The sequence below is a fragment of the Carcharodon carcharias genome, chromosome 15, assembly GCF_017639515.1.
Source record: "Carcharodon carcharias isolate sCarCar2 chromosome 15, sCarCar2.pri, whole genome shotgun sequence".
Lineage (NCBI taxonomy): Eukaryota > Metazoa > Chordata > Chondrichthyes > Lamniformes > Lamnidae > Carcharodon > Carcharodon carcharias.
The window spans coordinates 56,688,430-56,820,279 of NC_054481.1; the positions used below are offsets into that span (position 1 = coordinate 56,688,430).

General features: G+C 43.7%; 3 protein-coding genes across 4 annotated transcripts in view; 2 read left to right on the top strand and 1 right to left on the bottom strand.

The window, feature by feature from the left end:
- Positions 1-1,511, top strand: part of iqce (IQ motif containing E) — a 105,804-nt gene extending 104,293 nt beyond the window's left edge. For both annotated transcript variants that reach the window (XM_041207173.1, XM_041207174.1), the window contains one exon: positions 1-1,511. This exon is cut by the window's left edge and continues 2,318 nt beyond it. The gene's annotated coding sequence lies outside the window, so the exon portion shown is untranslated.
- A 35,081-nt stretch (positions 1,512-36,592) lies between these two features.
- LOC121288379 (retinoic acid-induced protein 1) lies at positions 36,593-70,900 on the top strand. Its single transcript, XM_041206932.1, has 5 exons — positions 36,593-36,652; positions 58,904-64,446; positions 67,053-67,146; positions 68,237-68,286; positions 69,886-70,900. Exons 2-5 carry the CDS (start codon positions 58,930-58,932, stop codon positions 69,907-69,909), a joined length of 5,685 nt encoding a protein of 1,894 aa, XP_041062866.1. The 5' UTR covers positions 36,593-36,652; positions 58,904-58,929; the 3' UTR covers positions 69,910-70,900.
- Positions 70,901-72,899: 1,999 nt separating this feature from the next.
- srebf1 (sterol regulatory element binding transcription factor 1) lies at positions 72,900-121,367 on the bottom strand. Its single transcript, XM_041206560.1, has 19 exons — positions 121,065-121,367; positions 118,333-118,728; positions 111,522-111,688; positions 110,093-110,248; positions 108,406-108,624; positions 107,402-107,516; positions 105,083-105,267; positions 102,672-102,873; positions 98,970-99,151; positions 96,757-97,018; positions 87,977-88,143; positions 83,758-83,926; positions 83,133-83,241; positions 82,133-82,242; positions 81,488-81,620; positions 80,133-80,295; positions 77,344-77,529; positions 74,177-74,291; positions 72,900-73,464 (listed from the first exon to the last, which is right to left on the bottom strand). Exons 1-19 carry the CDS (start codon positions 121,195-121,197, stop codon positions 73,244-73,246), a joined length of 3,390 nt encoding a protein of 1,129 aa, XP_041062494.1. The 5' UTR covers positions 121,198-121,367; the 3' UTR covers positions 72,900-73,243.
- Positions 121,368-131,850: the final 10,483 nt, after the last annotated feature.

Sequence of the window (131,850 nt, forward strand, 5' to 3'; positions counted from 1 at the left end):
TGGTGTGCGGGCTCGCGACTGACATGCACAAGCATAATATGTAATAGTCAGCTGCGCGCCCAATAATTGAAAGGCCTATTAAGGCCATTAACGAGCTAATTAACTTGAAATTTACGCTACCCATCGAACCTAATGGTTGGCGAGCAAGCGAAAAGGCCAAGCGGCCTTTACATTTTTTACCAGGCCCACTCTCCCTCCTCCCCCCACCCACACAGGCAGCGCTCAGCACTGCTGCTTGCGATCCATGCAGGGCAGGCTTTAATTGGCCCACCCACGTGAAATAGCGGTGCGGAGCCGATCGCAGGTAGCAGTTGGCTTCCCGACCACCCCAGCCCGGTCCCACCGAGCCTGCCCGACTAGGGAAAAATTCTGGTTTAGGAATATTATTTGGAAAAGTAGCATCAGATTTGGAACTTCATGCATTTGATTTGAATACTTGTCACCAGGAAATGTCATGCAAAGTAACATGCAGTGTTACAGTGCAGCAGGACATATACCTGTTCCCACGTGAGCCACACAGAGCGTGGACACCAGATAGCTCCCTGCATGGGGACTGTAAAATATTAAATTGTGATGCCATACTAGATGGGTATTTAACACCTCACAGTGGTAACCAAAATGGACATGTGCAAGATTTAGAAATGTGCTGGAGAGAAAATAGATTATGTGCTTATCATTCAAGGGTAAATAGTTTGATATAAAGTACTTGCTACCTTTCTCATTTCTGTGCTTGGTGACATTCTTTTCTATGTTTTGGAAGTGGTGTGCATAGTGTTTCTTTGAATCATTCTTGGGATACATGCATCACTGGCAGGACCAGAAGTTATTGCTCATCCCTAATTTCCCTTGAGATGGTGGTGTGTTGCCTTCTTCCGCTGCACGATGTTACTAACTGTGGTGAATGTGCTGTTTCAATGCTGTTAGGCAGGAAATTCTAAGATTTTGATCTAGTGGCAGTGAAGAAACCATACCTGTCCCAAAGTATTAGACTTGAAGGAGAACATGGAGGTGGTGGTGTATCCATGCTGTCCTTGCCCTGCTTGTTAGTGGAGGTCATGGGTTTGGGATGTGCTGCAAAGAAGCCTGGGTGAATTTCTGCAGTGCATCTTGTAGACAGCACATACTCAAGCCACAATGTGCTGGCTATGGAGGAATGTATAAGGTGGTGGATAGGATACTGATCGAGCCAACTGCTACGTCTCACTATTAAACTTCTTGAGTGCTGTTGGAGCTGCATCCAGTCAAATGGAGAGTATCCCTTCACATTCCTTGTTATGCCTTGTAGGTGGTAAAGAGACTTTGGTAGTGTGGAAGACTGTGTATTGGTATTTTGGGAGATTTGCAATGAGAAAATTGGGTTAAGAAGTTAAGTTGCATCTTTTGAACAACATTTCCTAAATGTTTTATAATGTTTTATAATCAACTGTGCCTTGTGATTTATAGTGAGAGGGTGATATTTATGGAATTTTCAGACTCTTCTCAATTGTTATATTTATGATGCATAATTTGTGCTGTATTTTTGTAACATATGATTTATTTTTAATTTTTATTATAGATAGAAACTTGAAATAAACTTCCTTTTCATATTTTAACAATATTTATGTACTATTTAAGGAGTTTCATTGTATATATTTAGTATATGCATTCAAATGAAATCTAACCTAATTGACCTTTAAACATGGTGGAGTGGCGAAATTGTCTAGTCCCCAAAAACGGGCACAGATAATACGATGCACGATTAACCCCCATCCATTGATTGCAATGCAGGCAGCACATCAACTTTATGAATGATCTCTGAGTCCAGCCAGCATTAACTGTGCTGTTCATATTATCAGGGGACCAGCATCATGAATGTGCAGTGTTTCTTAAAGCTAGCCTGCACCTTTTAAAGGGGAGGTGCACTTCACAGGTAGCATTAAGAACCACAAAACAATTTAAGACTGCAGTGAGAATTGTATATAGGTTCCCTGGTAGTAGCTCTGAAATGGTAGCTGGAATTAATGCTGAGATTAGACATGCACGTAGCAATGGTTTTAATAGGGGATTTTTAACATTCATATAGATTGAGTTAAACACAGGAGAACAGTGGGAGGTGTTCAAAAAATACAGAATGTGATATGAAGCCAATTTATACCTCTAAAGGGCAAGAATTCTACTTGTCAACAAAAGACAATCAGGGACATCTAAAGCGGTATGAGACAAAGAAAACTAAAAGATAAATATTATGGACAAAAGGGGCATCAGTTCAAACAGCACTGATTTTTCCTCTCAACACCCATTGTTATGACCACAGCAGATGTTAACTGCTGCACAACCAAATCCAAGAGGGAAGCTTGATTTACAAGCCATATCCTTTTTTTGTATTCTGAAAATGAGAAGAAAACATACTAATCTTAGCAGCAAGAAGTCCAGTAAAACCTTTGGGATTCTAAAAATGAAAAGTAAAAGTTTTATGAACAAGAATAAAAGAAAACTTAAGCACACAAGATTACAGTTACGCAGTTAAAATTAGTCTTACAAAACATTTCCCCAAAAAGACACTCAACTTGATCAGACCCTCAAGTAAACACCTTCCAGGCAACACTCCCTGATAGATATTTAACTATAAAATCTAGTAATATTATCCAAGGAAAACTGCTGTAGCTTTAATACAGGTATACCACATAACCTCTTAAACTCCCTCCCATTCTACTGTGCAAATCCAAAACTTCAGAACAAGACTGCTTTTTTCAGCCCAAGACTTTACTGGCTTGACTGGATGGCTGATTCAAATTACAACTTATCCTCAGCCTAGAGCTGTTTCCAGGAGACCTTCCTCACATAACCAATGGCCCACAGCTACAGCTAACAACCAACAGCTACCTTAAGCTTTCCACAGTAATTCTAAAATACTCTTTTCCTCCTTTCATCTCAGGTTCCATTGTTCTCACACCTCTTTGATACTCAATCCCTTCCAAATATAAAATCTTACATGTTTCTATTTTGTCTCTGCTTTTGGGTCAATAAAATATAATATACCCTCTTCTATTTACCTATGGAACTCCTGCAAGATGCAAACATGTTTCTTGGCATCCCTGACTTCCCTTTCAAATGAACTCTCAACTTATCTAAAAATGCAAATGTTAGATCCAAACTATTCACTTGTACCTCAATCCCACATAGTATCTTATTACAAATGCGCAAACCTAATGCCTCTATCCTTCCATGTTTTAAACATTCCCCCAGACAATCTGTCTTCCAGTAACCTTTCCCCAGCTTAATGAAATCATTTACATACAAACACGACCTTCTTCACAGGATAACACAACATTCCCAAAAATATTTTTTTAAAAATCCATTTTCCCACCATCCATAAACAGAAGGTGTTTTGAATTGTTTTTTTCCTTCTTAATAAGTGGTGGCATATTTCCCAACCCCTCAGTTTTTCTGCGATCCAATTTCTACTAATAACCCCACAGCAAACTTGCAGTAGGATTAACTTAGAAGCTTAGTTTATTGCACACATTCAAAAATCACAAAAAGACTCCACAACTTCCCCCTCCGCACACAGAGTAAAGAGGAGGAGAAAAAAAAGGCTTTACAGTACAGAGATCACAGAGAAAATCAATATTGGTTTACATGAGGTCCAGAGTCCAGAACCAAAGTCCCATGAGGAATTCCTTCATGGAGGTCGGCAGGCTGAAAACCGGTGTTGTAAAACTCTTTTTTCCGGTGGTGTTGATGTCACAAAATGAAATATGCACACAAAGATGAATCATTTTTTGTAGACAATGGTGCAGAACTTACAGCAGAGTCAGGGTAGATGGGGCCTGGTGTCCAACCTGACCAGAGCTGATTCTATACTTCTGTATGGCCTACTAGTCAGATGTTAAAGCAGCAGAAACAAAAACAGAAAATGCTGGAAAAACTCGGCAGGTCTAGCAGCACCTGTGGAGAGAGAAACAGAGTTAATATTTCAGGTCTGTATGACTCTTCTTCAGAAGGGTCCTCGGACCCTTCTCAGGTCATATGGACTCGAAACGTTAACTCTGTTTCTCTCTCCACAGGTGCTGCTAGACCTGCCAAGTTTTTCCAGCATTTTATGTTTTTGTTTCAGATTTCCAGCATCCGCAGTATTTTGCTCTTATCATTTATATTAAAGCAGCAGACTGCGCTTGCAGCCTAGGAAGGCAATATTAACCTGTTCAACAAGCCAGAGTCTTAGGTCATGTGAGCTTACTTCGCCACAATATCTTCAACAAAGAATATCCAATGTCTGGAAATTGGCTGTGTTTCAGGCTGATAACGTCTCAGCCATTATGGGTTGAAAGAGGTGCTATTTGTTGAGGGTCTGGTTTTTGGGAATTCATTGTCTCCCTGGACACACTGACTCCACTGCCAAGCCTGGGTTATCCAATACAAATGGCTTTGTGTAGCTTCCTTTGAAGTTGGGCTGTGCAGTCCCCAGGTGATCTGTTAATAGCTCCTCAGAAATAACAAGGTGTGACATTTCTAAAACTACAAAGTGGCTTCTTTTATTCTGGGGTCTTTTAAACAATAACTCTCAGACAGAGGGTCAGCCATCATAGTGGTCTTTGTTCAGCCGAAAGGTCCTATTTAAAATTAAGAAATAGCCATGAGGATATATTTTTATAAAAACATAGTGTTAGGTTCTGTTCCATCACAGTCTTTCTGCCCTCTGAGAAAAAAAATGGATTCTATTTCATTTTTTAAAATGATATGGTCTTGTGAAAGAAAAGCAAGAAGGAAAGAGGTGGCATTCATTCTCTCATTCACACTGGAAAGTCACAATCACAACTTGCAGGGCCAATGGCAGTTCTCTGCTGCATTTTTGAAGTTTAAACCTGGGATAGGGCGTCAGAAAGGACATTGTCTTTTCTTGGGATGTGGAATGTTTAGATGACCTGGGAAGATTCAAAATCTATCTTCATTGGGGCACCTATTCGGCGGTTAGAGCTCTGAATTATTCACTGTTGGGAATCAGGCATAAGCAAAGTCATTATTTTCAGAACTCAGTGCCTATCTAAATCCTGATTAGATAACTTCTAAAAGGTCTGGAGCTTTACAAAATGGTTAGCTTTCAGGGGTTTAATAATGGTCAAGCTGTTCTGGGCTATCTGCAGGGGAATGCTAGATATCTCACTCGGTGAGTGCAAGGTCTTTTGATCGTATGGCTGAGCTGCTTTTATCCAGTTTAACTCCTCCCTGTGCACCTTGGTAACTTGTAGGTTCAATTGTTCAAACCCAGGCACTGTGGTCAAGCTGAGTGTCAAAAGATTGGGTTTTTTTTTAATGGGTTTTTGGCCTCTCTCAGGGCTTCCGATTCAGTGTCCAACTCAGGCACGAGCACAATTGAGGTGTTCCAGTTGCTGTTGCTAGGTGCTATGGATTGACACTACAACAGGTGGGTAATCTTCTCCTGAACTTGAGCCAAACTTTCTGGGTCTGGATGATAGGAAGACTGTCTTCTGAAAGAGATCTCTCCCACATCTATACCAGGTAGGGCTACAGTGATGCAGCCAAGTGGGTTGTCACAGGTCACTTTAAATGCTGCAGAAAGCTCTGTCAGTTGCCTTACAATTTTGCATTAAGGTGAGTGAGTATGGGGTCCAATCTTGTTGGAATCCCTCTGCTGGTCAGTTGGATAGTCAGAGTTTCAAAGTGGGCTTCACCTGGGTCTCCCAGCAATCCATTGTTACTGTTCCATGTTTTCTCTTTTGCCTTGGGAATGAGTCTTGCTCTGAGCTGTTCCGTGTCTTTTGGAACACCACTGCCCTCTGGTCAGCTCTCGCTGTACCTCCCTGTGGATTTTCAACTAAGTGAGGCATCACCCTCATGCTTTCCAGGTTGATTTGGAAACTTTCCTGATCCCCATTTAAATTTACCATAAAGCTGTCAGTTAAACCAATCATTGACTCATTGGGTGGGCCCTTTGGCTTGGGAGTGGGTGCTCTCCTAACTTGTTCCATGTCCCCTGGAACACTTCTGCCCTCAAGTGGAGTAAGGCATCTCACTCTCAATCTGCTCATCTGTTTGGTGACTCTCTGTGTCCCTATTTAAATTTGGAAAGAAAGTTTCTACCAGGCATACTTCAGGCGATTCCTTAGCTCTTTTCTTTCTGATTTTAATAATTTGCCTTTCCTCAGGTTCTTCAACTATGTAGAGCATTTCCCTCACTATATCTTTCCCTGCTCTGGGACTTCTCTGGTCCCTGAGTAATCTGTTTTAAATTCTATTGGCCTTCCCTGGACCTCTTATAACTCCACTGGCTTGGCTTTGGCATTATTAAATTCAGGCAGCTCTTGCTCAGAGCTTAGGGATTCTATTTCACCCTTTTGAGCCTCAGAACATTCCCTAGCCCTTTGCACTCCTGCAGATTTTTGCTGGCTGATATTGGCTTCTTCTCCTTCACTAGCTCACACTTTGCTGCCAGTCAAATCATTTCCAAGGAGGAAATGATTCCTGCTACTGGTAGTTTGGGGACAATTCCTACCGTGTCAGGGCCTGAAATGAGGCCACACCCTTGGTAGACCCTATGGAGGGCCGCAAACACAGATCCTCCTCCCACTCGACTGATCAGTGCTTTGGCCTTCAGGGAGGACTCACGAGACAGGGGGTGGGGGGGTGGGAGTTTATGCTTCCCTCCAACATTAAGAACTGAGTAGCCTCTGTGTCCTGGAGTAGTATAACGGACTTGCTCACATCTTGAGATGGGTACACTGTTCCTGAAAGGACAAAACTCTGGAAGTTCTCTGGGAGTTTGTCCATCTCAGACACAAATAGTGCCATATATTCCAAGGGGCAAGTTTCTGCAGCAAGGATCTCTGCCACGCTTCTCATTGCGGCCTCCTTGGGAGGACTATTCCTGTGGAGACCTCTTGAACCCATGGGCTTTCCTCGCAACTCCCAACACTCAAGTCTAGAGTGGCCTATTTTATTACAATGGAAACACACTGGTCTCCGGCTCTTCTCCTTTCGGGCTGCTGGAGGGCTTCTTGCACCTTCTCTTGTGTTTTCTTTTCTGGATAAGGGGCCTATCCTATCTAGGTCGCCCTGCTTATCTTTGCAATGGATATGGGAATGTTTTGGAATGGGTCTGTCTGAGTTTCAGGCCTATGGGTGAGGTCGTAGCTGTCTGCTGTTATGGCTGCATCCGTGGCTGTGAGGAGTCTCTGCTCCTCTAAGTGCATCCGCAGGTTGGAAGGTAAGCGATTTTTAAATTCCTCTAACAATATCAACTCGCGCAATTCCTTGGTTTACTGTGGTGATTCAAATGCAAATGGTACATTGGACAGCCACAGAACGTACGAGATTTTTGAAGACTGTACCCATCGGTCAATAGCAATTTGCTTCTGTCTTTTGAACTCAATGTATGTTTGTATGGGTTTCTTATGAGCGTTCTGGAATTACTGGCAATATGCCTGCGGGACTAACTTGAAGGCACTTAGGATAACAGCCTTGGTCTGTTCATAATTCATAGACACACAGGGCTTTCCCTGACAGCTGCCCTTGAATTAAAAATGTCCAGATATCTGATGGCCATTTTAGTTGTCCTGCTACATTCTCAAAAGTGGCAAAAATGACTCGATGTCACTCTCAAAATGACTCGATGTCACTCTCAATCAAATTTGGGAATGAATCATACATATTTGAGGGCCTCAGAGAATAGTTCTGAGGTAGGGAGATAGGGAGTGCTACTGGGTAGAGAGAGATTTTCCCTCGCAGCATCCAGCTGTTTGGTCTCTCACTCCCTTTGAGCTGCTAACTCCATTTCTAATTTTCAGAGCTGGAATTGTCTCCGCCTTTCCTGAGCATGAAACAGGCAACTGAATTTCCCTGATTCCATAGAAGCATGGCACATTTATGTGCATGATAAGTCTGGTTGATCACCAAAGTCATCAGTCATGTCATCAAATGATAGTCCTTGTTACCCAGTAAACTTTTTGGTTTACTGTGGTGATTCAAATGCAGATGGTATAGTGAACAGCCACAGAATGAAGACTGCTACCAGGATACTGAACATTGGCCTGCATGATTCAGTATCTGTGGTCACATACCAAATGGCTGTTGATGGAGCAGAATCCTCTTCAGTTATGGTATAGGGCAGAGTTGGTATCCCAGAGCGCTGTGCATGCAGCCTGTATCATGGGGAAGACTGCAATTCTAGCAAAGCCACATGCTCATTGCTGTTTGTCCCTGGCAAGAGAGAATAAAATGGAGTTTGCTTTTTGAATAGAGATCCTTACTGACCTCCCTTAAATAACTGCAACATGTTGCAACTGTCTCCAGTTTCAATCTCGAAGGAGCCAAACGCCTAAAGGTTCATTGGCACAGTCACCTTCACAGCCACTGGCAATACAATCTTGGTCTTGCTCTGAGGTTGAAGTTGTGGTTGCAGCAGGTGGCATATTTCAGTGAACATGTCCTTACTAAAGCACAGGCATTTCACACATTGCTGTTTGCTAATGATCCCTTTAAATAGTGTTGGTGCAGGGGTCTTCCTGCTGCTGAACTGTGATATTAAGAGAGGGCACTGACTGAAGTGTTGAGTTTCAAAATGGCACAGCTGGCATCAAATTAGCATTGCACATTGTTTGATATCATAATTTGCCTGTCCTGTGTATTTCCAGTGGATGTTCACTATACACATGCTTTTGCCTAAATCATATGGTGTCCACTGTCTGGCACAATTCCCCCACAAGTGTTCGTCACTTTGGATGCCATTTTGGAAGTTTAAGTGCACTCATAGTACTAAATAAAAAAGATACCAATAAGCCCAATTTCTCTCTTGGGGATTCTTAACTCATGGCATCAGATCCTGGCTGGATTGGCAGGTCACAGGAATTTCATTAAAAGGAAAGAATATGCACTTATATAGTATCTTTCACACCTCAGGATATCTTACAGTGCTTGACAGCCAACAAAGTATTTTTAAAATGTAGTCACAGACTCGTTACAGCATAAAAGGAGGCCATTTGGCCCAATGTATCTGCGCCAGCTGTCCATAGGAGCAATTTACCAAGTAGGATTTTTGTGACAAGGTGGGAAGACGGGGCCTGGCAACCTGCCTGATTCTAAGCAACGACCAATTAAACCTGCTAACAAGCTTGTTAATTTGTTAAGAGCCAGCAGCATTTTTTTGGAAGGGACAGAATCCACATTGGATCCGGAACAGGCCAAGTAGAAGGAGGTAGCAATGTATTGGGGTGCCAGTCATTTCTGTGCCATTCTATGAAATGAATTCATAAAATGGTGCACAGCTGAGGGAGCACAAGTTGCCATCAGGCGAGCTGAGTTAGTGGAACAAGTGGTCTGTGTGTCTGCTTGGTCAGCTGAGGGGGTTGTGACCCTCCAGGGATCATGGGGCCGTAAGAGGGGTTCAAGTATACATTGTAAGTGCAGCTGACCAGAAGCAAGGCAACAGTTTGACATGGGACTAAGATACTCTGAGATAGGGATGAGTAGTGATGAGGATCAACATCCAGAGAAGCAGATGCAGAGCTCTGCGCATGAGGAAGGCAGGGGAGAGGAACAAAGGGCAGGAAGGCAACAAAGGCCATACCCTTAGCATCGAGCTTACTGCCAAAGAAGAAACTACCTGGACATGTCAGAGAATCAGTGCTGCAGGAGACTGCACCTATCTAAGCAGATGGTAACTGAAATTTATGCCCTTGTTGAGGAAGACCTCAGACCCCACAAGACTGGTCACCATGCCGTACCAGTAGCTGTTAAAGTCACTGTGGTCTTGAACATCTCTGGCTCGTTCCAAGGACCTTGGTGGCATCTCTCAGGCAGTAGGACATTGGATCTCTTAGGCCACTGATGCCCCATTTGCAAAAGCTAGGCAACATGTATGATTTCAAACAGGTGGTGCCTTACAGGCATGTTGTGATGGTCTACTGCACTCTTCACAACATGGCTCTCCAGAGAGGTGTGGACTTGAAAAGAATGATGCACTAGATTGACAGTTCATCAGAGGTGGAAGAGGAAGATGTAAAGCATGGAGATGGCGGGGACGATCCCAGCACTCAAAGCTCTCATCAGGAAGGTGCGAATGTCAGGGTATATCAGATCCAGGCACGTGTTCACCTAAGCACTACTCATCCAGCTGGACTGCGTGCTCTGGTGGTCACTTTGCTCTGACAGCAAGAAAACATCTATTGAACACACAACTTTAAATAGATTCATTCTAACCGTCAATGCCTGATACACATCTGTCCAATGGTCTTCATGTTCCCATTCAAAAACCATTGCTTCCCTTTATAACTTCTTCCCTTCCGTTTTTGCCGTTAAATAATGGAAGCTCACAAAGTCTACATCTCAATGTAATTTTAAAAAATGACAATTTATACCAGTACAAATGAAAGTCACCCAAGTGAACCACTCAGTGCAGTGAAAAACGCAGTGAACTTTGCTCTCAGCCACTTCTGTGCAGTTGTCCCCTTGTGGCCTTAGATGAGATGGAGGCAGACTGCTCGTGTGGATCTGCTTGCAGCCCAGTTGCCCATGAACAGTCAATCTCGTCATGGAGGTGCTGATGGGGGCATCTCCAAAGACTGCTGCACCGGCGTCATTGCAGGGGCTGCGCTGGCCTCAATGCAGGGGCTGCGCTGGCCTCAATGCAGGGGCTGCGCTGGCCTCAATGCAGGGGCTGCGCTGGCCTCAATGCAGGGGCTGCGCTGGCATCATTGCAGGGCCTGCGCTGGCGTCATTGCAGGGGCTGCGCCGGCGTCATTGCAGGGGCTGTGCCGGCGTCAATGCAGGGGCTGCGCCGGCATCATTGCAGGGGCTGCGCTGGTGTCAATGCAGGGTCTGTGCAGGCATCATTGCAGGGGCTGCGCCGGTCTCAATGCAGGGGCTGTGCCGGTGTCTTTGCAGGGGCTGTGCTGGTGTCAATGCAGGGTCTGTGCAGGCGTCATTGCAGGGGCTGTGCTGGTGTCAATGCAGGGTCTGTGCAGGCGTCATTGCAGGGGCTGCGCCGGCCTCAATGCAGGGGCTGTGCCGGTGTCTTTGCAGGGGCTGCGCTGGTGTCTTTGCAGGGGCTGCGCTGGTGTCTTTGCAGGGGCTGCGCTGGTGTCTTTGCAGGGGCTGCACCGGTGTCTTTGCAGGGGCTGCGCCGGCCTCAATGCAGGGGATGCGCCGGCATCATTGCAGGGGCTGTGCCGGCCTCAATGCAGGGGCTGCGCTGGCCTCAATGCAGGGGCTGCGCTGGCGTCATTGCAGGGCCTGCGCTGGCGTCATTGCAGGGGCTGCGCCGGCGTCATTGCAGGGGCTGTGCCGGCGTCAATGCAGGGGCTGCGCCGGCATCATTGCAGGGGCTGCGCTGGTGTCAATGCAGGGTCTGTGCAGGCGTCATTGCAGGGGCTGCGCCGGCCTCAATGCAGGGGCTGTGCCGGTGTCTTTGCAGGGGCTGCGCTGGTGTCAATGCAGGGTCTGTGCAGGCGTCATTGCAGGGGCTGCGCCAGCCTCAATGCAGGGGCTGTGCCGGTGTCTTTGCAGGGGCTGCGCTGGTGTCTTTGCAGGGGCTGCGCTGGTGTCTTTGCAGGGGCTGCACCGGTGTCTTTGCAGGGGCTGCGCCGGCCTCAATGCAGGGGATGCGCCGGCATCATTGCAGGGGCTGTGCCGGCCTCAGTGCAGGGGCTGCACCGGCCTCAATGCAGGGGCTGCACCGGCGTCAATGCAGGGGCTGCACCGGCGTCAATGCAGGGGATGCACCGGCGTCAATGCAGGGGATGCGCCGGCCTCAATGCAGGGGATGCGCCGGCCTCAATGCAGGGGATGCGCCGGCCTCAATGCAGGGGATGCGCCGGCCTCAATGCAGGGGATGCGCCGGCCTCAATGCAGGGGCTGCGCCGGCCTCAATGCAGGGGCTGCGCCGGCCTCAATGCAGGGGCTGCGCCGGCCTCAATGCAGGGGCTGTGCCAGCCTCAATGCAGGGGCTGCGTCGGCGTCAAAGCCGGGGCCGGTCCTTCACAGGGCCCTGTTGAATAGATGGCCCCTCATTTATAGGACCAAGACAGCCAATGATTAATATGGTGCCCCATGAGGGGTGGCACCCTTCTTCTCAGTGAGTGCCTCAACACTTTAATGGCATTCCAGATCATGAGAGGGAACCACCAGCTGGGCCACAACTGCCAAGATAAAGAATATTTGCAATAATCTTCAGCCAGAAGTGCCGATGGATGATCCATCTCAGCCTCCTTCAGAGGTTCCCCAGCATCACAGGTGCCAATCTTCAGCCAATTTGATTCACTCCACGTGATATCAAGAAATGGCTGAAGGCACTGGATACATCAAAGGCTATGGGCCCTGACAATATTCCAGCAATAGTACTGAAGACTTGTGCTCCAAGTGGTTATGGTACTGGGTTTGTAACCCCAAGATCAAGAGTTCATCTTCTTAACGATCTCGTGGAGGCAATTGTGGATTCAGTTTGTTTCCTGATACTGAGGAGAGAAGGTGTGTGGTGTTGGTGTTGCTGCTCCTCAGTGTTTCAACTGTTTCTGCTGCTGCTTTTGGGGTTGCTTCTGCTGTGTGCTGCTGCTGCTGCTGCCCCTGCCCCTGTGGAGCAAAAGGAGAGAGAGGGAGAGAAGAAGAACAGCTCCTGTTGCTACAGGACAGGAAGGCCAGGAGGCCAGGACTGTGTCTAAAAACAACATCCTAGTTGGGTGTCCAACATTATTGTTTGTGTAAGGTGGGGGCAATAAAGGACTGTGTTTTGTAGGGGGAGGAAAGAAGACTGCAGGAAGGTTTGGGGAAGGAAGAGAGGGGGGTGTGTGTGTGTGTGTGTGGTTAAAACCACCATTCTGCTACCCCCCCCCTCGGCACCACCCAGCCCTTTCCCAGTAAGGCCAGCGGTGGCTGGTGAAGACATCGCCTTCCCCTGCAAGAAGATCATCAGGCCCCCACCCAACTTTCCACCTTTCACTGGAGACACCCACCTGGACTTTTCTCTTTTCCCTCCTGTGCCTCCCTGTCCTTCACTCCTCTCCCTCCTCTCCTCTCCTGTGTAAAAGAGGGGAGGTTATTTCAACCTTTCTCCCCAACCTCCCCTCCCTGGGGAGGAAATATATAATTTAAAAAAAACAAACAATATATATAATATATATATATTAAAAAAAACATTTAAAAAATGGCCAATCCTTCCCAGAGTGGGCGTGGCTCTGGCCCTAAGGCCAGTTCAACATCTCCTGTGGCCGGGCCCTCGAGGGCTAATGTGGAGGCGGCTTTGTCACCGGTGGCAGGGCCTACAAAAAAGACCTATGCGGGGGTGGCTGCTTCTGCAGCTCCTGCTGCTCCCGCTGCCCTGTCGCCATTCCGTCTCCTCACCAGGGCCCTCGGGGTAAAATGCTACGCTCACCCTGAGATGACTATTGAGGCCTGCGTAAAGGCTATGGCTGGGGTCGTCGGCCCCTCAGCCATTGTCGCGGCCTCAAAGATGTATGGGAAGGCCATCTTTTTCTTGAGGTCCGAGCGGGCGGTGCAACTCGCCCTGCAGAAGGGGCTCACTGTGGGCGGGACTTTTCTGGCGGTGGATCCCCTTGAGGCCACCGCCCAGAGAATTGTTATTTCAAATGTCCTGCCCTTTATACCATGTGAGCTCCTCCTCCCCCACCTTAATAAGCTGGGGGAGGTCAGGTCAGGGGTTGCGCCAGTCCCGCTCGGCCTCAAAGACTCAGCCCTCCGCCACGTGTACTCCTTCCAGCGCCAAGTTTTCATCTGCTTGGCCCGGGAGGAGTGCCTGGAGGGGGCCTTCTCGGTTAATTTTGAGGGGACCGCCTATCGGGTCTTCTGGACCGCAGAGGGCGTGCAGTGCCATGCCTGTAAGAAGGTGGGGCACGTAAGAAAGAACTGCCCCGCCTCCAAGGCCACGAGCCCCACCCAAGTGGCCGCGGCTGGCACCGCCCCTCCTCCCCCCGCCACCACTCCATCTCCCTCCCCGCAAGGGGAAGCGACCCCAGCAGTGGCTGCCGGTGAGGCGGGGGGAGAGCCCCCGCGCCGTAAGAAGGCGCGGAGGAAGACCCGAAATTTGGAGGCAGCCCGTGAAACGCCCCAAACCCCCCAAACACCTGGAAAAACCGGCTCGGGGGAAAAAACATCATCCGGCCCCGGCGTCATGTCCACGTGTGCTCCCGGGTCCGTGGGCGCCCTAAGGCGCCGAGTGCTGGGCCTGGCGTCGTCCCTGCGCGTGCTCCCGGGGCCGGCGGGGAAAAGACGCGGGACCCCAAGCCGGGGAAACAAGCATCGAAAACCCAGAGGGTGGAGTGTCCGGGAGGGCTGGACAAGGAGGAGGGGGCCTCGGAAATGGAGGTCGCCCTAGCCCCCAGCCTGACCCGGAAGAGACGTCACGCTTCGGAGGAGGAAGTGGGCGACGCCCAAACTGAAGAAGTCGGGCGTGTCCCTTCCCCTGATGAAGAGGTGGTGGCGTCTCCACCCAGTAAAACCTCGCCCTGCCCTCTGGGGGAACCCAAAACCCCTACCCCTACCACTGTTCCCCCTACCAGTCTGCTGCAGTCCCCTGAACAGGGCCCCTCGGGGGTCACTGAGGGCACCTCCCTTGAGGTGGTGTCCGACTCCAGGGCACTTAATACTCCCGAGGTACCTTCTGGCTCGTTGGGGGACTGCAGATTTGAAATTTTTAAAAATGTTAATGGGTCATTGGGTGGCGGCGAAAAGGAGGGCCTTCCCACTCCCTCCCAAACCTTGACACCGGGCGTCCTATGTTTAGGTCAGGAGCTTGTCCTGAGCTCCCTGGACGACCCGGTGCCGGGAGGAGAGCGGGCATCAGAACTGCCGCTGCCATCTGGCCCAAAAAGTTTAGAGGAGACCAGAGAGAACTCCTCTGGCCTTGATCCTGGGGGTGGGATCGAGGCACAGATAGAGCCAGCTGGCAGCTCCGAATCAGCCCCCGTACTCAATGCGGGGGAGGGGTCGGAAGCTGGAGGCGACGACCCGGAGGAGGATGGGGTGTCGGTGGTGAGCGTTGGGGATTACGCGGAGTCGCTCTCAAGCGAGGCGGTGGATCCCCTGGTGCCCTCCACTGACTCCCCCCTCATCCCCCCAAGGGAACTCCGGGACTTTTTGTCGGGGCACCGCGGTCGCCGAGACAGGGTTCAGTTGGCCTTGGACTGGTGGCATTCGTTTCCGCTGGTGTTTTGGTCCACTCGCGAGGCTCTCAAGGCTCCCGAGTTGGATAGGAACGCGCGGCGGAGGGTCCAAACGTTTCTCGCTGGGCTCCTGAAGGAGAGGAAGGACTAAAAAATCCTCTTCTTTTTTATTTAAGGTGAAAGTTTGATGTACCTTTGACAATGAAGACGACTATAGCCAGCCTCAACATCAACGGCAGCAGGGACGCACAGCGCAGGTTCCAGAACTTCTCGGTCCTCAGGGACGGGAAGTATGCGTTGTGCTTCCTGCAAGAAACCCATACCATTCCGGGAGACGAAGCCACGTGGCTCCTGGAGTGGCGAGGGGGGGTCGACATGAGTCACCTAGCCTCCAATTCAGGCAGGGTGGCTATCTTGGCCCCGCATTTTCAGCCGGAGATCTTGGGGGTCAAGGAGCTGGTGCCAGGCCGGTTGCTGCACCTGACTGTGCGTCTGAGGGGGGCGGTGCTTCACTTTGTGAATGTGTACGCTCCCCTGGGCACGCAGCAGCAAGCGAGCTTCTTTGAAGAAGTGTCCACTCATCTCGGCTCCACTGACGCTGGCGAGTGCATCGTCCTCGGGGGGGATTTTAACTGCACCCTCGAGGACCGGGACCGTCACGGTACCCAGCAACGCACGCTAGGTGTGAGAAAGTTCTGGGACCTGGTCAGGTCCTTCGACTTGGTGGACGTCTGGCGAAATCTCCATCCTGACTCCAGCGTGTTCACCTTTGTGTCACCTGGAGTTGGAGCGTCCAGAAACGACCGTCTTTACGTTTCGAAGGCGTATGTGTCCTGCGTTCCGGCGGCTTCTATACAACAGGTTCCGTGCACGGACCACCGTCTGGTGTGGGCGGAGCTTACTTCGTTCTGCGCTCGGACGGGGTCCGCGTACTGGCATTTTAATAACCTGTTGTTGGAGGACGAGCGGTTCTTGGACTCGTTCCGTCGCTTCTGGGCCGGCTGGAGAAGGAAGCGGGGAGGCTTCCCTTCCTTGAGGCTATGGTGGGAAGTGGGCAAGACTCACGTCCGAGTTTTCTGTCAAGAGTACGCGAAGGGGTCGACAAAGAGACGCAAATCCAGGGTCGAGGAGTTGGAGAAGGAGGTGCTCGACCTGGAGGCAAGTCTCCGTCAGCCCGACGCGGACCCAGCCCTGCGGTCTGTGTACAATGAGAAGAAGGGCGCGCTGCGGGACCTGCAACTGGTCGGGTCTCGGGGCGCGTTCGTGAGGTCGCGGATCCGGTTCCTTAAGGAGATGGACCGTGGCTCCCCCTTCTTCTACTCGCTGGAAAAAAGGCACGGGGTCCGTCAGCAGCTCTTTACACTGCTGGCCGACGACGGATCCCTTGTCTCGGACCCGGAGGGCATCAGGGCCATCGCCCGAGATTACTACACTGCCCTGTTCTCTCCGGATCCGTCCAGCGAGGATGCTTGCAGAGATTTGTGGGAGGACCTGCCGCAGGTCGGCCCGGAGTGCGCTGGAAAGCTTGACTCCCCTATAAGTCTGGGGGAGCTGACCGGCGCACTCGACGGTCTCTCCAGGGGCAAATCCCTGGGACTAGACAGGCTGACCGTGGAGTTCTTCAGGGCGTTCTGGGACGTCTTGGGGAGCGACTTCGCGGGGGTCCTGGGGGAGAGTATCGCTACCGGGGAGATGCCCCTTTCGTGGCGCAGAGCCGTGATTGCTCTGCTGCCGAAGAGGGGGGATCTCCGCCTTCTTAAAAACTGGCGCCCGGTCTCCCTCCTCAGCACGGACTACAAAATCTTTGCCTGAGCCATGTCTTCTCGGCTCGGCACCGTGCTGGACCACATGATCCACCCTGACCAGTCCTACATCGTCCTGGACCGTACAATTTATGACAACATCCATCTGGTCCGGGACATCATCCACCATTCCCAGAGGGCTGGTATGTCGAGCGCCTTCCTGTCTCTTGATCAGGAGAAGGCGCTCGACAGGGTGGATCACGAATACTTACTCGGAACTCTGCGAGCTTTCGGGTTCAGGACGCATTTTGTCGCCCAGATCCGACTTCTGTACACCGCCGCGGAGTGTCTAGTGAAGGTTAACGGGTCCCTGACGGCGCCCCTTCGCTTTGGGAGAGGGGTACGTCAGGGCTGCCCCCTGTCTGGCCAGTTGTATTCTATTTGCGTGGAGCCTTTCCTGCGCCTCTTGCGGAGGAGGTTGTCGGGTTTGGTTCTGCGCGGGCCTGGCATCGGGGTGGTCCTTTCGGCTTACACCGATGATGTGCTCCTTATGTTTAGTGACCCGGCTGACCTGCGGAGGATGCGCGAGTGCCAGGAGGTCTACTCTGCCGCTTCTTCTGCCAGGATCAACTGGGATAAATGTTCTGGACACCTGGTCGGCCCGTGGCAAATGGATCCCCTACCCGAGGAGCTCAGGCCTTTCACCTGGAGCAAGACAAGCCTCCTCTACCTGGGGGTCCATCTCTGCCCTGCTGAGGAATCCTGGCCAGCGAACTGGCAGGAACTGGAGACGAAAGTCACCGCTCGCCTGCGGCGCTGGACAGGACTGCTCCGAGTGCTGTCTTACCGAGGTCGAGTTCTGGTCATAAACCAGCTGATCGCCGCCATGTTGTGGTATCGGCTGGTCACTTTGACCCCTCCCCCGGGCTTTGTCACAAAAATCCAGAAATTGTTAGTTGACTTCTTCTGGGACAAAAGATTGCACTGGGTCGCTGCTGAGGTTCTGAGTCTCCCGCTTAGGGAGGGTGGTCAGGCGCTAGTGTGCCTACGCACACAGGTGGCGACTTTCCGCCTTCAGACCCTGCAGCGATATCTTTACGTCGAGCCTCCTCCTAGATGGTGTGCCCTGATGATGTATTTCTTCCATCAGGTGCACGGCCTGAATTATGACGTGCAGCTCCTGTTTATAGAACAGATGGGCCTCGGTGGCTCCTTGCAGGCATTGCCCGTCTTTTATCAGGACCTGATCAAAGTCTGGAATGTGGTCGCCTCGCGACGCAGCTCTCCCCCGTCAGGAGTAGCAGCTATCGTCAGAGAGCCGCTGCTCAGGAATTCGCCCCTCCGACCTTTTCAGTGGTTGGCGGAGAGGAGGGCTGTGGCCGCAGGGGTGACCAGGATCGGGGACGTGCTGGGAGGTGGAGGACTGGGCTGGATGCTCCCACAGGAGTTGGCGCGTCGCGCGTCTGTGAGTGTCCAGGTCGCAGCCGATGCCATCCAAGACCTGAGAATGGTCGTGTTCGGACCCGACGTTATTTTGGGTCTTGAGGTGGCCCAGGTGCGCGGTGGTCTTCCGTCTGAGCGTTCCCCTGTTCGGACAGAATTCCACATTGGCCCCAAGCCCCGAACCCTCCCTCGGGTGCTGGTGCCCCGCAATATGAGCCGCCTCAGGGACATGCCCTCTGTGCCATTTGGCACGGCAAAGAGGAGCTTTTTGTTCGGACTGCTGCTGCACACCTTCCATTTTCTCGCCCTTGTCCACCGCCCGGACAAGCCCTGGCGTGCCTTGTTGCCGTCCGGCGGCGGAGGCCCCCGATGGGATGCCCTCTACGGAGGTGTCCTCCCCCTTTCTATCGGGGACCTGGGTTGGAGGGTGTTGCATGCAGCAGTCCCTTATAATCACAGAATGCATAGGTTCACGGACTCTCAGGACACCTGCCCTTTTTGCGGTCTTGTGGAGTCCGTGGACCATGTATATATAGGGTGTTGTAGGCTGCACTCCCTTTTTAAGTTATTTGAAAAACCTTTTATTGATGTTTTGCTTGCACTTCAGCCCCACGCTCCTGATCTATGGGCACCCGGTGCGGAAGGGGGTCGGGAAGGAGGAGGACCTCCTCGTGAACCTGCTCCTGGGCCTGGCCAAGTTGGCCATTAACAGGTCCAGGCAGCGGGCGATCGACGGGGGAGTCCCGCCCGATTGTTTGTCCCTCTTCCGCGGCTACGTTCGCTGCCGGATGTCCCTGGAGAGGGAGCACGCGGTGTCTGCTGACACGCTCGAGGCCTTTCGTGCTCCGTGGGCACCGCGGGGACTGGGGTGTTTTGTTGACCCCTTTAATCACAGTTTGATTTAAAGTTTGTAAGGTTCCTTTAAATTTTTGTCCTTGGTTTTACAGCTGACCTGAATTAGGGGCTGTGCCTGATTTATCCCAATTTTGTTGATTTGGTTTAATTGTTTTCATTTAAAAGATTATCAAGAGTTCAAATCTCACAATGGTAAACTATGAAACAATGTAACTTCATCTGAAACAGGTGGAAACGTGTTTGTACTCTAAAGAGTTACAACACTGGCATCTACCTGGCAATGTGGAAAATTACTCAGGTATGTCCTGTCCACAAAAAGCAGGACAGGTCCAGTCTGGCCAATTACTGCCCCTTCAGTCTACTCTCAATCATCAGTAAAGTGTTGGAAGAGTTTTCAGTGGTGCTATCAAGCGGCATTTGCTTAGCAATAATCTGCTAACTGACGCTTAGGGTTCTGCCAGGATCACTCAGCCCCTGACCTCAATACCTCCTTGTTTCAAACATGGACATAAAAGCTGAACTCCAGAGATGAGTGGAGAGTGAGATGAGGCAGCATTTGACCCAGTGTGGCATCAAGAAGTCCTAGCAAAACAGGAGACAATGGGAATCAGGGGAGAAAACTCTCCGCTGGTTGGAATCATACCTGGCACAAAGGAAGATGGTTGAGGTTGTTGAAGGTCAATCATCTCAGTTCCAGGACATCACTGCAGAAGTTCCTCAGGGTAGTGTCTTAGGCCCAACCATGTTCCGTTGCTTCATCACTGGCCTTCCTTCTATCCATAAGGCTAGAAGTGGCAATGTTCACTAATGATTGCATTATGTTCAGCACCATTTGCGACTCCTCAGATACTGAAGCAGTCCATGTCAAAATGCAGTAAGACCTGGACAATATCCAGGCTTGGGCTGACAAGTGGCAAGTAACATTCACGCCACACAAGTGCCAGGAAATGACCATCTCCAAAAAGAGAGAATCTAACCATCACCCCTCGACATTCAATGGAATTACCATTGCTGAATCCAAAACTGTCAACAGCCTGGGGGTTACCATTGACCAGAACTGGACTAGCCATATAAATACTGTGGCTACAAGAGCAGGTCAGAGGCTTGGAATCCTGTGGCCAGTAACTCATCTCCTGATTCCCCAAAGTCTGTCCACTACCTACAAGGCACAAGTCAGGAGTGTGATGGAATACTCTCAACTTGCCTGGATGAGTGCAGCTCCAACAACATTCAAGAAATTTGACACCATCCAGGACAAAGCAGCCCATTTGATTCATACCCCATCCACAAACATTCACTCCTTCCGCATTGTGTACCATCTACAAGATGCACTGCAGGTATTCACCAAGGCTCCTTCAACAGCACCTTTCAAACCCACAACTGCTACCATCTGGAAGGACAAGGGAAGCAGACACGAGTGGCTTGGAGGGGAACTCAGCTGGTGGTGTTCCCATGCAGTAAGACCTGGACAATATCCAGGCTTGTTCCCATGTGCCAACACCACCACCTGAAAGTTCCCCTCCAAGCCACTCATCATCCTGACTTGAAAATATATCGCTGTTCCTTCACTGTCGCTGGGTCAAAATCTTGGAACTCCCTAGCAGCACTGTGGGTGTACCTACACTACATGGACTGCCAAGAAGGCAGCTCACCACCCCATTCTCAAGGGCAATTAGAGATGGGCAATAAATGCTGGCCTAGCCAGTAACGCATACATTCATGAATGACTAAAAAACTCCATTCCATGTATCTATGCGCCACCAACAACATTCTCTTATCTAGTCAATGCTACTGAACGTTGCATACATTTGGTGCTTGTCAGTGCATTGTTCCTACATCCACTCCGTGTGTTGCCACACATGGGCCACCTTGAGGTTAGCCACTTTCTCAATGGAGTAGCTTGTGCATTCAAAACACTCAGCCACGGTGGTGCATATGAACTGAATGGACTCCTCCATTCTCAGCCCATGACTCCACACTGCCTCAGGGAGCTTCAACATGCGGGCTCACATCTCGCACTGATAGTCAAAATAGAGCCACTTTACTTATGACTCCCAAGGCCCTGTATCTGCATCCAGCTGAACATTGCTGTGTCTGTCCTCAATCCTCTTAGGGGTCTGCCAACAGCTGCCTCTATCTCTTTCACTGCCTCCTGCTCACTCTTCATCCAGTGCCACCTTTTCTAATCACATACAAGGAACCACCGATGTATGTATCTGTACTGGCAGAGAGTGCACTTGAATTATGTGACTTGCTGGCTCTATGGCTTCAGTCTCATCTGAGTACCCCAGTGATGTTGCTACGGTACTGGCGTGCTCCCACTCCACAATTGGCCCTGTGGGAGACATAAGATGATCATGAGAATTTGCTCTGACAGCAGGTGCCCCTTCAGAGCTAAAGCTTATGCAGCTGATGTTTTGGCAGACTGTACACAGGGAGGACTGTACTTCATCCCTATCATCTACAGAATTCAATATTTTTTAACCCTCTCCTACAGCTATTCCCATCTCTCCATCACACACTTCCTCATGAGGAGCAACCCTTGCAATGTCAAATGCTGCCTCATCTATTGCAGTCAGGATGATGAGCAGGGGCTACATCCCCTCTCCCTGGGTTTGTGCATCCTTTTCTCCTGCAAGGACAAAAGAGAGAGAGAGAGAAGGCAATGCTGGCCTCTTTCACCAATTCCAATAGCTCATTTAAATGAGGTGCTGCATTTATCTGTGCTGCCTACTCCTCAGTAGCTTTAGGGATTTGAGCCTTCCTGACATAAGAACATAAGAATTAGGAGCAGGAGTAGGCCATTCGGCTCCTCAAGCCTGTCCCGCCATTCAATAAGATCATGGTTGATCTGCCTCAGGCCTCAACTCCTATTTCGTGCCAGCTCCTCATGGCCCTCAACTCCCTGATATTTCAAAAATCTATCTACCTCCTCTTTAAATACTCTCAGTGATCTAGCCTCCACAACTCTCTGGGGTAGAGAATTCCAGACATTCACTCCCCTCTGAGAGAAGAAATTCCTTCACATCTCAGTTTTAAATGAGTGTCCCCTTAATCTGTAGCTATCTCCCCTAGTTTGGGATTCCTCCACTAGTGGAAACATCTTCTCAACGTCTACCCTGTCAAGCTCCCTCAGAATCTTGTACATTTCAACAAGATCACCCCTCATTCTTCTAAACTCTAATGAATAAAGACCTAACCTGTTTAGCCGTTTTTGGTAAGTCAACCCCTCCATCCCAGGAATCAGCCTAGTGAATCTCTTTTGAATTGCCTCCAATGCCAGTGTACCCTTTCTTAAATACGGGGACCAAAACTTTACACAATACTCCAGGTATGGCCTCACCAACACCCTGTACAGTTGTAACATGACTTCCTTTTTTTTAAATTCCAACCCCCTAGCAATACAGGCCAAAATTCTATTTGCTTTCTTAATTACTTGCTGCACCTGAATGCTAACATTTTGTGTTTCATGCACAAGGACACCCAGATCCCTCTGTGCTGCACATTTTTAGAGTCTCTCTCCATTTAAATAATAGTCTGCCTTTTGATTCTTCCTACCAAAGCGCATGACCTCACACTTTCCTACATTAATTCCATCTGTCAAGTTTTTGCCCATTCACTCAACCTATCTATATTCCCTTGCAGATCCCTTATGCCCCCATCACAACATGCTCTCCCACCTATATTTATATTGTCAGTAAATTTGGATACATTACACTCTGCCTCCTCTTCCAAGTCATTAATATAAATAGTAAATAATTGAGGCCCTAGGATTGATCCTTGTGGCACTCCACTAGTTACATCTTTCCAACCTGAAAAAGACCCATTAATCCCGACTCTCTGTCTTCTGTGCATGACAGGCAGTAATTATCCAGGGAAAATATTTCCACATGTTCAGGACCACCACATGCCTACAAGCTACTCAGCTGGTGTGTCTGCTGGTGGCTGTCAACCAGGAGACCTGTCATTTGGATGTGGCATTGCACTCACTTTGCCAGAACAAAGGTCATTGAACCGTTTATAGCACTGCATCCAGGTCCTTCTCACGATACTGCAGCTGCCTTTGTGCTCTGCCACCGCCTGGCCTGCTTGGTTTGGCTGGGTGGCCTTCTCCCACCACTCTCCAGGAACAATACATCTCGCCTTTCTTGCACCACCTCCAGCATCACTTCAAAGACAGTATCACTAAACCTTGAGGCTGCACTTCCATGGATTCCTGGCCTCTGCCTTTCCTGTTCCTCATTTTTCCCTAGCATTGCATTGCAAGACGGCTGCCATAATATTAGCTGCTATTATTCCTTTAAATCAGAACCACACTTTCAGCCTCCCACTTCCTTGCTGCGCCTGCCACCTCTAATTGGCCATCAAACCCACTCCCCAGCCAATTAGGCCGACCCCTGGGAAAATTACAACCTGTGACTGCTTCCCCCTCAGAGTGGGATCGAGACCTAGGAACTATAGAAATATTGGCGGGGTCTCAATCCCAAATGGAAAATCCTAACCATGATGTGCTCTCTGATTCTACAAATTGTAGCCATTTTGTGGCAGTTATTGCATTGGCAGGAAAGGTAACTCTGAGGTTAAAATAGAGACCTTGCATTTCTTTGCAACATTTATAATGTGAGCACATTCCAAAGTGCTTTACAACCAATTAGATACAATTAGGGCAGATGAAGTCTAGGATTAGCATTTCATCCAAAGGGCAGAAACTTCAACAGTCCAGCACTCCTTCAATACTGGTACTGAAGAGTCAATGTCACATTATTAGTCTGTCGATTGCATGACTGGAGAAACACATTTGATGACATGTGAGAGATGATAGTGTCCAGTTTATTTAACACAAGGTTTTTTTGTTGCAGCCCCCAGGACATGCTATTGTATGACTGAATCTTGGACAATAAAAGTGAACTCCTGATTGTAAGGAATGTTGGGTCCACTTATGGAGAAACGCTGAAGCCAAACAGATTTCTAGGCCATGCTTGAAATTTGTAGCAATAATATATACGTGGAAGTTATTTTTAAGATCAGGCTTGACACACTAGCCTTCTGCATTAAATATTATGTGAACTAAAGGCTCTTATAGCATAATGGATATATTACTGGACTAGTAATCCTGATGTCTGGACTAATGATCTAGAGATATGAGTTCAAATCCTGCTGTGGTAGCTGAAGAATTTAAATTTTACCAGCATAGACTGGTTGGACCATATGGCCTGTTTTTGTGCCATATATCCTATGTAATTATTTACTTCACACAAAGGGTAGTTGGAATTTGGAATTCTCTACCTTAAAAAGCTGTTGAGGTTGGAGGTCAATTGGAAATTTCAAAACTAGGCTATGAAGGGTTATGGGTAAATGGAGTTAAAATATAAATCAACCATGGTTTAACTGAATGGTAGAATAGGTTGAGGGACTGAATGGCCTGCTATAGGTCCAAAGTTCCTATCATGCCTCATGTGGAGAATGGCTGTATGGGATTAGGTACTGACGGGATGGAGGGAGACTCTGATTTCAATAAAACCATACACCTGAACAGGAGTTCCACAGCCTCTTGGTGGTCCACAAAAAGGTTTCAAGGATCCATCAAAACATGGTTTACACAAACTAAAGCTTACACTGCTTAATATCAGTACAGCAACCCGGGGAATTGCAGCTGTAAGGTCCTTACTGTCAGCACAATTTTAGACTCTGGTTTATCCATTTTAACAGGTTCCTCGACTTTTCCATGATCTGAACTACACAGGGGTAGAAAACCACAATTTTCCTTAAGTTGGGGCCTATATGATTGGATCTGGTGAACGAGGGGAAGCAGATAAACAATAGCTCAGGTTCATCTATTTGTATTGTGTTTCTGGATGTCACACTTGATTGTTTCTGCCTCTACTGTAAAATGTCCACAACAGACCACCAGGATTTACAGTCATGGAGTTCTGAAAATCTTTCTGCTACCGTTAAATCTCTACATCATGAATGCTACTTTCCATGGCCAACAGGTCCTGGAGTGCGACTTGAACCCAGAGTTACCTGTGCCATGTCAAATATCCTCACTGTAGGATTTATTCTCCTGCCTGATTACTTGATTACAGTTTGCTTTTATCTAGTCTTTTTTTTTGCCTGAACTCTATCTCATAGCTTGGTTGTAGATCTGGCAGGTGGAGGAGAAGAAGTCCTTCTGCTGCATTTTTAAGTGTTCAGATCTTCACAATGTTGTTCTGCATCAGCAACAAATTTCACATTAAGTAAGGAAAATGAGAATGATAAATATATGTTTAATTATATAACTGATGTTTTATGCAGAAAACGTAATTGTCTTGCGTTTCAGGGGGCCTGTGGAATTTTTAAAACACACAAGCGAATTTGAAAAGCAGAAAGATTGCGAATCACTGCCATAGAATAAATAAACTTGTTTAGAAAAGATAAAATGAAGTAGAGGGAGGCAAGGCTTGTGCAGAGCATAAACACCAGCACAGACAAGTTGGGCTGAATGACTTGTTTTAGTACTGTAAATTTCTTTGTAAATTTTGACGGGAGAAAAAAACTAAAATGGAAATATAGCTCTACTGGATGGCATATTTCTCTTTCACCAGTGTCATGTCTGCAGGCAGCAGTGGCTTGGCTTTTAATCAGAAATCTCTGATGTATTGTTAGCAGCGTGTGATCTGCCTGCCGTTGCCTAGTTCCAACCGGAAGTTTCTATGGTAATGCGTAACCTCAGTGAAATGAGAATTGTGGAACACACATGTAAACATCAGGGAAATGTGGTTCCTGTGTCAATGCCACATTAGGGGTTATTCTGTTTAAGATTGTTCATGGATGTTTCTTAAATCTTGTCAATTGGACATTTGCATTATAAGCATTCAGTGAGGCTTAAATGTTACTTTGAAAGAACCACACAGCTGGAAATTATAATATTACTGTAAGGCAGCTAGCTCATCCATTAAAATAGTAAACTGCCACCCAGAAAGTGATGAGACCTGTTCTTCATTTTTGAAGGTATCAGCCATGGCATAGTCAGTAGTTCTGTTTCATCTAAGTCAAAAGGTCATGGATTCAAGCCCCATTTCAGAGACTTGATCACTATTTGCAATCTGATATTTCCAATGTAGCACTGAGGGAGAGTTGCTGCTCTTTGGATGAGATGTTAAAACAAAGCTCTAGTTACCCTCTCAGGTAGATGTAAAAGATCCTGTGGCACTATTCAGAAAAGAGCAGGTGAGTTCTCCCCAGGATCCTGGCCAATATTTATTCCTCAGCCAACATCACTAAAACAGGTAATCAACATTATCACATTGCTATCTGAGGGAGCTTGTTGCATGCAAATTGGCTGCTGTGTTTCCTGCATTACAACAACGGCTACACTTCAAAAGTACTTAATTGCCTGCAAAGTACTTTGGGAATCCTGAAGTGGTGACAGGCACTATTTTTTCTATATTTCTCTTGTGAGGGCACTGTCTTTTGTTTGGGACTGTGGGCACTGGCAGTTCTCATGTACCTCGCCCAAGAGGCCCATTAGTCATGTATCAACACAGGCAGGGCTAGTTGGCTGTGTAGACAACAGTCCAGATCCAACATTATATCCAGCACCCCCATCTGCCCCTCTCCGCCACAGGAGAATACTATTGAATGGAGAGGTTTGTCAAAAATGATTTCCCTTTCATAAGTCCATGTTGACTCTACCCAATCCTACCATTATTTGCTAATGTCCAGTTATCACATCCTTTATTATAGATTCTAACATTTTCCCTACTACTGATGTCAGGCTAACAGGTCTGTAATTCCCCGTTTTCTCTCTCCCTCCTTTCTTAAATAGTGTGGTGACCTTTGCCACCTTCCAATCTGCAGAAATCATTCCAGAATCTATAGAATTTTGAAAGATGACTATCAATGCACCCACTATCTCTACAACCACCTCTTTTAACACTCTGGGATGTAAATCATCAGGTCCAGGGGATTTATGAACTTTCAGTCCCATTTTTCTCGTACAACTTTTTTTTACTAATAGTGATTTCTTTCAGTTCCTCGTTCTCACTTGTCCCTTGGTTCTCTAGTATTCTTGGGAGGCTTTTTGTATCTTCCTTCGTGAAAACAGACACAATGCATTTGTTTTGTTTCTCTACCATTTTATTCCCCATTATAAATTTTCATGCCTCTGCCTGTAGTCTTTGCTAATATTTTCCTTTTTACATGCTGAGAGAAGCATTTACAGTCCATTTTTATGTTTCTCACTGGTATATTTTTATATTCTATTTCTCTTTTTTTATCAGTTTCTTGGTCCTCCTTTGCTGAATTCTAAAATGCTGCCAATCCTCAGGTTTATTACTATTTTTTTGGCAACTTTATAAGTCTCTTTCTTTGATCGAATACACAATGGGCACAATTTTACGCCTTGCGCGTGGGCATGCGCCCGACTCAATAGCATGAGAAGATGTTGGGCAAGCGTCCTGACGTCATCCCGCACAATCTTCAGGTCAGCAGAAGCATACGGGTGTCAGAGCCGCATCCGTCATCAATTAAGAGGCCACTTAAGGCCATTAAAAAGGCAATTGATCTTGATTTTACATTGCCCATGCAATTTCGTGCTCATCGCACAGGCATAACGGGCAGCCCACAATTTGCAAAACCTCATCCAAGAGGGGGATGAAAAGGGCCAGCTGTATTGCCAGTGTGAGTAGTGAGGAGGTTACGAGATAGTTTGTTGCTGGTTGCTTATTTGAACTTGACAGCTTCACCTCTGTTCTGAGCTTCATTCTTAGCATTTCTAGGCTTCATTTCAGGACTCATTGGTGTCGCCAAGGCCCCCGGAGGATTTTGACCCTGTGGACCCTTCCAGACAGCCTTCTGTTTCCCTTGTAATGGGGATTGTGGCCATCAACTTCTATGCCTCCGGCTCTTTCCAGGGGTCAGTGGGATCTGTGTGGAGTCTCCCAATCAGCTGTCCACAGTTGCGTCAAGCTGGTGACAGAAGCTCTGTTCAGGTGGGTAGTGACATATATTCATTTCTGTACGGATGATGCCAGCCAGGCTGAGCGAGCCAGAGGGTTTTCAGTGATTGTTAGGTTCCCCGCATCCAGAGTACAATCGACTGCACACATATGGCCATCAAGGCGGCAGCGGGTCAGCCGGGTGCCTTTGCCAACAGGAAGGGATTCCACTCATTGGATGTCCAGATAGTTTGTGACCACAGGAAGCAGATTCTGCAAGTCTGTGCAAGGCATCCTGGCAGCTCCCATGATGCTTATATCCTGAGAAACTCCCAGGTGCTGAGGCTATTCAGTGCTCCAGCCCGACTGGATGGATGGCTGCGGGGTGACAAGGGCTATCTGTTGAAAAGGTGGCTTATGACGCTTCTCCGCCAACCAAGAACAGAGGCAGAGCAGCGTTATAACAGGAGTCATGCCTCCGCAAGGGCGGTGATAGAAAAGACCATAGCTCTTCTGAAGATGTGCTTCTGATGCCTGGACCATTCAGAGGGAGCATTACAATACCCCCCAGAGCGGGTGTCACTAATAGTGGTTGCATGTTGCACTCTCCACAATCTGACACTGGCAAGAGGTGCTACAGCTGGCATCTCCCCAATCATCGCAGCCTCATCAGGTGCCATGGTCACTGACAGAGGGGCGGAGGAGATGCTGCCATCATCCAGAGTGCCCTGAAAGGAGCCCACAGAGACAAGTAGCTCATGTGCCAACATGAGGTCACTCTGTAACTCCCTGCTCTCCATTGATGGACGGGCACCTAGCTGGGATACAGGGTGCCTCATCCATCTCCCACAGTGACACTGCCCGCCTGAGATCATTGCCTGTGTGAGGGCTTGCAGGTCCGAGTGCAACCCCAGGAACCCCTGATCCTGTCCCTGGAGCTGCCTCTCTGTGAGAGTCACCACTCTCTCAATGGAGGTGGCAGTGCACTTGACCATGAGGGTCAACACAGTGCATGGACTCCTCCATACTCTCTGCCTCCGCCTGCTCCTCAAGCGAGTGTGAAGTGCCCTCACCACAGTAGCTCTGTCATTCTAGCTGAAGATCTAATGCCCACTGAGGTGCTGGTATCTGTGCTGGTGCCTGGTTCAGAGAGCGGGTGTGACACAGGTGCAGCTGAAGCCCGGCAGTCCTCTGGTGTCAGGAGTGGCTCTTTAGGGTTGTGCGATTGGGTGCATGCTGACAAATCTAAGGGAGAACAAGGACATGTCATTACTTAAAGTCATCATACTGTCACTGTGTATACCAGGCACCCTGGTGAGACAATGGAGATCTGCATCATGGTGCCATCGTCTTTCAATGATCAATGGGGACTCCAGTTTTGAGGCTCTGATCAATGAAGAGACTACACAAGAATGTTTGCACCATCTGAAACTCTCACCTCTATGCACTGCGCTCTTACCTTCTTCTGACACAGCAGCATCTCCGTGACCAGCTCAAATCTTGTAAGGATGAGGAGGCACGGGGGGGGCCTCCGCCTGTCCGTTACCTCTCAATGTTGTTGTGGCTCATCTTCACCTGAAAAGACAGAGGAGCATTGATTAGTCCACTCTCTACCTGCAGCGCCATTGCAGCCCAGCCAACCCCACCTTGCAGGGCACATCCAAGTCGTGGCTCTTGAGGCGCAAGGCACTCAGTCCAAGCAGCCAGGGCTCACCCCCTTGGCCATCTCTGGTGTCATTGACAGTTGGCACTCAGACTCTAACACCCCTGAGCTCCACGAGGGGATGACCAGACCTTAGCACAGCACCACATTGTTACATGCCAACACAGTACTCACTTTTCCCGAGCACAGCAGGCCTCCTCCCAAGCTTTCTTTGTCAGGTGCGGTGGCCTCCTCTTTCCATCTCTGGAGACGAGGGTGGCCCTCCTAGCAGCCATCTGCTCCAGGAGGACTGCAAGGCACTCGTCCGAAAACCAGGGGGCCTGCTCTCCTGCCTGGTGTCTCCAGCCGCTGTAGAGGCCATAGCTTCAGTCTTAGCACACAGATGATATGTTCTTCCCTGGCAGCCTTCAAAGAGCTGTCTGTGCAGTTTTTAAACTGCCTGGACCTGGCACATGACAGGCCCTGCCCCTGCCCAGCCCTTCCCGACCATTGGGAAGATATGATTCACGCAGGGTGGGCCTAATTTGGCCAGCATGAAATTGTGGTCGGAGGCCAATCGCGGGCAACGCCTGTTTCCCTTCTGGTCCCGGGCCTGCCGATCGTACACACCCACCAAGTATAAAATTCAGGCCAATCTTTAACTTCTCTTGTTAACCATGATTGGATCACCTTTCCTGCTGAGATATTGTGCCTCAAAGGAATATAAATTTGTTGTACACCATATATTAATTCTTTAAATGCTGGCCATTGCCTGTCTTCCGTCATACCTTTTAATATAGTTTCTCAATCTACCACAGTCAATATGCTCCTCATAGCTTTGTAGTTTCCTTTGTTTAGATTTAAGACCCTTGTTTCAGATTGAACTACATCACTTTCAAACTTAGAGTAAAATTCTATCATATTATGGTCTCTTGTCCCTAGAGGCTACTTTACAGCAAGATTATTAGTTAGCCCTTTCTCATTGCACAATACTAGATCTAAAATAGCCCGTTCTTTGTTTGGTTGCTCAACATACTATTCTAGAAAAATCATCTCATATACATTCCAGGAATTTGTCCTCCACAGCATTAGTGCTAATTAGATTTACCCAGTCTACATGTAGTCTATATGTCTATCCATGATTACTGTATTACCCTTATTATATGCACCTCTAATTTATTGATTTATACCATGCCCTACATTACCACTACTGTTCAGTGGCCTATAAACAACATCTACCAATGTTTGCTGCACTTTGCTGTTTCTTAGCTCCACCCAAACTGTTTCCGCATCTTGATCTTCTGATCAAAGATACTATCTCATTAATGTACTGATCTCATCCTTTATTAACAGCGCCACACTACCTCCTTTTCCTTTCTGCCTATCCTTCCTAAATGTCAAATACTCATGAACATTCAGTTCCCAGTCCTGGTCACCCTGCAGCCACATCTCCAGAATGGCAATTTGATCATACCTGTTTACTTCCATTTGTGCCATCAATACCTTGTTGCAAATGCAGCGTGCATTCAGATAGAGTGCCTCTAATTCTGTCTTTTTATTATTTTCACAACCTCCAGCCTTATCTGATGGTGCACTGTTAAGTTTGTACACTCTGTCCCTTCCTGTCATACTCAAGTTATCAATTCCTTTGCTCTCTTGCCTTGTCCTCTCTCTTTAATTTATCACGTCTTCCTTCACCTGATCCCTCGCCCCCACTTTTTAATTTAAAATCCTCTCTACCGCCCTAGTTATATGACTTGCCAGAACATTGGTCCCAGCATGGTTCAGGTGAAGACCATCCCAGTGGTGCAGTTCCCACTTTCCCCAGTACTGGTGCCAGTGCCCATGAATTGAAACCCATTTCCCCCACATCAGTCTTTGAGCCACGCGTTTAACTCTGTAATCTTATTTATCCTACTCCAATTTGCTCATGGCTCAGGTAATAATCTAGAGGTTATTACCTTTGAGGTTCTGCTTTTTAATTTAGCTCCTAGCTGCTCATACTCTCTAAGCAGAACCTCTTTCCTGGTCCAACCTGTGTCATTGGTACCTACCTGGACCATGACAAGTGGATCCTCCCCCTCCTACTACAAGTTCCTCTTAGATGTCCTGAACCCTGGCACCAGGCAGGCAACACAGCCTCTGGACTCACGCTCTCGACTGCAGAGAACTATGTCTATTCCCCTGACTATACCAACCCCCGCTACCACTAGATCCCTGTTAACTCCCCATGATTGAATGGTTTCCTGTACCACTGCCATGGTCAGTTCACTCATCCACCCTGCAGCCCCCACTTTTGTTCACACAGGCTGCAAGAACCTCGAACCCATTGGACAATTGCAAGCCTGAGTCTCCTCCATTTCTACCTTCTCGATCCCCATACCTGCCTCACTTGCAGTCACACCCTCCTGTCCCTAAGGGGTGTGACCACCTCCTAGAACAGTGTTCTTCATTGTACGGCCTGCGAGCCAGTGGCAGCTCCCATCAACGTGAAGTGCAGCTCCCTGTCCAGTGATGCTCCCGCACCTCCTACCAGGGCCCGGAGAGCAGAGTGCGGTAGAGCAGAATGCTGGGATCCTGGGGAGGAGAGGCTGGCTGTGAGGTCTGGGGTCCTGGGGAGGAGAGGCTGGCTGTGAGGTCTGGGGTCCTGGGGAGGAGAGGCTGGCTACAAGGTCCAGGAGTGAGCTGCTGTGGATTGGAGCCCCAGGTCATATGGTGGGCAGGTTGGGGGTGGTAGCAGGAAGAGGCTGAGTGTGTGTGTGGGAGTGAGAGAGTGAGTATGTGTGTAAGTGGGAGATCCATTTGTATCCAGAAAACGAACCCACTCCTTCAGCTGTGAGCCAATCCAGACAACGGCCACCACCCGGGGAGGCGCTGCCTGGCATTGCGATGCAGTTGGCTACTGGAAGTGTTCAAGGGGCAGCTGCCATTGCAGTAGGATGTGGCGTACAGGAGTGCGCCACCACCTCTCCGGGGAGAGAAGCACATTCTGCAGATAAATCCCTCACTCTAGCACTGAGGCACACCAAATCAGTCCATTTCAAGTCTGCATTCCCCCTGAAAGAACAATGTATTATGCTAAACAAAAACAGAATTACCTGGAAAAACTCAGCAGGTCTGGCAGCATCGGCGGAGAAGAAGAGTTGACGTTTCGAGTCCTCATGACCCTTCAACAGTTCTGTTCTGTTTAAGGGTCATGAGGACTCGAAACATCAACTCTTTTCTTCTCCGCCGATGCTGCCAGACCTGCTGAGTTTTTCCAAGTAATTCTGTTTTTGTTTTGGATTTCCAGCATCTGCAGTTTTTTGTTTTTATCAATGTATTGTGCTTTTTGATTAATATCCTTTCTTCCTTTGCATTGTTGCAAGCAGGAGCAAATCAAGAAATGGCCTCTATTATAGTAGTCGATGTGGCTCTCACATAGCAGGTTTTTTGCTAAAGTGGCCCTTGCTTGAAAAATAGTGTAGATCACTGTCCTAGAGCAAAGTTTCCCCCTTCCTGATGTGTCACAGTTCAGCCTCCAGCTCAATTATTCTGAGCTGAGGTTCCTCCAGTCACAGACATTGTAGATGTGTTTGCATTGGATCACACAAGTGTCCATAAGCTCCCACATTCTGCAACTGCCACACATCACCTGTCCTGCCATCTTTATAGCGCTTAATGAATTATTTTACTGATATAATTTTAATTAATGCCTCTAATCTAACCTGTGCTTATATTCTTTACTATTTCAGTACATTTTCTACTTCCTTCAATTGAAACTCCCTAGTGATGATAAATAGGAAATACTCACTACTATTAGTAAACCTTACAACTACTAATAAAACATTATAATTTCTAAAATTACTCAAGTTTGAAAAGAAAAATGAGAAGAATACTCACTAACCAATCAACTAGCTGTTTTCCTGTGACATCACAGTTTGATTTTTTTTTCTCTCTCAAATGTCCACTCTGGAACCATGGATTGGATAGCTTTTTTAGGTGCTGCTGTCCGTCTCCAGGTCCTTCTCTCTTCTGCACTTTTAGGGACCGCTACCTGTCTCTGAATCCTCTCTCCCACTCTTTTAGATGCTGCTGTCGTCTCCAGGTCCTCCTCTCTCCTGCAGATGTGAAGGAGTTTTGTTTATTGCAATTCTATGTAATGAGACTGAATGCCACTAGAATTCTTTATCATGGGAGTGAACAGGAAAGGGGATTTATCCATCTGAATGTTGTCCAGTCTTGCTACCTGTGGAGAAGTTGTGCATGAAACTGAACAGTCTGCAATCATTTGTGATCATCTCCACTTCTGACCTTGTGATGGAGGGAAGGTTGTGGATGAGGCAATTGAAAATGGTTGGGCTTAGTACATACCCTGAGGAACTCCTGCAGCAATGTCCTGGGACTGAGATGATTAACCCTCAACAATCACAACCATCTTCCTTTGTCCTATGTTTGACTCCAATCAATCAAGATTTTGCCCCCACCTAATGCTACACTTGATCAAATGCTGCATTGATGTCAAGGACAGTCATTTTCATCTCACTTTTGGAAATCAATCATTTTGTCCATATTTGGACCAAGGTTGAATTGGGTCTAGAACTGAGTGGTCTTGATGGAACTTGAGCTGAGCATCAGTGAGCAGGTTATTGGTGAATAAGTGCTGTTTGACAGTACTGTCAATGACAGCTTCCATTGCTTTGCTGATGATTGTGAAGCAACTGATGGGGTTTGATCATTTGAATTGTATTGAATCGGAGTGAATGGGAAAGGATTTGATCCATTTGAATTGTATATAATAGGTGTGATTGGGAAGGGATTTGATGAATTTGAATTATATACAATAAGTAAATGGGAAAGTGCTTGATCCACTTGAATTGAATACACTCTCAGGCAGCACATTCCAGATCCTAACCATTCGTTCCATGGAGAAGCTTTTCCTCATGTCATCATTGCTTCTTTTGCTAATTATCTTAAATCTGTGCCCTCTGATTCACGATCCTTCCATCAATAGGAAGTTTCTCCCTATCTACTTTTTCCAGACCCATTATGATTTTGAATGCCTCTAACACATCTCCTCTTAACTTTATCTTCCCCAAGGAGAACATTCTCAACTTCTCCAATCTATCTATGCAACTCAAATCTCTCACCCTTGGAACCATTCTCACAGATCTTTTCTGTAGCTTCTCTAATGCCTTCACATCCTTCCTAAAGTGTGGTACCCAGAACTGGATGCAATACTCCATTCAGGCTGGACCAGTATTTTATACAGGTTTAACATAACTTCTTTGCCCCTATTGATAAAGCCCAGGATACTGTATGTTTTATTAATTCTGCTCTCAACCTGGCCTGCCACCTTTATGTCCCGGTCCTGCTGCTCCAGCAACCTCTTTAGAATTGTACAGCCTTTATTTTATATTGTCTCTCCGCATTCTTCTTACAAAAATGAATCAATTCACAGTTCTCTGCATTAAATTTCATCCGCCACTTGTTCACCCTTTCCAACCTATGTCCTTTTTAAGTTCTACATCATCCTCCTCATAGTTCACAATACTATGTGAACAACAAATTGTGCCCTGTACACCAAGGTCTAAGTCATTAATATATATCAGGAACAGCTGGGATCCTAACACCAATCCCTGGGAAACTCCACTCTGAACCTTCCTCCCATCCAAAAAAAAACTATTAACCACTACTCTGTTCCTGTTGCTCGGCCATTTCATATTCATGTTGTTAATTGTCCCTTTTATTCCATGTGCTCTAACTTTGCTCACAACTTTACCAAATGCCTTTTGAAAGTCCATGTACACCACATCAACAGCAATTCCCTCATTGACCCTGTTACCTCATCAAAAAAATATACAAGCATAAACATAAAATAAACAAATTCATGCTGGCTTTCCTTAATTACCTCACATTTGGCCAAGTGGCTATTAATTTTGTCCCAAATTATAATTTCTGGAAGTTTCCCCACGCTGAGTTTACACTGACTGGCCATAGTTGTTGGGCTTATTTTTGCACCCTTTCTGAACAAGGTGTGATTGTATACAAAAGGACTGAATGGGAAGGGTTTTTTGTTTATTTTAGCTGTGTAAACTAAAGAAGAACAGCTTTATCCTTTGGCATTTTGTATTGTAACTGGAATGTTTAATGGACATTAACTGGATCAGCCTCCCGCCAATAAATTGGTGTTAGTTTTCATACTCGGCAAAGAGAATTTATAATTTTTGGAAAATGTGGCAGGACACCCTTTTTACTCAGAATAAATCCCCCTTTTCTCTCTGCTTTAGGGCATCCATTAACATTTTAAACAAATGCAGTTATAGTGGATTAATGGTGAATTAATCTAACGGGCCTTGCACTTCTAATTAGATCATCTATAATTCATTAAGAAAGAAAACGCATTAGGATGGGGAGCTGGTTACCAGCTTTTGGAACAGGTCCGGCTTGAGCTCCTCCTCTCTAGTCTCACATTCCCAGCACAATCACACATCAGAGAGTAGGGCAGCCGCTTACAGGATGCAAGGCACAAGCTGAACTGCATCTAAGACAGAGACAGAGAGAGGGTCTACCTGACAAGAGGAAGTACCTCTTTACAAAGACCTCCCTCCCCTACCCAAGCTGCGAGATATCTGGGACTTAGCCATGTGAAAAAAATACAGCACTGGGTGGACCTTAGTGATTAGTACCCATCCATTCAGGTGCCGCTAGTCTTTAATTGTTTTTTTCTCTCTCCCTGAGTTGGAACAACATGGCTGCTGAGATTGCGCAGAAAGAATGAAGAGTTAATAAAATTCTGCATTTCTCTCTCTCTGGATTTCTGAAGGATCTGGATTGTGTTTTTTTGGATTCTACCACCAACTCCCCTCCCCCCATTCTGCCTTTTTTCCCCTCTCTCTCTGTCACACACACATTCCCTGTGGAACAGATAAAGAAGACCTAGGAAGCTGAAAATGACTGCAGGTAAATCTTGCAAGCTATTAGCAGTGCCCGCATCAAACAAAAAAAAAGCACCTACCGGGGGGGCGGGGGAAAGGATTGCTGTAAATTAATGCGTCTGGGGAGGAGGGAGGCGGTGGGGGTATGTAGGGGGGAATCGGAACCGATCCTCATCTGGATTGGCGTTTCAGAGACCGTATCTTAAGTGCCTAGTGGTAGCTGTTTTTCCCTTCTCGCTAACGCATGCTTTCGATATTCGATTTCTCATTGCAGCAGGGGAAACTGAAAGAGATCAGCAACTCGTTTCAACCCCGATGTTAATCTTAGAATCTAATGTAATTTAAGGGGGGTGTGGGGGGTGGAAGTATTGTGTGAAGGGAAAAATCTTGTTAAAAACTGCAGAGAGGGACAACATCCGATGTAAGTCTATTTAGCTTTTGAATTTTTCCTGCAATGCTTCTCTCCCCGGCGTGTCTTTGAACGGCAGAGGCCCCTTTGCTGACTGCTGTTGGTTGATGCAGTCTACTGCTGTGTTTACGGACAAGCTCTTATAGGGTGGCCTGTCTGCTTGCATCTAGAGGGCTGGCAATGCAAATTGCAGCCCACAGATGTTTTTTCCCCTGATTTAAGTGTAAAGCTGTCTGTCTTAAGAGGCATTGGCAGAAATCTGGAGGGGAGGAGGATTTTAATGTAAGCAGTCATTATAGATATAATATTTATATATGAGTCTGTGTGTGCGTGTATATATTAATATTATATATTGCTTTTGGAACAGTGCACCAGGTTGAAGAAATGCAGAGTCGTTTATTAACCTGACAGACCGAAATATGAGGGAAACATGTTACACAGGGCTTGCCAATGCACAACCCAGGAGCTTATCTATGTCACTCGCTCTGGTGGGGTTTGGAGGGAAAAGGAACCCAATGTCTTTTCCTTAGTGTTAGCAGGTGATGAATGCAACCAGTGCAACTCTTTATCTGTTGGTGCTATTTACATTGGGGAGCAGTGTCAAGGCTGTCTGTCGACTCTTAATGGATTGCCTCAGGCAGAGTCTTTCGAGGTAGCAAACCTTAAAAACTCCCAGAGGGTGCATGAAAGGTCGTAATAGCACTCTCGCCTCAGAGTCAGCAGGTTCCTTGTTCAAGACCCACTCCAATGCCAGTACTGAGAGAACGCTACTCTGTTGGAGGTGCTGGTTTTCGGGTGAGATGATAAACCAAGCCCCATCTAGCCTCTCGGGTAGATGTAAAAGATTCCACAGCTATTAATTCAAAGAATTGTCCCCAGTGTCCTGGCTAAAATTTATCCTTCAAACATCATCAGCAGAAAAGAACAGATGGACTGGCTATTATCAGATTGGGTTTGTGGGAGCTTGCTGTGCATAAATTGGTTGCTTTTGTTTCCTACATCACAACAATGACTACTCTTCAAAATAATTGGTTTAAAGTACTTTGGGATATCAAAGGCACAAGTTATTTCTTTAACCCATAGCCAGGCTCAAGGTGTAAGAATTTTAAGTGAATGCTTGTGAGCGTTGGAACAGAATTCAAAAGTCATGTGACCCACCCTGACAGCCATATTTTCCCTCCACCCAAGATCAGTTTTGACAGAATGAAAGTTTGTATTCTGGCTTTCAAAGTTCTCAAGGTAAGGGAATCCTCCAATATAAAACTCACATATTTTATTTAATTCTCACCCTGTCCAGTCTTGAAGGAGGGTGGGGGAGGGGTGGGATTGGGAGCTGGGGTGGATGGCACTGGCTATTCACACTCAACAGCTATTATAGAATATAAGAAAAGGGAGTGGGGCATCCAGGCCCTCAAGCCTACACTGCCATTTAATAAGATCATACTTCTATGGCAGCTCCATTTTTCTGCTTTATCCTCATATCTCTTGATTCCCTTAGTGTCTAAAAATCTGTAGCTCTCAGTCTTGAATATACTTATCATTTGAGCATCCACATCCCTCTGGACTAGAGAATTCCAAAGTTTCACAGCCCTAGCTATCAGTATTCAAGTGCACAGACAGTGAGTGTCAGCAGGCAGACTGACAGTGGAAGGAATTTCAGCCAAGCCTGACCTGAGAGTTGCTGAACTTTAGCTTATTTCTGCCCGTACTCTTCCCCCACCTCCCCCTATCCTACAATGCCAATCTCATCCAGCCCCCAGGCTCAATGTTAAAATTTGCAGTATCCCTCTATAGGCTAAAACCAGCAAACTCAACACTGAATGTGGATAAAACCTGGGATCTTCCTGACCTGATAAAGGCAAAATACTGCGGATGCTGGAAATCTGAAACAAAAGCAACAAATTCAGGAAAAACTCAGCAGGTTTGACAGCATCTGTGGAGAGAAAGAAAGATAAGTTAACGTTTTGAGTCCGTATGACTTGTTCTGAAGAAGAGTCATACGGACTTGAAATGTTAACTCTGACTTTCTCTCCACAGATGCTGTCAGACTAGCATTTTTTGTTTTTGTTACCTTCCTGATCTGTATGCCTCAGTACCGCAACTGAATTATCAAGGGGTTCAAATGGGTCCATTTATTCCTTCTTTTTGCACAACTGGACCTCTTTTCTCTTGAAAGAAGGCTGAAGGATGACCTAATAGAGATCTTTAAAATTATGAAAGATTTTGATAGAGTAGACAGAGAATTTCCACTTGTGAGGAAGGACAAAATTAAAGGCCATCAAAATAAAATTGTCACCAAGAAATCAAGTAGGAAATTCAGAAGAAACTTCTTTATCCAGAGATTAGGGAAATGTGGAACTTGCTACCACAGAGAATAGTATAGATCATAGAATCATTGAATGGTTACAGCACAGAAGGAGGCCATTTGGCGCATTGTTTCCTTGCCAGCTCCCAGTAGGAGCTACTCAGCCGGTTCACTCCTTTACCTTTTCCACACAGCTTTGCAAATTTTTTCTCCTGGATAATTATTCAATTCCTTTTTGAAAGCCACAATTGAATCTGCCGCCATCACACTCTAAGGCAGTGTGTTCCAGATACTGTATGTAAAAAAAAAGTTTTCCCTCATGTTATCATTGCTTCTTTAGCCAATCACCTTAAATTGGTGTCCTCCGGTTCTTGACTTTCTGCCAATGGGAACAGTTTCTCCCTATCTAGACCTGTCATGATTTTGAACACCTCTGTCAAATCTCCTTTCAACTTTCTCTTCTCTAGGAAGAATAGCCCCAGCTTTGCTCATCTATCCTCATTACTGAAGTTTGTCATCCCCAGAATCATTTTCTGCACCCTCTCCATCCTTCCTCAAGTGTGGTGCCCAGAATTGGATACATTATTCCAGCTGAGGTTGAACCAGTGTTTTATAACATTTTTTAATAACAGTTTACAACTCTTTTTTGTTCTGTGTATATTTATAAAGTCCAGAACCCTATATGCCTTATTCACCGCTTTCTCAACCTGCCCTACCACCCAGGAGGACCAGGTCCTCCTGCTCTTGCAAGCTCTTTAGAATTGTATCCTTTATATTGCCTTTCCTCATTCTTATTACCAAAATCTATTACTTCACCATTCTCTGCATTAAATTTCATCTGCCATATGTCCACACATTCCACTAGCCAGTCTGTATTCTCTTGAAATCTATCTCTCTCATCCTCACAGTTTACAATACTTCCAAGTTTTGTGTCACCTGCAAATTTTGAAATTGTGCCCTAAATGCCCAAGTCCAAATTATTAAGATAAAAGCAAAATAGTGCAGATGTTGGAAATCTGAAATAAAGCAGAAAATGCCAGAAAAACTCAGCAGGTCTGGCAGGATCTGTGGAGAGAGAAACAGAGTTAATGTTTTGAGCCCATATGACCCATCTTCAAAGCTAAACAGAAGTAGAAATGTGATGGATTTTATACTGTTTAAGATGGGGTGGAGCAAGATAGAAGATCAGGGATAGGTGATGGCTAAAGAGAGATTGGCGAAGATGTCATGGACATGCAACGAAGGGAGTGTTAATGGTAGAGGTAAAGAGTAAAGAAGGTGCTGATAGTGGCATAAAGGTAAGATAGTAGAATGTGTTAATGTCAGAACAAGGATCAGTACTCTGTGAAAGCACAACATAGAAACAAGTGACAGATGACCCTGTGTGGGGAGGGGGGTTGAGGAAAAAGGATGAAAGAAATGAATAAATAAAAAAAATATATAAATAAATGGTTTCGAAAAAGGATCAGGATGGAGGAGAGAGATCGTGGTCTGAAGTTGTTGAACACAGTGTTAAGTCCGGAAAGCTGTAAAGTGCCTCATCGGAAGATGAGGTGCTGTTCCTCCAGTTTGCTTAGGGCTTCACTGGAACATTGCAGCAGGCCAAGGACAGACATGTGGGCATGAGAGCAGGACGGTGTGTTGAAATGGCAAGTGACAGGAAGGTGTGGGTCATGTTTGCAGACTGAGCGAAGGTGTTCCGCAAAGCAGTCACCCAGTCGCATTTGACCTCCCCAATGCAGAGGAGACCGCATTGGAAGCAGCGAATGCAGTAGACCAAATTGAAGGAGGTGCAAGTGAAGTGCTGCTTCATCAGAAAGGAACGTTTGGGCCCTTGGACGGTAGGGAGGGAGGAAGTAAAGGAGCAGGTGTTGCACCTTCCTGCAATTGTATGGGAAGGTGCTGCAGGAAGGGGATGAGGAGTTGAGGGTGATGGAGGAGTGGACCTGGTTGTCAAACTATTAATATTGATCAAGAAAAGCAGTGATCCTAATACTGAACCCTGGCAAACCCCACTCTGTGCCTTCCTCCAGTCCAAGAAACAAATATTCACCACACTTTTCTGTTTCCTGTCACTCAGCTAACTATGTATCCATGCTGCAACTGTCCCTTTTATTCCATGTGCTTCAACTTTGCTAACAAGCCTATTACATGGTACTTTATGAAACGCCTTTTGAAAGTACATGTATATCTCTTAGACTGCATTACCCTCATCAACCTTTGCCCTGCTCCCGCCCCTCCTAAACGCTGTACATGTGATTTTGCCACTGGTCAGTTCGGGGGTGCTGAGAAAGGGAAGAGGTGAAAAAAGAGAGGCACAGATCAAAATTCCTACCTATAAATGTTCACCATAATAAACTGGCATGAAATAAATTTCTTCTCAAAAATGTTAATGTGGCTTTTAAAATTTTTTTCCATCGGTTATGAACGTTGCTGGCAAGGCCAGCATTTATTGCCCATCCCTAATCACCCTTGAACTGAGTGGCTTGCTCAGTCATTTCAGAGAGCAGTTAAGAGACAACCACATTATTGTGGGCCTGGAGTTGCATGTAGACCAGACTGAAAAAGGACAGCAGAATTCCTTCCCTAAAGGGACATTAGTAAACCAGGTGGGTTTGTACGACAATCGATAATAGTTTTACGGTCACATTACTGAGACTGGTTTTCAATTCCAGATTAATTAATTAATTAAAATTCCACCAGCTGCTGTGGTGGAATTTGAACCCATGTTCCCATGGGCCTTTGAATTATTACCATAATGCCACCATCTTCCCCATAAGAGGTGGGAATCGTAGAAGAACTTGGAAACTTTGCATTTTTGATGCTTGTTTTTCTGTTCAATGCTGGACAAAATATTACAGACTTGTAAAGACACAGTGCCAACTTCAGGAGTCTCTCGCCATCCCCACCAGCTCCAGTCCCTGTGACTGAGGCAAAGGATACCAATAGCTCAAATCTGAAACCCCCACCATTAAAGGATCAATTTTCTGCCTCAAATGTTTAGTGGTGCTCTTAATTTGGCCCAGCAGCTGCTTCTTGCTTTCCTCCATTTCACCTGTCACCCTTGTCACTGTCCCCATTTCACCTCTGCCCTTGACATGCCTCCTATTCCATGTCTCCATGAGCTGCGTTAAGGGCTGGGAGGTGTTGCCGGAGCTGGGACTAGTCTCTATTCCCTCACCTCTTGCTGTCTAGTGAGAGAAAGCAAGGGAATGCTAATAAGAGACAGAACTATCCCAGCATACATACAATTAGTGAAAGAACCACAACAGCTTCTAGCTTTTTTTCCTAAACAAAATGAATGCACATTGCAGGTAATTATTAAAGTCCAACAAAAAAACAGAACTAATTTTAATGATTACCAATACAAAGTTACAATAGAAAGATTTTGGGGAGCAATCATCAAGATAGCCCTAGTATCAATCTTGAGGCATTCCAAGGGGATAAAGGATACTGCAGACCGTGCCAAATAAAAAGCCAATTAGAACCTATTTATCACAAGGAAATTGAGATACAACCACAACTAGGGAAGGGAAGACTAGGACAAGGAGAAATACAGTTGGTGATAAGGCTGCAAAAGGGAGTCAGTGAAAATGACACCTAAACTCAGAATGATAGTGGGCCTTGAATGATTAAATTATGAGGCCAGGGTGCATAAACTTGGCTTGTAGTCCCTTGAGTATAGAGGGGTGATCTGATTGCAATGTTTAAAATATTAAAAGGACCATACAGAGAAAGTATTTCCCCTGGAAGGGGAATCAAGATCAAGGCAAAAAAATCTTAAAATTAAGGACCAAATCCCTTAGATGAAATCAGGAAGCACTTCTTCCCATCAAGGGTAATAGAAGTCTAGAACTCCCTTCACCCAGGACACCAGAAGAACTCTCCCCTTTTTTTTCCAATAGTGTTATGGGATCTTTTACTCCCACCTGAAAGGGCAGGCACAGTTTCAGTTTTGCATCCTAATCTGAAGCTAAAGCATACCTATCTAAAGGCCTCCATTCCTTCCTCTCCCATTTGATTAAATTCTTGGTCTTTGCTGTGTTGTTGTGAAGATTTGGCCTGATTTTGTGCTGTAATTTCAATGTAAAAAAACTAAATTGTTTAAAGAATATTGAAACAAAACACATCATTTTTAAATTCTGCTTTTAGTTATCAATTGGGTTGCTCACAGTAGTATCAAATAACTTAATCCTTAATTCCTGGACACTCCTGGACACACTCTTGTGCTTTTGTGTGTGTGTCAGAGAATTTCAGATTTCCCTGAAGACTTATCGCCATGGAAACAGCCACATCATTTATAATGGTTGTATTTGCTTTTCTTCAGGTAAATTATTAATGGTTGGATTTTGTTAACAGTGGCCACACCGTCCATTTGTTCTGGCTATCCATCAACTTTGTTTCTAAATATATATCACCAATAAAACCAGAAACAATGGGATGATTAGAGTTGCAACTCTGATTGAATGTATTCAACAACAACTTGTACATAAGTAAAATACTGTAGATGCTGAAAATCTGAAATAAAAAAGAAAATGTACAAAATAGTCATCAGGTCAGGCAGCATCTGTGGAGAGAGAAATAGAGTTAACATTTCAGGTCATTGACCTTTCATCAGAAAACCGAACTTGTGGCGTATAAGTCTTTAATGTGGTAAAACATCCCAAGATGCTTCACAGGAACAAAATTTGACATTGAACCACGTAAAGAGATATTAGGGCAGATGATCAAAAGCTTGGTTAAAGAGGTAGGTTTTAAGGAGCATCTTAAAGGAGGAAAAAGAGAGGTGGAGAGGCTTAGGGCTAGGTGGTTGAAGACACTGTTACCCTTAGTGGAGTGATTAAAATCAGGGATACTCAAGAGACCAGAATTGGAGAAATGCTGATATCTCTGAAGGTTGAGGAAATTAGAGATAGAGAGGGGTGACACGATGGAGGGATTTGAAAACTAAGATGATAAATTTAAAATTGAGGCTTTGCTTAATATAGCCAATGTATGTCAGCAAGCACAGGGGTAATGGGTGAACAAGACTAGATGTGAGTTAGGACATGGACAGCAGAGTTTTGGATGATATCATGTTTACGGAGGGTAGAAAATGGAGGTGTCATCTCATCACCTCTTGCCTCTACTTGCCCTGCCTCCATACTCCTGCCATTGGTTAGTAGTTGCACAGCCATTTTTCTCATTTCTGTTGTTTTCAGAATTAACAAAAGTGTTCAAAGATAATGAAAACCCCAGTTTTTTTTTTAAATGCTTCTGTGGTTTTTCTCCAAGATGTTGCTCAGAGAAGTGTCCTCAAGATTAGACTTCAATTCCTGGAATCTCCAGGGCAATCTCAGAGGGTTGGAAATCCTAGGGGTGATCCAAACATGAGAGCTTAAGTGGCAACCTTTGACCTTCATTTAACTTTACTGGCCTCAGGAAACGTAGTAAGATGACTGCGCAGTGGCTATGTGCTCTTTGATTGGTCTCTTGCCCCAAGATACATGTATAAATTGACTTGATTTAGTTGTTATTGAATCTTCAATCATTTTGTTGTTTTTGCTTAGAAAAATATATTTTTCTATCATAAAAATTATCTTCTGCTGAGTTGAAGATTAAATTATTTATTTAGTGCCAATTTTTTTCATATGTTTTAAAGTCCTCCTGTTAACTTGCATGGAATGGATCCTTCATGTTCAGTGTGTGTGATTTTGTAGTTGGAACTGTCACAGGGCCCAGATATTAAATGGATTGTCTGGAAATATTTAACAAGTTTCTTTACATTTTTATGACTTGTGGTGTTGACATCATTGGAGTTTGATTGTAATTTCCTTTATAGTGAAGATTCCCTTGACCTCAGAGCTGGAGTGACCAACAAGATGTCACATGAACTGTGGAAGTAACTGTTATCTGCCCTTCCCTCAATAATGCTCCCTGCAACATAACGCCATTACTTTTGCTTTTGGTGACATAAATTTAGGAAACCTGTGAGAATTTGGAGAGACAAGAGAGCTAGGATTGTTCTCCTGAGAGTGGAGGTTAATGGGAGATTTAATACAGTAGAAGTGCTCAAAATTAGGAAAGGTTTTGTTAGAGTAAATAGAGAGAAACTGTTTCCACTGGGTAAGAGGGTTGGTAACCAGAGGACACAGGTTTAAAATAATTGACAAAAGAACTGGAAGGAGGGGTGAGAGAATTTTTTTTGACACATCGAATTGTTATGAACTGCCTGAAAAGGTGGTCAAAGCGGATTCAATGGTAACTTTCAAAAGAAAGTTGGATAAATATTTGAAAAAGAAAAACTTGCAGGGAAGCGGGACTAATTGGATAACTCTTTCAAAGAGCCAACACAGGCACGATGGGCTGAATGGCAGCCTTCTGTGTTGTATGAGTCTATTAGATATCCAGAATTAATGAAAGTTCTGGACTCTTGTGCCAAAGTCCAGTAATTAATAACTTACCCGAGTGGGGGAAGAAACCTGAGGCAATCAGTGGCTATTACCATGGTGATAGAGAAACTTCAACTGGTCTGTGCTGAGTTGAGGTGGAGGAAATTACAATTAGCTTGTAAACTTTTCTCAGTGTAGGGAAATCCTTGGTGAAAGTTTGGGCCATGATTTTGCCACTTCTCTATATTTTTAACGTACATTGGTGGTAAAAAATTAAATCTTGGCCCTTTTGGTGCTTAGTGGTGATGAACCATACCGTCCATAAAGGCCCTACAGGTTTGATCTCCTGTTGAGTTAGCTATCTCAGCCAGGACAGTGGGATGAGCATCACAGTTGGCTTTAGTGCCTCTGGGCTACAGAGAGGTAAATCATGATGTTTGTCTATATTTCCATTCTGCAAAGGATGCATGTGAATACAGCCATGGAGGACTGGATTACACTTAACTTTGATGTCGAATAACCTGGCCAGTCAATAACTAGGAATTGGCTGTAAATAGTGGAGGGTCACAGGTGGGTTGTGAAACTGTCCCACAGTAAGTTTCAAGTACCCTTGAGGGATGAAAAGCAAAAGTAAATTTGTATGTGATAAGATTTCAGTAGAGGAAGAAGCGTGCTCTCATCAGTGAGTAAGTCTGTATCTGTCTGTGTTGCTGATTTGATTACGTGCAACAGATGGCTCCATTCTGACACACAGCAGGATAATGAGGAAGAGACGTGATTCCTGGAGCATCTACAGGATGCAAGAGCAGTTCAACTGCAGCAGGAGTAATCCAGAGACACACACAGTGAGGAGGAAACAGCAGACAGGGAGTGAGAGTATGAGGTATTACAGAATCAGAGACAGACAATGAGAGTGTGGGAGAGAGAGAGAGACAGACAGTCAGGGTACAAGAGAAAGACAGATTGCGATGAAGGGGGAAAGGAGAGAGAGAATGTGAAAAAAGGCAGAATGAGAAAGGGAAAGAATGAAAGGATGGTATATTGACAGAGATAATAAAGGAAGAAGACAAATTGCTGACAGAGAGTGTGAGGGAAGTTGCAGGTGGAGACATATTTCTCAAGGGGAGCCAGAGACAGTGATGGTCACACAAGCATTGAATGAGAGTGTATGAGAGAAAGAGAAAACCTGCTGAGATGAGCCAAAGTCAGAGAGGGCGAATCATAAAGAAAAATAGCCTGAAAGCCAACAAAAAAGAGGATGTGGGACCTCTCATGATGCTGGTGCAGTCTGTTTGAACTGACCAATGTTAGTTATTGTGAAGATTTGTACTTTTTCTGATTTGTGGTAACATTTTGGGATACGTCATTGGGCCACCCACTGGCAGACGGCCCCTCCTCCACCCACTGGCAGACTGCCCCTCCACCCGCTGACGGGCGGCCCCTCCTCCACCCACTGGCAGACTGCCCCTCCTCCACCCACTGGCAGACGGCCCCTCCTCCACCTGCTGGCGGGCGGCCCCTCCTCCACCCGCTGGCGGGCGGCCCCTCCTCCACCCACTGGCAGACGGCCCCTCCTCCACCTGCTGGCGGGCGGCCTCTCCTCCACCCACTGGCAGACGGCCCCTCCTCCACCCACTGGCAGACGGCCCCTCCTCCACCCACTGGCAGATGGCCCCTCCTCCACCTGCTGGCGGGCGGCCCCTCCTCCACCCGCTGGCGGGCGGCCCCTCCTCCACCCGCTGATGGGCCATCCCTCCTCATACTTCTCCAATAGAGACCAGAAGGAGAAGGAGCAGTGATCACAGAAACACCTCTCTGCTCCCCTAACTGTTGAATCCCTTATTACTATTTTTTTTCCGCTCAGACTGAGACATAAAATGTGGCACAAAGAAGGCCCAAGGCCAAGAGGAGCAGGAGCTGAGAAAACTCAGTCAGAAATTGAAAGAGCGATGTCAGCATCAGTGCAGAGAGCTGAGGAATCTGAGGAAGCTAAGATCATGATCAAGGCTAAGTATTGAGGTAAGGATTTAAAATAAAGAACTAGAAAAAAATAAACAAGGTTTAAGAATAGGTTTTAAGTTAAGTCTTAAATTATATTTCTGATCAGTTTAATTGGTAGTCTAATAAATATATGCATGACAGGGCACCTCGTGGAATGCACATCTTGTGTCATTTAGGAACTCCAGGATGTTTCTCACGTCCTAGACAACCACACGTCCAGGACTTATCAACTGGAAGAGCTTGAGCTCTGGGTTTTAGAGCTTCAACAGCAGTTGGTGTCACTGGAGTGCATCCGGGAAGCAGGCTGAGAACTTTGTGGACATCACATTTCACCCAGCAGTTTAAGAGTGAGTTGGTAGAGAGGGAATGGGTGACCACCAAACAGACAAAGAGGACCAGGCAGGCAGTGCAGGAGTCCTCTGAATGCATCTTGCTTTCTAACTAGTGTCGAATGCAATGGTTTCTCTGGGGAGTACAGAGCCAAGTCCATGAAGGTGGCTTAGATATACAGTGGGGAAGGAAGAAGGATGGAAAAGAAATAGTAATAAGGGATTCAACAGTTAGGGGAGCGGACAGGTGTTTCTGTGACCACTGCATGATTCCAAGATGGTATGTGCCACCCTGCTGCCTGAGTAAGGATGTCACTGAGCAGCTGCAAAGCAACGTTCTCAGCCTGCTTCCCGGATGCACTCCAGCGACACCAGCTGCTGTTGAAGCTCCAAAAGCCAGAGCTCAAGCTCTTCCAGTTGACACTTCCTGCACGTGTGGTTGTCTGGGACATCAGAAACATCTTGGAGTTCCCAAATGACACAAGGTGTGCATTTCATGAGGTGCCCTGAGAGGTGAGGGTGAATAGCCATAGCCCATATTGACACCAACAGCAAAGAGGGATGAGATCCTACAGGGAGATTTTAGAGAGGGAGGAAAGAAATTAAAAAGCAGTAGTAATGTCTAAATTACTCCTGGTGCTACATGCTAGCGACCACAGAAATAGGATAGTGCACCTGATTGTGTGGCTGAAGAGATGATGCAGCAGGGAGGGCTTTAGATTCCTGAAGTATGTGGGACCTGTACAAGATGGACGAGTTGCACTTCACTGGGCTGGGACAATTATCGTCACGGTGAAGGTCATTTGTGCTGTGTTGTAGGATTTAAACAAGCTTCGCAGGGTGATGGGAACCTGAGTGTGGATTCAGGAAGAAGGTGAGCAAAGCTGGAAATAGAAGACAGAAAATTAGTAAGCAAGTATGGAAACCAAAGGAAACAAAAGTTAGAAAATGTACAACAAAGGAGTTTTTTTTTTAGTGATTAATAGTATATACGTCAAGGCAAGGAGTCTAATGAATAAGGCAGAAGATGAACTGAAGGCACAAATTATGATATCATAACTATCAGTGAAATATACCTTTAAAAAAGTGCAGGAATAGTAGCTCAATATTCCTGGTTACAGGACTTTTAGGTGGCAGAGAAAAGAGGATACAGATGGGGGGAAGGGTCAAAATGTTGGTTTAAGAAGCAATCACGGCTGTGAGGAAGGATGTTTTGCTCAAGGAATCCTCAAGTGAGATCATATGGATTGAATTGAGGAACAAAAAAAGGGGCAATCTCACTGGTGGTAGACCCTAAATAGTCAGAGATAGAAGAGCAAATACTTAGGCGAATTAATGAAGTTCAAAAACAATTGGGTAGTAATAGTAGGGATTTCAATTACTGAAATATTAACCAGCATAAATCAGCGTAAAAGGTATAGAGGATGCAGAAATTCTTAAAATGATATTCAGGATAACTTACTTAGCCAGTACGTAAGTCCAACAACAGAAGAGGCAGTTCTGGATTTAGCTTTAGCTGGACAGGTGGAAGGGGTATCATTGGTGGGGGTGCATTTTAGTGGTAGTGATCGTAATTGAGTTAGATTTAATGTAGTTATGGAAAAGGATAAAGATAGGCCAGGAGTAAAAGTTTTAAATTGGAGAAAGGCTAATTTTGCTAATTTGAAATGTGATTTGACAAAAGTGGACTGTAAATAACTACTTGAAAGTAAATCTGTGTCAGGGCAATGGGAGACATTCGAGGGGGAAATTGAGAGGGTTCAGAACAAATATGATCCCACAAAGAAAAGTGGTGAGATTCCAAAATTAAGGCTCCCTGGATGTCAAGAAGTATAGAGTGTTGGATATGGCAAAGATGGGAAGCTTTTGCCAGATACTGAGAGCTCAATACTGTAGAAAGCCTAGAGTATAGAAAGTGCAGGAGTGAAGTTAAAAAAGGAAATTAGAAAAGGAAAGTGAGGGCATGAAAAAATATTGCCAAAAGTTCTCATCTGACTTAAATGAGTGATCTCTTATTTTCAAACAGCGACCCCCTAGTTCTAGATTCTCCCACAAAAGGAAACATCCTCTCCACATTCACCTTGTCAAGACCCCTTAGGATCTTAAAGGTTTCAATCAAGTCGCCTCTTACTCTTCTAAACTCCAGTGGACCTAGTCTGTCCAACCTTTCCTCATAAGACAACTCACCCATTTCTGGTATTAGTCTAGTAAACTTTCTCTGAAATGCTTTTAACACATTTACATTCTTCCTTAAATAAGGAGACCAATACTGTACACAGTACTCCAGATGTGGTTTCACCAGTGTCCTGTGCAACTGAAGCATAACCTCCCTACTTTTCTATTCAATTCCCCTCGCAATAAACAATAACATTCTATTAGCTTTCCTAATGACTTGCTGTACTTGCATACTAACCTTTAGTGATTCATGTACAAGGAAACCCTGATCCTGCTGAATCTGAGCTCTGCAATCTCACCATTTTGATAATATAATTCTTATTTATTTATTTAATTTTATTTGTTGTTCTTCCTGAAAAACTCAGCACTTCACTTCAGCATTGGTGACCGTGTCTTCAGCTCTCTGGATTCTAAACACCTCTGCCTCTTTCTCCTCTTTTGAAGACACTCCTTAAAACTTTCTGTTTGTGAGCTTTTGGTCACCAGCCCTAAAGTCTCCTCCTTGGCTCAGTGTCAATTACTTTTGTCCAATTGTGCTCTTGTGAAGCATCTTGAGAAATGTTACTATGTTAAAGGTGATACATAATTGCAAGTTGTTGTTAATTCATGTTTAGGATGCAGTTGGGCAAAGTTTTGAGTTGTAGACCATGAAGGGTTAAAAGCTGGTATCTTACATGCTCCTTTCTCAATACTGATTACAGTTTGACCCTGCGACCTTACTTGTCTATTTGCCTCAATATCACACAGGACAGTAAATTTCCTGTTCCTTTCTTAAATGTGAAACTAGGATACCTGTGCTTTGTCGCTGAAGTATTCAGAATCAATAACACTCGGTATGTGTGGCTATTTATAAAGCACTCCCAGAGGACTGTCTGTTCTATTCGTGTGAAGATGGCTTTCTCGATAGTGCTTGGTATTTTTCTCTGTACCATCAGATGGGGGTTTACATGAATACCATCACCAATTTACAGAAGGGAGGGGGAGGATCAGTAAAGAATATGAAAAATAACCAGGCAAAAATGCACTTAAAAATTGGACTCCTAGCAACCAGGCTATCCTAGCAACCAGGCAAACCTTGCAGACATGCAGAGGATTATACTGTCTTGTATTGTGATTCCTGGGTTGGATTAACTGGTGTTTAGTTGATAGCATTTTGAATCTTTAGAAGCTTTTAACCCTCACTGGTCTAAAACAAACCTTTGTTGATCTACTTGAAGAAATGCCATTTTTAAAAGGAATTTTTAGTATTGCAATGTATTCCTTCCTTATTCCAGTTCTCCCACTCCCCTGTCCCACTTGTCCTACCTTTGCAAAGGTGCTGACTCGTCCTAAGGTACAGTTCTAAATGTTTTTGGCTTTTCTTAATTTTTTCCATTTCAGTGTGAACTGAATGGGCACCAGACCCAAATTCAACGCCTATTCACTGCCCATCAAATGCTCAAGATCTGGAAGCCCAGATGAGGTTTCTTCGCTTCCATCCTCACTCCAACCCCGTCCCAATTTCTACTACCGAACTTCCATCCTGACTGAGCTTTATTAATTCTGGACAAATTGGGGATCAAATCAGTAACTTGGGAGCTCTGTAATGTTCACTCATTCTAAAGGTTTGAAAACTTTGCACTGGCATGGTGTGTTGGTAACTAGATTATTTTCTCATTTGGGGATCTTTAGCCGTGACTTGAACAGAACCTCAGTTTAACACCTCACCTGAAGAAGCTGAGGGGAAATGCAGCTGAGCCATAATCACCTCTCACCTTATGATCCCCTGTCTAGCCCTACATAAACCCCCCTTGACACACTTAGCAACAGATTAGGAACTGAACATGTTGAAGGATAAAACCTCCTTTTCCCTGACCTACTGAGTCACTGAGACATGTTGTAGTGACCCCAATGGTGTAAAAAAATATAGATATGTGCAACAGGAATTGGCTTGAGGGAGGTGACTGCCCCTTTAATGCTGCCACTACTTGTGATGTGATTAGACTCAGAGTATTGGGGAATGAGCCTAGTCTGCGGCAGCGACTCAGCTGAGAACAATCCAATGACAGGGCTCGCTCGCCTGCAGTGTGGGCTGTAAAATTAATTTGCTGCAGACGCTCTTATTTATAGCACATTAAAGCTTCCATCAGCCCGAGCACAATTGCCTGCTGTCCATTGAGCCTGTTGTCATCAACCCAGAAGCACTTACTGATCAGCGAGACGTGGATCTCCCTCTCCCTGCCAGCCCCATTCCCCCCACCTCTCCCTGCCCACTCTCCTGACCCATTCCCTCCCCCTCTTCATGCCTGTTCCTTCCCTCTGCAGCCATAATAGGGAACATTAAATGCCCTGAGGGCACTGGGAAGGGTTGTTACCTACCCATCCCAAAGCCTTTCGATGTTTGCTAGTTTCTCGCCCTCTGGTACCTCGTCAAAGAGGTTTGTTCTTCACTGAGCAGTGAACAATTTGAGGGAAGGCACCCCCTATCCCACCCTAGTCTCTCCTGGCACACCCCTTTCCCCACTTCCATTAGTCACAACAGTCCACCTGCACCTCAGTGAAGTGGCTATTTTATTTTTGTGTGTGAACCCAAACAAGGACTGGTGGGCCATGGGGGCAATTGCAGCCCCTCTTGTCTTCATTCAGTGTTCACACATACTTTCCACTGGTAGTCACTGGATGGGGCCTATTCTCCTCCAGCCCAGCTCCCACTGCTCTACACACCTAAGAACGTGACCCACTGTGCTCTGCAGTCAAAAATGAATTGTTTTAGTTACGTTTCTCCTGATGCACACTTCTGGGCCAATTCCCATAGAGCACTGGCAGTGAGCCCTGTAAATCGCTGCCAGAAAGTGCCAGGATCAACTTACAAAACTGCCGTCCTTTAATTTTCATTCCCAGCTCCGTGGGCCTCACATTTAAAAAGAACCCCTGTATAGCCTCTGCCCTTCTCCCTCAGCTCCTTTCTCCCTGCCCTCCCGTCTGCCCTCTGCCCCCACCCAGACCAACCTGTCCATTATTGAGTTATGTCTCACTGTTTTCCCTGGGTGATGTTTTTCTTCTCCGGCAGCTCAATTCCCTGTCATGCAAGCTGATGCACACTCCCATCCCCAATGAAGCATTTATCAAGACCCTTTTTGAAGTAAGTTAACATCTGCCTATACATATATATATATATATATACACACATACACAGGGGACTGACTGGCCATTCTCTGTTGGGGGCAATCTGTTGCTACCATTTTGGGGGTGTTTCTGGTGTTGAGATTATTAATTAGATTCCATTCAGTTGTTGAAAGTTAAAAATAACTGTGGTTTTTTTTTAAAAGCTCTATTTGGTTTATGCTGATGGTGCATACAGTCTCGCTGCACTAATCTCCAGCCTTTTATCTTCCAGGGAAAGTTGGGCATTTTATGGGGAAGCTTTGAGTAGAGTTCAATACAGGCAACACAGCCCTTTTGGGTGGGGCTGGGGTAACCTCAAAAGAACCAGCCAGACCCAACAGAGAAGGAACAAATGAGCAGAGACGCAAATGAAAGATTTTGTACTAAATTAGTGGGTTGGGGGTTGCAGAATTTTTGAGGCTTCATCATCTGTATCCAGACCATGAACTGTTGCATTCAACCTCCCCACTCTATATAAATGAAATGCTGTCTGACTGTCTTCCTCCCTGTCTCTCTCTATCTTCTATCTCTCATTTCTCTCTCTACTCCTAACTCTCTCTGTCTGGTTCTTTCTTGCTCTGTTTCTTTTTCTCTCCAGCCAGCGAGCAGGACCAGGAAAGAGATTCTTTAAGCATGCCGCTGATCATTGTGTATTCTCTCTGTGTGCAGGCAATTTTGCTGCCAGCCTCGAGGGCTGGATGAATGTTTTCATCTGCTTCGGGTAAAGTGCTAATGCTGACCTTGACCCCACACTGTGTCCATTATCTGCACGGGTCTGACACTAGCCCAGCTACATGTGTTGCTCAGTCGAGTTAAGTGGCCTGTATGCAACTCCTCTGTGACATGACTTTTAATAATCGGACTGCATTTTATTACAAGATTTCCTTGGGGGATAAAATCTGCCAGCATTCCCTCTGCTGTTTTAATCTAGCATGCACCTCAGGCAGCCAGGTGCAATTTGCCTCAGCACTGTTGCTAGTGAGGGTATTTGTACCTGCCACACTGGCAGCTGTGTGTACAAGAGGGAGTATGTGTAGGTTGCAGGGATAAATATCTCAGAAACTAGAGAGAAACCAGTGGTGTTCTTCTGAGAGGAGAAAAGATTAAGGGGAGATTTATTGGAAGTTTTCAAAATCATGAAAGATTTTGATAGAGTACATTAGGGCAAATTATTTCCAGTGGAAGTAGGTTTGGTAACCAAAAGACACAGAGTTAAGCTAATTGGCAAAAGAACCAGATGCAACATGAGGACATTTAATGTTAAAAGATATTATGATCTGGAATGGGTGGCCTGAAAGGGTGGTGGAAACAGATTCATAAGATCAGAACTAGGCGATTTAACTCCTTGGAACCTGTGCTGCCACTCAATGTTCAAGGGAAAGAGTAGAGAAATGGGACTAATTATATAGCTTCAAAAGAAAGAAAAGATTTGCATTAATATGCTGTGTTTCAAGACCTCACAGCATCCCAAATCGCCCAGTGAAGCAATTTACACATCGTAATGTTCCACAAACAGCAATGTGATATTGACTAGATAATCTTTTTCATGATATGAGGGATAAAAACTGGCCAGGGCAGAAGGGAGCACCTCCCTGCACTTCTTCAAATAGTATCCTGGGGTATTTCATGTGCACCTGCGAAAAACAGACAGGACATCAGTTTAAGGCCTTATCAAAAAACAGGACAGTACTCCCTCAGTACTCCACAGAAGTGTCAGCTTAGTTTCTGGATTGCGACTTGAGCCAACAATCTTCTGACTCCAAGGCAAGAATGTCAGTAACTGAACCATTGAGAATCATTGCACCTTTTCACTACATCTCCATTGTCAGCCATGACATTAGCACTTAAGGCCACTGATTCTGCAGTTCTCTCTGTCTCTCTGTCTTTCCTCCTTTAAGATCCTCCTTAAAACCCACCTCTTTAATTAAGCTTTTGAATACCTGTCCTAACATCCTTGAAGGCTTGGTATCCATTTTTGCCTAATCATGTTTCCAGTTAAGGGATATTTTTTGCTGTTAATTGCACCATATTAATGTTGTCATTATGTTGATAATCTCATGCAGCAATAGAGAAGAATGAAGAGATAGAAAGAACTTGCATTTATATAGCACCTTTCACAATCTCCGGGCACCCCAAAGCATATTTCAGCTAATGGTTTGCTTTTTATTGAAATGTAGACCTATTGTAATGTAGGAAACACAGCAACCAATTTTCACACAAAGAACTTCCACAAACAGCAATGTGATTTTTTACTTTTAGTGATATTGGTTGAGCAATAAGTATTGGCCAGGAGACCAGAGAGAACTCCTTGTTCTATTGAATAGTGCTGTGGGCTCTTTTACATTTAAGAAAGTACAGGTGGGGCTCCGGTTTAATGCCCCATTGAAAAGATGGCACCTCTGACACTGAAGTGTCAGCTTGGATTATATGCTCAAGTCCCTGGAGGTGCAAATGCTACCAAATGAGCCACGCCTAACACACTAAAGAGTACTTGTTACTTATTGACCTGTAGGGACAGTTGGATGGATTGCAAAATTCTGTTTATGCCCTGAACTTTTGTGTGACTCCAGAGAGTCCAACACATTGAAAGAATGTACTATTGGTGCAGTGGAGGGTGCCTTCCTGAGCTTGGTACTAAGTAGAACAGAAGCTTTACTCTGTGTTTTACCCTGCTAAATGTTGGCTAGGAGTTCTTAATACCACTGCCCCATCTCTTCTCTCTCATCTCTCCTTGCTGACCAACAGGAAACATGATATATGTCCATATAAAGAAAAATACGATTGAACAATAAAAAGAATTGTCCTTCAATTCTGGTATAAATCTTTGGCCTGTGAGATGAAAATGAGTCCAGGCAGAAGCTTTATTCCTAACTGCCTTCTTCCTTTCCTCTGGTTGGTTATCATCAGCAGCACAACTCCTTCTCTCTGAGTGCACATATTAACATACTTTGAAAAGATTAAAATGCTAATGATACACACAGGCAGCCACATAATGACAAGGCAGTTAACACAGTGATGTGTCCGTGGTATCAGCTTTCAAGGAACAGAGAGGCAGAAATCAGAATCAGCCAATCTGTGAAATTATAACATCCAGGCTTGACAATCACATTGTAGTAGAAAATGAATCTGCCATCTCCATGAGAGATGGAGAAGGCATGTTATCCTTCAGTAATAGATACAGGGCTTCTTTATCCCTACAAGGGGTACTTTTTACAAGGCTCTGCTCACTTGCAGAGACTGCAAATCCTGTGTGTTTTACAGAGAATGAACAGATACTAGAGGTCCTATGTGTATTATTGAGAATAACAGAGATTACAGGTCCTGTGTATAAGAAGAGAATAGCAGAGACAGCAGTTCTGTGTATATTATGAAATAGCTCAGTCTGCAGGTCTGTGTCAGCTGTGGTTCAGTTGGTAGCACTCTTACCTCCGAGTCACAAGGTGCTGGGTTTGGGGAGGCAGTGGCATAGTGGTATTGTCATGGGACTAATATTCTAGAGACTCAGGGTAGTGCTCTGGGGACCTGGGTTCAAATCCCACTAGGGCAGATGGTGAAATTTGAATTCAATAAAAATCTGTAATTAAAAGTCTGTTGATGACCATGAAACCATTGCTGATTGTCATAAAAACCCATTTGGTTCAATAATGTCCTTTATTGAAGGAAATCTGCTGCCCTTACCTGGTCTGGCCTACATGTAACTCCAGACCCACAGCAATGTGGTCGGCTCTTAAATGCCCTCGGGAACAAGGGCAATTAGGGATGGGCAATAAATGCTGGCCTAGCCAGCAACACCCACATCCCATGAACAAATATTTTTTTTTAAAAGTCCCATTCCTGGATTTAAGCATAAACATTAAGGCTAACTCTCCCATGCAAAACTCGGAGTGTTGCACATGTTGGAGGTGTTGTCTTTCAGATGAGAGGTTAAGTTGAGACTCGGGCTGCATGCACAGGTGGATGTAAAAGATTACTTGGCATATTTTGAATTAGTGCAGGGGAGTTATCCCTGGTGTCCCGGCAAATATTTATCCCTCAGTAAACATCACAAAAACAGTTCATCTGGCCATCATCACGTTGCTATTTGTGGGAGCTTGCTGTGCACAAATTGGCTGCCACACTTCCTATATTACAAAGGTGATAATACTTCAGAAGTACTTTATTAGCTGTAAAACACATTGAGATGCTGGTCATGAAAGGCAGTATATAAATACAAGTCTTTCTTTTTATTATATAGAATACTATATACTACAGATCTGTGTATATTATATTGAACAGCAGAGACTGCATGCCCTTGTGTTGTATAACAGAGAATAATAGAGACTGTAGATCCTGCAAAATTATAGAAAATAGAGACAGTAGAGCCCCTGTGTATATCTGAGATTAACAAATCCTGCAGAGCCCTGTTTATTTCAGAGATTAGCAGAGACAGAAGGCCCCTTTTTATATCAGAGATCTTTTTTCCAAAACTATACTTTTTCATAATATTTGAAAAAGTACATTACATTACGATTCAAATTTGACACGACAAAGTGCACTACAGATCAGTTTCTTTCAATAAAGTACATGAGATACCTCCCTACACTTGCCATTGAGGTTATAAGACCATAAGACATAGGAGCAGAAATTAGGCCATTCGGCCCATCAAGTCTGCTCTGCCATTCAATCATGGCTGATAAATTTCTCAACCCCATTCTCCCACCTTCTCGCCGTAACCTTTGATCCCCTTACCAATGAAGAACCTATCTATCTCGGTCTTAAATACACTCAATGACCTGGCCTCCCCAGCTTTCTGTGGCAATGAATTCCATAGATTCACCACTCTGGCTAAAGAAGTTTCTCCTAATCTCTGTTCTAAAAGCTCTTCCCTTTACTCTGAGGTTGTGCCCTCCGGTCCTAGTCTCTCCTACTAATGGAAACATCTTCCCACGTCCACTCTATCCAGGCCTTTCAGTATATTTACACTGTACCTTTACATTTCATGTCAAACATTATGTAGGGGTTTGAACATCATGTCCCTGTGGACACAGACCATCTTCAGATAAAGCAGAAGATGACTCAAGGGTGCCCGCTGGAGTGGGGTATGGGCCAGATCTGTACAATGTACAGCAACACTGAGAGTACCTCGCACCTGATGACCAGGTTCTTAACTGCAAAGGAGCAGCAGCTTCGATCCCGTGTGCTCAGTTTCTGTTTCACCCTGGTGATATGCCCCTTCCAGTTTTTGGCACACTCCCCAGCCCTTCTGAACCATATCCCCAGCATCTTCAGGTGGTCTCATCTGATAGTGAAAGGGCCAAAGGATCAGTCATTCTAGTTCCCAAAGAATACGGCCTTGCAATTAGCAGACACTGCAGGTGTATTGTAGAGAATATTATACATTAAAATTAAATCCAGCACAGACACAGGATTGAAGTGAGAATTGAGTTATTTGGATCATTACAACATCAAAACCATTAGATGCGGTTTTGCGGTTCTTTCGTTGGTTGAAGTTGGTCGCTGCATTGATTGTTCTGGTATGATTCTAGTTGTTGTTTGTTCACAGGGCTCGGTGACACAAGCTAAAAGGCCATGCAGTCCTTCCGAGATCCTGGGGGTTTCCAAGGTAACCAGCAAAACTTCCAGCAGGTCAGAGCTGACTCGTCACGTTTGGAAACCTACAGGCAGCAGAACCCGGTCGCCCAAAGCTACGAGGCCCATGGGATCGCCTCAAAGGAATATTACAATCAGCAGCCTTACCAGGGCTACGGGAACAACACCGCTGGAACTTATTACAGCGGCGTTAAACAGCTTTCTGCCCAGCAAGCACAGGGCAGACCTCTGAGTGCTGCGTCGACTTACCAAAGTGGTGCCTACTCAAGACAATATCAGAGCGAAGGTCAGGCTCCGAAATGGGGGTCTCAAGGCTCTTCAGTGGGGGGTCTAGCCCAGTACGGACAGGACTCATTTAAAGGCTCTGTTCCTTCCACTGCCAGTGTTCCTGCTTACCAACAGCAGCACATGCAAGCCAACGCAACCAGGAATCCCTCTGCCCTGTCCACTCAACAGACCCACTTCATGCACCAGCCTCACCACAAGTCCATGATACAACAGGCCTCCCCCTACATTGCCAGGTCAGCACAGTTTAACCAGACCTTCCAGTCCTCTCCCACCTCCTACCCAACCGTCCAGGATTACAGCCACCCCTCCCGCTCGTACGAGGGCTATGGGCAAGTGCCGGCAAGTTCTCAGTACGACAGGCAAAGCGCAGCCACTCCGGACTATTCCACTCAAGCTGGTTATGGGTACAAAGCAGCCATCGCCAAGTCCGGGGGCTATGAGCAGAACAAAGCCGCTCAAGTCAAGCAGCACAGCCTCCAGTATCACAACCAAGCGAAGTTACACCTCCTAAATCAGTCGCCTCAGGTGTATTATCAGCCCGACGCTCCGGTGAAATCTCCTGAGCAGTTCTATCAAACTTTCAGCCCCACTTCTAGTCACTCTCCTGTCTCCACTGTGGTCAGGTCACCATCTTACAGCTCAACCCCATCCCCACTGATGGCCAACCCTGAGACTCTGCAATTCGCCCAGCAAACGGAGGGTGACATCAAAAGCAACGTCTCCCATTTGATGGCATCGGCGGTGACTTGTACAACGCAAAGCTCCAGCAAGGCTCAGGGCGGAAGCTGCAAAGTGCCCCTCAAGGATAAAAACGCTGAGAAATTACTGTCCGATGGAGCTTTTAGCAGCCTCATAGCTCTGAGCTCTCAGGTCGAAAACATCCCTAGAACTGTTCAGCAACTCTTGCTTTCCAACACCCTCGCTCCTCATAGGAAAATGGGCAAACGTCTGCCCAAAAAATCGGAAATTTTTAAGGGCTCTGAGGAAAATCTGTATTCTGAAGAAGGTCTGGGGACACCTCAGTCAGAACCTCTGGGCACACCGCAATCAGTGCAAACCGAGCTGCAGGAAGGAGAATATTCCAGCAGCCCCGAAGACCAGCTGGAGAAAATCCACTTCTTTCACGGCCATTGCAGGAACTCTGCGAACCTGGATGCTTTGCGGAAGAATCTGGACACCATCCTGTCCAGCTCGGTCGCCTCATCCGACGACGTGGCCGCAGAGCCCAAGTCGGACCAGTCAACGCAGGGCGGGGAAAGCTACCCAACGTCCGCAGACTTTGAGAAGTTGGCCGCTGACAGACAACCCACCCCCTTTTCAAAGGAAGACATGAAAGCCTCCAGTGTCATCATTCTGAAGGACTCTTCCAAGGAGAGGTTGGAGCCAGAGCTCCGGTTTAACCATTTCGGAGGGGAGCAGGAAAGCAAAGGGGCGCATTTCAATGTGTACAGCGGTGAGAACTTCGTCGGTCATTTAATCCGCCCCAAACGGTCCGGCCAGGGACAAGCTTTTGTCTCCGATTGCAACCAGGGGACAGCCAAGAGTGACTGCCCAATGATGACAAAGGGCTTTGGCGATACCATTTACAGCGAATCGCAATCTTTTCCGCATAGAATGAACTCCACAACCACACTCCAAACTTTGGCAGTGGATTACAGGGATAGCTTGATGCCTCTTTCTAACAATAACCACGAGTGCTATTCCTCACAGATTTCAGGCCCCCCACAGGACTTGGAAAAGCTTAAACTTGTGGATCTGCCGGACAAGAAAGGGAGGGATCCCTCTCTGGAGTGGGAGGAACTGGAGGCCAATCTGTCGCAGTGTGATCTTCAGAAAAAGTACCTTCAGAAACTCCAGGGCAGCTATAAACAGGAACAAAGAGCTTTGCAGAAAGACTTGCCTCCTGTGGGGTCGGTCCAAGAAATGGAAGAGAAGATGGGGCAAATGAGAGAAGCGGACGAGGAGGAAAATGCAGAAAATAGCGGGAACAGGATAAACAGCAACTCCGAGTTTCGGCTTCCCGCCGTGGAACGGAAAGAGACCCCCAGGATCAAATTGGCGGAAGACGAAGAGCTAACCGTGGAATCCAAGGCGAATGCAGTCCTGCAAGATGCTATTGCGGCCATCACTGAGAGGAAATCTGTCATCTGTGATGTGTCGCCCACTCGACACTGTGTGAAGGAGCCGGTCCCTCCTCACCCAGAAGGGAAATCTGGTTGTACAGAGGAGAAGCTGAACAGCACCGAGAGAGGAGAGGATAAAGTGGCTTCCAGTGCTGCAGCCCGCCTGCTGGGACACTCCGTTATCCATGTGGGACCAGCAATAGTTACAGAACCGAAGGGCGGTCAAGGAGGCCTTTCCGGAGCCGGGATGAAGGCGGATGGAGAAGGTGTGAAAAGCGAAGACAATCCGAAGGAAGAGGCTCCCCTCCTCCCCGAGGCCACAGAGACTCTGAACTTGCCCACGCTTTCCTCCGACTTAATCAGCTCGGCGCTGACCGAAATAGAAAACGCCCCCTCGAAGATGTCGGGGAGCAAAGGCGCGAGAGTCCGAAGGCTCTCGGCCAGAGCGGCGCAAGGAGCCGGTCTCAGGGGCAAAGAACATTCGCCGCCCAAACCAGAGGAGAACGTCCAGCCGCTCAAGATGGTGCCGGCCAAACTGAAATGTTTGGGGTCACAGAGAGAACGAGCTAAAAATAAAGGCTGCCAAGAGGGGTTTGCTGCCCCGGAGTCCATGGCAAATTTGCCCACCAGAATGTGCACCCGCTCTTCGAGCGCATTACTGGACACCGAACTGAGCGTCCAGTCCCGGGGTCTCTTGAGAAAGGGAATGGTCAGTCACCGGGAGGATGCTCCAAAGGAAATGAGCTGTAGCTCCAGGCACAGGTTGAATTCAGACTCAGACAAGTGTTTAATCCAGAGGCATGGTCCCAACCCAAATCTCAGAGCTCAGCTGACCAGGACCAACAGCATACCTCACAACAGACCCACCTCCACTGTCCATCCACAGCAACAGATAAAGGGCCAAGACCGCTTGTCCCAGGAGTCCCATTCATATAAGTCTCTTGTACTGAGAGCCAGAACCAGGGCTCAGGGAATGATTTTGCAAAAAGATATAAAACAACGCAAAGGCTGCAATCTTGTATCCAGCCGATGTTTGACCACCAGAAATAACTCTTCGGTGTCAAAATCTCAAAGACAGCTGACAGCCAGACACGAGGCATTGGATTATGTCGAAGAGGAGATGACGGTCGAGAGATTAAAGGCACGAAATTCGGCATTAAGACTAGGGGGACAGGAGGACCAAAGATTTCCCGTATCGCACCCTTTGAAGAGAAAAGGTTACTGTTCCCTTTCGCTGATCCCGGCTAAACGGCAGCATCAGATGTTGAAGGGAAACGATACGAGGACAGAGAAACAGAAACCACTCCCTGGTCCTTGTCCATCAGAAAGTAACCCAACAGCCCAGTCTATGTTGGATGAACCCATCCAAGGTGAGAGTTGGGAAGGAACTTCCGAACCTTGTCTCAGTAAGGAAACATCAAACACCGACGGCAACGCCCCGTCCGCTCTCTCCGTGAAGACCACCCCGAAGACAAAAATTCTTCCCCCTCGGAAAGGTAGGGGCCTCAAACTCGAGGCCATTGTGCAAAAGATCACCTCCCCAAACTCAAAATCATTTGCCTGTAGCAATTATTCAGATAGCAACGTGACATGTTTGACCCTGGACGAGATACTGTCCCTGAAAGAAGAGAAACTTACTGAAAACACCGGTAATGAGGTGCACCAGGCGATGATTGAACAAAACAAAGTGACGTCCAAAGATGCTTCTTCGAAGATTGCTCTGGTAGAGTTGAATAAAAAATGCCTTATCGCATCTAAGAGGTTCAAGGAGGAAAACGAATCAAGAACTCCGGAAAAGAGCAGCATTCATGCGAAGACTGATGTAAATCTAACCGCGGACCCAGGGTGTATTGAAGCGGAAGACAGGCCAAGTGTGAATCTTTTTCCGAAGGAAAGGACCACGGAAGAAAAAGAGGGAAAAGTCAGAACTAATACTGACGAAATTCCTCAGCTTGCCTCCCCTTCCTCTGTTTTGTCTTCTGTTTCAGACCCGGGTCCAAATGAGGAGTTGGAGAATCCCCAGGATCTCCTGGAACTGAAGAGGCAAACTCCCCCGAAATGTTGCCTCCCCCCTCCGAAGAGGCGCAGTCACCCAAAGGGAAATAAAAAGGCCAAACAAACCAAGAATAATTCTAAAGTGAAGAGGCCCAGTGGACGAGGCGGGAGAAGGAGAAGAAAGCACCTTAAAGGTAGCAAGACTACAAAAGCTGCTCACAGGCGTAAAAGCCAATTAAAGAGGAGGAATCTCCCTCTTGTGGAAACCAAAGAACCGGTGATACGGTTAAAATACGTGTCCTATAAAATGCCAAGAGCAGAGAACAAAGCTAAGAGCTTTTCTCCTTATATTCATGTTGAGAAGAGCAATGACATATCGTCCATCTGTACAATCATTAACACGTTGCCAGAGGAACAGTCGAGGTTCCAAAAGATGAAGAAAAAGTCTTCATTCTCCCAGCCCCCTGTATCAGTCAGCAAAACATTACCAACATCCTCCGCTATGTTACCTGGGCCAGTGGTGCTAGATTCTGCTAAGCAGGGCTACCTGCTCTGCTGCTTATGTGGAAGACCGAAGAATCACAAGGAGCTCGGAGACCTCTTTGGACCGTATTATCCAGAGGATTATATACCGCCAGTAACAAAGAACCAGAATGTCAAGGGGAAATTGGAGATGAAGAATGGAATCAAAGAGAAGCAGGATAGGCTCTCCATTGAATCAAAAGTTGCCGACTCGGACAATGAGAGCACTGTCAGTATTCCGACAGAGGTTCCGCCCAGTCTAGAGAAGGTTCCATTCATTCCAGAGAAGGCAACTGAGGTAGAAGATCAGAACCCGCTTCGGACTAGCTCAAGGGAAAAGTGCAAAAAACTGAGCTGCTACTGCTGCGAGAAAACAGCCGAAGACACTGAGCCGAAGAAGGTGAAGAAGAAGCCAGGCTTGGAAGAGGAACCGCAGCCTCCTGAACTGCCTCTAGACCCCCACGAGCACTGGTTACACGGAGCCTGTGCTGTGTGGACAAGCGGAGTGTACTTGGCTGCAGGGAAGCTGTACGGCCTACAGGAGGCTGTGGAAATGGCCAGCGAGATGGTGAGATATCAAACCCAAATTGTCAGGGGACGGGGAAATGCCGCCTCCGGAAGCATCACAGAAATTAACTTGCTGCAATGATGCCATAAATATATATTGTGTGCGTAAAATCTGTCTTTTATTTTATATTTCCCAAGCAGTCTTTTTGGTCTTGGTGCAATTTTAATTTTTTTTCATGGTAAACTGGATTAAAGCAATGTCTCGTTGCCTCTTGAGATCCGAATTTCGAGTCCATCTTAGAGTGAGGGGTCAAAAATCCCCTCGTTTGGCTTTGATGCAAGGGTCCTGATGGATCGCGGAATGGAATCTCAGCCTATTGCTATCTGCCCACAGCAACAGAACTGAAAATAGTTCTTTGTTAGCTAGTGTCACCCACAGAGAACGACCACAAGATTGCTTGGAGTGAGGGAATAAAAAGAGGAAAAGTGCTGCAGAAACAGTTCATCTAACGTTTGGGGTCAGTAGATACTTTTGGGTCCAACTAACTGGTGTCGCGCAGACTGGCTTGGTGCAGTCAATGAGGGGAATGGTTCCTCAGCACTGCAGCCTTTCATCTCAGTGACTACAAAACGAAGTATGCGAGGAAACACCAAAATAGGTTTTAAGGAGCGTCTTAAACATACTTGGGGGCAAAATGCAGGTTTATAGGGAAAAAACAGGGGAATGGAACGAATTGAATAAGTTCTTTCCAAGAGCCAAGAGCCAAATGACCTTTTGTGCTCTATCATTCTGTGATTCTAAAATTGAGTCAATTCGTTTTAAGCTTTAGTTTTTTTAAATCTTTCCTCTTTAACACTTGTAGCAAGTTTGTTTCCTCCCTTGTGCTGCAATGACTTGCCAATCGGTTCTCTATAAATCTTGAGCTCTAACTCAATTTTTAAATTAAACCCTCTTAACAACTGGGTGTGCAAAGGTAATTTCTCTCTGTCGAAGGGTCATGAGGACTCGAAACGTCAACTCTTTTCTTCTCCGCCGATGCTGCCAGACCTGCTGAGTTTTTCCAGGTAATTCTGTTTTTGTTTTGGATTTCCAGCATCCGCAGTTTTTTTGTTTTTAATTTCTCTCTATGCTAGTTTATTAAGTTCTCAGTTTCAGGATGCTGTATCTTCATCCTGTCTCGAAAAGCCACGCTTTTGTTCCACTTCACAGAATCATAGCATCACATCGCTAAGAAGTACGCCATTTGGCGCACTGAATCTTAACCAGCTCTTTGAAAGAGCTATCCAGTCAGTATTATTTCCCTGCTCATTCTTCATAGTCGGTAAATTTCCCCCTTCAAATATTTATCCAATTCCTTTCTGAAGGTTACTATTGAAGTTACAAATTGATTTACGACAGATTATTGTTCACAGCTCCTTCCCTACTCCCCTCCTCTGAGGTGTTAATATTTCCTGCAGAGGAGAAGTCTTTTTATTTTGAGCCATTTCATTAATTTCAAGGAACGTCCAAATATTTTCCCCAAGATTTAACAATTCCATCAACACAGATTCATTGAATTGCCACGTTTTGATTAAGTATTTTATGGTTAAAGGAATGGGATGGGGGGGCGGGGGGTTGGTGAAATTCGTGATCAGAGAAGGATATGAATAAGTCCTGGCATCTGGCGTCACCAAGATACTACAAATAAATATTTTTTCAGTATAATAATTCTTATGCTCGTGTTGCGAAGCCACTTTGGGTTATTTCTCTGCAAGTGTATCTTTCTTGTTCATCACTGCTTTTGAAGTGCGAGGCATTTCCACAGCGAAATTCCCAGCCCATATAATACTGCATGCTACTATAATTACTAATAATAATCTCTCGGCGCACTAGCCCAGCAGCCAAAAAACACGATCCTCGCAGTAGGACACTGAGGGTTGGAAACAATTTAACATAGCCCATTTTGTGTGGAGAAAAGTCCCAAGGTTCTTCACAGGTGTAATCAGACGGAAATTGGATGCTGAGCAAAAGGATGAGGTATTAACATCAGAGGTGGGCCATGGGACAGCGGCAACACCAATCTGTAATTTACGTGGGAGCTTTAACGTAATAAGAAGTGGTTGAAAGGAGCAATTATCAAACAAATTTTAACATTGAGCCATACAAGGAGCAATTAAGACAGGTGACAAGACGTAAGTTTTAAGAGGTTTCTAAAGGAGGAGAGAGAGGCAGAAAGGTTCAGGAAAGAAATTCCAGAGCTTAGAGTCTAGACAGCTGAAGGGACAGCCGCCAATAGTGGGACGGAGAGTGGAGCACATACATGGGACCAGAGTCAGAGGAACGCAGTCAATTTCCCTTTCAAGTATTTTATTCGTGACCAGTTTTTTTTTCAATGTGCAATCCCTTTAAATATTTCTTTAAATATATTACCACAGGACAAGGCTTGCGTGTTACTTGCGTGCTGAGCGCCTGATTTTTATTCGTCAATGGGATGTGGGCGTCGCTGGCACGGTCAGTATGTGCATAACTTAGCAGGAACGTTGGTTGGAGAACAAGGCTGTTAACTTGTTAATTTTTTTCGGAAAGTGAAATCTAGTTCCATTCGCTCCTCTAAAAAAGGAAAGATAATTGGAAACAATCCTGGAAATCATTCACGACACGGCCCGGTATTTATTGTTCCTTTGCAGAGGTGTTCCATATGTGAGCAGGCGGGTGCCACTCTGGGCTGCTACACCAAGGGGTGCAATCAGAATTACCATTATATCTGTGCCATTGAGTCAGGTAAGGAGACCACAGTGACTGTCAAACCTGGTCAGTCTCACCATGCTTTTCTGTTTAAGCTAGAAGGGATTCTGATAGAGTAAATGGGAAATAACTATTTCCACTGACAGGAGCGTCAGTAACCATAGGACACAGATTTAAGATGTAAATATTATGATTTAATTTTCTGTATCTCGCACAGGCACGATGAGTGTCTTCTTCAGATCCTCATGTGTTGTATGATTTGATAAATAGTTTTAAAAAGCTCTATTAGGTTCTATTTTAAATTAACGCTCCAATTAAAAACCTAAATCTGTGTCTGTACTGATGTCCGATCAACTTGCTTTCTTTGCCGGTTTACACAGTTTACCTATGGAGATTAAAGTTATCTGTTACTAACCATATTCTATGCCTTGTTAGCCCGCAACACCATACTTTCTGTGTATTTCGGGACCATACGATGTCAGAATATATTTAGCATACCTGGCACATATCGATAGAAAGAACTAACAATACTTGCCCAACCGCAGGATGTCCCAAAGTGCTTTACTAGAGTACTTTTCCGAAGTGTAAGAATTACGCCAGTCAATGATTCCACATCAAGCTCCCACAAACAATAATGGCTAGATAATCTGTTTTATTAGTGGTGTTGGTTGAGAGTGGGACCAGTGCGCAGCAGCCTGGAAGATACTACACAGGCGGACCTGCGTTGGAAAAAAAACTGCCCACGCAGATCAACATTTTAAAGGGAGCATTGGCTAGGACACAGAACTCCCCTGCTCCTCTATAAAAATAGTGTCATAGGATCTTTCTGGTCCACATGAGCGGACAGATGGGACTTCATTTTAATGCTTTTGTGAAGGGCGACATCTCTGACAATGTTGCACTCGCTTAGCACTGGCTGGTGTGTTAACCTAGTTTCTGCGCTCAACTTCCTGGAATAGGATTTGAATCCAACAACCTTCTGACTCTTGAGGTACAAGTGATACCAACTGGGCACACATGGCATTTTACCCCAAAGCCATTATTCCGCTTCTTGCCTCTTTCTAAATGCTGTTGGGTCTGCGATAATTATTGTTCTTTTCGCTTTCACTCAACCCTCTCCCCGCAGGTTGCCAATTAAGTGAGGAGAATTTTTCAATGAAGTGCTCAAAGCATAAGGTAGGAAAGAAATTTGCTTGGGGAGTTGCACTTTGAAAGTATCACAATTTCCTTTTAGCTTCCCCGCCCCCCGAGTGAAAATTACAATGTAAACAGAAGGTGACCTTGTAGCACTGAACCGCAGGAGAGGAATAAACCTAATGTTCAAATTACTCATCTATATTTAAATATTACTATGTAATGCATATACATTTACTAAAGGAAAATTTGTCCTACCCCACTACTGCTCAGTGTAGTATTTGATTTAATACGAACATACAAAATAGGAGCAGAAGTAGGCCATTCGACCCCTCGAGCCTGCTCCCATGCAATAGGATCATGGCTGATCTGTTTGTATTTCCAACTGCATATTCCCATCTACCCTGATAACCTTTGATTCCTTTGTCTATCTACCTCTGCCTTAAAGATATTCAATGACCCCAGCTCCTGAAGCAGAGTTCCAAAGTTACACAACCCTCTGAGAGAAAAAAAATTCTCTTCATCTCTGCGCCCCCCCCCCCCTCCCCCTCAATTTTAAAACAGTGGCCCCCAGCTCTGCACTCACCCACAAGAGGAAACATCATTTCTTCATCTCCCCCGTTCAGGATCTTGTATACGTCAATCAAGTCACCCCTCACTCTTCTAACTCCAGTGGAAACAAGCCCAGCCTGTCTAACCTATCCTCATAAGACAACCAATACTGAAAAACAAATAAGCCAGATAGCTCACCAATAGGTGAGATTTTTATATACTGTATGTAGAATAGGAATTGTATGCAGTCACTTAGTGTGCTTGGTTTGTTCATATTTTAATCAAAGATTTGGAACTGTAGATACCATCAGAGTTAATAAAGCTGAATGCTTTCATTGATAAATTCAATGTTCTAGATCAGGAGCTGCGGGGCACCTTTAGCTTTTCCCAGCCTTGTTTATGTTTCCTGCATGAACTGAAAGTGTACTAGCAATGATCAGCCTCTCATAGGGTTTAAGTGACTGGAATACCTATGGTTGGAGGTCCTTTTACATTGAGGGTTGGAACATCGAGCCCTTGCCTTTGGGTCTTTGGTGCTGCTGTTAGGTCTCCATGTTGGAGAGTAGCTGTTGTAGAGAAACACAGCTGCTAATTTACACCCAGCAAGATTCCACAAATGGCAATAATCAGATAAATTGTTTGCATTGTTGGTTGAGGGTTAAATATTGGCCACATCATTAGGAGAACGTCCCCACTCATTCCTTAGTAGTGTTATGAGGATTATTCAGTATGTTCTTGGCATTCTTTCATGCATTCGGCTATCAAGTCAAATCAGAAGCTAGAAGCTGTGTTTTTAGACAGCTGGACTGGGAGTTTACACATTGCATTATGTTTATAGTTAAGAAAATCCAAAATTAACCATTTTTAAAACTAATGTGGTCTGCCATCTGAAATCAAAGGCCCTAAGATTTAGAAAAGGATATAAGCTCTGTAAACACAATTCAATACACCATACTGTTTCCACATGCGTTACACAATAGCATGGCGAAGTACAATTCTCCTGTACATGCATAGCCTACCATATATTAAAATTCTCCTGTATTTGTTAGTCATTCATATAACTGGTTTCTTGTTCCTCTCTCCTTTTAGAGCATGTTGTCTAAAACACTATAACATCAGGAAAATTCCACTGTGCCAAGTGACATTACCACACAAGGTGTTAAATACAGACTGCAAACCGAGAACAGTCAATGAATGTATTGTGGAATAATGCAGTTAAAGGAATGGAAAGATACCAAGATCTGAAATACAAAGAGGACACCAACATATTGACTCTGTTCGTCAATGTATTTTCTCCCCCATTGAATCCTCGCTGCATTTTTTTTCCTGGGGGCTGGGTTGGTGGGGGGCGGGTAAATATTAATAGGTTCTGAGTTTTTTTGAACTGCAAGACGCCTGTGTTAACACTGATAATTTAAGCTCCAAACCATCAATTGTCTTAATGTTGCTGTGTAGATAATCTTTAAAAGTGGGATCCAGGGTGTTTTGCAAGGGAACCCAGGAGGACGGGGCAATGATACTAACCTGCAGTCTGCTATTAAATGATAACCGAAAACTTCATGGATGAGGAAAATCTAATTTGTTAAAGTAGGTAATGAAATATGTTTTGAAACAAAGACACAGCTGATTGCCTTGCCATGGGTTTTTTAAAAAAGTTTCATTTTACCGGTTTTATACAGTCGAAAATGGGAAACTCCAGTGTCTCCAAAGTACTGCAGGAGATTCACTGACACAGTGAGTATTCCCTTTATCACACTTGGCAGTGTTCTGATTATTTTGAGTTTGCAAAATTAATTTTTGTAAATTTTTTTTAAACAATAAACAAAGATAGAGGCCATCAGACATCACCATGGACACACTTGCCAATATGTCAACCCTGGAAATGGAAGGAGTGGAGGAATTATTTTTCCTGCAATTATCCATGTACCCAAGTGTGATAAAGATGATTATTGCAAATTAATGGAACCGGAGGTGTCTAGATAGTCTGATATCTACTGGGAAGAGACCCACAACTTTAAGCTCCTTCTTTCAATGTGTAATGTAATGTACTGTACATGTACCTGTAATGCAATGCCACTTTTTAGGAATAAAAAGCAATCTAGCCTACTGGGATCATTGAACAGGTATTTGTAATTAATTTTCTCCTGTACTTTTTTGAAAGTTTGCTGGATTAAGGTGTGAGTATTACTGGGAATTTGAAATTTGCTCTTCCAAAAGGCTGTGGCTACAGGGGAGGGCAATTAAAATATTTGCAATGGAGAATGATGGATTTTTGTTAAAGATATCAAAGGATACGGAACAAAGACAAGTAGAGTTGAAGTATAGATCTGCGTGATCTAATTGAATGGCGGAATAAGCTTATGGGGCTAAATGGTTTCCTTATGTTGCAAGTTTCCTCGATCTCTATTCAGTGACTCCTAGGAATGAACAAGTATGACTATGAGATGCAGGTGTGAACAGGTTGGAATAACGTATTGTCCTAATCAATAAGACTGCCCTCAGTTTTATGACCAGGCTCAAACGAAGAATAGACATTTGAGGGAGGATTCTGTTACCATTGAAACCATATTCCAGGGCCCAGTGGCGCGTTGTAAAGAAATGGAATAGAAAAATAGATTCCAAATGTCAATTCACAGAGAATACTCAAACTAATTTGGCACTGAGCAGAAGCAGCAATTTCTGTGCTACATTATTAGCATTTTGGTGTCATTTTACTGACAGCAGCATGTTTCTTGACTCTGACGTTCTGCCATCAGCCAACGTTACTGCGCAAAAGGCATACCTGTTCCTGACTGAAATTAAAATATAAAATAGCAGCACAGTTCTCCCATTCCATGAGCATGTAGGTCTTTCTCCTGAAAACTAAAAGAACTTTGAACACACTAACTCTCCACTGTTATCTCCGTAAAGGCATGTACAGAAAGATACTGGGTTGTGGAAAGGAGCTAAGGAGAGATGACAAAGGCAGTTATAGGGTTTGATCATTCAGCAATGAAGAAAGGCTCTGCCCAGTTTCATGGAAGATCTAAATTAAGGATAAACATGATCTAACTTTTCAAAATATTGAAGGGAGTTGTTAATGTGGAGATAATTAAACAAAACCAAGAAGAGAAGCAGCCAGGAGGTCCCTGTTATCGAAAGGGGGCAGGCAGTTGGAGGGTAATATATTTTGCTCAATGTATTCTCAAGGCCACATTAAAGAAAACTATTTAAAATGACAGCATATTTTCTACTCTGATGGTCATCATAATGGAATGACACAGCACTGAAAGCCATTTGGTTCATCATGCCAGTCTTTCCTTCAGTGATGTAACTGTTACAGGTGATTTTAATTGGAGAAGGGCAAACTACTTTGCATTGGCCTACAATGTTGCAAGTTTCCTTGATCTCTGTTCAGTGACTCCTGGGAATGAACAGGTATGACTATGAGGTGCAGGTGAGAACAGGATTGGAATAATGTATTCTAATCAATAAGACTGCCCTCAGTTTTATGACCTGGCTCAAACGAAGAATAGATATTTGAGGGAGGTTGCTGTTAAACTCTAGTGACCGAACTCCAGATAGTTTGCTGACTATACAGCACATCCAACACAGTTTGATTTAGGGCAGGAAATTTCACAAGAATAGGATCTTCAAATGATAAACATCCCTCCACACACACAGTAGGTGTTTAACCCAACTTAGGAAGTCACCATAAGTAAGAATGCAGTCATGATGCTGGAAATAACAATTTAATATCTTCTCCATTGCAATTCTGAACTGAACCTCAATTTAGTCCTTATCTAGAGGACTGCAGTTCCACCAATCTAGCATTCCCTATATACTGAACTCTGTTCAAATCCTGGCATGGGTTCAAACCCAGGAGGCAAGAGTGTGGCTGACCAAGCCAAACTAAAAATGAGCACTCTGCTTGCAACATCCCATCCCTCTAAATTGCAGAACCAGGTCATTATTTTAATATGAAATAAAAAGGGCTGTGCTGCTTCACCTGGGGACACACACACACTATATACAGTCACGGCTGAGGGCTCTGAAAAAAAATTGTGAAAGTGTATGCAAACATCTTGGTGTAACAAAAAAATGCACAAGGTTATATTTTGTTCTCATGACTCTTGTGTTATTTTAATCATATAAAAGTATATTGCACAGAATACAGCCCAGAATGGCTTTATCATTGGTGCAGTATTACAAGGGAAGCTAAGCTTCTAGAGACAAGTGCTTTTAATTCTACAAAAATGAATTTGCTGCATTCCAACTTGTCTTTTTAAAAAATTATAAATATTTTTTTATGTACAGTTTTAAACTATGAAAATACGATTTTTATTTGACCAGTCATTATTTTAATATGAAATAAAAAGGGCCGTGCTTCACCTGGGGACGCACACACTATATACAGTCACAATGCTTTTGGGATGTGGGGTGGGATTTTTAAAAAAATACAAACACTTCAACTCGTGGTGACTGTGGTGCCGCTGCCCAGTTTCATGATCATTTGTTGGCAGTCGTGGAGAGTCCGTTTGTCGCCAATCTTTTCCAGTGTGCGGGCTGCCTCAGCCAGCATGCCGACTCGCTGGCCTGGTGCAGACAAGAAGCTTGGGGGCAAGTAACGACACGCTAGTAGGAGAGCTTCAGCATGCTCCCGCCGGCCTGGGTGTGTCTCAGCCTCGCCTACCAAACAGAACAAAAAATACAGAAATGAGCCAACTATCAAACCCGGGTGGGGGAGCATGGGGAGACACAGAATCAAATTGGTTGATTAATAAATAAAGCTCCCTTGAAGGGCAAATGAGCTATGTGGTGTACTGAGCCAGAGAGAGCAATGGGATGCCAGCTTCAATTTCCGTTCTAGGCTCAATTAGCTGACACCAGCAGTGGTGGGTACAATTATCCTCACTGCCTTTGGACCAAGACAAAGAAAAATCAGACAGACTTCCCTCCACTGATCACCATCCTCTGCTGAAACTGTGTTACCCTCAACATTTCAATAGTTTTCCAATGTGTGTGTCTAGCCTCATCCATTAAAAAAGACAACATTTGAGCAAGATACTATAACGCTAAAAACTGTACATACTGGCAAAAGTGAACAAGACAGATTCCCAGGGTGTAAATGTGAGAGCTTCACCCTTAAGACCCACTGCATAGAAGAACTTTTCTTATACTTGACAGCCCAGTAACTCGAGAGGCTGAGCACCTGGTCTCAAACAAGCTCCAACTCGAATCACATACATTCTTGTGCTGAGCACCAACATTCATCCGTTTATGGTTTACTGATTTGAAAGATGAAAATTAACTTTTATGCTTAATTGTTTGAAGACAGGATGTAACAAATTGGAATAGAAGATTGTCCCAAAATGACTGCTCTCTAATTGCTGTTATTTACCATCTTTGGGTACTGGGGTTGTGATCCGTCTCCTGAGACTGCGGTCCAATAGCTGGTGAGTACGGGTTGGACTGGCACCAGCCATTAACCTGGCTGTCGCTTCGTGTAGAAACACCTGAAAATAAATAAACTAAAACATTAAATTTTAATCAAAATTACTGTAGCCCATGCTCGTCTGAACATCCCTATCTTGTTCTTCCTCTGCTCCAAATAACTCTTTTTTGCCTGCCTGTCTCATCACTAGATTGATTAAGACTTGTTACACCATCTCTGATTCTAACTCAATTCCCCCCCAAAATCTCACAACTAGAGTTCCTTTCCTCTCTCAAACTATAGACTTGAGGATGTCTTGCACTGTCAGAGGCTGTCTTTCAGACACTTGAAACCAAGGTTCCATCCCTACTCCAGGTAGATGTAAATGATCCCAAGGCATTAGTTCAAGAAGAATTGGTGTGTTAATATTTGTCTTTCAATTGACTTCACTAAAACAAATTATCTGGTTATTAGCACATTGCTAATTGTGGGAGCCTGCTGTGTATAAATTAGTCCATGTCCAAACGCAGAGGTAGAGAGATTCTTGTTAGGCAAGGGAATCAAAGGTTCTCGGAGGTAGATGAGAATTTGGAACTCGAAACACAAACAGGTCAGCCTAGATCTTATTGAATGGTGGAGCAGCTTTGAGAGGCCTACTTCTGCTCCTATTTCATGTGTTCGTAAGAGCAGGACAATATCCAGGCTTGGGCTGACAAGTGGCAAGTAACATTTGCGCCACAAAAGTGTCAGACAATGACTATCTCCAACAAGAGAGAATCTAACCACCGCCCCTTGACATTCAGTGCCATTACCATTGCTGAATCCCCCACTATCAACATCCTGGGGGGTTACTGTTGACCAGAAACGGGACTATTCACATAAGTATTGTGGCCACAAGAGCAGGTCAGAGGCTAGGAATCCTGCAGCAAGTAACTCACCTCCTGACTCCCAAAGCCTGTCCACCATCTACAAGGCACAGGTCAGAAGCTTGATGGAATACTCTGCACTTGCCTGGATGAATGCAGCTCCAGCTACGCTTGAGAAGCTTGACACCATCCAGGACAAAGCAGCCTGCTTGATTGGCACCGATCCACAAACATTCACTCCCTCTATCACTGATGAACAATGGCAGCAGTGTGTACCCTCTTCAAGATGCACTACAGAAACTCATCAAGGCTCCTTAGACAGCAACTTCCAAACCCATGACAGTACCATCTAGAAGGACTAGGTCAGCAGTTACATGGGAACATCACCACCTGTAAGTCTGCCTCCAAGCCACTCAGCATCCTGACTTAGAAATATATCGCCGTTCCTTCACTGTCACTGGGTCAAAATTCTGGAACACCCTCCCTAACAGCACTGTGAATGTACCTACACCACAGGTACTGCAGTGGCTCAAGGCGACAGCTACCATCACGTTCTCAAATTCAAGAAGGAATGGACAATAAATGCTGGCCCAGCCAACAATGCTCACATCTCATAAATGAATAAAAAAAAAGCTGCTGCATTTCCTACATTAAAACAGTATAACAAACAAGTAATACATTGGCTGTAAAGCACTTTGGGGCACCCAGAGATGTCTTGAAAGAATATAAGTCTTTTTTCATCTTGGCTTTTCTTCCTTGGTGGGACCATACACCTGGATCTACTCAACTATTTCTACACTCTGTCTAGACCTTCACTGTGGACTGGATTTCTTCTATATAAGATTCAATTCATAAGCAAAGTTATCCCAGATTAAGAGACCAAACTACACTGAGTTCAAGTAAAAAACAGGGTTAAAAAGACAAGCTATAGCAACCAAGTCGTAAAAGGAAAATGTAGTCCAAGGAGCTTGCCATAACAGTATTGTTTGCTACTTGCTTTCAGTTCTTTCTATTTAGCTAGCAATAAATTATAATTGAAGTTATCATTATAAAACATTTAGTGATAAGCAACTGATTCTCAATTTTGATTTATGCTTTTTTGTTTCCATTGAGTCACATCTGCTTGATAGTTCGATAACGCATTGTTAGATCAAATGGAAATCATTGCTCCTCTCTTAAAAAGCAACCTGTTCTCAGAATGATTTAAATTTCTAATGTCTTTAGGATTAGCATTATTTACTTGGAACATACTTCCTTCCAGAGGATGGCATGGGCCTAGCTGCTGACTCCATTGCACTCCCTCACCTTACCTATCTCTGTAATCTCCTCCAAATCCACAGTTCTGCACTCATCCATTTCTGGTCTCTTCAGCATCCCTGATTTTAATTGTTCCACCATTGGTGGCCTTGCCTCAGCCCTAAACACTAGAATTCCCTCCCTGATCTGCTCTGTCTTTTCTTCCTCTAAGACACTCCTTAAAACTTACCTCTTTCACCAAGTTTTTGGCTGTCTGAGCTTTATTTGGCTGAGTGTCAAATTTTGCTTTAAAATACTCCAGTGAAGCATCTTGGATGTTTTATTATGTTAAAGACACTATATAAATAGGAGCTGCTGTTAAGTGAAAAGAAGCTCCCAATCACAATATCCCTAAGTGTTTCATATCATATTACTTTTGAAGTATAGTCATTGTTAGGTAAGGTAAACAAATTTAATGGCAAATTTATGAACAGCAAGATCTCAAAATTAGCAACTAAGATGACAAATCAGTTAATCTATTTTTGATGGTGTTGTTGAAGGAGGAGTGTTTGCCAGGACACTGGGTGAATTTCCCTTTTCTTCACAGAGTCACTGCATCTTTGACATTGGTTTAACATTGCATCCAAAAAATGGGACCTTTCACAATGTAGCAGCCTTCGTGTGGCAATGAAGTGTTGTCAAGATTATATTCTCCATTCAATTAGGTCATTAACCTCCCAACCTACCGATACAGGGGCGAGTGCTTCCAATTGAGCATTGCCGTTGGTGCTCTGAAATAGACTTCTTAGGAGGCCTTTCCCTTCGAATTTCCTTCCCTCCCTAAGTAGCATTTGACTTTCCCGGAGTATTTTTCCCTCAGTACCACAACCAAGATCAGTTACTCACGCATTGAAAGATTATTGATTACAATCCACAACTGCATCACAGAATCCAACTCTACTTTTTGATTTGTAAAGCCCCTCAAAAACAAATCCCTCCAAACCCTGCATCGCCACCTCACAACCTACTTACTCTACGGAGAGCCGGTCTGAAAGTCTGGGACAGCTTCCTGAGGCTGCTGAGGTCCTGCTGAAAGCCTCTTAGCTCCAAGGGGGATGCTTGGTGCATGCAGTTCAAAGGTTGACTCATGTTGATCTGTTGCTGCCAACCACTGGTTCTGGTGATGAGCAAGAGATCACACAGCAAGAGCTGCACTGCCTGAAAAGAGAATAAACAATCTCAGTCACACAACCTCTTTGCAGCTCTGGTAATTGAAACAATAAGCTCTATATTTAGTCATGGTTCATAGATAATCAGTTCCATATATTTCCACAACTTTTTAAGTTTACAGCTGTTTTACTCAAGCTTCTTTTAGTCAATTCCTGTGACCATTATCAACATGATCCCAAAGCCCAACAGGTAAAAGCTGCTGCTGATTTGGGGGCCCATTACAGGGTAGTGGGGACACAAAGTTGCAGCTACAATTCGCCACATGCAAGTTGAATATTTCAGTCAGTTGGTAACGAACAGAAGGGACACAAAAGAGAGATGAGAGAACAGTATAAAAGAGAAAGAGAGACACATATGCAAAAGATTGGAGAGGGGGTGGGGGAAGAGAGAGAGGGGGGGAGAGAGAGAGAGAGATGGGGAGTGGGACAGAGAACCAGACAGATGAGAGAGAGGAAGAGATTAATCACTGCAGAAATATACCACTCGAAACAATACATCTCGATCACAACACAATGGTCAACTCTGATTTTAAGGTTTGCAGCTTTTCCTCTCAGATGCTCTGTAGAACTGGCGTCAGGGTCTGGCTCTGTATTGCATTGCAGGTGCATTGCACATCAAGGACACATGCAATGCAACTACAATGCACCACAGCTGCAGCCATTCATCCAGTCGTGGATCGTTGAGGCAAAAAATGCACTGAGCATTCTGACCATTGCTAAATGGATTCTACATCTTGGTGTTTTCCTTCTCTCTCCCTTTGTTCGAAAAACTTGGGGGGTTGGGGGGGGGAAAAAGCTACATTATTACCACAGAATACAAGATACATAACTGTGACTGTAAATATCTATTGGTCTTGACTGCATACCTCTACCATTTTTGCATCTCTTTAGGGTAGAAATTAGGGTAGAATAAACTAAAGGGCAAAGCTTCTTCCAGCCAGTGCAAAAAGCACTGCCAATTTGGATTACACTCCAACAGATAGCAATATAAATGTGAGTTTTTTAAACAAACCTTACTCCCCTTTCCCACATTTCTGATGAGCTGAAAGGAACCGTAACTGATGGTTCAGTGATGTGTATTGAGCTATAGAGATCAGGAAAGTCCCAGGTTTACTCTCTGGTCTCATCTGTGCCAAATTAGTTGATCTCAACTGCAACAGCATTGGGAGTGCTATGCTCAATTTTTGTGTCCCCAATCCCCTATTGCTGATCATATCCTCTGCTGGTTATACATATGGACGTCATGGTGAGGAAAGGATGAGTGAGTACTGTGATGCCCCCCTATGCTTGAATAGCCTGTTGATACTTATTGTCTTTGTTCACACCTGAACAGTGACCATAAACAATGAATTAAAAAAGACAAAAGGTAGAACCAAAATTCAGCATATGTCTGGATCCTCAGCTAGAAAAAAAGCATATGGGGAGGTTGAAGAACAAACTATCTGAAAACCACTGACTCCAAATATACAAAAATATAATCCAAAGCATGCTGTACTCCAAGGAATGCAAATAAATGCCTGGCTCCCTCATTCCATATATGAAGCACACTGCCTTTTGAATCTCTGTCAGAGTTCTGATGTGAGGCTAGGCGGTGCTTAACTGGAACAAAGATGTTAAAATGGGGACAGGGAATGAGGGGAAAAATGGAAAGGAAAGGCAGCTGCCTACAAACACTGAATTGAGAGACTTCATTTTTCAGTGGAATGCTCTAGTGCTTCTCACAGCATTTTTGGCTTATTATACAACAGCAAAACATGCCTGGCACTGCTTTAAAAACACAGAGCAGCAGCTCCTGATTGGCATGGATATATTGTATCAATGTTTCTAAGTAGATACCACTGTTGAGACTCAATTTCCTGCTCTCTCCCTGCCCCATCAACGTCCTCTTTCCATCCATGCTCAGATAAAACGTGCTCTAATCGTAGACCACAGAAATATTTCAGAGGAAAGTGAAGGTAGATTTTTTTAAAAATTGCACAAGATATATGAGAATAAGTATGTTATACTGTAAGTGCTTACTCCCACATTAAATGCTCTTTAACACTTTCCTACCTAAAGTCAACAGTAGACAAAGAACACTCACTCTCCAATGGCAACTGCAAACTGTTTAAAGGTTTCAATGGAAAGATGTTGAGCAAAGGCTGCAGTATCTCCCAGCAGGGAGGAGGGAGGATTGCCAGGCTGAGTCACACCTAAGTGATCTCTAATACTACTTGGCAGCCAGCTTGGTAGCAGCCTGAACAGGGAAAAGAGAAATTTAAAATATATATATAGAAGGCAACTTACTCACAAAATACTCTCTATAAGTAACACTTAAAACACAAAAATGTTAATCATTTATTCGGTTGCCTGAAGAGATCAGTTTATTTTTTGGGCCAGGGGTAATTAAAGAGAAAATTGATAAGTATGTCACAATGCTAAGAGGATGTTTAGGCAGTGTACAGAAAACATACAACAAGGTTTCACCCACCCCCATGATGTTTCTTCTGTTAATCATAATGAAGGATGTTAGCACTGGAAACCAAGTAATTTCTCTGCTTTTATTGTAATCACCCATGTCACATACACCAGGATTCCAAGGCTTACCCTTACCTTGTCAATACTGCTGCTGCTGGGGGGCGCCATGTTGAGGCTGTCCCGCAGGTATCCACTGGCCTTCTCACAGTGCACGAGGCTCATTTGGCAGCTGTCCTGTTTACCCAACATGGCACGAATGCCTTTAAATGCAAATAGCGCTGCTTTTGGCAACTGGCTCCTGCAAGAGATTAACACTTAAGAATCAAGCAAGATTCTCCAAGGAAGCCAATGACTAATAATGCAGATGGGTATGTAAAATAAACTCCACTGGAGATGGCATATCGCATGTCTGTCCAGCTTGTGTGGATAACCTATGAAAAGCATACAGGTCATTACACAGTAGCAAACTCCATGCCTTTAACAAGATATTAAAATGATGGTTTCCACCTCTTCTATATTCAACCAACCAGAGGCCTTTATCAATTAAAAGAGGTAATAAGTACTCCCCCATTCTGAAAGGGACACCACTAATAAACTGTAACAAAAAAACTTTAAAGAAAACTTAACAAATCAAATTTAAAAAAGGACTCTTGAATGCGATAATGTGTTCCAGTTGCTTGGGAAAGGGGTCTGCCTCTTTTCATTCAACCATTGGTTTAGTCAGTTAAGAGGAACTAAGTGCTCCTTATGAAAGAGGCAGCATTAATAGGTTGCAAGAAAGAACAAAAACTTTAAAAGGAAACTTAACTACTCAAATTAAGATGACATTCCCAGGGGTGAAATTATGGTTTCTGATCATGTAGAAAATAATTGAAATCAATGAATTTCCTTTCTCCACTTGTACCACATAACTTGTGTTATATAACTGGACAACTGTCCTAATCTATTGAAAAAAAATGCATGCATAGTTATCTAGTGTTTTCAAGAATGAAACAGAAGCAATTCTAAACATGTCATATTTATCACTGATTGGTAACTTAATTATGAACAAGGTAATGATCCACTGTGGAAGGATCAGCTTCCTAGAATTTAGACCATACTCCAAAGAGATCATGAGTGAGTATTTTCCCCCTACACCCATCCAATTTGAGACAACAGACAATTCCACTCAGTAATACTGAATTTCTAACACTAGAGGAAATTTCTACAGCTATAATGTTTGAGGCCCACTTAGTGGTAGAAACCTAGTACTGCAGCAATACACAAGATTAATTAAGTGCCTTTGGTGCAGCATAGTTTGTGCTGATTCAGATCCATCTCTTACAAAACGGGGCCTTAGATCTTTTAAACTTGTGGGTCTGTGAAGCATTCAAGACATCAGTTTGGCTCACCTGGTAATATTCTTAGTTAAAACAACATGATTTAAGATCTTTTGAGTAGATGTAATGTAAACGGGATTATACAGAGAGATTTCAGATAGTGACACTCACTCTGTTGCATGCAGGGTCTTCGGCATGTATTCCACCACTGGATAAAGTCGTTCTGCTGCCTCATCATCACCTTGCAGCCAGTTGATAGCAACAACAATCATGGAAGCCCACCACTTAGCTACTGGATCAGTGCCTATACATGTATTGAAGAGACAGCATTAAAATCATCAGAACTAGCACAGCATAGTCTGGTGTGGTACTAAGCCATAAAAATCAAAAGGATACTGGGTTTAATACTGCTCTGCATGGAGTTATCCAATCTCAGGCCGAGCCATGATATGGATGCAACAATTGTCATCAATGCCCGGACTTAGAAAATGGCCCGAAAATAGATTCAAGCACTTTGGTTTGCCTTCTCTTGCTGGAAAATGTAATATGTATAGATATTGTGCAAGGCCAAGATCAGGCACAGGCTTCGATACTGTTCAATGTCAAAGGGGCTGCTAATATTAACTGTCTAGAGTCATACATGAACAATAGCCTCTTGGGTAAAGCAGGAGCATGCAGCAGTGTAACTGTAGTATCACTGTCCCTGATTTGTATGGTTCAGTACCACATTAGATGAAATGGAATTGTAATCAGCCTAATGACACTCAAGAGCCAAAGAAGGCAATATACAATTTAGAAGAGCATGTGTAGGCTGACCTGTGACAGTTGTCATACTGGAACTGATTGCACAGGCCTGTGTGGTAATTGCGGCAGCATCAGAGCAATCGTTCAGCAGCTGTAAGTATTCAAGAGCATCTGAGAATTCACTGCAACAGAAAGTTGGGGTAATATTGTAAACATTTGCACAGGATCTTGCTCTATTCTGCAATAACATTTAATATACACAAGGTTACTAAATTACTATATAACTGAGATTGGACACAGACTTATGTAAAACTGAGTAATTATATAATTCATGCAACACTGCTATTATGTAATAGGTACAAGGAATGTCACATCTCTAAAACAGTGCACTATTCCTCTATGAAACACTATTATTTATTAAATCCCTGACTGGAGTGACAGACAAAACAACACCCTTTTCTTTGCCTTCAAAAGCTGCAAAGACTGTGTCCATATAGTATCTGCAACAAGATTCAAACTCCAACAGCATAACTCCAGAAGGGTTTATACTGAAAACAAATAGAACATACTGACATGAAACAGATAATGTTTGGGTGGAGGTACTCTTCCGATGTCTCAGCAGGTAAAGAAATGGCATTAAGCCACACTGAACAGGAAGTGCAGTTCTGAGTTGCTCATCTCAGCTAGACTGACGAGGCAGATAAGAGGACTAGAATTGGTCTCTGCACCCCTGGGTTAGGATCACTCTTGAGGTGTTCAAGTGCTCAGCCTCCCAGCAGTGGTCACTGACTCCATTTGGCAAATGATTCCAACACTGCTAGAAGCTCTCTGCTAGCTTGTTCATTCTTCATGCATGGGCCAAGTCAATGAACATTAAATGGATTTCTGGTCTGCTTGTCACTGAAGCTTTACTACAACTTACTAAGTATAAGAAATTGATGGGAATGCACTTTAAAAATCTTATAATATTGACCTGGCTTTTCACTTTTTCACCTTACTTCCTCACTTCCTATCTCGTCAACTGCAATTTGTAACAACGCAGCACACCAACAGATTACATGGAGTTGCTCACCCTCCCTCTCCCGTCACTTGCTTGCTGTTCTCTGGTTTGGCAATGCAATATAACGCTTTTTCCAGCAAATGCTCGCGGAAAGCCTGAGTCACCTGAGCCAATGGGTCGACTAGAAGAGAAAAAATAAATAACTTAACACATTTAAAACACAATAACCAGTGGCTGATACTTTAAGGAATCCCGGCAGCAACTTTTTGCTTTGGATCATTGTGGACAAAACCTTCAACCACCCCTTGTAATCACCTTCCCCCTGTCAATCATTCTTTTCGTGTTTATATTTTCTCTGCAAAGGTCTGTGTGTCATTTTCTACGTTAATGCCACTATGCAAATGGAAGTTGTTGTTATTACTGGCACAAATCTGGTTATTTCCAGGGCTGAATATTTGCCCTCACTTCTTTCACATAGTTTTAATTCTGCTGTTCCTTTACTCTCTGATACCAAATCAAACATGATATGACAGTGTGTATTATAAAAAACAATGCTGGATTTATTAAGCAGCTCAGGCAACATCTGTGGAACCTGGTGAAAGATCATGACCTGAAACATTAACTCTGCTTCTCTCTCCACAGATGCTGCCTGACCTGAGTATTTCCTGCATTTTCTGTTTTATAACAAAAGGATTACCTGAGTTTCCAGTAATACTGTAAATGCTGTCTTTTGGGGTGTTTTTTACACTCCAGTCTTCATCAACAAAGAATCTGTGGCCTAGAGGGTGGCACAGCCATTTCATGGCAGGTGGTATGGTACCACTTTGGGACAGGCAGATCTGTCTGGCACTGCTCAGGAAGAAGCGCTACAATAGAATGGGAAATACAAACTTTAAATATGGGGAAGAACAATAACCAAATCAATCAACAAAACAGAAAATAACCTCCCTCGGTGCTACCAATTAAGTTTGAATAAACTGCTGAGTTAGGTGGTCTTTCCAGACAGTGACAAGGGAAAAATCAATCAAAATTTCTGCTCCCGATCACGATCCAGTAAAATCTGCTGCAAGATGACCTTATTTGGCTAAGAGCCCTCGGCTATGAAGTGCTGCTTTACCAACCCATCCTCTTGGTTGAGTAGCCTCTTGGCACTTCCTGTTTGGGCTGACTCGTTAAATGTTAGTGTCTTTTGAAGTGCACACCCCATTATATGTCAGCACCCTCAATGGGGACACAAGAAAATTTGAAGTGTTGAATTATACAAGAAGCTGTCATGTACCTAATATATATATATATATATATATATATATATATCTCCATTAGACTCCACAACACTGTAAACCAACAGGGAGCATTTAATGAAGAGTGAAACCTTCCAATCTCTTTGCTATTATGATTATTTCTTTAATAGTTTACTGGAGGACTCCACAGGGAACCATTTACTGCATTCCTGTCACAGAGCCACTTTTTGGAAAGCAGAGTAGTGTCTTTGTTAAATTCCTCACCTTCTGCTGAGTTCCTGACATTAGCCAGGGAGACACTGAGCAGAAAGCCAGCAGTTGAGAAACTCGTTTGGAGGAGGTAGAATTGGATAGGCATCTTTACTGGGCCTTGCAAATCCCATGGCATCTGTCCCTTGACAAGGACTGGTCATGGGCTGGGAGCAAGTCTCTCCAACACTCAGCCACAGCAAGTGGGGCTGTGGTGAGGGTGGGGAGGAAGGAATGGCTGTACACCTGATAGAATGGTATGCAATATCATAAACTTCTTCTAAAACACTAAATAGATATCACTGAGAAAATAAGAGCTTCTACTTTTAACAACCAAACATACAATGCTTGTCAGAAACATTAACAGGTGGGAAACTCAGCTATTACACTGCAAACAGAACAGAACTTTCACCATCATAATCTTTGTCATGAAATGTACACTTGCACAGAGCTATACCAGGAAATAGATGCAGACAAGGTTATTTGTATCATTTCTGTTCACTTTCCTGATCTGCTGCTCTACTGCTATTCTCCAGTTATAGCTCATACGTAGTTTCTTCATATTTGTCATGTTGTTCTGTACGTGTGAGAACCTATGTGCTATTTAATACATGTGTCATATCACGCCTCTCAAAATGTTGCACATCGAATGGATTACTCTAAAGTGCAGTGGCTGCACTTATGCACGTATGTGAGGCAAGCATTTTGCGCAAGGATAAATGATTCAAACAGTACAGCATTTGAGTTGTCATATTCAAATTTTACATTTCTGGATTACTTTGCACACTTATCTCTTAAAGGCCACTTGCAGGTTGTTTAATATTTGAAAGGAAAAGGTAGGTTAACCTTCATCTAGAACCCTTAAGAAACACATTAGCCACAGAAAGATCTTTTTCTACAATGTCACGGAGGTAAATAGGTTTGGTTCTAACTTTCTCCAATCGAGGGGATCCTCCTTCCCATAATTCAGTACAAAACATCTAATATATACCTGAATATTACCAAGTATCATAACATTTTTAAAAAGTTATGGATGAGAAAAGATGTCTTCCATTGCTCCAGTTCCTCAACTCAACTTTGAGTAGATTGGTTTTCTAATTCTTCCCCAGTTCTTTGCCTGAAGGCAGGTCCAATCCACAGAATCACTAACTCCACCACAGGTAGAGCAAGGAGGTAGATCTCAAATCTACCCCAACTGCAACAGGGATCAAACCCACATGCTATTGGCACAAGTCTGATCCACATTGGCTGTCCAGTCAACTGAGCCAACTGGCACCCCCAAGGAGTCTGAGTTGCTGTGGCAATGTATGCTTTTACATGCATGTTGTAGTCCAGAGCTATGAACAGAGATGGTAAATGCTCCAATTTTCTTTCCATCACATAGTTGACCAGGATTCTCTTTTGCAATTACAGCCTGCCATTGGCATATGTTGGAAGGGTTTGCAGACTGATACTCAACCTGTCTGGCTGCATTATGAATTCAGCTTCCTTGGCCATCAAGTCCTGGAGTGGAACTTGGCCCTGGAGTTTATAGCTCAGAAGCAGGGATACTACCCACTGCGCCACAAAACCTCCTCTCTTCCCAATACACCTTATGGTTTTACTTTCCAATCATTTAAAGTTTTGTTCTCTGGTCCTACTCTCATACATTTTTGATTCTCTCCCAATTACTAGTTTACATTTCTCAAAGCTGGCTGCTCTTTATGGCCTTCTTTCTCTCTCAACCACCCAGGTATTAAAGCATTTCCAATCTTAAGTCAAAACTCATCTCCACTGCACTCGAGATCAGTCCAGCAGTTCCTGTCTGATGCCCCTGCTGATCAGTTACTCAGAGGGATTTATTATGTATTTTGTGGGTTTTAGCTTTAAAGTTTAAGTTTGATTTGTATTTCTGTATTTGTGTGTTAAGAAAAGGTCAAATTGAGTTTTAGTTTCACTTTAAAAGGTGCTTGCATTTCTAACAGAGTTTTACGACTGTTGCACATAAGCTAAACAAACAAGAGTAGAGAAACTGGGCAGTTGCCTAGCATAGGGGTCCAGAGGGGCAGGTCCCTCCCACAGACACACAAAGAAGAAACTAGAAACAGCATTTGACTTGGAAGCTGTTTGAGTTCAGTTGGTTTTGAAAGCAGCTGTCAGGAGAGACTGGAGCAAAGGGGAGAGATAGCCAGTCCCAAGCTAAAGAAAAGGCTCTGAGAATCCAGGGGAGTGTAACAGGAGGAAGACCCAAGCAGACCTTCTAGTCAAAAGAAGGAACCTGGAAAAGGACTTAAGTGGAGTTAAGAGTCAGGAACAGAGAAAGGCTTCGGGCTTAAAGAGATAAAGGCTTGTGAGAGGCCAGAAGGTCCAAAGAGACAGCTGAAGGTCTGTAACTGTTGCTATGGGAATGTGAAGCAGTGGTGGACTGTTGACAGCTGAGTCAGAGAGACAGTATGCTTGGAAGAAAGCTTGAATGCATGTGGTGACCCAGGGGAGGAGAATATCAGAAGGAGAGTTTGAAATCTCGGAGGTGAACCCTTGCTGAAGGCGTCTGAGAGAAAGCATCAGTTTGGAGACGATTCCAAGGTGAGTTCTTGGAGAGTGGAAATTGGAAACCCTCATGTGAAAGACAGAGCACAGGGAGACTTGTCAGCTAACAGTGTGACAAGTGTCTGGGAGTGGTGGGGGGGGGGGGGGGGGGGGGGGGAGAGAGAGATGGGTAAAGAGTTGAGGAAAGCTTCACAACATCTGGTTGAGGTGGCATCTGTCATTTGGTTTCATAGTGTGGTGTTTCTGACCACAAGTCGCCAGTTGTTTTAGATGGACTGTGTATTTACTGTGAATCTTAGGAGTATAAGATAGTTTTTGTAACTTGTATTAACCTTACAAATCTGTATATATCTGTAAAAGGGATAGTTGTGGGTGAAGGAGTATTGTAATATAGTTCATCTTTTCTTGTTGAATAAATGTTTTATTCTTTTGTTAAAAGTTCATCAGCTGACTCATGATTCTGTTGAATAGCTACCCCCCATGTATATAAGCAATTAAAAGTTAAGATCTATCAAGCTGGATTCCACACTGGGATCAGGCTTGTCCAGGGGTAACATCAGCTGGGATCATAACATGATACACATAGCGTAATGAGGGATTACTGCTGCAACCTTCCCTCCCACTACCACCCCCACAGGGATCACCGGTCCGGCGGGGGACACACACACACAAACCAGAAGGGTGCAATACACAGCAAACAGAAGCAGAAAATAGGAACCGTGGTTGTTTTTTTCCTACATCTAGGCCAGGGGTTTCCATTGCTTAATCCAGCCAGTTCAGTACCCATTGGGAATCTAGCCTCAAACTGTTTTTTTTTCCAATATAGGATTTTCTTTTCAATTCCAACAGGCTTGTTTTAGAGACAAGAGAAACAATGATTATCTAGGTGCTACTCACTGTCATGAAGTGAAGCCTCCTGTGCAAGCTGGTTTTGATCCGGATTGCTGCTGCCACATACATCTCTGCCATGGTGGCAACAGAGACAGCATCTCCGGCACATTCAGCAAGGTTCACCGCACTCAGAGCCATGTTAATTGCAGACAAGTGGCTACCACCCAATTTGCCTGAGAGTTATGGGGAACAAGACAGCCATTAATAACAAATCCATGTGTGTGAATGAAGTAATACAGAAGAAACAACTGGAGAGATCACAAATTAAAATATAAATACAAGTGGCTATCTCCACCATCACCTGTACTTGTGGGGTGGCAGTGATGCTCTGATGCCAAGCTGCTCTCTATGCAATTCTACTAAAGCTGGAGCATGAGGACTAAAGTTCCAGTTTAATTCTAGCGGGCAGTCCAGGGTGACAGGCAGGCCCTCCAATAAAATGCTTTACTCCAGAGGCTAGCGTCCTGGCACGCAAATTACTAGTCTGCTGCAGGTACTTCATCTCTCACCAATAAAGCCAATTCTGGAGCCAACCAGAGAGCAGGCTATATTAGACCTGGTTTTGAGCAACAAGTTAGGATTAATTGATAACTTCATAGTGAAGGCACCCCTAAGTAGCAGCAATCATAATATGATTGAACTTTATATTCTTTTTGAGGGAGAAATGAGTGCGTCCAAGGCTGGTAATTTAAACTTAAATAAGGGCAATTATGAGGGCATGAAAGCAGAGCTAGCTAAAGTGAACTAGCAAATGAAGTTAAGGGATGTCAATAGAAGTTCAATGACAGACATTTCAAAGGGATATTTCAGAATACAGAGCATATACATTCCAATGAGAAAGAGAAATTCCAAGGGGAGGGCCTACCATCCGTGATTAACTAAAGAAGTTAAAGACAGTATCAACAAAGAAAAAGCAATTACACATAGACAGGTGGCAGGTCAGAAGATTGGAAAGAATATAAAGAACAGCAAAGAGTGACAAAAAAATTAAGGAGGGAAAAATTAGAGTATTAGAGAACGCTAGCTAGAAAGATGGATAGTAAGAGTTTCTATAGATATTTAAATAAGAAAAAATAGTTAATAAAGTGAGCGTTGGCCCAAACAGCGTCTAGGGAATTGATAATGGAAAGTAGGAGATGGCAGACGAATTAAACAGGTATTTTGCTTCAGTCTTCACCATAGAAGACACAAGTAACTTCCTGGAATTAGCTGTAAATCAGGAAATGGAAGGGAGGGGGGAACTTGGGAAAATTACAATCACAAGGGAAATGGTATTGAGCAAATTGCTGGGGCTGTGGGCTGACAAATCCCCAGGTCCGGAAGGAGTTCACCCTTCACTTCTTGAAAGAAGTGGCTAGCGAAATAATTAATGCATTGGTTTTAATTTTCCAAAATTCCCTAGATTCGGGGAAGGTTCCATTAGATTGGAAAATAGCAAATATAGCTCTTATATTCAAAAAGGGAGGGAGACAAAAAGCAGGAAATTATAGGCCAGTTAGCCTAACATCTGTCATAGGGAAAATGTTAGAAGCTATTCTTAAAGATTTTAAAGCAGGACACTTAGAAAAATTCAAGGCAATCAGGCAGAGTCAACATGGTTTTGTGAAAGGGAAATCACGTTTAACTAATTTATTGGAGTTCTTTGAAGGAGTCACATGTGCTGTGGATAAAGGGGAACCAGAAAGCATTTGATAAAGTGCCACATCAAAGATTATGGTAGAAAATAAAAGCTCATTGTGTAGGGGATAACATATTGGCATGGATACAAGATTGGCTAGCTAACAGTAAACAGAGAGTTGGCATAAATGGGTCTTTTTCTGGTTGGCAGGATATGACAAGTGGTGTGCCACAGGAATCAGTGCTGGGGCCTCAACTTTTTACATTTTATATAAAATGACTTGGATGAAGTGACTGAAGGAATGGTTGCTAAATTTGCTGACATCACAAAGATAGGTAGGAAAGTAAGTTGTGAAGAGGACATAAGGAGGCTACATAGTGACATAGATAGGTTAAGCGAGTGGAAAAAGATTGGAGTATAATATGGGCAAATGCGAAATCTTTTATTCTTCCTGCCAGAATGAACAAGACGATTACCTAAATGGTGAGAGATTGCAGAGCTCTGAGATTGAGGGATCTGGGTGTCCTGGTGCATGAATTACAAAAGGTACGTATGCAGTTAATTAGGAAAGCTAATAGATTATCATTTATTGTGAGGGGAATTGATTACAAAAGTAGGGAGGTTATGCTTCAGTTGTACAGGGCATTGGTGAGACCACATCTGGAGTATTATGTACAGTACTGGTCTCCTTATTTAAAGAAAGATGTAAATGCATTAGAAACAGTTCAGAGAAGGTTTCCTAGAGTAATATAAGGAATGGGCAGGTTGTTTTATGAGGAAATGCTGGACAGATTAGGGTTGCATCTGCTGGAATTTAGAAGAGTAAGAAGTGACTTAATTGAAACCTTTAAGATCCTGAAGGGTCTTGACAGGGTGGATGTGGAGAGGATATTTCCTCTTGTGGGAGAAACTAGAACTAGGGGTCATTGTTTAAAAATAAGGGGTTGCTCATTTAAGACAGAGATGAGGAGAATTTTTTTTCTCAGAGGGTCATGAGTCTTTGGAACTCTGTTTCCACTGCCTTTTGAGAAAGAGAGTCTTTGAATATTTTTAAGGCAGAGCTAGATAGGTTCTTGATTAACAAGGGGGTGAAAGGTTAACAGGGGTAGGCAGGAATGTGGGGTTGAGGTTGCATTCAGATCAGCCATGATCTTATTGAATGGTGGAGCAGGCTCGAGGGGCTGAGTAGCCTACTTCTGCTCCCAATTCATATGTAGTAGCTGGCAATCACTTTCTTTAGGCCCTGGTATTACATATGGAAAGGTAGCAGATAATCCATTTGTAAATCATCTTTTCAATGGGGCAAACTCATTTAGCAGATAAATTACCTCCCTTGCCCCAGCTGTGCTTTAACTATGTGGGTACATTCAATTTTTTACAGTGAAATTATTGTTGCAACACTGGCATCAATATCCTTTTCTGGTTTTTGGGAAACCAGGAAACTTAGGAACACACTTGGCAGTTCATCAACCCACTGAACTACCAGACTAGGTGTAGGCCCGGTTTCCCTCGTGCCAAGTCACTCCAATGAGGTCGATTATAGAATCAATCCTTTTGTAATCCAGATTAACTTCACTACAAACAGCAAAGAGGGGGTGAGGCACAGAAGTGATTTCAAACTAACTTGCAACCTTTTCTAGAGCCACCCAACATCAGGAGACAGTTTGTAACATTGTTTCTTTGGGTCCATTTAAAATTATACCTCCTCAAAAGTCTGAAAGTCACCTATAAAATTGGTATGTTTTATAAAACAAAGTCCTGGTAATATGGCTATTTTCTTCTATAATACAGGAGAAATATCTCAATCAAATGATCGCCTACTCCTAAACTTTTCTAGATGACTTTTTATGTTTAAAAAAAAACAACATACTGGTTGGCAGTACAATGAACTATGGGGGAGGAGGAATGTAGGTTAGAATTCTTCCCCACTTCCTGATCACTCCACTGAAGCTTCAACACCAGGGAAGTTGCTATGGGAAGATGCTAAGCAGCTCGAGCAGAGAGACAGGCGGGAGACTGAAAAAAAGCACGAGAAAACAAATAGTGACATCACAGCAAAGAAGGAATTTGATTGGTTGGTGAGTACATAGCAAGTGGCTAAGGTTTATTCTATTCCTCAGGTTTAAAATAGTATTGGCACTGTACTTTTGTAAGTTGATTGGCTGGTAAGTGCTTAGCGTTAGGGACAGTGTGTTAATAGCCAGCTTAGAACACAGGAGTTAAGGTAGATCTATAAATAAAAAACAAAAGCTTTAATATTAAAATACAATAATTAAAATAAACATCTAAAACACGTACCTGTGTAGTTAAGAACGTACAACTTTTGGTGGTCAGCGGTACTAACATTTAATAAATACAGTAAATTGTAGCATGGATAGGAATTACTCCAAGTTAATTAAGAAAATTATTAAATTAACTAAATAACATAAGTAACAATGGCAGGACAGGTGTTAAGATGCAGCGGGTGAAATTTGGGAGCTTTTGGACACCACGGCGATCTAGGATAAACAGATCTGCAGAGAGTGTAAGCAGCTAAAGGAATTTTGCTTCAGGATTAAGCCGAACTGCAGACACTGCACGACATAAAGGGAAATACCTGTAACAATTTGTTCCAGAAGACAGTCACACTGCTTTAGGATAGGGTTGTCTGAAGTGAGGGACAGGAGGATGTGACCATGAGTGAGGCAGGCAAAGTGATTGAGCAGACTGTAGTGGAGGAGCCTCAGACTTTGCAGCTGTCAAACAGGTGAAAAGTGCTCACAAAAGCGATGTCTGCAAGGTGGATGTAAAGGCCGGCCATGGCACCATGGTATAGGAAGCAGTTCAAATGGGAGGAGTAGACAGGAATGTAGTCATAGTAGAGGACAGTGTAGTGAGGGGGATTGATGCTGTTCTCTGCAGCAAAGAACAAGAGTCCAGGAGGCTGTGTTGCCTGCCTAGTGCCAGAGTTCAGGACATCTGCTCAGGGCTGGAAAGGAACCTGCAGTGAGAGGGGAGGATCCAGTGGTCATGGTCCATTAGGTACCAATGACATAGGCAGTGCAAGGAAAGAGGTTCTGCATAGTCAGTATGAAGAGCTAGGTACCAAATTAAGTAGCAGAACCTCAAAAGTAACAATCTCTGGATTACTACTTCAGCCACATGCAAATTGGCATAAGTCAAATAAGATTGGAGAGATGAATGGGTGGCTCAAAGACTGGCGCAGAAGAAGTGGCTTTTGGTTTTTGGGGCACTGGCTCCAGTACTGAGGAAAGTGTGGGCTGTACCATTAGGACAGTCAACACCTGAGCCATGCTTGGGATGAGTGTTCTTGCGAATCATAAAACTTAGGACGAAGAAAAGATTTTTAAACTAAATAGTGCAGACAAGGGATCAAATGTGAGAAGATGTGATATATCAAAGAGTAGCGACAAGATAAGAGAGGAAATGATAAACAGACCATGACAGGAAACGACAGAGAGTACAAGTCTGAGAGAAGCCAACAGATAATGCTAGTGGTTACAAAAATAATAAAAGGACAAAACTTAAAGCTCTGCACCTGAATGCACATCGCATTTGAAACAAAACAGATGAACTGATACATGATTCTCATTTATCTCTATTTCCACTAATAGCCATTACAGAGACATGGCTACAAGCTGGGATAGGTTGGACCTGAACATGAAGGTTATGTGACTTTTAGGAAGGATAGGAAGTTAGCAAAAGGCAGAGGGGTGGCTCTGTTAATTAAAGACGACATTAAAACAATTGAGAAGGATGGCCTAAGTTCAGGAAACCAGAATATAGAAGCGATTTGGGTAAAAACGAGGAATTATAAAGGCTAGTCGTTGCTTGTGGGAGTGGTGTACAGGCCCTCTAACAGTAATCACATGGTAGGACAGGATATCAAAGAAGAAATAGTGGGAGTTTTTCAGAAAGGTTTGGCTATTATCATGGGGGATTTTAACTTACATGTAGACTGGAACAACCAAATGGGCAAAGGTAGCATAGATAACGAATTCAGAGAATATTTTCCGGATAATTTTTTTAAGAACAGCATGTTCTGGAGCCAACCAGGGCGCAGGCTACACTAGGCCTGGTATTGTGCAATGAGATAGGAGTAATTCATGACCTCATAGCAAGGGCACCCCTGGGTGGCAGTGATCACAATATGTTTGAGTTTTACATTCAGTTTGAGGGAGGGAAGACCAGTATTTTAAACTTAAATAAAGGGCAATTACGAGGGCATGAAAACAGAGCTAGCAAATGTGAAATGGCAATTTAGGTTAAGGGAAAGGTCAGTAGAGATGCAGTGGCAGATATTTGAGGGATATATCAGAATAGACACATTCCAAAGTGGGGGGATCTATCATCCGTGGTTAATTAAAACAGTTAAAGGTAGTATCAAACTTAAAGAAAAAGCATATAATTGCGCAAAGATGGGTGGCAGGTCAGAAGATTGGACAGAATATTTATCTTTTAGTTATTCTTTGCTTTTTTTTTTAAATTGAGAGAATAGTTAGAGTATGACAGAAAGCAAGCCAGAAACATAGAGAAATAGTAAGAATTTCTTTAGAGATTTAGAAAAGAAACGAGTTAACAAAGTGAACGTTGGTCCTATACAAAGTAAGTTTGGGGAATTAATAATGAAAAATAAGGAGGCGGCACATGAAGTGAATAGGTATTTTGCATTGGTCTTCACTATAGAGGATACAAGTAACATCCGAGAAATAGCTATAAATCAGGAATTGGAAGGGAGGGAGGAACTCAAGAAAAATACAATCACCAGGCAAGTGGTACCTAACAAACTGATTAGAATTTCATCCTAGGGTCTTAAAAGAAGTGGCTAGTGAGATAGTTCATGCATTGATTTTCATTTTCCAAAATTCACTAGATTCAGGGAAGGTTCCATTAGTTTGGAAAATAGTTAATGTAACTCCTTTATTCAAAATGGTTGGGAGACAGAACGCAGGAAACCTTGGGCCAGTTAGTTAAACATCTGTCATAGGGAAATGTTAGAATTTTTTATTAAAGGCATTCCAAAAGGGCACTTTGATAAATTCAAGGCGATCAGGCAGAGTCAATATGGTTTTGTGAAGAGAAATCATGTTTAACCAATTTACAGGAGTTCTTTGAGGAAGTAACATTTGTTCTGGATAAAGGGGAACCTGTGGGTGTACTGTATTTAGATCTCCAGAAGGCATTTGATACGGTGCCACATCAAAGGTATCACGGAAATTAAAAGTTCATGTTGCAGGCAGTAACATATTGGTATGGATAGAAAATTGGCTAGCTAACCGGCAACAGCAAGCAGACATAAATGGGTCATTTTCTGGTTGGCAGGATGTAACAAATGGTGTGCCACGGAGATCAGTGCTGGGGTCTCAACTCTTCACAATTTATATAAATGATTTAGATGAAAGGACCAATGGTATGGTGGCTAAATTTGCTGACGACACAAAAATAAGTAAGAAAGTAAGTTGTGAAGAGGAACAAGGAGGCTACAAAAGGAGATAGATTAGGTCAATGGGTAAAGATCTGGCAAATGGGGTATAATGTAAGAAAATGTGAGGTTGTCCGTTTTGGCAGGGCGAATGAAAAGAGGCAGATTATCTAAATGGTGAGAGATTGCAGAGCTGAAATGCAAAGGGACCTGGGTGTCCCAGTGCATAAATCACAAAAGGTTAGTATGCAGATGCAACAAGTAATTAGCAATGTTAATAGAACGTTATCATTTATTGCAAGGGGAATTGAATACAAGAGTTGGGAAGTTATGCTTCAGTTACATAGGGCATTGGCGAGACCGCATCTGGAGTACTGTGTACAGTATTGGTCGTCTTATTTAAAGAAAGATGTAAATGCATTAGAGAAGGTTTGCTAGCGTAATACCTGGAATTGGTGGGTTGTCTTCTGAGGAAAGGCTTGCAGGTTAGGCTTGTATCACAGGAGTTTAAAAGAGTAAGAGGCAACTTGATTGAAACATATAAAATCCTGAGGGGACTTGGCAGGGTGAACGTGGAAAGGATGTTTCCTCTTGTGGGAGAATCTAGAACTCAAGGTCCACTGTTTCAAAATAAGGGGTCACCCATTTAGGATTGAGATGAGGAAAAAATTCTCTCACAGGGTTGAGACTTTGGAATTTTGTCTCAACCAGTTTTTGAGGAAGAGAGCCCTTTGAATACTTTTAAGGCAGAGAGAGAGAGATTCTTGATAAGCAAGGGAGTGAAAGGTTATCAGGGATAGGCAGGAACGTGAGGTCAAAGTCAGATCAGCTGTGATCTTATTGAATGGTGGAACAGGCTCAAGAGCCGAGGCACACTCCCAATTCATATGTTCGTATGGCAGCAAAGGTCGACCATCAGTTTTGCCAGCTGTATGGGTTGTGCAGCCCAGCAAGAGACCAATGACAAAAAGTAAAGGGATCCATGCTCACTTTCAAAAAAAGCAAAGTGCAGTTATTGAATTGCCAGCTCTTTGCTGTCCATCTGAGTTACTATGTACAATTCTGACTCCCTACTCAATGGAAGGCCACCAAGTACCAAGGGGGGCAGCACTTCTGTTGTCCCAATAATACATTAAAACACAGCCCCGTCTGCTCTCTTAGATGTATGCAAAAGATCCCATAGCATACGTCATCTATCTCTGTTGCTTCTGGGACAGTCTGCTACCTCTCCTACATTAGAAAAGTGATAACACTTCACAAAGAACATCATTGAGTGTCAAGCATTGCGGGCAGTCCCGATGTCATACAAGGATACATACACACACGTACACACGCATTTACAGCAGGGATCATTGGACAGTAAACATGAATGGGAAGCCTAATGGACTTTTAAATCTCCTCACTCCAACTTTACCAAGGCCAGCTGTAGCACTGCAAGTGATATTCTAATCTGGACTTTTGAATTCACTAGACCAGGACTCTGTAGTGCAGGAATAGCATTATCACCAACCCAGTTTTGATGTTATTTAGAACCTTGTGAATGGATGCAGTACCCAGTGAAACAAAACAATTGTCAATTACATTCTCACTCTAGTGTTGTGAAATACTGAAACTGTCTGGTTGTCAAATGTTTGCAGCACCAACTGCAGAAGCTAATCTAGAGCAACACTATTTTCTTTGCTTACAGGACAATAAGTGCAAATGTTGCTATTTCAAAAGGCTTTCAATTTTAAACAGAACACACACCAGTCATGTGGAGCTGTTGCAGCTTGTGATAGACCAGTGCTGCATCCCGGGTGCTCTTCCTCATGTCATCCTTCAGCTCCTTGTTCTGCCTGAAGCCTCCAGCCCGTGCTGCGAACCAGCGCCCAACCCACAGCCGCTGTAGAATGTGCCGGATGACATTCCACATCAGGCTGCAGGCAAAGTCCAAGTTAGATGTAGGCAAAGGACGCCCCAATGCCTTCAAACAGGTCCAGAGATTCTGGGAAGCTTGAGCAAAATCTCCCTGGCAAAAATAAAATGAGGAAAACACACTTTCTACTAAGATTTCAAAACATTAATTCTCTTTTTAAGAAATAAATCTCCAATTTTCTCCCCATGTCAACTGAAACCAGTTGATTCTGTTGATGTGCAGTTTCATGGTGCTAGAATCCCTCCAAGTGAACATACTTCACACATGAAAATATTGGGTTTTTTGGAGGAAGATACATAGAGAAAAATACAAATTGCGCCTAAATTTGAATATTAAGTTTTTATAATGCCCACAACTAACTAATTTCCTCAGACCTGACTGACGCCATACTGTAGAGGAGCGATATCGTTTCCATAACTGAATGCATCTTAGGCTTTTTGTCTGATGTATATCCATGGGGTAAAATTAGTTGCTTAAAATTTATGAAATGATTCAAGGCAGCAATCTTCAAACAAAGTATTGTTGGTGACAATTAAGCAACGATAAATTTAAATTTACATGCAAGAGCAAGGCCACAGGCTGGACAGCAGAATTATCTTCGTGTGGACTTTTGGAGACCTGCACTTGAAAATGTTATTCTTGTTGACTTATGTCAACTTCATGAATTTAACCAAACATTACAATCTTGTTCCAGAGTAAAGAAAAAGTAGTACTGTACCTAGAGAATGCTAAATCTGCACTTGCCTCAATTCTAATTCATTCTCAATTTTAATTCATTCACAGGATGTGGCTTTGCTGGCTGGACCAGCATTTATTGCTCGTCCCTAGTTGTCCTTGAGAAGGTGGTGGTGAGCTGCCTTCTTGAACTGCTGCAGTCCATGTGTTGTAGGTACACCCACAGTGCTGTTAAGAAGGGAGTTCCAGGATTTTGACCCAGCGACAGTGAAGTAATAATGATATATTTCCAAGTCAGGATGGTGAGTGACTTAGAGGAGAACTTCCGGGTGGCGGTGTTCCCATCTATCTGCTGTCCATACCTTCTAGATGGTAGTGGTCGTGGGTTTGGAAGGGGCTGTCTAAGGAGTCTTGGTGAATTCCTGCAGTGCATCTTGTAGATAGTACACCGTGCAGCCACTGTGTGTCGGTGGTGGAGAGAGTGAATGTTTGTGGATGTGGTGCCAATCAAGTGGGCTGCTTTGTCCTAGATGATGTCAAGCTTCTTGAGTGCTGTGGGAGTTGTACTCAGCCTAGCAAGTGGGGAGTGTTCCATCATAGTCCTGATTTGTGTCTTGTAGATGGTGGATAGGCTTTGGGGAGTCAGGATGCGAGTTACTCGTCACAGGATTCCTAGCCTCTGACCTGCTCTTGTAGCCACTGTATTTATATGGCTAGTTTAGTTCAGTTTCTGGTCAATGATAACCGCCCCCCCCAGGATGTTGACAGTGGGGGATTCAGTGATGGTAATGCCATTGAATGTCAATGAGCGATGGGTTAGATTCTCTCTTGTTGGAGATGGTCATTGCCCAAGCACTTGTGACGTGAATGTTACTTGCCACTTGTCTGCCCAAGCCTGGCTATTGTCCAGGACTTGCTGCATTTGGACATGGACTGCTTCAGTATCTGAGGATGGTGCTGAACATCGTGTAATCAGCAGCAAACATCCCCACTTCTGACCTTATGATGTAAGGAAGGTCGTGATGAAGCAGCTCAAGTTGGTTGGGCTGAGAACACTGCCCCAAGGAACATTTGGAGTGATGTCCTGGAGCTGAAATGACTGACCTCTGACAACCACAACCATCTTCCTTTGTACTAGGTATGACTCCAACCAGTGGAGAGTTTTACCCCCGATTCCCATTGACTCCAGTTTTTCTCAGGCTCCTTGATACCACACTGGGTCAAATGTGGCCTTGATGTCAAAGGCAGTCACTCTCACTTCACCTCAGGAGTTCAGCTCTTTTGTCCATGTTTGAACCAAAGCAATTTCACAAAAAAAAGGACATGTCAAACCCAAATCTTTAACTTATCCACAGTAAATAATTCTTACCCTTGCTAGGTCCAGATCAGCCTGCTTGCGATGCCTCCAGAACAGGACAGATGATTCAGAGTGCAGTCTAGTAACTGGTTCACCATAGACAAAGATCTTAACAAATACGAACAGGACAATTATCCCATTAATTAACCAGAGGATCAATGTTGGCCAGATCCAACCAAACCAGCTAGAAGTATCTGCCAGAAAGAACAAAAACAAAATTACCAAATTTATTTGCTAGGCAGTGGGGTTACTTCCAATAGCAGTAACTTAAGGTGTCACTGAACAAAAACAAATCATTTGGGCCCATCAGGGCAACTTCTTTAATGAAGGAGAATGTATGCCATCACTAATTTTAACCCATCTATGTAACCACGGAAGAAAAATCTTCACAAATATTCCCCAATTCCACCCCCCTCACAAAGGTTGAGGACAAAAATGCTTAATATTCAAATCTCCACCACTCAATCCTGATTTTCTGTTGCCGTCACAGATAACATACCAACATGTGAATCACTGTTACAGGGTGTGTGTTTGCTGACTGGTCTGCAAAGGCAGAAAAGGGACAGACTTTGATTCAACTCTGTATTATGTGAAAAGGGAGGCTGAAATCAAAGAGGTTGACTTTTCCAAATCCTTACTGTCAGTCTTTTAAATTGTCTAATGGTAGACAACAGGAAAGATGTACAATTAAATGCTGATGGACGTATAGAGGAAAATCAGGATGCAAATGGCAAGAAGACTCAACTTAAACTGCTGTTCTCAATTGTCAACTATTGGAGGCTTACAAAACTATGTTGACCGGGACCTGGACAATGCATTTGTAAGGCATTTACATTAAAACTAGCTGCAGTACAAGTTTTATGTTTATCATGATACAACAAGTCAAAGGGATTGCAAATCTTTTTTACTGGAAACACAAATCAAATCTACTCTTTTAACACAGGGAACAGGCAAAAGTTTTTAAATTAATAGGATAATATGTGATGCTGAGGATTGGAACATTATATTCAATATCACAGAACAAAGACTGACAGAGGTTTGAATTGCACTCCAAGGCATTCCTCCGGAGATGAAGTGGACCCCTCCAGCAGGGACGTATGGGAAGACTAGAGAGCAGAGTCTGCACTGAATGGTGCCCAACACCACCCAATTCGTTACAAGGGACACTGGCTGAGAGCAGGCTGTGTCTATCCTCTTTGCTCAAGGCCTCAGACCAAACATGAAGCAGGAATAGGCACATTACATTCAAACATACAGCAAAGAAATTCAGCCAAACTGGTCCATGCTTATGTTTATGATCCATTGAGCCTCCTCCCATTCCTTTTCACCTAAACCTATTATATCCTACTTTTCTTTTCTTGCTATATAACACAATAATAAATCAAAACTCATGGATCTCAGGATGTCCTGGTACATGAACCACAAAAGGTTAGTGTGCAGGTATAGCAAGTGATTAGGAAGGCAAATGGAATATTGTTTCTTGAAAGGGGAATAGAATATAAAAATAGGGAAGTTTTGTTACAATTGTGTGTTGGCAAAGGGCTATCTTATGAGGAAAGGTTGAACAGGTTGTATTCATTGGGGTCTAGAATTTCTTATTGAAACATAGAAGATCCTGAGAGAACTTAACAAGGTGGATGAGAGCATGGTTCCCCTTACGAGAAACTAGGACGAGGGGACAATTAAAAATAAGGTGTCTCCCATTTAAGACAGATATGAGGAGAATTTTCTTTTCTCAGAGGGTTGTTAGTCTGTGGAATTCTCTTCCCCAGAGAGCAGTAGAGACAGAATCATATGACTATTTTTAAGGCCGAGTTAGATTGATTCTTGATTGACAAGGGAGTCAATGGGTATAGAGAGTAGACAGGAAAGTAGAGTTGAGGCCACAATCAGATCAGTCATGATCTTATCAAATGGCAGAGCAGGCTTGAGGGGCCAAGTGGCCTTGCTCCTGCATGCTCCTACTCCTAATTTGTATGTTCATATGCGTGTAACTCCTCTGTTCAGAAATGTTCCCTTGGATACATGTAGTTTTATATTTTTTTAACATTAAAATCTCCAGAGATAATCAGTCCATCAGTCCAAACTACCAGCTTTATGTCAGTGCTGTATTCATTGCTGTGCAAGTTCTTCACCTGCTTTTTAAAAAAATTATTCTTTCACGGATGTGGTCATCACTGGCTAGACCAGCATTCAGTGCCAACCCCTAATTGCCATGGAGAAGTTGGTGGCGAGCCGCCTTCTTGACCCGCTGCAGTCCATATGGTGTCGGTACACCTAGCGTTGTTAGGAAGGAAGTTCCAGAATTTTGATCCAGCGACTATGAAGGAACGGCAATATAATTCAAGTCAGGATGTGTATGGCTTGGAGGGGAACTCCACTCACCCAGGCAAGTAGAGAGTATCCCATCACACTCCAGACTTATGCCCTGTAGATGGTGGACAGGCTTTGGGGTGTCAGGTGGAGAGTTACTCACTGCAGAATTTCCATTCTCTGACTCGTTCTTGTAGCCACAGTATTTATATAGCCGGTCCAGTTAAGTTTCTGGTGAATGGTAAACCCCCCCAGGATGTTGATAGTGGGAGATTCAGTATTGGTAATGTCTTTGAGTGTCATGGGAAATGGCTAGATTCTCTCTTGTTGGAGATGGTCACTACCTTGCACTTTAGGTGGCAAGTAACATTAATGTCACACATCAGCTCAAGACTGAATGTTGTCCAGGTCTTGCTGCATATGGGCATGGGCTGCTTCAGTTACTGAGGAGTTGAGAATAGTGTTGAATGTTGTGCAATCATCAGCGAACATTCCCCACTTGACCTTTACGATGGAGAGATGGTGATTGATGAAGCAGCTGAAGATGGTCAGGCCTAGACACTACCCTGAGGAACTCCTACAGCAATATCCTCAGATGGGTTTAAACAATCAACAAGTCCACTTCTGGGCCTTGCCTGATCTGCTATGTTGAGAGAAGAGCCATTCTTTTCATGATGTTGGATCTCAGCTGGAGAAACTCCTCTGCCAAAAATAAATTGTTCCATCACTACCTACTTTTTGATGGGGACTATTCATAAAGCAGGTAAAACAGACATCAGGTCAAGCAGTGCACAAAATGGTCTCCGTGTTCCCATCACCTCCAAACTAGTCTTTAGAAAAAAAGTCCATAGATAGTGTACTCAAAGCCACAGCTGATTAACAGTGCAGAGACAAACAGTTTGTCTTGTCTATTAGAAGTGAGACTGTAACAGATTCTGTGTACAAGCTGATCACTAACTGTCCTCTATGATATCTTAAAAACTCTCTGCAGTCTTGCTTATATGGTGCACCTGGAACCACTCATCCAATTTTCCACTCATACCCAGCACATCTGGCCTCATATTCACTCGTTTTCCCATTTCTCACTCACACACACACACACACACACACACACAGATTCAGATAGAAGTGTGTTTCTCAGATACGGATTAATCATCACATATAAAACACATTTCAAAAATTATATTTCAAATTAGTCATAGCTCTGAATACAATGAGACCACCAGTTCTTTTAAACTGTTCTCCTTTTCTGCCTTGTGTTTGGACCCACAGGTTCTTTGTGCACCCTGATGCTTTGCCTGGCCATTTTTCACATGCAAACTTAGACTATAATGATATATAAACCCTCGGAATAGCTCCTTTAAAATTTTCATTACTTCTTTTGTTCATTTAGACACCTACCTTCTACAGAAATCCCCAACATGTTTCTGCCTGCTCCATGGTATTCTAGACCCGCCACAGAACTGCTGATGTCCGTCCCACCCATTAAGAATGCCAGAGGGTTAAAGGAGAGGCAAAGGAACACAAAGGTACACAGCACCATCCTGGACCGATCCAACATGCCAACACTGGTTGGCAGTGTCTGCTCTTGTTTAACGGACACCTAGAGTCAATAGGATGCACCATTAGTTCAAAATGCAAATCAGGCTAACCATTTCTCCATCGCACACTCTCAAGACAGCCTGCCAAGATAAGAAGAAAGTTCAGAGCAAGGAAAGCCTTTCAACTTAAAGTTCCCATTTTCCACAGATCCTACAATCCACAGGTTACTCAGAAACCAGAATGCTATGACCAAGCCAAACTAAAGCTGTTTTGGAAAAGCTCTGTGATACAGTGGATTAAGCAGGAACAATTCTAGCCCCTCTCCCTTTACCATAATGATGTGGTTTCAATGGATTTTTACTGTACTGTAAAACAGTAGAGTACATGGGATTCTTCAGGAGGAACTGGCAACCTTTGTTTCCTGTTAGTTAAGGTACTGGATGGGCTGCCAGATGCAACAAAAATACATCAATTCACTCCAGGAAAGTGACAAGTTTTGAAGGCATCTATAGTTTAAATTCCTACTGACCTCTTGACTAGAAGAAGCCCAAGGGCACTGTTGACAGGGTAAGAAGAAATGAGAATATTTTTGTTTAAAGTTACTCAATCCATAACTGGTCTTGGGTTTGTGAGAATGGATGTTATTTTTAATATTTTGGGGAATATTGTGTAATTCTGTAAATAAGGCTAGGTGTGTGTGTGCGCACACGATTTAATTAAACTGGGCAGAGTTTAGTACGGGTCAGGTTGTCTGGGGGTTTGGGGGGATGGGGGGTTGAAACTTGAAAAGCGTAGAGGTGTTAAGTTTGAAGTACAAAAAAATAGATTAGATCTAACATTTGCATTTTTAGATGAGTGGAGAATTTGTTGAAATATCAAGAGGTAACAAGAAACATGTTTGCATCTTGCACAAGTTCCTTAGGTAAATAGTAGTGGGGATATTATATTTTATTGACTCGAAAGCAAAGATAAGATATAAACATAAAAGATTTTATATTTGGGAGGATTTGAGTTTCAAAGAGGTGCGAGAACAATGGAACCGGAGATAAAAGGGAAATAAAGGTATTTTAGAGTTACTGTGGATAGCTGGAGTGACTGTTGAGCTGAAGCTGTGGAAATAGCTGCAGCTGACCTGGGAGTTGTTTGCTCTTGGGCTGGGAGGAGGTGCAGTTTGAATCAACCATTTTGTCAAGCCAGATAAGTCTTGGACTGCAACAAGCAGTTTTATTCTGAAGTGGATTCCACCACAGAGTGGTAGAGGTCATATGGTATGCCTTTATTGAAGCTACAGCAGTTTGCCTTGTGTAATATTACTGGATTTCATAGTTAGACGTCTATAAAGGGGGTGTTGCTTAAAAGGTGTTTACTTGTGGGTTTGACTAAGTAGAGAGTTTTGGGGAATGTTTTGTAAGACTAACCTTAATTGTATAACTGTAATCTTGTGTGGTTAAGTTTTATTTACTTTTGGTTAATAAAACTTTTACATCTAATTTTAAAATCCTAAAAGTGTTACTGGACCTCTTACTACTGAAATTGGTACGTCTTCTCGTTTTCAGAGTACAAGAAAGAAGTATGGCCTTTAAGCCAAGTTTCCTTCTGAGATTTGGTTTGCGCAGCAATTAACACTGGCTGTGGTCATAACAACTTAGTTGATTTCAGCTGGAATATTTGAAATGCTGCAACTGCTCTCTGCCTTTCTAAGCCAAAAAGCAAGAAATATCCCAGTCAAATTCCCCTCCTGATCTCGATCCATTAATTCCAATTGAAAAACTACTTCACATACAGGGTTATGAGAATGTACATACAAACATACAAATTAGGAGCAGGAATAGGCCAATATGAACTACATAGGTCCAGGATGCCATACATGCAGCAAAATGAGGTCTGTAAATGTGCAATACTTACTTGGGAAGTAGAAGTATTGAGGGACGTGGAGTAAAGTTAAAATGGATAGCAAAGTGATGAAGAAAAGTGTAATGGGCTGAATAGTCTTCTGTGGCTATGCATTATTTCAGGCTCAGCTCTGATATATCCTATAATCAAACAGCTTGCCAATGCTCACTGGCAAGGCTCAGACATGGACAATGACAGCTTGGCCATTGTACTAAAGGACTAAAGGCCAATCACAAAACTCAAGTCCAGCAAGCAGTGGGGGGAAGAAACAAAGTGAGGTAAAAGAAACAAAACTAGAAAAGTAGAAGAACCGAGACAGCTTTTTTTAGTTTGAATTGGGAATGTGAAAATAACAGCATCCTGACAATCACAGGTACCTTGGTATCATCAAAAAATAAGCTGTCTGACTCAGAATCACTGCTGCTCACAGAGAATGGACTGTTCTGAGGCGGTGAGCCAACATCAGATGGTGGTGGGGTGAGCAGGTCAGGATCCTGCTTGAACCCATTTGTCGTTGCATCTAGATTTATTCCACTGGAAGCCACAACGTCTTTCAGAGATTCTGAAATTAGACACAATACATGGTAGAATGAGTCCGATTTACATCAATAATATCTAACTCTTAAGTGCAAAACTATTAATTCAAAACACTATTTCTCAAAAGGAGAAAACCAGAGCAAAAATTGATAATAGTTCAATCCAAGCATTACTAATCAAAATGAAAAAAAAAAACAATATTTCTTGCTGCTCTTTTTCTTCGTGTCAAATTTTCCCCATTATAAACTTTCATATCCACATTTCCCTCCCAACGGAGGCACTGCAGTAACCACTGGTCAAGAGTGTGTAATTATATAAGCTTACGTTTATATAAGCAGCTGCCATTACAAATGTGGACATTGGAATTTATAATGGAAATAGAAAGACAAAATGTACAACTCTAAAAGGGGGATTACATTATATCTACACAACCAGCTCTTACCTGCAACTATCTAACCCAAAGACAACACGTTGCCTTCACACCCAATGTGCAACACTGCAGGAGACTGACACGTAATATAATATCTGCTATGTTGGTAAGTTGTAGCAAATATATTTCAAACAGTACACTCAACATGTATTAAAGAAAATATAGATCATTAAGAAACATTTCCCAATCAAAACCCAATTAAGATTATATCTGTTTTAGTGACACTGGTAATTTACATTTTTAACCACTATTTAGGTTTCTGCAGTTTACTTTCCCCAATTTGGTGCCAGTCAGTAAATAGGCAGTTTAAATATTCCAAAGGCTCTGTAATTTGGCAATTTCCAAAAGGCATTCGATAAGGTGCCGAATAATAGGCTGTTACATAAGATAGGAGCTCAGTGTTGGGGGTAATATATTAGATTGGTAAAGAATTGGCTGATAAATGGGTCATTTTCAGGTTGTAAATGGTAACTAGTGGAGTACCATAGGGATCAGTGCTAGGGCCTCAACTATTTGCAATCTACATTAATGACTTAGATGAAAGGACTGACTGTATTGTAGCCAAATTTGATGATGATGATACTAAAAAAGCAAGTTGTGAAGAGGACACAGTCTGCAAAGGGATAGCGATAGGTTAAGTGAGTGGGTAAAACTTTGGCAGATGGAGTGTAATGTGGGAAAATGTGAGTTTGTCCAATTTGATGGGAAGAATAGAAAAACAAAATATTACTTAAATGGAGAGACACCACAGGAAGCTGTGGTACAGAGCGATCTGGGTGTCCTCATACATGAGCCACAAAACGTAAGCACGCAGGTACATAAATTATTTAAGAAACAAATGGAATGTTGGCCTTTATTGCATGGAGGATGGAGTATAGAAGTAGGGAAGTCTTCTTACAACTATACAGAACATTGGTGAGACCACACCTAGAGTACTGTGTATATTTTTGGTCACCTTACTTAAGGAGGGACATACTTGCATTGGAAGCAGTTCAAAGAAAGTTCACTCGGCTGACTCCTGGGATGAAGGGACTGTCTTCTGAGGAAGGGTTGAGCAGGTTGGACCTATACTCATTGGAGTTCAGGAGAACAGGAGTTGATTTGATTGAAACATAAGATTCTGAGGGGGTTTGACAGAGTGGATGCTGAGGATGTCTCCTCTCATGGTGGAATCCAGAACTAGTGGGTATAATTTAAAAACAAGGGGTGTCCCATTTAAGATGGAGAGGAGGAGGAGGAATTTCTTCTGAGGGTTGTTAGTCTTTGGAATTTTTTGCCACAGAAAGCAGTGGAGGCTGAGTCATTCAATATAGTCAAGGCTGAGTTAGATAGATTTCTGATTTATAAGGGAGTCAAGGGTTATCAAGGGCAGGCATGAAAATTGAATTTAAGGCTACAATCAGATCAGCCATGATCTTAATGAATAGCAGAGCAGATTTGAGGGGCCAAATGCTCCTATTTAAAAAAAAATGAAGCATGCAAGAACAGTGCACACATATTGTACTATGCTGAGAGAGAGAAGAGCGAAGACTGCCCGAGACCCGTGAGCACTTTGTGTAAGATGGCATTGCAAACACGACAGTGTGACCAGCATGCTCAGGAGGTAGTTAGTAAACCACATCAAATTAAAAACAGATATATTTTATTTGCACTAATTGACAAATTGCTGAGATTCTAGTTTCCCCCAATCCCTACCATCTGAAATATATACAACGCGCTGAGCACTTACGATTTTTCTGGGTGGCCATTTTCAACACCATGTTCTCCTGCTTCAACTTCTGATTGGTTTGTTGCAAGAAGCGGATATAATCGACAGCTTTCCTCAGTATTGCTGATTTGTTCAACTGCCCAGGCAAAGAAGGAAAACAAAAAGGTTTACAAAATATCACAAATTCATATTTACACATTTACATTGTGGTTAAAGAAGCAGATGGTGCACTCAGTGAGCCTGTTCTGCAGCATCTCAGAATGCATTATTGCACCTGTGCCTCTTGTCACATGGGAGGTTTTGATTCCAAGCAGCTTATTACAAAGCAATGTGCTTGCCTGCAAGGAAGGAAAACTTGGAAAAAGTGTTGACCCTGACTATTATTGTGCACCAAATAATCACGAGCAGCATCAGTGGAGAAGTAGCTGCAGAATGCCTACTCGCCTTATGCCTCCTTTGTTCAGGGTTGGGTGCGTGCTGGGTTTGAAAGGAAAGGCACAGCAAGGTCAAAAAAGGAGCTGAACAGTTTATTTTTACATTTTACTAGTTTTTCTTTCCTCTGCTAAAGTTCTTGATTCACACTACTGTCCAATTCCATGTGTGTTAGCAGAACACACTTCTGATACTTCACACAGTGGTCATTCCTAATACACAAAGCTCAACAGCAAGTGCAAGTGCCAGCAGGATAACTGACTGTAGGTGCATCACAGATGAACTAGACCTTACTCTCAAGCAACATTCAAGCATACACTTATCAGCATGGATCAGCGGGTAATGATCAGAAATGGAAACACTAGCTCATCTTTCCATGCTCTAACCCAAGGTTGGGCTAATTTATTATCCCACACAGTCCAGGGATCTGACTAAGACTGTAGTGGCTGGCATAGTTCAAAATCACCATACCTAGCAATGCATTTATCTAGCAAAAAATCAACAAAAAGAGCCATTAAATTAAGTATGAACATGTGATTATTGCACCTTTTTTCAGTTAATGGACAGATTCTTCATTTAGTAGGAGTATTTACCTTGCTTTCAGTGCCAACGACAAGGTCTTTCAGTTCCACAATCTTGTCATTGATGGATGACCTGTAGCGCTTCTCAATAGCATTATGTGCCGTACGTTTTTCCCCCTTGTTTGGTGCATTGCAGGGTTTGCCATTTGCAGGCATACGGTTGATAGGAAGTTTGTCTGCATCTACCATCAGAGGAACTGTTGTCAAAATTGTGTTTCCACTGACCAGAGCCTGGAGAATATAAAATGTATAAATAAACAGGATAGATTCTGACAATAATGAAAACAAATTCACACTAATATTTATTAAAAATCAATATGTCAGCTTTTATTAAATTGAAAACTACTGATTACATTATACAAAACTACAGTCATTGCTCGTCTGAACTTTCTTTGCTGTTAGGACTCAGCAGATGAGCATAAACAGTAATAGTGCACAGAAACCCGGAAGGTCATGGTTTAATTCCTGGTGTCTAGCATTAGCCATCCTCAACTGGGGTAACAGTAGGGTGCTCCATTTGGCCTTGGCATCCCTGAGTTTGTAGGATAGAGAATAAGCATGCCAAAATACTTTCCCCAATCGACATCTATGGCCCCTTGAAAGCAATAGTTGTTAAGTTTACATAGAATCAGGCTTGAACATGAAAAACTTGAGTTAAACAGCCTGCTAAAATGCACTCATGAATAATTAATAAGAAGCAGGAAGAAATAACTGAAGTTAAAGGATATAAAGGTTATTAAATAAAAACTACTTGGCCTCCTCACTTGTCCTAAACTCTAAATACATCACCTTACCTTGTGCTGAAATCAATTTCAGCTTTAGGTAGTGCAGCACTACAAGCTTTGGCCCTTCACGCAGCTTTCTGAATGTAAAGAAAATGCTGGTGGGTTTCTTGTGATGTTGCCCACCAATTACATGTTCCAGAGCTCAGTTTGTGATATTTAATAGCTAAATTGGTCTGTTCCTTTTAAGGCCATTGCTCTCCTCTGTGGGGGCAAGTGATCTAAGTAGACTCAAAGATCAGGCAAAGCCTAATGATTCTTGGCTTTGAACATTTCTTTAGCTTTTGTGCTGCATTGCCACTTTCCTCAAGGAGAAACCAATTTTAAGGCAATGACTGGCTCTCTACCTCTGCGTACTTTTTTTTTTTAGGGAATGTTTACTTGTAATTTGTTGGTTTTTGGTATAAAGTGTGATATCTGGATTATGAACACTCTCAAAACTATTACTGTATATACACTAATATATATCACACTTGCACCTAATTGGTTCAAACATTAGATGTACAAAAAGGCAAATCAAAACTAAACACACACTGATATGGGTTTAATATGCAATAATGCAGGGCTTCTCTCACTGCCACATCAAACCATACCTCTTTCTTTGCTCAATTATACAGTACTACTTTCATCTACATAAAGTAGAAAATCTTCTCAAAAGAGTGTATCAGAAGTAATTTCAAAAACAATTATTTAATCTCCCATCACATGCTAACAATGAAAAATAATCTTATTTTAAAAAGGTTCAAAGCCATTTAAAGTGCTTAAGATTTATTCGGAATGTTCATAATTTACATGGGATAATTCAAAAGGATTAGTGGTTTGTAATTTCTCTACTTTAACTAGCAAGGTCTACCAAAACCATCCTCTTCTCCCAACGAATGTTACACATTTATAATGATAGCCATATAGTTACCTACCGGCATTTGCAGGGATGTGGTTTGAATGGGAGTTGTGCTAGTTGCTAGAGTTGATATGGTAGGAGATTTCACGGATGTCACCACAGTGCTTCCATCCGGCTTCAGAGCTGTCAGGAGCAACGAGTCAGCCTTAATGAACTGGGGCTGGAGAAGTACCTGCAGGAGAATAATCGACAGAAAAAAAAAATCAAGACCAACCCACATTTTTATATTTCTGCCCAATTCCTACTTTCTGCCATTGCAACATTTTTCTTTGTGTTGTGTTCTATGATCCATGACATATCAGCGCAGCAGCACCATATTTCGTGAGGAACGGGTGAAAAATGCTCTACATTTTTCAGAGTCATGTTTGCAATTTTCTCCTCACCATTTTCTGAAGTTGGATTTCACAAGCTTTGGGTATCATCCTGTACATTGTCAAATGGTAAGTTTCAGCAGGTCACTTGACTTTGGGGGGGGTCATGACTCAATCTTGTCCTCAATTAAGGTTTACATTGGATGGTAATCAAGAGTAAGAAGTGTTGCTGGTTTTTTCCCCTCTTGCTCAGGGGGACTCAGACCAATTGTAACCCCCCATTATTACCAAGATCAACTACTTCAGATCTTCCTGTTCAATATGCTACAGTTCCCAGTGACAAACAAAGATCCTTTTACTTAATCAGTCTCCAACTTGGCATGACAGCTGACAAATAGCCATATAAGTCATTCACTCAACATTTATACAAGCTACTCCAATCTACAGCTTACTGAAAAAAAAGCTTTTTTTCCCTGAATCTATCATAATTTAAATTATTGAATTATGACTAAACTGATCAAAATGTGAATTATAAACAAGTTTTTATATGTGAATTTAATACCATCAAACCACAGTTTATTTCATTCACTTGCCGCATTTGTAACTGCGGTTCAATTCACAACCCAGCTTTTATACAATATTCCTTTCAGTATTTCCAGCAAATTCATGAAAGATAAATTGTCAGCTATTTCTAGAACTAGGCCATGTGCCAGTGTGTCCTTATGCCACCCTGCCAATTCCTGTCTGGAACTGAATAGTGCACTCAAATAATACCAGGATGTCTTAATTTCTTACAACAAAAGTGCAATGATAGGGGTTTCTTGCTACTGAAGTAATCCCAATGTCAACTAAGTTGGAGCAAAGTAGAGGTGATGTACTTTGCAAAAGACAGAGGGGTATGAGATCAAAGCACAGAAATTCACCAATGTTAACTTTTGCAACAACCCTCAGGTGTTCAAAGAGGAATAGACATGCAAATGTCATTTTCAACCTAAAATTCTCTACATTTGCTAAATACAATATTAATTCAGAAATCAGAATCGGGATCTGCAGCACACAAATCTTCTTTCTGCTCTTACCCCGCCCCACCTCGCCCCCTCAGGCTTTTCTTTCCCAACAACTGAAATTACTTACTGGTACTTGCTGGAACTGTGATGAAACAGTTGGAGTAGAAATAGCTGGTGCCGTTAAAAGGTGCTGGGCAGATATATTCTGGACTTGGGCTTGAATGGTCATGGGCTGCATCTGCTGTGGAACTGTCAGGCTCTGGAGCTGTTGGGTGGCCATACTCTGTGGTGGTGCTGTACAAAATAATGCCAAAGGAAAATTAACCTTCAGTTTACTGGAGGGTAAAACATCTTATTTAAATGCCAACTTTGGCTAGTGATAGCACTCTCATTGGTGACTGAGCTCAAGGGTGAAAGACCCACTCTAAGACCTTAGCGCATAATGTCAGTGCAGTATTGAGTGACTGCTGCATCTTTGAAAGGGATGCCTTTCATGAGATGTTAAACTGCACTCAGGAGGATATGAAAGATGCCATGGTACCATTCAAAAAGTTGGGGAGTTCTCATGTCCAACAGTAATCTCTTGGCCATTGCTGGTAAAACAGATTACCACACAGATGTTTGTGGGGCCCTTGCTGTGCGCAAATTGACTGCCACATTTTCCTATGTTATAATGGTGACAACATTTCAAAAGTACTTAATTGGACATGCAGTGCTTTGGGATGATGCAAGTCGTGAAAGTCTGCCATACAAGTGCAAGCTCTTCACTTTGAGGAGAGTCAGAATCCTTGTTTTAAAAGAAATTCCCAAATCTACCAAAAATATTATCTTCTAAAAAGACATGAAGGCCTGTAGGCTGCTGAAGGCGAGAGAAAGGATGAGATTAATTGATTACTAACATCAACCATTGCCTCTAGTCCCTTCAGGCTAAGCTCTAAAGAAAGATCAACCAACTTGCAATTTTAAATATAAAAATTCCTGTCCATGCGTTTTATTTGAAGTTGGAGAAAATCAACCCAAGCTGACCTTGTGCCGTTTTCTAGTAACCCGCTGCGAAATAGACTAACAAAAGCATGCTAAATAGGTTGATTCCCTCAGACCATTAATGGCTCACAATGCCAGGGGAAAGGAGAGATGAAAAACACACTTCTGCAATGATTCACCATTATTTTGAAGTCAGGTGGTGAATTGACCACCGAACACACACTTGGACAGTTGCCAAGAAAACACTTCTTTGGCTGATCCACTAGGAGGCACCCTTTGTATTTTACCCATTCAGTGTTTATCCAGGTGACTTGCACAACAGAAGTTCAAAGCATTCCTTTTACAGTGATTTGTCACGGTACGGAATACCTAAAACTCTACTCCAAGCAAATCACAATAGCATCCAAAAAAGCAAATGTTAAAAGGGCAGTGAGTGGGACTGAATGGAAAGCTCTTTTACCAGGACCCGAGCAGTCTCCTTCATGCTTTAATGCTGGAACCCATCCTTTCTTAAGTGGAAAACCTGGGGTTCAATCAGTGGACCATTGGGCTTTGAATCAGAACTATTCAAGACCATTCCTCCAACCAGTATCAGAATGGTTTATGTGGCTTGAAGTTAGAAGTAAGTTCTGGACTTAGGACCAATGGATTTTCGTTAATGATATTTTGAGAAAATGTCAAAAGGAAAAATTTATGTTTGCATTCAATGCCTTTCAAAGATACAGTACATTTTTTAAAAAGTTAAAAAGCAAAATCATTTTTCTTCCCCAAATAAATATTCCTTTTGGGAAATCAATGTTTCATGGGGTAAAAGCACAGCTATAGATTGAAATCAGCAATGATGGGTTGGCCAATTATGGTGAGATTTCAACACTGCAAAGTTCATGCCAGGCAATGTAATGATGCAATAAGTTCACACTACACAAGCTTCTTTTATTTGCATGCAGATGGATTTTCAATGGTCTCAGACAGTTTAATCTTGTCAAAAATGAATCTTTTACTGATAATTTTTTCTAGTTCTTTTTCCCAATTTAAAAACTCTGTATATCAGAGCATTGTCTCTCAACCTTAAGTAGTCTATTAAGTACTCTGACAAATATGGCCCTTGCACAAGGCCTAATGTAAATGAGTAATAAACAACTTTACCAGTGCCTTTTAACTCTTTTGAGTACAAACACATTTCCATCTGTTTTTTCAGATGAAGTTACATTGTTTCATAGTTTTGCCATTGTGAGATTTGAACTCTTGATCTTAGGGTTACAAACCCAGTACCATAACCACTTGGCTATTTAGGCCAAGCCACCAGTGCCTTTTATGCTGACAGGCTCCAAAAAAATGCTGCTAAATGAAGTCTGAATCTTAAAAGGTCTCAAGGCACAGGAACTATTCAGCAAATTGTGCCTTTGCTGGCTCTTTGAAAGAGTTATGCAATTAGTCCTGCTCTTTTCCTAAAGTTCTGCATTATTCTCCTTTCCAAATATATATTTCATTTGCTATTCAAAGTTATTTTTGAATCTGCTTCTGCCACCTTTTAACGGAATGCATCCCAGATCATAACTCACTGCATCATCTTTTTCTCTATGGTGCTTTTTCCATCATCTTAAAAATCGGTATCCCCTGGTTATTGACCCACCTGCTAGTGGAAACAGTTTTCCCTCAGCTATTATCCAAGTTGAATAACTTAAAAGGAAAGGGAAAGCTCAGGAAATAGGTTTTTCCACACATAGATGCACTATAAATGTTAGTCTGCGTGAAATGCAAGTTTAAGTTTAGTATTTTTTCCCCTTTAAGACCAAGGCAATAATTGGATATGCATGTGGGAAAGTACCAATCTTCTACCCTTACTTTCCCATTTAAGTTTGGTTGAATCTGAAAGTAGTAAGGAGGACTCAGCTATTGGTGAGCCCCTGTACCAAAAGCACATTCCATCTCTTCCTTTTTGTAGCTTAAGATTCACACAGCATAAGTTTTATTCCCATTTTCCCAAACAATTCTACTCAAATAAAATGATAAACTAAATATTTCACTCAGTCAGTGTTACCAAAATGAAAAAGCAGCATGTTCAACACAGCAGATCCTCACACCAGGACTATTCCTACCAAAAAATCATTTTCTTCCCTGAATTATGTTTAGCAGTACTGCAACTAATACTCTGCAATGTTACTCAGTTCACCATTAATGCATGCTGGAGTTACTGAAACAGTGACCTTAATCTCACTTGGAAATGTCTCACTCTGAAAACCTATAATTAATATTTAGCCATAATTTGTAATCTATTTTAAGCTATTTTATGTTGACTTTAGAAGGTAGCTTCTGTTGACAGTTCTAGACAGGTTGGAGTTGCATATGCAGTGGCACTTACAAATTTCAGTGAGAAGGGCTGCCAGGATGACAAGGTAAAAGAAATGGTCTTCCAGCAGCCAGATTTAAATCAACGTGGCATGGTTATATTAGGGTCGCTGCTGGGTGCGCCAAGTTCTTCATGTCAGAAACCAACCATGTAAGCATTCTTGTAAGGTTAAACATAACAAAAGAAACAGGAGCTGGAGCAGGCCATTCAGCCCTTTGAGTCTACTGCACCATTCAAAAATAACATGGCTGATCCAATTGTAGCCTTAGCACCACTTTCCTGCCTAACTTTAAATAATCCTCGATTCCTTAATAGATTCAATGACCTAGCCTCCACTGCTCCCTGGGGAAAAGAATTCCAAGGACTAACAACCTTCTGACTGAAGAGATTCCTCATCTCAGTTTTAAATGCGAGACCCCTTATTTTAAAACTTGTGGCCCCTAGTTCTAGATTGCCCCATGAGGGGAAACATCCTCTCAGCATCTATCTTGTAAAACCCTCTCAGAATCTTGTATGGTTCAATAAGATCAGCTTTCATCTAAACTTCAATGAGTATAGTGCCAACCTGCTCAACCCTTCCGCATAAGGCAAACTCCTCATCCCAGAAATCAGCCAACTGAAGCTTCCCTGAACTGTTTTTAATACAAATATGTCTCTCCTTAAGTAAGGTGACCAAAAACCATACACAGTACTCTAGGTATGGTCTCACCAACACTTCCCTACTTATATACTCCATCTCCTTTGCAATAAATGCCACCATTCTGTTTGCCTTCCTAATTACTTGCTGTACCTGCATGCTGACATTTAATGATTCATGTACAAGGACACCCAGGTCCCTCTGTACCGCAGCATTCCCAATCTCCATTTAGATAATATTCTGCTTTTCTATTCTTTCCGCCAAAGTGGACAACCTCACATTTTCCCACATTATGATCCATCTGCCAAATTTTTGCCCACTCACAACTTATGGAGAAGCTGGGATTCTTCTCCTTGGAGAAGGTTGAGAAGAGATTTGACAGAGGTATTCAAAATCATGAAGGGAGTGGACAGAGTAGATAGGGAGAAACTGTTCCTATTGGTGGAAGGATCAAGAATTAGAGGGCACTGATTTAAGACAATTGGTGAAAGAAGCAATGGTGTAATGAGGAAATGTTTTTTTTACACAACGAATATGATCTGGAATGCACTGCCTGAGAGTGTGGCGGAGACAGTCAATTGAGGCTTTCAGGAGGGAATTGTGTCATTATCTGAAAAAGGAAAAATTTGCAGGTCTATGGGGCAAAGGCAAGGGAGTGGCAGTAGGCGAATTGCTCCTTCAGTGGACCAGCACAGACACAAAGGGCCAAATGGTCTCCTTCTGTGCTGTAATCATTTTATGATTTTCTATTCTATGTATTCTTTTGCAGACTCTGTGTCCTCCTCACAACTTGCTTTCCTATCTATCTTTGCATCATCAGCGAATTTGGCTACATTGCAGTCGGTCCGTTCATCCAAGTCATTAATATAGATCGTAAATAGTTGAGGCCCCAGCACTGATCCCTGTGGCATTCCACTGTTACAGTTTGCTCTCCTGAAAATGACCCATTTATCCTGAGTCTCCATTTCTGTTAGCTTGTCCTCCATCAGTGCTAATATATCACCAGCACCTTAAGTTTTTATTTTGTTTAGCAACCCTTTATGTGGCATCTTATTGAAAGCAAGACACACAAGGAAATACAAGACACCCTAGCCAAAGCACTCAACTCAAATACTGTTTCCATAGGTCAATTGGTAAACATTTGCTCAGTGTGAAACGGGGCCCCAACATTGTAGGAAGGCGCCAGATTGAATCATTCTTCACTGATCTTGAATAATGCAGAGACAAGGATGCCACAGTCAGCCTCAATTGCAATGGTTTTGTCCGGGGCCGGAGGGGGGTTGCAGTTTAAAATAATAATCTATCAGGACTTTTGCTTCTGATGGCAACCACTGTCAGAAAAAAGACATATGTAAACAGAAACCAGTTCCTGCTGTGACTTCCTCCACTGTCAAACAGGCTGACAGGCAATGACAAACGCACAAGCAATCATCTGCGAATAATGAAAAAACAGTTTCTGATTCTGGGACCCTCAGTGAACAGATAGCAGTACCTGGGGTGGTTGAATTCTGCTACTGCAAGACTTATTAAATTACTTTCTGAAGGCAACAGTCTTCAAACACATTATACTATCTTGAGAATCCTATTGCCTCAGTTGGTGATAGAATTTTCCAACAAAACGAGGTGATTCAGCCCATCGCACCTATTCAATTCTCACTTGATCCTATTCGATTAGCCTTTCCTTTGAAAAAAATCTGTTCTTTAAATAATTACCCATTTCTCTTTTGAAAACCATCATGGATTCTGCTCCCACTATTGCTCCTGGTGGGATAACTATTTAAAAAAAAATGTCTTCCCCATTGATTCTATTGACAATCTTAAACCTATCCCCTTTAGTTACCAACTCACCAAGTAATACCACAGATCTTCCTGACTTATCCTCAGATCTCCTTTTAAACTTCTTTGTTCTAATGAAGAGCCCTAGTTTCTCCAGCCTCCTCATAACTAAAACCCCTCATTCTTTTAATGACCCTAGCGAATCTCTTTTTACCATTTCCACCCCCTTTACATCCTTCCTAAAGCAAAGGAACTAAAGTGGGACAAAATGTTCTAATTTTGGCCTAATGATCTGTGTAGATTGAACCTTACTTCTCTGGTAAATGCATTGCCTATTGTGCAAATGAACTGCACAGACCGAGGGCTCCAGGTTTAACCCTGGTTTGTGCTGAGTTAGTTGGTTTCAGCAGGGGGCAGTGTAACTGCGCTCGATCTAGGGATGTGTTTTAAAAAAATGGAAAGTCAGTCTCATTTTTCACTGATCACATTAAGTCACCAATGCCAGAAACCTCACACAAGGGGTGTCAGGACAGGAAAGATTGTATTTGGCTGTACTGGCCACAACTCCGCCCCTCCAATTATCAAATACCCTGTCAGCAGGTTAATCTTAAAGATGAGTAACTATTTGGGTGTAATGCTCACAACACCGCCCCTCCAATTATCAAATACCCTGTCAGCATGTTAAGCTTAAAGATGAATAACTATTTGGGTGCCATGCCAGAGGTAGCATATGCCCACGGATACTATGCCAAAACGATTCAGTGCTTTTAAAGGGGAAGAAAGAAAATGACAGGGAAAATATAAGTGACTACTTTGTAATTTTATACTGCATTATGATACACCCAATATCAAAAGGGAATAGAAGGACATCTTTACTTAACCAACATCTCTTTCCTCCTTTGTGCCTATGATTAACCATCTGAAGCTGAATGTTTGCTTTTTCCATTCATGCTAACTGCAAACCAAATAAGAAATAGTAAATACGAGTGGGAGGCCAGTTTAAAAGGCTCAAAGTCCCATATCTTTGGTTAACATTGATTACTGTACCTTGAAAAAGGATTAGAACACATTTAAGAACATGTAAAGAAGATTATATTTCCATGTACAAGATTTGTATTTAACTGTCATTATACAAAGTTTCAGACCATAAAATAATCAGGTTTTGTTCAAAGCTATGTTAATGATAATCACCTGTAAATCCATTGGAATTCTGAAAGCTCAACGACTGCTGCTGCACAAACTGTGGCTGTAATTGTGTCGAGGCTGTAAAACTCTGCGACATCATGAGAGGCTGCTGCTGCTGTTGGCTCTGTTGCATCTGAGCAGTCTCTTGTTTGATATGTTGTGGAGAGGGGCCCCGAAGGAGCCGCGGCTGCTGAAGCTGCTGTTGGAGCAGAGGCCCCTGGTACATTTTTACAGGAATTTGACTCTTGCTGCTACTCCCCAAGAGGCTGTCAAGAGACAAGTTCAGCGACCCCTGGTTAGGTGGGATGGATGAACTGTTATCCTGCAAAGAGCTGTTAGAAAAGTGGTTCTCAAATAATTCAGGAAACTCTCCATCCTGATTGCCAATCAGCTGCAACATATCTGTAGATCAAGCAGAACACAAATGACATGATTTGATAAATAAGTTGCTACCTTTACAGATTACAGTTATTGTAGTTAGATGGATACATGTATTCCCCCCTAATTGCAGATGCGCTGCTCTAAAATAAATGACTAAAGTTGCCAATGTAACAATGGTTACTGGAGTTCAAAACTAATTAATTACAATGTGTCTTAGGGTATCTTGAGGTTATGATAAGGTGCTACATAAATGCAGGTAGTTTCTGTTCATTAAAATCAACATTAAAAAGTATTTTGATTTTTCTAAATTTAGAATAAAGACATGGCAGCTACATCAACACAATCAATTCCCAATTACTCAGATATTAACAGAGGAGACCGTTGCCATTAGTTGCACTATCTCCATGGCTCCCATGTATTTTGGACTACTGCCAACGCCCCTGTATTTCAGATCTTGAATCAGTATTAAATTTGTTTTACAACTATAAGCAAACAGCACAAATATTTTCATTAAAATCAATTTGTCCACTTTCACAAATGTGTTCTTAAAAAGTTAATAATGTTTTGATGTCATTCAGTGCTACATACTAAAACTGAAATAAAAACATCTAAAATTAAATAAAGCAATGTTGTAAAATATGACAACAGAAACTATTTAACCAGTTAAAAGAGTATTAAAATATACTATCCTGCATAAGTTAAAGCATAGTCGGAACAAAGGTAACTTAGGTCATTTGCACCAACACACTTCAATCTTTACAGTAAAACTACATTATAATATTATTACCTTCAAATGTGCAGTCCATTGCCGCATCTTATCTGTTCAAAACTTTATACAAGGATTATGTTGCTACATTAAGAGCAATATTTTCAATAGTGCACAAGAGCACCTTAGGATCTTATCTGCTTAGCTTCTCGGAACAGTGCATGTACGAAACCACATTGCAGGGCAGTAAGCAAACAGAACTGCTTTACTTCTTGACCACTCCGCCTCCTAAGAAAAAAATCCACTGACTGTATTCAAATTGAGGGGCGGATTTCGGAATCTGTTTTTTTTCATGAGGTGATCTGGTTGAACCAATCGCTGCAGTACCCCAGTCGCTCGCTGTTTGGCTAACCATTCAGACATGACAGAAAGGATTTGTTTAACAGTCTATATTTCCAGGGACACTGATTAATTCAGAAAGGTGAATAACCAAAGGTTACTGTCGGACATTTGCTCCCAAAGCTCATTCCAACACAACGACCAGCCTTCAAGCTCACTCGAGATATTTAAAATCATAATCTCATACTATGACATTTCAGCTCCAGAAAATGAAAGACTTTTTTTAGTTCAAAAGGTACCATTTAAAATACTGAAACATCTTAATATTTCACATTTTTTAAAAAAATTAGAAAGGGCTTCTCAGAATTGACATTTTATTAAGGACTACACAGCAAGTACAAAAATCTGTTCCTTTTGCTTCGCACAAGCTCGAAGTTTCCAAGATGCTATACGTATCTCGGAGTAGCTCAATGTTCAGATGAACTTGAGAATTCCCCAGCAGCAGAAGGCAATAACCGCTAGTAACCCAGGCCTGACGTCATTGCCTGAGAGGCTGAAAGGGGTTTGGTTGAAACTGAACATACAACTCAGCAACTGTAACCTTACACAGCCAATGCTACTGGGCACCAGGGCAAACAGCATGTTCATTCTCCACTTCTAAAAAAAGATACATGCAAAGTCAAAATGTTTTAATATGATTATTATATTAATTAAATGTAAGTATAATCATTTTCTTTCTTTACCAATTTCCCATAGTAATTCAAGGTGTAGTTCAGTTCTAAATATTATTTTTCATAAACCTATTTGTTTCATCATTGTTTAAACATTTATTGAAGTTATAAAAGGAGTAGCTTGGCAAGCAATATTTACTAAAAAAAAACAGTAAGTAGGTGAAGCTGCACTAATGCCAGTACTGCCCTGGATTTGAGTCATTTACAACTGTATAATAATAAATCTGATTTGAACTATTGCACAATAGCAAAACAAAATTCTATGTACACGAATGTATACATTTATAGACAAATCATGATTAGCATATGGCACATAACATTTTATTTTTTACATGAGCAAAACTTTACCAGCACTCTTAATTTTGATACCATTAAGGTGCGAATACGTTCAATTGTTTTACCAAGGAATTCTATACATTCCTAATTCTACCCACAACTATCAATGCACAAGAGGCCAAGCCCTTGGATACTCCAAAAGCTCATTGGGCAGTGTCCGGTTCTGCCAGACAATGCCCAGAGGTACCAGGGTCTGCCTAACGCCCCCCTGGATCCTGCCCATCCGGGCCCTGCCCACCACTCACCATCAATGTCACTGAGCAACGCGTTATCGATCTCACTGCTCTCGGTCAGAGATGGGTCCAGATTGTCTAGGGTCGAGTCCTCAAACATCATGGCCGGATCAGGAGCAGGGTACGGTTGCCCACCGTTATTCATGTTAAACAGTACGATTGAACGGAATGCAGGTGGGGGCGCCACCACAGTTGGGGAGACGAGAAACTGGCCCAGGTTGTGGTGGTGGGCGGGGTGGGCGATTCCGTGTTTACACCGAGCTCACTTGCCGTAGAACCATGTCAATAAACGACACAACCAACCTAACTTGCTACCGGAAATAGAGCGCGCGGTTACCTTCGCGCCACCCGCCCCCCATCTGCTTGATTGACAGCGAAACGGACCATTGATCGATCAGAAACGAGGTGGGCGCGGCTCGCGTCGGCAGCACGAGTCCACCAATCAGCCGCCAGATTGCTCCAAGTTCGGTTGAGTGGGCACAAGCGCGCGTGGGGGAGGTGTTGGGCCGCGTGCCTCTAGAACCAGCGTGATACAGCCAATCACAGCGAGGTCTGCGGCGTGGGGTGATCCGTCGTCATTGCTTCAAACCTCCCCCACCCCACCCCGGTCCCCTGTTTGTGGTGGTTACATCATCACATCGATTTACCAGTCCCACGTGGGGGTCTGGGACTCTTGATTATGTGGTTAACATTCAGATGGCTTTTATAAGCGTCAGAAGTGGGAGGGAGCAGATATTTGTTTTCGTCAAATTGATTGTGTAGTTATAAAGGGCGGCATCGTCCCAGATTTTCAATAAGTGCGATAATGGGTGGCAGAAAGGATGTTTTACCTGCCGGCAGTAATGGCAGCTTTTCACACCATATGGTCCCAAACCTGCTTCATTAATTATGCATTCCACACTGTTTCCATGGCAGTCAGGCTCTCAGGTGCCTGTCACGCTGTCACCTCATCGCTTCCTCATGCCGGGCCCTATATTTAAGGTGCAACTGTGCGCGCACCCCTCAGTGCTTCAAGATCAGGACTGCTGCACAGAAGACATGGCACCGAAAGGCAAGAAGACTGCAGCCTCCCAGTTTAATGACACATCCCTCAAGCGCCTTTTGGATGCAGTGGAAGCTCACTGTGATGTCCTTTACCACCACTCTAGGTGAAGACCAGCAAGCAAGGTCACCCATCCTGCATGGGAGGTGGTGTCAGTACTGGTCAATGCCCTACAAAAGAGGACAGCCACCCATTGATACAACAGGATGAATCTCATCTATTCCGCCAGGGATGTCACTTTTCTCATCGTTCTCAATTCACACACTCACAAACCAATCATACATCCACAGGGATCTCAAACCTCAAGGGACAACACCACCAACTCTCACAACTACCTTCACATCTTCCTCAGGTTTATGTCCTCTCAAGCGCACATCCTCATCCCGTCCATGGTTCTGCTTACCATACAAACATTCCATGTAGTGTCATGTGTCCTGCTCACACTCTCTCCATTTGCTTTCATGCAGGAGAAGCAGGCTTACAACAGCAGGGAGAGGTCCCAGACTGGGGTGGAGTGGCCCACATTAGACCCCTCACTCACTTTGAGGAGGGTGAGGATGTGGACCATGCCTGTGGTGACAGTGAGTTCAGCAGCAAACATCCACTTGAGGATCCTGCACCACATCATCCTTCTCGCAATGCAAATGTGAGTGTTCTCTGTCCTGCTTTTGACTCTGCTGACATGCACTAATTTTCTTTACTTTGGTTCACAGACAGCTCTGTCAAGTGATCGACACTCTCAACCAGCCAGTCCCTCAGCTTGATCACCTCCAGCTAAGAGGATTCCTCCTCCATTGAGAGCTGGAAATAAACAGCCTGGAAGACATGTCACAGCGCTAACCCACACCCTCCACTAGTGCAGAGACACACACACCTCAGTGGGACCTAGATCTAGAGCAGGCTAGGGTTCACAATCTGGTGGTCAATGCACGGACACATGTTTGCAGCAGGAGGAGAAAGGTTCAGCTGACCTCCCTGGCAGTTGGAGGACTGCTGGGGAAGAGGCATCCATGAGGTCCAAGTCAGATGATCGAGCCTCTGGATTCAGCTTTCCAACTCATCCTGGGGAGTCAGCAGAAGGCGGGAGAACATCATGCAGAGCTGCTGGAAGCTCTCAACAGAGTGGCATGCGAGTCAGAGGAATGCGTCCGCCTGCCCTCGATGGGGAGGATGGTAGACGCCATGGAGACCCTGGTCCAGCATAACGAGGAGATGCGCACAGACCTGCACTCTATTGCGGTAACCATGAGTGAGTTCCTGCAGTAGCATCGTGAGAGGGAAACAGGGCACCTCGACGTCTCCCCAGGTGCTCCTTCCCTTCAAGGAGTCAGGCTGGGCCCCTTGGGCACCTGAAGGGAGGAGGAGAGGAGCTGGCCACTCCTGGGTCATCCACTCAGGAATTTCAGAGGCTGTCCTCTCCCTCTGAATCCCCTTTGCCTATGACCTCCTCAACCTCATCCTCTGTCACCGCAGAGGGAGCAGCTGGCCCACCCAGGAGGAAAGCCAAAGCAAGCTCTCCAGGGGTCTCATGCCAAAGTCATCAGAGGCAACAGGGCCAACCACTGCACAGGCTGTCTCCACCCCTGCTGCAGATGTCAGGGCAGCACCTAGAAGATCAAGGCATTCAAAAGTTAAGAAACTCTGATCACAGTTGGTTGCACGGGTGAATACATTTTGTCACTTTATAATCTGAAAATATATTCACTTTCACTGAATAATTTGTAATGGAGTCTTTCTGCTTCAATGACAGGCTTCGTGAGTTCTCCCACTGCGTGCAACTCCCCCGCCCCCGCTGACTAGCAGTTCATCTGCACGCAGCCAGCCCACAAGTGATTCTAGAGGGATAAGTGTGTACATAGCAGGGCCTTTCAGAGCCTTGTGCAAGCACTTTCCCACACATGCAGATCCTTCCAGCATCACACTCATCTCAATGTTCTGAGCATTTTGAATGCTTCCTGCTGGGGTTTGCTTTTAGTTGTCCATCTGAACTGGTCTGCATCTCAGTCCCACTGATCACACTCTGATGCAGCACCTGCTCTCACCCACCATAACTCTCGTTTCACTTTCGATTTAGCAAGCATGGTCCGTCAAACATTTTTCTTCAGGTCCCCTTTCCTTTCCCCTCCCCCAGTAACCCATTTCCTATCCCCATCACTGTCAATCCCTCTGGCATCACCTTCCACCTCCCCTCCATGACCTACGGCCACAACCCTTTTCTTTCGGGGATATCCAGGTGAACGCGCATGTCCCCTTCCTTCCCAAAACTCCACCCCCATCCACATTAACTTCCCCGACCTCCTCCTTCCCATCCTGAGGGTCTCTGTCTGCCTCCGAGTCCCCACCAACCACCCTCGCCCTTCTACCAATACTGTCGCACCCTCACCCTACCACCGCACTCCACCCTCGGTCATTCTCACCATTCCCTTCTACCACACCCACCCTCAGTTCGCTCCCCAGGAGGCAGTCATGTACTCTGTAGAGACCTGCCTTGCATGTCCATGTTTCCCCCTCCGGACTCCTTCCCCACGTTGGAACTCCTTCCCCACCCACCCCCCAACTCTGGACTATCCCACACCCCCCAGAAATTCTTCCACCCTTAGTTCTCCCTCCAGCCTTACTCCTTCCCCCTTCCTGATTCTTTCCTCCACCCTTACTCCTTCCACCCCGTGGACCCCTTCGTCCCCCTGGACCCCTTCCTTCCTTCCTTCCCCTGGACCCCTTCCTTTCCCTGGACTCCGTCCCTTCCCCTGGACTCCTTCCACCTTCTCCCCCCCCACCCACCCCACCGACTCTTTCCTCCTCTGTCCCCCCCACCCCCTGGACTCCTCCCCCCCACCACCCCGGCCCCTTCCTCCTGCGCCCCCCCACCCCCCACCCCAGGACTCCTTCCCCCTTCCGGTAGTACAGAACTTGAGTATTATTGAAAAAAGACATTTTGTCAAAGCTTTTCATCTAGCACACATCAGGACAATTGCAAGAATACCAGTGTCAAGGGAAGCAATAACTTTATACTGTATGAGAAGAGAGTGCTGATTGGTTGGCAAGTGGACTCTGATTGATAGATGGAGAATGCATCAGTTAATGGGGAATGACAGTTAATTGCCAAGCATTGTTTGAAATTTAAACCAGGCAGCTTGACTCTGATTGGTCAAGGCATTGTCCTGAGGAACAAACCATCGAATGGCTATCACTTATTTTGTTTAGCTGAAACTATCGCAATGCGTGGACATGTTCTTCCTGTCTGCAAAGAACAGGGCCCTCTATGTTAATATATGCAGCTTCCAGTACATGCAAATGTGTCACACTCTGAGCCTGACTGACTATCTTAAATTGGCTGTCAGCGTAATTTTTAGCACACTGAGGAGTATTTAGCAAATGTTGTCTAATTATCAAATCACATCTAATGTTGGACACTGTGTTTTGAGTTTTTTTACCTTGCCCATTGAGGAATTTATCTCAATGTTTTTGGTTGAGAATTTCACAGTCTAAACACACTTGTGGAAAGATGCATTTTCTATCCCTGAACCTTTATATTTTTCCACAATTACTTTAAATTTGTGCCTTCTTATTACTTTCTCACAGACTAGAAGAAACAATCTTTCACTGCAGTATTTGTTTCTTCAAAACCCTTCATAATCTTGAACACACTATTGGGTCACCTCTTAACCTTCTCAACTCGATTTAAATAAAAGGTTGGTGAGCAGCAGGCACAGATAGCCAAGTGGGAAAATTCTGTCATGAGGATAATGGAGCCTTGGTTCAAAAAAGAACAGGGCTGGGTTTTAAATATTCCTGGATACAAGGTATTCAGGCAATTCAAGCAAGATAGGGAATGAAAGAAAGGAGAAAGGGTGCCAGTATTGATTAAGAAAAAAAAATGCAGTGCTGGAGTGAGATGATGTCCTAAAGGGAGTCAAGGGCAGAATCTATCTGGGTAGAGCTATGAAGCAAGAGAGGTACTATTACACCACTGGGTGTATTCTATAGTCTTCTAATTAGTGGGAAAGATATAGAAGAAAAAACATTGAAAAGAAATTACACAGAGGTGCAAAAACTATGAGTGGTTATAATGTGGGACTTTAATTAAACTAATAAGACTGAGATGTTAATATTGGAAAAGGCAAAGTGATGGGAGAGTTTCTGAACTCTGTTCAGGCAAGTTTTCTATTGTTTCCAGCCAAACAAGGAAGGAGGCATTGCTGGATCTGGTTCTATGGAATGAGGTGAGTCAAGTGGATCAAGTGTTAGTAACTCCTTCACTGTTGCTGGGAACTCTCTCCCCAACAGTGCTGTACCTACACCACATGGACTGCAGCGGTTCAAGGTGGCTGTTCACCACCACATTCTCAAGGGCAATTAAGGATGGGCAATAAATGCTGGCATAGCCAGTGACACCCACATCCCATGAACGAATAAAACAAAGTGGGGGACAATTATCATAGCTAACCTAAACTTTAAGGTGCTATGGAAAAGAACAAGGAGCAATTCAGAGTAAAAGTAATTAATTGGGGGAGAGTTAATTTCAGTGGAGTGTGAAAGCTAGGACAAACACAGCCAGAATCCCAGATGACAAAAGAAATAGAGTGTAAGACAAAGCAGAAAAAGGTGCGTCTGGTAGATAATACAGGTGAGAACCAGGCTGAATATAGAAAGTTCAGAGGGGAAATGAGATGCAAAGAGTATGAGAAAAGTCTGGTAGTGAAGAAAAAAGGGAATTCAAAAATCCCTTTTAGGCATATGAAAGGAGGAGTGGGTCCAATTTGAGACCAAAAAGGGTAATTTAACCTAGGTAGTGAAAAAGCATTTAAAAACAATAATCCAGAACAAAATTAACAGTCACTTGTACAAATATGTATTAATTAAGAAAAGCCAACAAAGATTTGACAAAGGCAAATCGTGTTTAACTAACTTGATAGTAACTTTTAAGAGGTAACAGAGATGATTGATGAGGGTAATGCAGTTATGGCATACACGGACTTCTTAAAGGTGTTGGATAAAATGCCATATAACACACTTATCAGCAAAGTTGAAAACCATGAAATTAAAGGAACAGTAGCAGCATAAATATGATGTTGGCTGAGTGACAGAAAACGGTAGTTGTTTTTCAGACTGGTGGAAGGTATATAGTGGGGTACCTGGGGTCAGTATTAGAACTGCTGCTTTTCTTGATCTATATATTAATGACCTTGACTTGGGTGTACTGGGCACAATTTAGAAAATTACCAAAGACACAAAATTTGGAAATATTGTGAACTGAGGAGAGAGTGATAGACTTCAAGAGGACATAGACAGGCTGGTGAAATGGCAAATATGTGGTAGATGAAATTTAATCCAGAGAAATGTGAAGTAATACATTTTGGTAGGAAGAACAAAGAGAGGCAATATAGAATAAAGAATAAAATTCTAAAAGGGTTGCAAGATCAGAGGGACCTAGGTATATGAACAAATCGTTGAAGATGGCAGGGCAGATTGAGAAAGTGTGTAATAAAGCATATGGAACCCTGGACTTTATAAAAGAGGTATTGAGTACAAAAACAAGAAAGCTATGGTAAACCTTTATAAAACATTGGTTCGGCCTCAACTGGAGTATTGTGTCTAATTCTGCTCACCACACTTTACGAAGGATGTAAAGGCATTAGAGAAGATGCAGAAAAGATTTATGAGAATGGTTCCAGGGATGAGGGACTTCAGTTATGAAAATAGATTGGATAAACTGGGTCTGTTCTTCTGAGAGAATAGAAGATTGAGAGGCAATTTGATAGAGAAGTTTGTAATCATGAGAGTTTTGGACAAAGAGGAAAGGCAGAAACTTCCCATGGGTAGAAGAGTTGAGAACCAGAGGACATTAAAGACAAATGGTAAAAGAACCAATGGTGATATGAAGAAAACATTTTTTACACAGGATCTGGGATGCGGTGGATGCAAATTCAATTGTGGCTTTCCACAGAGAATGTGTTCTAACATGCCAAAGGCTGTTCATACTGGAAACCTGCTGCAGATAATTTTCCAAATAGAAAAAGTAGTAGGGTTACAGGGAAATGGTGGGAGAGCGGCACTAGCTGAGTTGCTCTTACTGAGGGCTGACACAAACACAATGGGCTGAATGGCCTCATTCTGTGCTGTAACTATTCTATGAATTTATGGTAAGGCTCAAACTGCTCATACCTCAACAACGATAACAACAGCTTGCTGTTATTTAGCAGTTTTAAAGTAGATCAGATTTTTAATATTCACAGTATTTTCTTCTTATGTGGCTTTCAGCTACAATGACACCAGTAACTGTATAAAGTCCAGCTGCATGTTTTGACCTTCTCTGTTTGCCTAAATGTCCAGCAATGATTTCCTGCATTTGAACAATTACCTGTGCAACCAGTTTGACCCAGCTGTCACCCAGTGCAGAACAAATTAGTTTCCTAATCTGATTCATAGATTGCATTATCTAATTTGGGTTTCCAAAATAAGTAAGTGACTGTGAAATTAGATAATGACTTGCAAGTTTCCAAAGCATTGAGCAGTTTACAAATATAAGGGCTGATTTTAACACTGCACATCCTGTGATAACTGGGCAGAGAGAGGAGTTAAAATAGCAGTGGCAAATTTACTGCCCTGTTCCTGAATAGTCCAGCAACACCTTTATTTTAAATTTGCAATTTTTGTATTAAGATCCATGGCTTCACCCCACCCTATCTCTGCCATCTCCACCTCTAGCCCTACAAATCTCAAATATCTGCCTTCCTCCAAATTCTGCTCTCTTGTCCATCTCCAATTTCCATCGTTCCATCATTGGTAGTCCTGCTTTCAGCTGCCAAACCCTACACTCTGCAATTCCCTCCTTAAACCTTTCCACCTCTCTCTCTCTCCTTCTTTAAGGTGTTTCTTAACTTTGACCAAGTTTTTGGTCATCTATCCTAATATCTCTTTGTGTCTTGGTGTCAAATTTTATTCAGTTACTCCTCTGGAAAGCACCTTGCGATGTCTTTATTATGTTAAAGACACTATCTAAATGCAAGTTGTTGTTTATAAATACTGAAGCCTTCTGCTGAATGACTCAGGTGCTCATTTGATTTAAGGAGAAGCCTCATTACTATGTGTAAATTGGGGTTTCATGACATATATAGGGCCCTGAAGTAATTTTGAGGGACATTTGGGTTGTGTGCTATCAGTGGGACAGTATCACGAAGAGGAAAAGAATCCCAAAAAATAAGTGAAGAATTATTGGTATGAGGCTAGTAGGAGCAAGAATTTGTCTCTCATTGACAATTTCTCCTTTAACTTGTCTCATTTGCTCCAAATAAGAGGTGTGGCTATTGGTATCTGCAGGGGCCCTCGTTATGCTTGTCTTTTCGTGCGGTATGTGGAACATTCCTTACTCCAGTTTTACTCAGGCCCCCTCCCATAACTTTTTTTCCACTACATCAATGACTGTATTGGTGCCACTTCCTGCTCTTGTCTGGAACTGGAAAAATTCATCAATTTTGTTTCCAATTTCCACCCCTCTCTCACCTTCACATGGTCCAACTCCAACGCTTCCCTTCCGTTCCTTGACTTTTCTGTCTCCATTTCTGAGGATAGACTGTCTACCAATATTCATTACAAGCCCACCAATTCCCACAGCTACCTCAACTACACCTCCTCGTATCCTGCTTCTTATAAGGACTTCATTCCATTCTCCTGGTTTCTCCATCTCCTTTGCATCTGTTCTGATGATGCTACCTTCCACAACAGCGCTTCTGACATGTCTTCCCTTTTCCTCAACTGAGGATTCCTCCCTCACTGTGGTTGACAGGGTCTTCAACCGTGTCCGACCCACTTCCCACACTTCTGCCCTCACCTCTTACCACCCCTCCCAGAACCTTGTCTTCACTTTCCACTCCACTAGCCTCCATATTCAAAGGATTATTCTCCGCTATTTCTGCCAACTCCAGGAAGATGCTACTACCAAACAGATCTTCCCCTCACCTCCCCTGTTAACATTCTGAAGGGACCAGTCTCTCTGCGACACTCTATTCCACTCCTCTATCACCACCAACACCATATCCCCTTCCCATGCTATTGCAGGAGGTGTAACACCTGCCCCTTTACCTCTTCCCTCCTCACTGTCCAAAACCCAAACATTCCATCCAGGTGAAGCAGTGATTTACTTGTACTTTCAATTTAGTCTATTGTATTCGTTGCTCACAATGCGGTATCTTATACATTGGGGAGACTAAAGGCAGGCTGGGTGATCACTTTGCGGAACACCTGCACTCAGTCCACAAGCATGACCCCGACCTTCTGGTTGCTTGCCATTTCATTTCAGCATCTTGCTCTCATGCTCACATTTATGTCCTTGGCCTGCTACAATGTTCCAGTGAAGCCCAACACAAGCTGGAGGAACAGCACCTCATCTTCTGATTAGGCACTTTACAGACTTCTGGACTCAACATTGAGTTCAACAACTTCAGACCATGAACTCTGCCTCTATTGTGAATTTTTTTCCCCTGGTGCCCGTCTGTATCTTGTTCTCATGTTTTTGCTTTCAGGCAGTGCTGACCTTTATTCTGCTATTGGCATATTCTGCTATTTTGCTTTCAGACAGGTCTCACCTTTATCTGCTATTACCACCTACTTTGACCAAGCTTTGTGGCTTAATACAATCATTACCACTCCCTTAGCCTGTGTTCCATGACACCTTTGTCTTCTGTCTCTCCCACTCTCTCACCTATCCCCGACCTCTTTTGCTCCACCTGACCCTCCCCCATTTTTCAACAGCATAAAACCCATTAAATCCCTACCTTTCTCCCGTCCGAAGAAGAGTCATATTGGACTCAAAACATTAACTCTCTTTCTCTCTCTGCAGATGCTGCCAGACCTGCTGAGTTTTTCCAGCACTTCCTGTTTGTATTTCAGAACTCCAGCATCTATACTTGAGGAAGGATGTAGTTGCATTGGAGGTGATTCAGAGGAGGCTCACTAGATTGATTCCAGAGATGCGGGGCTTGATTTATGAGGAGAGATTGAGCAGTTTAGGCCTATACTCGCTAGAGTTTAGAAGGATGAGAGGAGATCTAATTGAGATATATAAGATGCTAAAGGCAATAGACAAAGTCGATGTGGAACGGATGTTTCCCCTTGTGGGGCATTCTAGAATGAGAGGCCATAGTTTTAGGCTAAGGGGTGGTAGATTTAAATCAGAGATGAGGAAGAATTACTTCTCAAAGGGTCGTGAATCTGGAATTCACTACCTCAGAGCAGTGGATGCCAGGACACTGAATAAATTTGAGGAGATAGACAGATTTTTAATTAGTAATAGGTTGAAAGGTTATGGGGAGAGGGCGGGAAATTGGAGTTGAGGCCAAAATGAGATCAGCCATGATTGTATTGAGTGATGGGGCAGGTTCGAGGGGCTGAATTACCAACTCCTGCTCCTAGTTCTTATGTTCTAAGTGATGGAATAGGTTGTCAACAGTGCTATTGAGTGGCACTTATTTAGCAATAGCCTACTCACTGACACTCAGTTTGGGTTCCGCCAGGGCCATTTAGTTCCTGACCTCATTGCAGGTTTGTTCCAAACATGCACTAAAGAGCTGAACTCAAGAGGTGAACAGAGAGCGACTGCCCTTGACATCAAGGCAGCATTTGACTAAGTGTGACAACAGGGAGTCCTAGCAAAACTGGAGTCAAAGGGAATCGGGGAACACAAGAAATAGGAGCAGAACCTATCAAGCCTGTTCCACCAATCAGTGTGATCATGGCTGATCTTGGGCTTCAACTCCA

Coding starts and splice junctions, on each gene's coding strand:
- srebf1 (XM_041206560.1), bottom strand. CDS start 121,197: ATGAATAACGGTGGGCAACCGTACCCTGCTCCTGATCCGGCCATGATG. Junction 83,927..87,976: donor GGAGGCTTCACTTCATGACA/GTGAGTAGCACC, acceptor ATTCTATTGTAG/CGCTTCTTCCTGAGCAGTGC. Junction 73,465..74,176: donor AACCCCAGTACCCAAAGATG/GTAAATAACAGC, acceptor TCTGTTTGGTAG/GCGAGGCTGAGACACACCCA.
- LOC121288379 (XM_041206932.1), top strand. CDS start 58,930: ATGCAGTCCTTCCGAGATCCTGGGGGTTTCCAAGGTAACCAGCAAAAC. Junction 64,447..67,052: donor TGGAAATGGCCAGCGAGATG/GTGAGATATCAA, acceptor GTTCCTTTGCAG/AGGTGTTCCATATGTGAGCA. Junction 68,287..69,885: donor TGAAGTGCTCAAAGCATAAG/GTAGGAAAGAAA, acceptor CTCTCCTTTTAG/AGCATGTTGTCTAAAACACT.